Source organism: Acomys russatus, chromosome 31 (genome assembly GCF_903995435.1).
Source record: "Acomys russatus chromosome 31, mAcoRus1.1, whole genome shotgun sequence".
In the NCBI taxonomy this organism is placed as follows: domain Eukaryota; kingdom Metazoa; phylum Chordata; class Mammalia; order Rodentia; family Muridae; genus Acomys; species Acomys russatus.
Genome location: NC_067167.1, coordinates 2183860 through 2304299, shown reverse-complemented (window position 1 = coordinate 2304299; position 120440 = coordinate 2183860). Strand labels below are relative to the sequence as shown.

At 55.9% G+C, this 120440-nt stretch overlaps 6 protein-coding genes and 1 non-coding gene across 11 annotated transcripts; 2 read left to right on the top strand and 5 right to left on the bottom strand.

Annotated features, from left to right (window-relative positions):
- The first annotated feature begins 2269 nt into the window (after positions 1–2269).
- On the top strand, positions 2270–5823 carry Nmrk2 (nicotinamide riboside kinase 2). The gene is made up of 7 exons (XM_051139862.1): positions 2270–2478; positions 4187–4277; positions 4681–4729; positions 4821–4977; positions 5136–5207; positions 5465–5571; positions 5722–5823. The coding sequence occupies exons 1-7, from the start codon at positions 2339–2341 to the stop codon at positions 5805–5807; spliced, it is 702 nt and encodes a 233-aa protein (XP_050995819.1). The 5' UTR covers positions 2270–2338; the 3' UTR covers positions 5808–5823.
- A 7140-nt stretch (positions 5824–12963) lies between these two features.
- Dapk3 (death associated protein kinase 3) lies at positions 12964–27700 on the bottom strand. 2 transcript variants are annotated; one of them, XM_051139600.1, is made up of 9 exons: positions 27604–27700; positions 26774–26872; positions 15501–15861; positions 15286–15415; positions 15152–15200; positions 14760–14786; positions 14101–14253; positions 13671–13716; positions 12964–13593 (listed from the first exon to the last, which is right to left on the bottom strand). In XM_051139600.1, the coding sequence occupies exons 2-9, from the start codon at positions 26833–26835 to the stop codon at positions 13075–13077; spliced, it is 1347 nt and encodes a 448-aa protein (XP_050995557.1). In that variant the 5' UTR covers positions 26836–26872; positions 27604–27700; the 3' UTR covers positions 12964–13074. The 2 variants fall into 2 exon arrangements, with proteins under 2 accessions (XP_050995557.1, XP_050995555.1); XM_051139598.1 differs by lacking the exon at positions 27604–27700 and adding an exon at positions 27390–27514.
- A 550-nt stretch (positions 27701–28250) lies between these two features.
- On the bottom strand, positions 28251–34239 carry Eef2 (eukaryotic translation elongation factor 2). Its single transcript, XM_051172851.1, has 14 exons — positions 34107–34239; positions 32582–32796; positions 32230–32411; positions 31712–31923; positions 31329–31507; positions 31137–31242; positions 30784–31036; positions 30501–30696; positions 30163–30421; positions 29881–29988; positions 29416–29769; positions 29162–29344; positions 28950–29082; positions 28251–28699 (listed from the first exon to the last, which is right to left on the bottom strand). The coding sequence occupies exons 1-14, from the start codon at positions 34107–34109 to the stop codon at positions 28506–28508; spliced, it is 2577 nt and encodes an 858-aa protein (XP_051028808.1). The 5' UTR covers positions 34110–34239; the 3' UTR covers positions 28251–28505.
- Positions 31575–31638, bottom strand: LOC127183831 (small nucleolar RNA SNORD37). Its single transcript, XR_007830080.1, has one exon. It is a non-coding gene; the product is annotated as a small nucleolar RNA SNORD37 (small nucleolar RNA).
- Positions 34240–42197: 7958 nt separating the features above from the next.
- On the top strand, positions 42198–55716 carry Pias4 (protein inhibitor of activated STAT 4). The gene is made up of 11 exons (XM_051139589.1): positions 42198–42332; positions 45787–46192; positions 51707–51791; positions 52065–52106; positions 52254–52344; positions 52436–52564; positions 52666–52771; positions 53812–53885; positions 53973–54133; positions 55181–55311; positions 55385–55716. Exons 1-11 carry the CDS (start codon positions 42306–42308, stop codon positions 55654–55656), a joined length of 1524 nt encoding a protein of 507 aa, XP_050995546.1. The 5' UTR covers positions 42198–42305; the 3' UTR covers positions 55657–55716.
- A 5230-nt stretch (positions 55717–60946) lies between these two features.
- Positions 60947–73365, bottom strand: Zbtb7a (zinc finger and BTB domain containing 7A). 3 transcript variants are annotated; one of them, XM_051172683.1, is made up of 3 exons: positions 73160–73365; positions 64838–66090; positions 60947–61638 (listed from the first exon to the last, which is right to left on the bottom strand). In XM_051172683.1, exons 2-3 carry the CDS (start codon positions 66073–66075, stop codon positions 61176–61178), a joined length of 1701 nt encoding a protein of 566 aa, XP_051028640.1. In that variant the 5' UTR covers positions 66076–66090; positions 73160–73365; the 3' UTR covers positions 60947–61175. The 3 variants fall into 3 exon arrangements, with proteins under 3 accessions (XP_051028640.1, XP_051028639.1, XP_051028638.1); XM_051172682.1 differs by having other exon boundaries at positions 73120–73364; XM_051172681.1 differs by lacking the exon at positions 73160–73365 and adding an exon at positions 71776–71883.
- A 15249-nt stretch (positions 73366–88614) lies between these two features.
- Positions 88615–103870, bottom strand: Map2k2 (mitogen-activated protein kinase kinase 2). Of its 2 annotated transcripts, none has more exons than XM_051172974.1 (11): positions 103684–103870; positions 101775–101985; positions 96804–96950; positions 93771–93848; positions 93244–93295; positions 93012–93136; positions 92674–92887; positions 91182–91249; positions 90302–90363; positions 89712–89757; positions 88615–88829 (listed from the first exon to the last, which is right to left on the bottom strand). In XM_051172974.1, the coding sequence occupies exons 1-11, from the start codon at positions 103773–103775 to the stop codon at positions 88719–88721; spliced, it is 1206 nt and encodes a 401-aa protein (XP_051028931.1). In that variant the 5' UTR covers positions 103776–103870; the 3' UTR covers positions 88615–88718. The 2 variants fall into 2 exon arrangements, with proteins under 2 accessions (XP_051028931.1, XP_051028932.1); XM_051172975.1 differs by having other exon boundaries at positions 91182–91246; positions 103684–103868.
- Between the last annotated feature and the right edge of the window lie 16570 nt (positions 103871–120440).

The window sequence follows — 120440 nt, the reverse complement described above, 5'->3', positions numbered from 1 at the left end:
TGCTATTAGGACCACCCTGGCTTCAAACTCCTCAGAGCTGGGGTAGCAGGTGTGTGGCCCCCAAACCTGGCTAGGGCTTTGTAAGTTGGGTTTATCCAATGTCAGATAGAAGAAGTGAGCCAAGATGGTGCCCCCAGGGCTGGGTCCACAGATGGCCTCTTGTGGCTTTATGGTCACAGGGTCCTGGAGGCGTCTCCCGGCCTAAGTGACTCCCGGTGACAATGAAGACCTATGACATGAGGCCTGTTGTGGTGAGGATGGATGGATGAACACAGTCCTGCCGGCCCCAAGGGTCTGAAGCCCTTCCCCCTGCCCCAGGAAATTCTAGTGGGGGCCACCTGTTACATTCATTCCCCTGCCGCTGCAGCACGCCTACTCCCCCCCCCCCTTTGAGATCACCAGCACCCACCGACCACAGACAGGCAGAACCCAGAACCATGGCTACAGAGGATTCCAAAACAGGAGAGAAACTCCAAGGGTCTTAACATCCTAGTCCACCATCCCAGGCACCACGGGGATACTGAGGCAGGCACAGAGGCCCAGCAGCCTCGTGAAGGGCCGTTGGGTTTCTGTACTGAGTTGCCCAGGATCCATTTGAAAAGTTATCCCAGAGCAACAGCGCCCACTGTCCCCGCCAGCAAGTTGTGCCGTTATAATCACAGAGGGAGTGGGGACTGTCACTGCGATGATGTGAGGCCTGGGGAGCTTGCAGTGGTGAGCGGATTTTTATGTGAAATAAATTATTATGCAGAGGGACAAGTTGGCCTGTGTGTTCTCAGATGTGGGGGGTGGGGTAGGGGGTGGGGTGAGGAGGGCACAGCCTCCTACCACTGTGACCAGTTGGCTGAGCCTTGGGGCAGGCAGACAACTCTGCCGGAGAATGGGGGAGGGGCTGGCAATCCTCCAAGGACACACACACACACACACAGATCAAGAGCACATGAACACAGCTATGTTTAGTGTTGCCAGGAAGATATGATGGGGACCTGAGCATGGTGACCCATGCCTGACAACCTAGCACTCAGTAGGCTGCTGAGGCAGGAGGATTGCAGAGAGTTCCAAACCAGGCCGGGGATTCCCTAATAAACCAAAAACAGAGGCCAGTATGTGGTCACCTGGATGCACCAGGTCTGTCTGGGATGTGAGCATAGTGACTGGCCCGAGGGAGGAAGGTGCTGAGCCAATGGGATACAGGCTGGGTGGGACATTGCCTTCAGGCTCCACTCGCATCACAGTCAGTCAGTCACACCGTGCCCCGCCCCCCCCTCCCCATGGCTCTGGGGTCCAGCCACCATGTCCTCATCTCAGGTACAGTGCTTGCTCATGTCCCTGGGTACCGGGATGAAAAGGCCAGACACTGTCCTGGGGGAAGTGTCCTCTATGATGCACGAACCAGCCACACGTTGGGCGCACGCCTGTAATCCCAGCACACTCGGGAGGCAGAGGCAGGTGGATCTCTGTGAGTTCGAGGCCTGCCTGATCTACAAAGTGAGTCCAGGACAGCCAGGGCTACACAGAGAAACCCTGTCTCAAACACACACACCCCGTAAATAACAACAACAAACAAACAAGGATACACAGAAAAAACCTTTAATCCCAGACTCAGGAAGCCGAGGCAGGATAGCCTGGTCTACACAGGGAGTTTGAGACCAGTCAGGGCTGCTTAGAAGACCTGGGAAGACACCTGAGATGGACCTCTGGCCTCCTCATGTGGCTGCACACACACACATGCACAGACACACACACACACACACAGAGAGAGAGAGAGAGAGAGAGAGAACCCCACCCCCCAGACTAATCTCAATCTCAACATCTTTGGTCACAAGATGGGCACACAGTGACAGGGTCATGCTAAAAGGATTTGTGGCCAAGTCTGGTCATCAGAGCAATGCCGTCTTGTGATTCACCAAGGCCTAAACCCACCTTAACCATGACACTTTTGGAAGAGGAATTTCCTGGCAAGGCTGAGCTGGGGCCAGGCAGGGAGGAGGGAGGGGGAGGGGAGGAGGAGGGGGACAAGAGGGAGTCCCCTTTCCTGGCCCCATGGACAGCCAGTCTCAATGTCAGGGTCAAGCCAGGGGACACAAACTCAGACAGATATTTTTAGGGATAGAAAGGTGTGACTGGGGAGGAGGGGGGAGGAGGAGAGGGAGGAGGGGAGCCAGACACAGAGGCACAGGATAGAAGTTGGCTGTTGTCTCTCTGTCCCTCTGGCTCGTGACTTTTTTAGGCAAAAGGCTACTGGAGCTATTTGCAGCCTAAGAAACAGGTGCTCCCCACCCCAGCGCTTGGAGGGCCTCCTCCCCCGGGGCGGCCTCCAGGCTGCCCAAACCTATAAATGCTGTACGGCTTTGTCAATGAAGCTGGGACTACCCAGAGTAGCACACTGCAGGTCACAAGCAGCTGGGCTGCGTGGCCACCTCAGGACCAGTCCTCGCTGCTAGTCCCCGGCATGAAACTCATCATAGGCATTGGAGGGTGAGCCCAGGGGGCCTTGGGATGGGGCCCTGTACTGGGGGGCGGGGCGGGGAGAAAGCTCTGGAGGCACTGGGAAGGCAGCACCAGCTGCCCTTGGTCTGAGCACTTGGAATAGTTGGCTTGAGGGACATGGGGGCCTGTGACCACAGAGGGCACAAGGGACTGTCACACTACACCTGCACTGATTATTTTAAAAATCAGCAGGAAGAGTCGGGTAGTGGCGCACGCCTTTAATCCCAGCACTCAGGAGGCAGAGGCAGGCGAATCGCTGTGAGTTCGAGGCCAGCCTGGTCTACAGAGTGAGTCTCGGACAGCCAAGGCTACACAGAGAAACCCTGTCTTTGAAAAAAAAAATCAGACTGGGGAAATCTGTTGATAATCTGGGGACCAGCCCTATGGGGATGGGGGTGACAGATGCTCAGACAGAGTAACCAAAGTGTCACTCTGAACAAGATGAACACCTGGGGTTCATTTTATTTTAGTCTGGAAGCATGAATGGGAATCCAGGGCCTTAAGCAGGCAGAGCCGGCCCTAAGCACCAGGCTACCAGGCTTCGGGCCTGGGTCTCCTCCTCCTCCTCCTCCTGCTCCTCCTCCTCCTCCTCCTTCTTCTTCTTTTTCTTTTTTCTTTTTTCTTTTTTCCAAGACAGGGTTTCTTGTGTCCTGGACTCACTTTGTAGACCAGGCTGGCTTCGAACTCACAGAGATCCTCCTGCCTCTGCCTCCCGAGTGCTGGGATTAAAGGCGTGCGCTACCACGCGCTTCCTCTTTTTACTTTTTATTTTGAGATGGGGCGGCAGTCATACAGGCTTGCCTTGAACTCACTTTGTAGCGCAAGCTGGCCCAGAAATGAAACCCCTCCCACTTTAACCAGTAGCTGGGGTGATCTCCATGCCTAAAATAAGCCTTTTCTAACGGTCCCCATTAACGGGATAGCGCCGCTCACCCATGGCCTCCACCAGAGGACAATGTTTCCGGTTTCCACAGTGGCTGAGGGTGACCTGAGTCTCCACCTCAGTCACCCTAAGAACCAGCATGCCCCAACCTACTGCCCTGATGTCCCAAGGCGAGAGCTCCACCCCAGCCCCTCACTGGGGGGTTCTAGGCAGAGGCTGTCCCCCTGAGCCATGCCCCCAGTCAACCAAGGGGATTCTGGGTAGGGGCTCTACCTCCCCACCCCGGCCTCCCCACCTTCACTTTGAGACAGGGCTCCACTAAGCTCCCCAGGCTGCCTTTGAACTCATGTCCATTCTGCCTCCCCAGCGCTGGGGTTACAGACATCGACCACCAGACATAGTTTGTCGGGCTAATTAAGGAATACATTACTTGGGTCAGTAGGATGGTTCAGTGGCTGAAGGTGTTTGCTGCGAAAGCTGGTGGCCCGAGGTCGATCCCGGACACCCACACTGGTGGGGGGAAAGACTTGATCCCTGTGGGTTGTCTTCTGACTTCCAAATGCACGCGCACACACACACACACACACACACACACACACACGGCATGCATGCACACGTGCACACACACACACAAACATGCACACCCTCACACGTGCAAGCATGAGCACAGACCCACACACACGCATGCACGCACAGGCACCGCACTTGCACACCACCTGTCTGGACCAAGCTGTAGCCCGATGCTGAGCCCTGCTTAGGCGCGCGCGGGTGCTGGCATCTCGGACCCGCGGCCTCACACATGCACCCTTCCAGCGTGACCAACGGTGGGAAGACCACCCTGACCAACAGCCTCCACAAGGCGCTGCCCAACTGCTGCGTGATCCACCAGGATGACTTCTTCAAGGTGGCCGCCCGTGGCGCGTGGGAATGGGGTGGGGCAGCTGGGGGGCTGGGGGCAGAGCGTTCCCGTTGGCCCCGCCTGCCGCCAAGGGGATCAATCATCTATGCCGGGCAGGCTGATGGGGGTGAGGGTTGGGGAGAGGGGCGCTGTCCTCACTGTGGCATGCTGGGCTGGTTTTTTTTTTTTTTTTTTTTTTTTTGTTTTTTTTTTACCCCTTGTGCTCTCCTTTCTGTGCTGTGGGCTCAGGAGGGAGGAGTGACAGGCGATGGCTAGAAAGTCTGTCCAACCTCCACAGCACTAGGGACCCCAGAGTTCCCCAGGCTTGCTGTGGGGCCACCCCAGAGGGGTGAGGTGCGCTGGGCGGGCGCAAGTGTGAGCCCGGGGCTTGGGGTCCTGTGTGTTTCAGCCCCAGGACCAAATAGCAGTCGGGAAGGACGGCTTCAAACAGTGGGACGGTAAGAGCAGCGCCCCACTTTGGCTCGCCACCCCCCCCCCCGCCCCCACTGCGGGTGCGGGTCCCGCTCTGAACCGGGCTGTCTGTTCTAGTGCTGGAATCTCTGGACATGGAGGCCATGCTCAGCACGGTGCGGGCCTGGGTGAAGGATCCACGCAAGTTCGCGCGTGCTCATGGCGTCAGCCTGCAGCCCGGCGCCTCGGACACTCCCATTCTCCTCCTCGAGGGTTTCCTACTGTACAGCTACAAGTAAGCATCGGCCTTCCAGAGCCTCGGGCTGACTGCACCCACCCTGCTGTGCGAGCCTAGGAGGAGCCTGGGATGTCGCGTTAGGCCGCGGATGTGGCACGAGACCTGGGGGTGGCCCCAGGGATGCCAGCTGACCGTTTCCCCTACTCTCCGGCCAGGCCCCTGGTGGATTTATACAGTCAACGCTATTTCCTGACCGTCCCATATGAGGAATGCAAGCGGAGGAGAAGGTAGGTTGCCATGGGCACGGGGACTCTTTGGTGACCCCCGCGCTCCGGGAGCCCAGAATCCCAGGCCTGGGCACTGCCCACACTCACCTTTCCCCAGACATCTCAGCCTCAACGGTGGCAAAATGTGGAAGTTGGGGTCCCCCAGCCACAGCCTTTGCCTAGGGACGTGATCCCCGACCCCCGAGCCTGTCGGCCGGGGTCGGCCTGGGTCTGCCTTGGTATCCCATGGCGAGCCTGGTGTTCCTTTCTCTCTGCAGTAACCGGAGCTACACGGTCCCCGATCCCCCTGGCCTCTTCGATGGTCACGTGTGGCCCATGTACCACAAATATAAACGGGCGATGGAGCAGGACGGAGTGGACGTGGGTAAGTGCCAGCACTAGGCCCGGTCAGGCTTCCCCCACTCCCTGCTTGCTTAACGTGGAAGTCCCTCTGCGGCTCTCGCCCCACTCTCTCTTGCTGTTCCCTCCTGGGCTGAGTGCGCCCCAGCCCTGATCAGGCTCTTTCCGGTTTCAGTCTATTTAGACGGCATGAAGTCCCGTGAGGCGCTCTTCCGTCAAGTTCTAGAGGATGTACAAAACAGACTACTGAACAGGTCCTAACGGGGACCAGACTCGGGACAGTGAGGCCTGGGATTTTTCTGGCTGGACGAGCAGTGGCGGTTCCTCTCTGGGTGGCCTGTCTGCTGCGGACACCTTGAGACTTTGTAGCAACTCAGTATTAAAGTGAATCCTGTTTTTTTTTTTTTAACCCCTGGTGCTTTGCCTGGTCTGTATGAGTGGATGAGTCGAAACTCCCTGGAGTACCCTGTGCTGGTACCTGGTGGCCTCCAAGGTTGATACCGAGAGCGAAGGACATTGACCACCTCCACTTGTCCATAACCGTGTTGATGTGCCTCAGTTTCCCCAAAGGAGACATTTCCTATTAATTTGGCTGAGGAGAAAAACCGATCTCCCCTAATGCAGACAGGCACAGGGAGGTTGCCTGTAGCACCTAAGCACAGGGCAAGACGGTGTGTCCAGCCGGGGTTGCTGTTCTGCCTGAGAAGGTTGAGATTCTAGAGAGTTCCTGAGGGAGTCCTGAGACCTTCTTTCCCTCACCCAAGCCTCCCGCTACCCTGTTCTAGAACCAAAGCCAATTCTCGCACTGAAAGGTTATTTGGAATCTCCCATGATAGCCATGTAACTCACTCTGCTTGTCCTGGAACCTAGTACGTCTCCTGAGCCATGCCTCGAGGTGATGTTTTATCACTCGTGTCCACCTCAAGAAAGGGTGCTGGAATGTGGGCGAGAGGGACGCCAGAGAGTCCATTCTTTTGCCTGAGGGCGACACCTCATCGTCATATGTGGAATTGCAATGACAGAATCCCAATTATCTATAGAAAACAAAAACAAACAAACAAAACGGGGCTGGAGAGATGGCTCAGTGGTTCAGAGCTCCACCTGCTCTTCCAGAGGTCCTGAGTTCAATTCCCAGCAACCACATGGTGGCTCACAACCATCTGTAATGTGATCTGATGCCTTCTTCTGCAGATAAAGCACTCATATACAATAAATAACTAAGTCTTTAAAGACAAAACAAAACAAAAACCCGCTATATATGTGTAGATGGATGGAGAGATTGAGGAGAGGATAAATGGGTGGGTGGATAGATGTGTGGGTGGGTGGATGTGTGGGTGGGTGGATGTGTGGGTGGGTGGATGTGTGGGTGAGTGGATGTGTGGGTGGGTGGATGTGTGGGTGAGTGGATGTGTGGGTGGGTGGGTGTGTGGGTGGGTAGATGTGTGGGTGGGTGGATGTGTGCGTGGGTGATGGACAGATGGCTGAACAGTAATGCTCTAAGTTGCAAGCCTGAGGCCTCTTTGGCTACATGAGACTTTGAAAATAAAATAATATAAAGTAATAAAATAAATTATGAATTCCACTTTCTTTTTTCTACTCTCTCTCTCTCTCTCTCTATTTGTTTTTGTTTGTTTTTCGAGACAGGGTTTCTCTGTGTAGCCTTGGCTGTCCTGGACTCGCTGTTGTAGACCAGGCTGGCCTCGAAGTCACAGAGATATGCCTGCCTCTGCCTCCCAAGTGCTGGGATTAAAGCTGCATGTCTCCACCGCCCAGCATTTGAATTCCATTTTCTAGCACTTGGATTTTACAGACTTCAAACTTAAGGGTGTCCCGTTTTGCTTTGTTTTGGGACGGGGTTCCTGTAGCTCAGGTTGGGCTTGAATTCCCGGGCAAGGTTCCATTTCCTGTTTCATCCCAACCCCAGTGTCTGTGAGAGAGACCTGCCTTGTGCTGTGGCAGCTGTGGGGGTTCCCGGCTGTGGAAGTCACGTGACCAACGCGGGGAGGGAAGGGTTGTAGTGCACAGCTTCAGGGCAGAACCGGAGCCGGTGTCCTGGTTGCCAAGCCTCGGCCTCTGTCCCAAGCACGCTCTGTGGTCAGTCATTTGCTGACCACTTCCCCCAAAATAGCTTAGCATGAGACAAGGACATGGGAGAGGTGGCCTCGGGGCAGCCAGAATCCTGCCCGTGCACTCAGACACCCCGGACGCGATTCATAGAATAAAGACGGAACAGGAGCCTGGGAGGGGTCGCTCAGCGGCTACACCACTGGCAGCTCTTGCAGAGGAGCAGGATTCAGTCCCCAGCCCCGACGTGGTGCCTCACAACCATTTGTAAGTAAAGCTCCAGGAGGGCACTTATTGCCCCCTCTGGCCTCCGTGGGTACTGCACACATGGGCACAGACAAAAAAACACAAGCAAAATATCTATATACACAATGAAAAAAAAAAAACTGTAAAGGAATAAACTGGGGGCCAGTAAGAGGGCGCAGCAGGTAAAGGGGCTTGCTGCCAAACCTGGTGGCCTGAGCTCCATCCTCAACACCCACGTGGTGGAAGGAGAGAGCCTACAGGACATCATCTGGCATGCACTGTGGTATGTGCCTGTGGCTCCCCCCACAGCACACACACACACACACACACACACACACACGAACCCCCCCCCCAACACACACTGTAATATAAACATTTTAAATGCTGAGACCAGCATCTGCCATTGGCTTGCTCAGTCTCCCCAGAACATCCCATGTCCTTGGGGCTCCCCTCACCCTCAGCTCATCCCCCAGGGGGGAAGCCGCTGTGGCTTGTGATTGACTTATTGCTTGTCCCACATCTGTGGAGCCCAGAGAGGGCAAGGTGCTTGCTCGGGGTCACTCAGCAGGGACAGGATTTGGGTCCAGGTCTGTGGCTTTCCCCTGCTGAGCGGGCAGGGCCTTGGTGTGCACTTCAGATCCGCACCGCCTGGGGAAAGCCCCTCACTGACTTTTCAGAGTACCAGAGGGTGCCAGGAACACCCGCTCACCCCAACCTTGTCCTAGCAAGCCAGCCAGCCCAATGCCTTCAGCAATATCCCTTAGCGGATATGGCCCTCTCCTGGCACCCACAGAGAATCAAGCCCCCCACAAACACTCCAGATGCCACCAGTACCCCTAACTGAGGGATGGGACAGCCTGGGCCAGACACAGGACACCCCAATATCGCAGCTCTGAGGAACAATGAATGAATAGGTTCTATGTGGTCAAGGATCCTGAGGCTCAGAGGACACCGAGTCCCTTGTCCAAGGTCTGTCATAAAAAGGTGGTCTCAGGCTGGGCCATCAGACCTATGGTGAACCCTCCCCCCCAGCACTCACTCTGCAGTGGAGGCAGGAGGATCAAATTTTCATGGTCATCCTTTGCTACACAGTGAGTTGAAGACTAGCCTGTCTAGAAATAAATAAATAACTTTTAAAAGCAGCTGGGCTATGGGGGCGCACGCCTCTAATTCTAGCACTTGGGAGGCAGAGGCAGGCAGATAGGTCTCTGTGAGTTCCAGGCCAGCCTGGTCTACATAGAGAGTCCAGGACAGCTAGGACTACACAGAGAAACTCTGTCTCAAAAAACCAAACACAAAATAAAACCAACAACAAAAAATTAAAATAAGAACTGGAGAGACGGCTCAGAGGTTAAGAGCACTTGCTACTCTTCCTCCAGAGGTCCTGAGTTCAATCCCCAGCAACCACATGGTGGCTCACAACCATATATACTGTGATCTGGCGCCCTCTTCTGGCCTGCAGGTGTACATGCATAAAAGGCAGTCATATGCATAAATACGTTTTTAATTTTTTTTTTTAAACCCTCAGGTTGGTGGTTGTGTCCTCCTGTGGGTCCTGAATGACAGATGGGGTCACGTGTGGCTGTAGCAGTGGGGGAGCTCCAGGCACAGAGTGGGTAGAGTCAGGGACAGTGCTCACCACCCTCTGGAGATCAGGATGCCCCACACAGAGACACAGAGCACCCAGCCAGACATCCCCACAAAATAAATTCAAGGTTCCTTGGGCTCCAGTATGAGTCACTGGAGGTTCAAATCCAGGTCCTCACAAATGCTAGGCAAATACTTTACCCACTGAGCTGGCTTCCCAGCTTTTCATTCATTCTGTCTTTTTGCTTTTTCTTTCCTTTTTTTTTTCTTTTAAAGTTTCCAAGACAGGGTTTCTCTGTGTAGCCTTGGCTGTCCTGAACTCACTCTGTAGACCAGGCTGGCCTCAAACTCACAGCGATCCGCCTGCCTCTGCCTCAGTGTGCTGGGATTAAAGGCGTGCGCCACCACTGCCAGCCTTCCCAGCTTTTCTTGACCCACCACTCACCCCTAGAACTGTCACCTCACCAACCCCCACACAACTCAAGTCCTAGTAGCCATGCAGAGACTGAGGTGACAGCTTGGTCAGGGCCTTGGAGTATGTGACAGCCGGCCCTCCCCATCCTGTGCTGTCAGGTCCCCGCCACCCTGCCACCTGTCACTGACATCAGCCAGCAGAGCTCTCAGTCAGCACTTACACCCCGGAACCCCACCTGGGCCAATACGGTCACCTGCAAAGGTCCCCAAGGGCCCAGGAGGTGGGGCATCCTCAGAACTGAGTGGAGGGCCAGCCAATGCTGGAGGGGGAGGGGCCAGCAGGAGGCAGAAGCCACCAGCTTCGGGTGTCCCCAGGTCACCCACCCATCCTGCCCCCCCCCCCCGCCTCCCAGATCCACCAGCTGACTCTAGAGACTGCGAGAAATGTCCAAGAAATGATCATCTCGTCTCCTCGTGGCTCAAGCTCCCAGTAGGTCTGCTGCAAGGGACTCGGGGCTGGAACTGGGGGATACATCTTGGGGTCCCATCTATGCATGTGAGACAGCCACAGAATATCTTTAGTCAGGGGTTGGAGGACGCCTTTGGTCCCAGTGCTCAGGAATCAGAGACAGGAGGATCTTAGTTCAAGGCCAGCCTGGACACAGAAAATTCCAGGACAGCCAGGGCCACAGAGACACTCTCAGAAAAACAAGAACAAACAAAACTAAAAGAACAAAGAAAATAAAGGCGGCTTTAAACTACAGAGGCCCAGGGAGCTGCATACCCCGAAAACTGGGGTTGGGGACAGAAGGAGTCTCCTCTTTGGTCCCCCGGCTGTTCACCACCCACACCAAGACAGCCATGCATTCTTGGGGACACTTGGGTGGGATGGGGTGTCCCTGGTTCTGCACCTGGTTGGATGTCACCTCCTCCTTCTACCCATTGTCCCAGGAGTCTCTGGGACCGTCAGGGTCTGTGTTTCATTCATCCTTCATTTTAACACAATTCTTTGATTTTATGGGGTCACCACGGCCGCGTAGGGGCCAAGGAGGGGAGACGGTTGGTGTACTTACTTTTAGGATCTCAGGGGTTGAAGGAGCCGTGGGGGGCTGGCAGGTTTGGCTTTATAGCCATGTACCAGGCTCCCCGCCAGGTTATTAATATCGTGAGGGAGCATCTTGCCCGAGTATGGTCATGAGCCGAGCGGCATGAATGTGGCCGGGCCGTGTCGGCTGTGAACACCTGTTCCTGGCTGTGACGGGGGTGGGGTGTTGGTGATGGCAGGAGGGGGCACAAGTGCTCTCTGACCTTCAAGAGGCTCCCCAAACCGCAAACAGAGCTAGCTGTGGTGACACTGGCCTGCCCCTCAGCACTTGGGACTTGGAGTACTTGTAAGCCTGGGCTACATACAGGGTTCGAGGCCAGCCTCAGCCATGTGGAGTTCCAAGCTATAGAGTGAGACGCAGTCTCAAACACATCCAAACAAGTCAGTTGGCTATTTGAGACTTAATCCTTAAACTCATGACGTGGGGTGTATGGTTACACACTTGAGAGGCACCAGCACTCTCTGGCCCCTGCAGAAGTGGGTTCAAAGGAGTGTTGGATTGGGCCGGGCTCGGCGGTTGTGCTCAATCAACTGTTGTCAGCTTTACCCAAAACCACGAGCCGATCCTCATAATCGGGTTGAGCCGGGTGTGGTGGTGCACGCCTTTAATCCCAGCACTTGGGAGGCAGAGGCAGGTGGATCACTGTGAGTTCCAGGCCAGTCTGGTCTACAAAGCGAGTCTAGGACAGCTAGGGCTACACAGAGAAACCCTGTCTCAAAAAGCAATTTAAAAAAAGGGTTGAAACTCCAATATGGAAACAGGAGCCCGGTGCACACACCCATAGCTGGCATATCCTCACCCCTTCACATCCAGCAGAGCAGTTCTGTTCTAGAACATTCCACGTCTGCCTGCAGCTCGGCCTTGGCTTAACTTAGCTAATATAACAGATTGTGCCAAATAAGGCTCCATTTCTGGCTCTCAGTGTTATCACACGTTCATATTTTGGGTATCAGGGCTTATTAGGAAGGCATGTGAATGTGGCCTATGGCAACCGCCTTAACTTTTATTTACTTTTTTTGAGACAAGGTTCCAGCTGGGCGTGGTGGCGCACGCCTTTAATCCCAGCACTTGGGAGGCAGAGGCAGGTGGATCACTGTGAGTTCAAGGCCAGGCTATCTACAGAGTTCAGGACAGCCAGGCCTACACAGAGAAATCCTGTCTCAAAAAACAAAACAACAAAAAGAAGCAGGGTCTCTCTGTGTAGCCCTGGCTGTCCTGGAACTCACTCTGTAGACCAGCCTGGCCTCGAACTCACAGAGGTCCGCCTGCCTCTGGCTCCCCAAGCCATCACACCTGGCTTTTTAAACTTTTAGATGCACTACGTGCACATCCTGTGCCTGTAGAGGTGAAAAGTGTCGGATCTCCAAATCTGGACCGTGGGTGGCTGACCTGCTATGGGGGTGTGTGAGCCTTGAACCAGGTCTAGCGCTGACTCGGGTCCCGACTGCCGCTCTCTGCTGCCACCCCATGGTGACTTTGCATACGACAGCGTCTACAAAATCGCCGCCCGCTCAGTGACGGGCGCCCGGCTGTGACAGTCCATTCAGGTCCACTGTACAGAACCTAGGTGGACTAGCGAGGGGGGTAGGGGCAGGGGTAAGGGCGCGCACTTTTACTATAAGGACAGGTGGCCGCCTCAGAAACATCAGGCAGGACTCAGCTAAGGGGCGCTGACTGCTCCTCAGGCAGGATGATCTTGCAAACCACCTCAAGGAATTGTCCCGCCTCAGGCGCCAAGAGCTGGCACAGCAACTGCACATCCTTAGTCTTACTACGAGACACTGCCCTCCAGGTACCCCTACCCCTGCAGGGTGTCCTGTTCAGGGCTGTGTGCTATCTGGGGACCTGTTGGGCTACAGCGTTACCAGCGCCCATCTCACGTGTGTGTGAACTGTGGGTGCACGGTGCAGATAGGATCTCCAGGGGGCCCTTGGCGGCATGGAGGGGAAACTTTGGCATCCTGCGTGTTGTTCCCACCCACCCTCCCTGCGGGCCGTGGAACACACGCAGCAGTGCGTGGAAAGCAACTTTATTCCGGGGGGCGCGCGCGGGGTGCCGGATTCCCTGGGGGCGGGGCGGGTGCCGGGGACCCCAGGTTCCGAGGCCACAGCCTAGCGTACGCCACACTCGGCCTGCAGCCGCTCCTGCTCCAGCGCGCGCACCAGGTCGCGCACGAACTGCACCTCGGCGGCCACCTGCGCGGCCAGCGCGTCGTAGCGGTTCTCCAGGCGGCACAAGCGCCGCTTCAGGCCCCCGGCGCCCAGCAGCGCCGCTCGCGCCTCCTCCTGCGCCCGCGTGCGCAGGGCCTCGGTGCGCCCCAACTCCGTGCGCAGGCGCCGCAGGTCGCGGCCCAGCCCCGCGCTCCCATCGCGGCAGCGCGCCTCCCGCTGCTCGGCGGCCGCGCGCAGCGCGCACACGCGCTCCCGGCACTGGCGCCGCCCCCGCTGCAGCTCGCGCAGTCCCTGCTCCGCCGCCGCCACGTCCTCCAGCACGCGCGAGAAGCGCTCGAAGCTGGCGTAGCTCGTGTTGCGCGGCATGCTCGAGTGTGACTTGAGGCTGTACTCGCGCAGGCGCGCTGCGCGCAGCCGCCGCCGCTCCGGCTTCCGGGCGCCATCCTCGCGCCTGCGCACCTGCGGAGAACAGAGCTGCAGCCTGCGGACCAGGTCGCCTGCCTACCTGCCCGCTCCCGGGGGTCCCCAGGCCTCACCTTGATCCAGGAGTGCTCCAGGCTCTGCGCAATGGTCATCCTCCTCCTGCGGAGTGCGGTGGGTCAGCTCTCGGGTAATTTTATCCAAAGAATCCCACATGACACCATCTGAGCAATGCAGGTCGGGGGACCCCACCATGACCCAAGTCACCCATGAGTGCCTCACCCCAGTAGGTGGAAAAGCCAGACAGGCAATGGCACTGTCACCCATAAAGCTCCTGCCACCCCAGCCCGGAGGTGGGCTTGTTCTGCCAGCCCCGTGGGATTGTATTAGGAGCCGTGGACACTAGAGCCACGGAGGCTGTAAAGGCTGGTGGTGAACCAGGCAACCAGCAGGAAGGCCAGCCTGGGCTACAGGAGACCTGCCTCAAAAATACAATAGAAAAAACACCCATAACACAAAACTGGAGCGGCCAGCCGCCCCGCCTACTTGGGGTCTTTGACCAGCAGCCTGCGGATGAAGTCCTTGGCCAGCTCACTGGTGCTGCTGAAGTACTCCTCGTCAAAGTCGTAGTTCACTGCCGAAATGTTTGTCAGCGTCTCCTGCTTGGTCTCCCCCAGGAACGGGGATGCCCCGCTCAGGCTGCAAGGAGACAGGGTACATGGCGAGCCAGGGGGTAGCTGGTGGGGGGCCAATGGCCCCGCAGCCCCACTGGTTAGTCTGTAACCTTGACACAGCTAGAGTCATCTGGGAAAAGAGGCCTCTCCGGAGAGAATGCCTGTGGGGTCTTCGTGACTGATGTATCACATTAGAAGGCCAACTGGGGCGTCCCTGACTATCCCGCACACTGGCCCCGGGTGGAGAAGAAAACCATCTCCAACGGAAGTGGGACAGATCCCAGAACAGGGTCAACACCGAGGAGCTGGGAACACAGCCCCCACCTCCAGTAAGGGGCTGGGGGCGTGGTCAGGGGTGGAGCTACACCTAGAATCGCCCAGTGAAGAGCTGGGGGTGTGGCCAGAGATGCAGCCATGGTCACACAGTGAGCAGCCCCTCCCTGGCGCTCTCTCAGGGCCTGTGCAGCAGGTCCCAGCCCAGACCCTGGCCCCTAGAGCAGATGCAGACTGAGGCCCCTTTTGGGCACTCACAGGATGTAGGTGATGACGCCGATGCTCCTGCAGGGGGCAGAAAAGACCAGTCAGGATGTAAGTGCGGTACTCCATGCCCAGAACATAGCGTCCCGCCTCCCCACCCCCTCAGTAGGGCTAGGGCTTCTAAAGTGTAGTCAGAGTCAATCAGAGGGTCTCCTGAGCACATGGGCGCAGGGCCTCAGGATCAACACTGTCCAGCATCCTCCCGACCCTCTCTGGCTGCAGTGAGCCCCCTATCCTGTGTCCTGGGGGACCCTCAGGGGCATGTGCCTGCAGCCCAAGCTGTGACTGAGCAGAGCCTGCAGGTTGCAAACAGCTAGGGGAGGATGGGGAGGGGGAGTGTACAACACAGGACAGCGCACGCCAGGGCCTCCCCCAACCCCACTCACCACATGTCAGCCTCCAAGCCCAGCGGCTCGTAGTTGACGATCTCGGGGGCTGTGGAAGACAGGACCGCGGAGGCAGGTCAGGCTGAGGGGCGCAGGGATCTACCCACCCTGCGATGCCCACGCCGGCCCCTCACCCACGAACTCGGGCGTGCCAAAGATGTTCTTGAACTCGCTGCCTGCTTCGATCCTGTGGGCGATGCCGAAGTCGATAAGCTTGATGCGCGGGCTGGCTGCGTGCTTGTCCAGAAGCATGATGTTCTCTGGCTGCAGGGCAGCAGGGGGCGGGGGTGTGACCCTCAGGAACCCCGGGGCCCAGCCCTCCCGGCACACCCCTGCTCGCGCGCGCAACCTTCAAGTCGAAGTGCGCGATGCGCTTGGAGTGCAGGTAGTGGACACCGTCCAGGATCTGCTTGAGGAACTGCGTGGCCTCGTCCTCGGTCAGTGACTCCTTCTCGGCCAGGAAGTCAAAGAGCTCGCCCCCGGACACCAGCTCCAGGATCAGCACCACGTCCGTCTTGTTCTCGAACACGTCGTGCAGCGTGATGATGTTGGGGTGGCGGATCTCGCGCAGGATGCTCACCTCGCGCTCGATCTCCTCCCGGCTCACCCCGCGCCGGCTGGACGGCAGGCGCCGCTTCTTGATGAACTTGGCCGCGTACTCCATGCCCGTGCCCTTCTGCTGGCACCTGCGCACGATGGCGAACTGGCCACTGCGGGGGAGGGAGAAGCTAAGAGCCACGGACATGGAGGAGGCCAGGGCTCTGGACCCAGTCACCATGTGCTGTCCCCTCTGAGGCTCCCAAAACAGCGAGTCTGCCCAAAAAGCCAAATGGTGGGGACTTGAGAGAGCGCTGGCCGGGCACCAGAGACCCAAGGAAGTCAGGTGTGGTTAACCTGTGCTGAGGGACAGAAGGAAGATGGACCCTGGACAAGGAGTCCAGCTGCCTTAGAGAGCTCCAGCTCTATCTCAAAAACAACAACAACAAACAAACAAAAACAAAACAAACAAACAAACAAACAAACAAAAAACCAAGGTAACATAAAAATGTGGTTCCTCAGACGGGTGTGGTGGCGCCCACCTGTCACCCAGCACTCAGGCGGATCAAGCCAAGCAAGCTGCTGTGCAGCCCTGTCCTCTAAGGAAAACCTTCCCCGGTAGAGCAAAGCCCCTGCAGACAGGAAGCTGGCGTCTCAGCAGTTTCAAGAAGTCCTGAAGCCACCAGAAGTACTGCCCCCCACTAAGATCCAAGACGAACAAACAAAACCTGGGACTCTGCCCCCGAGTGAGGCAGGAATGGTAGGGAGGGCTGTGGTGATGCAGCCATCTCTGCATCTCTGCATTGCTTCTCCTCTGGTGACCCAGTGAAACTCATGGCTGTTCTGCCTCTGGCTCCCTATCTAGGGTGAGTTAACACTTCAACCCAGCCCAGGAGTAGCCACACACCACCAGGCTTCTTGCCTCAACAACAGCCAAATCTTACTATGTAGCCCCGGCCAGCCTTAAACTCACTGACCCCTGGCCTCGGCTGAGGGCTGGAAAGGTGGGAGCTGCTATCACACCTAGTTGGGTTTTTGTTTTTGTTTTTTTTTTTTTTTTGGGCTTTTCAAGACAAGGTTTCTCTGTGTAGTCTTGGCTGTCCTAGACTCACTTTGTAGACCAGGCTGGACTCAAACTCACAGCAATCCACCTGCCTCTGCCTCCCCAGTGCTGGGATTAAAGGCGTGCACCACCACTGCCTGGCTGGTTTTTGTTTGTTTGTCCTTTTAATTTTTTATTTATAAAATTTATTAAATTATTCTGGTTATCCCATCCCTTGTATCCTCCAATTCCTCCCTCCCTCCCATTTTCCCCTTACTCCCCTCCCTTATGACTGTGACTGAAAGGGACCTCCTCCCCCTGTATATGCTCATAGGGTATCAAGTCTCTTCTTGGCAACCTGCTATCCTTCCTCTGAGTGCCACCAGGCCTCCCCATCCAAGGGACGTGGTCAAATGTGAGGCACCAGAGTACGTGAGAAAGTCATATCCCACTCTCCACTCAACTGTGGAGAATGTTCTGCCCATTGGCTAGATCTGGGTAGGGGTTTAAAGTTTACCGCCTGTATTGTCCTTGGCTGGTGCCTTAGTTTGAGGGGGACCCCTGGGCCCAAATCTGCCTATCATAATGTTCTACTTGTAGGTTTGTTTGTTTTGTTTCTAATGACAAATTACCTATGGTTGTTGGGGGTTTTTTTTTGTTTTGTTTTGTTTTTGTTTTTAGAATGAGTCGGGCCATGTAGCTGGCCCTTAGCTCCCAAGCTCACAGCAGCTGGGACAAGACTTCATGCATATTTTCCTGGAACCTCGAAACATGGATGCTTTGGGAAACAGAGCCCGCTGTCATCCTAGCATTAGGGTGGTGGCAGCCAAAGGATCACCTTGGCTCCACGGTGAGTTTGAAGCTAGCCTGGGCTACATGAGACCCTGCCTCACACAGCATGGAGCTGGTGAGATGGCCCAGTGGGTGACAGCACCAACCCTGACAACACAGAGGAAGAGGAGCAAACCGACTCCTACAAGCTGACCTCCGAGCACATGCAGCGGGAGCTGTGTCCTCCCTCCGCCTGGCACCTGCCTCTGGCCGGTGACACTCCAGCACATGGGTGATTGTCCCACACTTGCTCCCAGCGCCAGGATCAACAGCCCACATGACCATCAAGAACCAGGCTGAGCAGCACATCTCTCCTCCCAGGACAAAGTGACAATGCCAGCCTGAGCCCAGTCCGTACTCTTGCCAGGACGAGAGTCCTTCTGTCCGTCTGTCTCTGCCAAGAGTGGCCACATTTGAGGCCACTTGGGGCTGGGCATAGCTGGCAGAGCGGAGGGCAAGGGCAGGGAGGAGCCAGGGCAGGTGTGCTGGAGCCCCTCAGCTGCCTCCCTGTCATCCAGGCTGCACCCAGCTCCCAGGCCAGCTCTATGCTAGAGCTCCCGAGGCCTCTGCATGGCAGCACCCACAGGTGTCACCCCCGGTCTTGGTCTCTTGTGTGTGATGCTGGGACAGAACCTAGGGCTTCCCATACACAGGGTGGATATTTACCCCTGAGCTATCCTCAGACCTGTTCTTCTTTCAGCAGGGTCTCATGTAGCCCAGGCTGGCCTTGGTCTCACCTTGAACGCCTAGTCCTCCTGCCTCTACCTCCCCAGTTCTGGGACAACAGGCACACCCACTGTGTCTGCTTATCTGGCTCACTAGAGACAAGGACTTTGGAGCTGAGGGAAGGCGTGGCCACATGAAGACGTGAGTCCGAACCTGCAGAATCCACGGAGAGAGCCTAGAATGGCGGCACACACTCAAACCCAGGTCTGAGGGGGCGGGGGGGGGGGGGCAAAAGGATCATGGGGCCCCCCAGCCAGTTGGCCTGGCCTACTCAGTGAGGCTCACAACCCGTGAGAGACCCAGTCTCCAAAAATAAGAACAACTGAAGACACTGGCAACTTCTGTACACACACACACAGACACAGACACACACACACACACAGACACACACACACAGTGTTGGAGGTTGGCCTGGTGTATTTTGAAGCTAACTACTGCTTGCTGTCTCTGTGACCCACCAGCACCTTGCCTAGAGCCTAACCTATTTGACCAATAAAAAGCCATCACCCCTGGGCACGGCAAATGGGACAGGCATGGCTAAGGTTCCAGGGCTGGGGGCGGGGGGAGGAGGGAGACAGAGAATCTTAGGAAGGAGAGAGACCTGAGGAGAGGGAGGAAGAAGAAGGCTGCCATGGGTTAGATGGAGGAGAAGCACATGGCCGGCCTGAATGGGGACTTGGACCAGATGAAGGACATTAGCAAGTATCTGGGATTACAGATGGGAGGTAGCTTGGTAGGAGTTATTAGAAGCAGATGGCATGGGATTGAGACAGGGATCCCATGCCTGCCCCACTATGGGAAGTAGTTTAGAGAATTAATGTCTACCTTGCCCCAGGTTGACTAAGGCTATTTTAAAATATAACAAGTGTCAGTGTCTTAATTGACTGCTAGCAGGTTAGAAAATACTGCCATACGCTCTTCACAGTTGAGTGGAGAGTGGGGTCTGACTTTCACACAAACTCTGGTGCCCCATATTTGATCACATTCCCTGGATGGGGAGGCCGGGTGGCATTCAGAGGAAGGATAGCAGGCTACCAAGAAGAGACTTGATACCCCATGAGCATATACAGGGGGAGGAGGTCCCCCTCAGGCACAGTCATAGGGGAGGGGAGTAAGGGGAAAATGGGAGTGAGGGAGGAATGGGAGGATACAAGGGATGGGATAACCATTGAGATATAATATGAATAAATTAATAAAATATATTTTTAAAAAAGAAAGAAAATACTGCCATAATAATTATAGGCCTAATGATAGACATTAGCTGATACTGGTGTTCTGACTACAACAAACTGGTGCCCAAAATTCATATTTTGTCCTAGTTTGCTGAGGGGGAATAGCTCCCAGACAGTGCCCATGGGCCAGAGCATTTCAAAGGCACGGCTCCTGGCTGCCTGTGGGCTCAACCCTCACAGAGCAGAGATGGCTACAGACACATGGCCGGCTGGAGAGGCAGAACTAGGAGGCTGGCAGTCTTCTAAACTGGCCTGGGAAACGGAGTTAACCACATAGAATAATAACTAAAAACTGCTATGGTCCCTTTCCAAGGCGCCATGGCAGAAGGCTCCTGGAGCTTTTTTGGCTTTGTTTTGGCATTTATGAATTTGTTTGCAATGGGCTAGTGACAGTCACATTTCTCCATACTCTCTCTAAAGAAGTTCAGGGAGAAAGGCAGAAAGCCACGGAGAGATGTGAGGCTAAGTTACTGGCTACAAGAAGAGAAGAAGGAGCCAAACCCTTCTCCGTTGAGTTGATGGCAGCTAGAATTCAGAGCTCCTTAGCAGCAAGGTGTCTGTCTGTCAGCTCTTTCTGGAAAGGGTTCACCAGAAAGAGATAGCAATAACCAAATTCTAAGGAATGGCGGACAGGGTTTCACTAACTGAAGCCTAAATTGGCACAACTGACCCAAGACTTAGACTTTTCTTGTTTCCTTGCTTGAATTTTGCTTGAGATTTCTGGAAGATTTTGACTGGAATTGAGATGAAGTAGCTGAGCAGGGCGGTGGTGGCACACGCCCTTAATCCCAACTCAACGGAGACAAAGACGGTCCAACTCTGAGTTGTAGACCAGCCTGGTCTCCACAGTCAGTCAGGGCATGACCTCCTGCTGGAAAGATAAGTTACCTGCAGAGACAGCCTAGGATTTAAACTGACACATTTTTCCTTAAACTTACTATGCACATTGCTTTTTCTTAATAATAGATTATATGTGTCCATACTGATCTAAAGGATGGATACACAGCAATCTTAGGTTTATGTAAGGAAAATGATGTCACTGCTCCAAAAAATGCCAGCCAAAGGGTAATTGGTACCAAAGGGTAATTGGTACCAAAGGGTAATTGGTACCAAAGGGTAATTGGCATAAGAAACATATTCTGTTGGACCAAGGTTGGGCAGGGAGACAGACACGCAAGCTGCACCCGTTCCACATTGAAAAGCCTTTGTATGCTGAGTTGAGGTGTCCCTGCTCTGGCAGCTGGCTAATTCCCTCTAAACGTGAGCTACTTTCATGGGGCACAGGTGGCGGTCACACCAGATGCACACAAGACTTACAGGTGACAAAGTACACATCAGCCTAGTTAGGTCCCAGAAACTCAAAGGCTACAATTCATATATGCTTAAAAACTGGAAGTGCCCATCACCTATGGGGAGATGGGGTGAGACAGAAACACTCGCAACAGAAGTAAAAACCCAGGTACAAGATGCTGAGGGCAAGCTTTTTGGTTTTGTTTTTTGTTTTTTTGTTTTGGTTTTTTGTTTTTTTGTTGTTGTTGTTGTTGTTGTTGTTTTTTTTTTTTGGTTTTTCGAGACAGGGTTTCTCCGTGTAGCCTTGGCCATCCTGGACTCACTTTGTAGACCAGGTGGCCTCGAACTCACAGCGATCCGCCTGCCTCTGCCTCCTGAGTGCTGGGATTATAGGCGAGCGCCACCACGCCCAGCTTTGTTTTGGTTTTTTGAGACAGGGTTTCTCTGTGTTAGTCTTGGTTGTCCTGGAGTAGCGGCTGGCTTCAAAACTCACAGCGATCCACCGGCCTCTGCCTCCCAAATGCTGGGACTAAAGGTGTGCGCCATCACACCGGGCTTTAATGACTCTTCTTTTGTTCAGGCAACCGGCTTGTCTCTAAAATGGGATTATTTTCTCAGGAAACAGGTAGCGGCCTGGCCCATACATCAGGCATCACAGAGCCTAGAGAAGGACATTTAGAACTGTACAATCGTGTTTTGATTTCAATATGATAGTAATTGTATGTTCAGTTAAAGGTGATGTTTTACTTCCTCTTTGAAAGAGGTTAAAGTGAAACAGACCTCGATGAAAGGGAGACTGGTATGAAGACGGGCTGAAAAGATGGGGGCATACAGAAATCTATAGGGATGATAGGACAAAAAGTAGATTACTGAATCTACTCCTCAACTTAAGGCCTTTATTGTTACTAACAGATACAGTTAATTTTAATTCATTGACATAGGATTTTGTATATTGATACAAAATAAGTTTAATTTTGATACATTGAAATAGAATTCAAATTTAACATTATTCTTCCCACATTTTATTTCTACTGTACACATACAGCTCAATTAATACATGGTTTGCTTCCAGTATTCTGAGAGTGCTATCGCAGGCTGTTTGTGGTATTTAAGCAACACAAGTCAATTGTTAGTTGATCAACTCATGGCCATGTCAAGTCCAGGAATGTACATCCTAAGTTTAACAGACAGATGTAATTCTATAGATAGATAAGGTTTTCAAAATCCTCAGAGACCTACAGACTATGGCATTTTAAAATGTTTTTATTATTTTGAGGATTCTTTGACAGTAAGACAGGCTAACTCCTGGCGACACCCAGCCTACCTCAAAGAAGATGATGAGCATCAAAGAACCTCCTTGTGGAGATGGCTTCAAATGTGGCAAACAAGCCACTGGACAAAAATGTCCTTGTATCTGCCACAGAGAGAACTCGGCCTAAAATGGGCAAGCTTGGATGCAGGTGGAGTTGATGGCCAGACTCTGCCAAGACAGGATAAGCAAGTCCTCAACAGTCCCTGCCTCACAAATGTACTGGGCCAGAAGGCTGAAGATGATGCTTCAATGTTACAGTTTTGGGTGACTGTTCAGGTAGCAAACTGTCTCTGTCATTTTTTTTTTTCATTTTGGAAGCTGCTAACCTGCACTTCCTGTTTACTCAGGTAATTAAATTTATTCCTTCTCAAGTCTATGATGGGGTTGAAGGCCAGATAGTTTTAAAATTAAACTTAGTTGTTTAGAAGTTAAGAAGATACTTTTAGGTCTAAATAGATATTTTTAGATTGATAGATATAAGCTCTGATAAATATTGATTTAGGTTCAAAACTTTAGACTCACCAAGATAGAATAGATAATATCTCTTCAAGGATGCCAAATATCTTTTGATTACACAGTATATATGCCTTACCTATTGGTTTTTATACTTTTATAATTTTTCATAAAAAGAAAAGGGAATTGTTGGAGGTTGGTCTGATGTATTTTGAAGCTAATTACTGCTTGCTGTCTCTGTCCCATCTTTACCTTGCCTAAGAGCCTAACCTATTTGACCAATAAAAGGCCATCACCCCTGGGCAGGGCATATGGGACAGGCGTGGCTAAGGTTCCAGGGCTGGGGGAGACAGAGAATCTTAGGAAGAAGAGAGACCAAAGGAGAGGAGAGAGGAGAAGGTCGCGCCATCATGGGTTAGGTGGAGGAGAAGCACATGGCCGGCCTGGATGGAGACTTCGCCCAGATGGGGAACATTAGGATTATGGATGGGAGGCAGCTTGACAGAAATTATTAGAAGCAGGTGGAATGGGATTGGGGCACGTTACACATGCCTGCCCCACTATGGGAAGCAGTTTAGGGGGTTAATGTCTGCTCTACCCCAGGCTAACTGAAGCTATTTTAAAACATAACATGAAGGAAAGCTAAACCTGTTTTTATTAAGATCCCAAGTGTGGGATTGGAACGTTCTTGTGAGAACAGGTGAGGTTAATCCACTAGAAGACAAACCACCTCGTGCGGGAGCTTGATTGTTGCCAGCTGAAAAGATCTGTGAACAGACTCTGGGAGGAGATATATAAGTGAGCCCAGAACTGGAGGCGGGGCCTTTGGAGACTTGGGATAGTTCTGCCTGTTCATCGCTCCACTTCGAGACGCTCCTAGAGAGAACCGCTTGAGGGAAGGCTTCAGGGCTCTGGATCCTGCTGAGGTTCTGGGTTCTGGTTACTCCAGGTTCCAGCAGAAGAAATTCTGCTGACTACGCTGGGAGAATCGTTCCTCAGAACTGATACCCTTACAGTTTTGTTATTCTTTAAGCCTCTTTTCCTATTGTTTCGGTTAGTCAGGTTATAAGGGACGTATGCTCTGTTAATAAGTTTGTAATAAAATATATTGGTTAAGAAAACTGAACCTACAATAACAAGTGTCTGTGTCTTGACTGATTGCTAGCAGATCAGAAAATACTGCTGTAATAGTAATTATAGGCCTGATAATAAACATTATTAGGCCACACAGGTAATTTAACAGCAACACATGAGCTTGTTAGCGCGCACACACACACATCCTCTCACTTACATATGTGTGCACACACACTGAGATTAAAAAACAAACATACAGGGGCCAAGGATGAGGCTACAGTGACCATTTCAAGATCCTGGGCTCCAGCCAGCACCAGACTCAGGTGGGAAAAGCAGGAATGCTCAAAGCCCCTTGCCTTCCAGAAGCTTCTTCCCTTGAGTTTCTGCCCCACCTCCAGCTTTCTTGCTTGCTTGGCTCTGACATATCTGGCTACACTGGGCTGCAGGACCCTCCCATCTCTCAGCACCACCCCCCAACCCCCACCCTGGAGCAGGATCCTCCCATCCCTCAGCACTCCCGGCCCTGTGGCAGGCCCTGGCTACCTGTGTCTGCACCTCCCTCTCACCCAGCTGAGCCAGAGTGCGCCAGTGGAGGGGAGAGGACCTAGTGCAGGATGCAGGAGGGTTTCTTGTCCATGGGATACCCTTGAGGACAAAGGGGTGAGGGACAGTCATGGTGGCCCCAGAGGGAGACTGTAGCGCTCTCAGGACAAAAGCAAACCCCCAGCTCCAGCACCACACTCAAAATAACAAGACCACAAAACCCAAAATAAACAAAGGTCCCAGCACTAAGGAGGCAGCCAAGGCTACACAGAGAAACCCTGTCTCAAAAACAAAAAAAACCAAAAAACCCCCAAAATCCCAAAAACCAAACTAAAAATAAGAAGCTGGAGAGATGCCACTCACTGGCTGCTCTTCCAGAGGTCCTGAGTTCAATTCCCAGCAACCACATGGTGGCTCACAACCATCTATAATGAGATCTGGTGCCCTCTTCTGGCCTGCAGGTGTACGTGCAGGCAGAACAGTGTATGCATAATAAGTAAATCTCTTTTAAGAAATTAAGAAATATAGCCAGGCGGTGGTGGTGCACACCTTTAATGCCCACTCGGGAGGCAGAGGCAGGCGGATCGCTGTGAGTTTGAGGCCAACCTGGTCTACAAAGTGAGTCTAGGACAGCCAAGTTTACCCAGAGAAACCCTGTCTCGGAAAAAAAAAAATATATGGGGGCAGGAGAGATGGCTTAGTGGTTAAGAGCAATGTCTGCTCTTCCAAAGGACCCGGGTTCAATTCCTAGCACCCACATGGCAGCTCACAACCGTCTTTAACTCTAGTACACCCTCACTGCAATGCACAGCAAGTAAAATTAAACAAATAATTTTTTTTAATTAAGCAATAAAAATGCAGAAACCAGACAGCAGAGACAGACCCAGTGCACCCGCCACAGTGCCACAAACACTTTAAGTAAATCACAGAGAAAGCACCCGTGGGTTATGCACAAATGCACCCTCATCTGCTGGAAGAAAGCAGTGTCTGTGCTGTCTTCAGGACCCTGAACCATACCCAAAGTACAACTGCATAAGGAAGGGCTGAGTGAGAAGGCTGCGCAGCACCAGGGCAGGAGGAGGCCAGCCCTAGCTGCATACAAGTTTTACCCACCGCGGCCAGAAGGGGGTGTCGGATCCCCGGGATCTGGAGTCCAGCTGGGAATTGAACCTATGTCCTCTGGGAGAGCAGCTGGTGCTCTAACCACTGTGCCCATGGTATTAGTCTTTCCAGTCTGGGTCTCACTGAACCTGGCCTAGGAGGGCTCTGCTGTTAGTGGCTCCTCACATAGACAAAGGGGACCCTGCTAGGGTGGCACATACCCCACAGCCTGAGTGGTCTCCCCAGAGGGGGCACATCTGCCTGCCATCTGCAGTCTAGCTGGGAGGTTGGGGAGGGGGCCCTGAAGTGGGAAACTCCTGAAGGAAATGCTGCAGGCAGGAAAACTGTCCTCAGCCTGCCTCAGCAAGGCCACTCACATTCCAAGGGAGTGACGTCATAGGGCGGGCCTTGAGGTTCCCAGAAGGCTGGTCTGGGCAGAACTCGCCAAATAAGGTCTGAGGCCACAAGGAGTGAGGAAGGTAGATGGGGTTTGGGGGTATGGTCTTGGGGGGTATGGTGGGGGTGGGCTTGGCCTCCAAAACCTGGAAGTACATGAGTGCTGGCTTCAGAGAAGAGTCTGGTTTTCTTTTCCTTTTTTTTTTTTGAGACAGGGTCTCTCTCTGTGTAGCACTGGCTGTCCTAGACCCTAGACTGTCTCTGTAGACCAGGCTGGCCTAGAACTCACTCCTGCCATGGCCTCCCTGAGTGCTGGGAATACAGGCATGTGCCGCCACAACGCACTTTCTCAAGGGAACACCAAACAAGAAATGGTCTCATGAACCAAGCAGGAACTGGAGAGACTCTCTGGTGTACCCTGATATTGTAGAACTAAAAAGGGGGAGACCAGCTAAGTCCAGGAACAACAGGTGCAGCATGGAGGTGCACACCACATCTGCCGGAATTCAGTCCCTGGGACCCGCGTGGTAGAGGACTGCAGAATCCAGGAAGTTGTGCTGTGACCAACACACACACACACACACACACACACACACACACACACACTGCAATAATCACATAAAATAAGTTCGAGGCTAGCCTGGGGTACATGAGACCCTAACCCCTCTCTCCCCAAATTGAAATGAAACAAACCATCAAGCGAAGCCAGGTGTGCTGGTACAAGCCAGTATTAGTTCTGGCACTTGGGAGGCAGGGGCAGGAGGATCCATGTGAGTATGGAGCTCCAGATCAGCCAGGAGTACATAGTGAGACTGTCTCACAGGACAGCGCCACAGCTGACAATGCTCTCGGGGCAGCAGCTGGACGCCTCCGTGTCTCTCCTCACAGCTCTTTCACAAGGAACACCAGAGAAAAAAGACTCAGGACCATGGCTGCCCGGGAACCTGAAGCCCAGAGTGGTGCCACCAGCACTCTGTGTCCAGGAAGGGCGGAGGCATTTGGTGATGCGCGCGCGCGCGCGCGCACACACACACACACACACACACACACACACACACACACACACACACACCTCTGCCACTCACCTGCCCAGCTCCTCTCCCATCTCATAATGGTCCTCCACGTCCTCCTGCCTGAACGTGGACATGACAGGCCAGCTTCTGCAGGGTTCTGGGGGCAGGTACCTTGGGGACACGGGGAAGAGGAAATGCTGTATCAAGGACCCCACTCCTCCCAAGGGGCGCTCAACACCTAATCCCCCTGACCCAGATCTCCTTTGGTCATCTAAAGCCCCCACCCACAATTTGGTCATGACAGCAAAATCTGTCACTCCAGCACTGGGGAAGGGAAGGGAGGGTTTGAAAGTCAGGAGTTCAAGGGTGTCCTGAAATAGAGGGTACAGTGCAGTTCTTGCAGAGTACCCGGGTTCGGTTCACAGTGCCCATGTTAGCTGGTTCACTAGTAGCTATAATTCTTCTGCCAAGTGATCTAAGACCCTCTTCCGGCCACCTGAGGTACCTCCCCTCACCGCGAGATATATATGTTAACTGCAGAACGTAGCGGCATGTGCCGGACTGTCATCGCAGTACTCGGGAGGCTGAGGCAGGAGGATTGTCCTGGTTCCAGGTCAGGGTGGGGCTCTCTGCTCTCAACACTTTGCCATAGCCTCTGGCTCTTCGGGTCCCTACCTAGATTCCTCACCTGTCAATCATGCCCACCTGCACCCCGAACTCAGGGGTGTTGCCGGAAACCTGACGCATGCGCAGCAGCAGAGCTGATCCTAGAGGTACATCTCTCGCGGGTGGAGCGTCCCGAGACCGCCATGTCCCCTCGCGAGTCCCCTCCTCTGACTCCCGCCCTCACCGGGTATCCCCTGGGTCCCCGACACGCCGCCCCAGCCCCGGGCCGTCCGTACCGTCCTCAGCTCGCGAGTCCCCGCCCGGCGCCAGCACTGCACCCGCGAGAGCGTCTGCGTAAGTGCCGGCGATGCCTCTACGCATGTGCCGCCCGCGCTACGCCACGCCCCCAATCCCGGAAACCTGCGCTTATTGGCTCATGTAGGGACCCGGAAACCGAAAGCCGTCGCCCATTGGTCACCACTCCGCCTGTAGGCGGAAGCGGAAGTGCATTGGCGGCGTCACCGCGCTCACTGGCCAGCAGATACTTGGAACCGCGCCCCGCAGGCGCCCTGCCACTCGACGGCCGTCTGCACGCACTGATCTGATTGGCTACCGCAAATAGGACATACCGCAGGTCAGAGCCCAGAAAGTGTGAGGGGGGCCCTACTCTACCTCGGGTATCTGGGATGAACTCAAAGGTTCTGTGGCCCAGTAGGATGTTGCCCCTACTGTGTGCACCGCAGGAAACCCAAGCCTGGGGGGTGGGTGAGTGGGTGAGGCACAGCACAGGCTATAGAACAGGGTGGGTCAACCACAGTAGTTTATTAGAGCTTATTACTCCAATGGATCGCACAGGCAGGGTACCAGGCTAAGGCTGGCTACCTGCCTTCCAGGAGGCACTTGCCTCTCCTTTGCGGGAAACTCCACAAGGCCATGGACCCCATAAACCTCTGAATGCATTTATTTAGATTTTTGGACATCTGTGCATTTCCCTCTGAAAATGATAAAGAGCCGTTTCCCATCCACCCCACGGCCCGCCAGTCCAGCCCGTGGGAGGGAATCGCCTGTTGCCTTGTAATTCCGAAATAAATAGAATTGGCATCAAGTGTTAGTGCTGAGCGATGGCAGGATGGCCCCAGCAGCCTCCAGAGTGGCACTGTGGGGACAGTCTCAAGGTGTTTTCTGATGGGCAGGCTGTCTACAGCTTGTCCAGGAAGTTGTCCAGCGCAGGGATGCCCTCCTTCAGGCCTTTACGCTTGCGGGTCTCAGCCACGACTTGACTGGGGCGGCTGCTGTTGTCAAATGGGTCCCCAGGCAGGATCTGCCAGTGGTCAAACACACACTGGGGGAATGCCTGGCCACCAGTGTTGGAGCGGAGATCGGCTGTGAAACCTAGACAAAGGGCAGGATGCTTAAGCAAGGGGCATGCTCAGGCATCCTGTCATTCCACCCAGGGAGGTCAGCCCCCCCCCCATCAACCCCTACAACCCAGTGACTTTTTGGTTTCCTGTCACTCTAACCCAAGCTGGCCTTGAACTCACAGAAATTTGCCTGCCTGCTCCACCACCACACGCTAGAGTTATCAGCAAACCACAGGGACCAAAGGGCTGGGATAGCACAGAAAACCTAGACACACACTCACCAAAGGACTCGTTGACAGGCAGGTACGCCTTGACCACAAACATGGGGGTACCAGCCACCTGGGACTCCTCGAACACATGGCCCCTCTTCCTGTTCAGGACCCCGTAGATGCCACCCACAACTTGCTCAGGACACTGACAGGAAGAGAGAGTAGCAGTGAGCAGTAGTGGGCATAGAGGGAGGACGGGCGGGCACAAGGACACACGCGTTTACCTGGATCTCCACCAGGTAGATAGGCTCCATAAGGCGGGGCTGTGCAGTCAACACGCTGGCATAGAGGCAGCGGCGCGCCGTGGGGATGATCTGCCCACCGCCTCGGTGGATGGCATCCGCATGCAGCGTCACATCATGAACATCGAAGCGCACGCCACGCATGTTCTCCTCACAAAGAGCACCCTGGAAAAGAGCCAGATGAGGCCACGGCCACCGCCCTTCAGGAGGCAGGACCCCCAGGCCCAGCCACTCACCTCCTTCGTGGCCCACTGGAAGCCGGCCACGACGCTGTCCTTGATCTCATTCAGGTACTGCACGCCCTTGGTGATGTCAGTGAGAATGTTGGGCCCGGTACCATCAGGCCCAAAGCACCAGATCTTGCGAGCCTCGGCCACATCCCACTCATACTTTTCAGCCAGGTAGCGAGCCCGAGCCTTGAGCTCCTGGCGGGCAGACACTTCGCCCTTGTCGATGTCCTCAGCCAGGCCATCAGGGAAGGGCCTGGCCTTCATGTACAGCCGGTTGTGCTTGTTAGGGGACTTGGACAGACACAGCACGTTTGACTCCTCACTTACTGTCTCACGGTATGAGACGACAGGGTCAGATTTCTGCACAAGGGACACAGCAGAGCAAGGCATCTGTCAGTACCCAGAAGAGCTTCCAGGCAGCAAGATGGGAGGAAGGCTCTGCGCCTGGCAGGGGCTTGTGAGGGTGCCCACCTTGATAGGGATGCAAGCATGGTCTTCCTCCAGGTCCTTGAGGCAGATCTCCAGGTGCAGCTCGCCCGCGCCAGCTATGATGTGCTCCCCGGACTCCTCAATGATGCACTGTGGGAACAGTGGTCAGCACCCCGCCACACTCCCTAGGAGGGCTCAGCCCTGTGGCCTGCAGCCAGCAGAGCCCCCAGGTCAGGGCTGGCACGCACCCCTGCCTTCCCGGCTCTCCCTCCTCTAACCATGGCCCCCAGCGAGCTAGTGGCTGACTCCCCACCCGAGGCACACCTGCACCATGGGGTCGGACTTAGCCAGCCGCTTCAGCCCCTCCACCAGCTTGGGCAGGTCAGCTGGGTTCTTGGCCTCCACCGCCACTCTGACGACAGGGCTGACACTGAACTTCATCACTCGCATATTGTGAGCATGCTCAAAGGTAGTAATGGTCCCAGTCTTCACCAGGAACTGGTCTACCCCGACCAGCCCCACAATGTTCCCGCAGGGCACGTCCTCGATTGGCTCCACATAGCGGCCCATCATCAGGATGGTTCTAGAGGGAGAGAGATGGAAGGTGGCTGTGGGCACCACATGAGCAGCGGGGGGCTGAGGCAGCACAGGCCCGCGCTCACCTCTGGATGGGCTTCAGGTACAGGTCCTCCTTCTTCCCAGGCGTATAGTTGGGGCCCATGATGCGGACCTTCAGGCCCGTGGACACCACCCCAGAGAACACTCTACCAAAGGCATAGAAGCGGCCTTTGTCTGAGGTGGGCACCATCTTGGAAATGTACATCATGAGAGGGCCTTTGGGGTCACAGCTCTTGATGCCTATGGAGGTGGAGGAGGAGGAATTATTTCATGTCACCCTGGTGAGGCTGCACCCAGGGGCCGAGAAGGGATGGCACCAGCACCTACCCATGGCAGCCTCGTCGTCAGGTGGCCCCTCGTAGAGCAGCTCGCAGCGGTACTTCTGCGCAGTGACGGGGGACGGCAGATGGATGGTGATCATCTGCAGCAGGGCGTCCCCGGCAGGCAGCCAGCGGCGCATCACGGCCTTGAGCAGCGGCTTGCCCTCCTTGTCCTTGTCCTCGCTGTCCAGCTTGATGTCCAGCTTTTCAATAAGTTTGGCCGTCTCCTCCTTCCTGAAGTTCATGATGGCGTCGAACACCTGCTCCACGGAGAGCAGAGGGCAGGGTATCAGGGAGTTGCCTCCTGAGGCGGAGGGACCCAGGGGCACGCCATCCGCACCGCAGACACGGCTCACCCACCTTGAAGATGGGGTCCAGGATGAGCTGGCAGAAGGTGCGGGGCAGTTTCTTCCCGTCAGGGCTGTTGGCTGATTTGCTGAACTTGCCGTTGGCTGGGTCAAAGTACCTTGCAAAGAGAGGGGGCACATAGCACAGCGGTGCACGGGGGTGCTGGTGGCTTGGGTGGGGGAGCGCCCACGCCCCAGTGCTTACCTGTCTCCCCACAGCTTCTTCATCATGTCCTCCACTTTCTTGGCCCGCTCGGCTGGCCCCAGCTGGCCCTCACCCTTGGCTGCGAACTTGGCCACATACATCTCGGCAAACTGCTTCAGAGTGAATGCCCAGCCGTGCAGGCCAGAGCCGAAGCCGACGGTGCCCAGGACGGGGTCAATCTGAGGGGACAGAACAGCACTGAGCTAGGAAGCTACGTCCGAAGCCAAGCCAGCTCCAGCCCCGCAGCCTCAGATACTGAGTTTCTTCAACAGACATCAGGTCAAAGTGAAGAATTTCCGTCATCATGTTTTGGCCCAGGATTCCCAGAGCAAGGTCCTGACCAGACCTCCCCCCCCCGCCCCAACACACGGTGGGCTTCGCACCATGATGTTGCCCATTGGCCCACTCTCGCCCTCGCCGTAGGTGGAGATGATGACGTTGACGTTCTCGACGATGCGCTGGAAGGTCTGGTAGAGCTCCTCCGGTTCCAACTGCAGCTCCAGCAGGGCGCGGTCCATCTTGTTCATCATCAGCACAGGCTTGATGCGCTCAGCTATGGCCTGCCGCAGCACGGTCTCTGTCTGCACGCACACACCTGGGAAGGGCGGGGTTGCCAATGTGTACCTGTCCTGGCGGCCTCCTGAGCTGCCAGCCTGCCTCAGACGTGTTGGGGGGGGATGTGCACAGGTGCTGGGCACCCTGCAGTACCGATGGCTCCTGTCCATGGGTCCCTAGAGCCACAAGTGCTGGGAGGTGGTGCGCACCACACTCTAACACCAGAACTTCACTCAGCACCATTCCGGGCACAAAGCATCCCTTGTGCCTCCACATTCCCAGGCCAGGCGTCCTGAGAGGGACACCTCCTGTCATTCCAGCCCCAACAAGGCTGCCATCTGCTTACCGGAAACACAGTCCACCACCACCAGAGCGCCATCAGTGACACGCAGAGCAGCTGTCACCTCAGAGGAGAAATCCACGTGGCCAGGGGAGTCGATGAGGTTGATGAGGAAGCCCGAGCCATCCTTGCTCTGCTTAATGAAGTTGAGGTCGTTCTCGGAGAGCTCATAGAAGAGGGAGATGGCCCTAGGGAGGACATCAGCACACAGGACTAGGCCACCCCAGCTCTAACGCCGGGAACCAACCACACTCCCCAAACACAACTGTCCCTGGCAACAAACAGGCTAATGGAGATGGAGCCGAGGGACACTAACCAGGAGCCCGCGCCACAGGCACCCACAGCTGAGGCGGCTTACGTGGACTTGATGGTGATGCAGCGCTCCTGCTCGTCCTTGCGTGTGTCAGTGAAGCGTGTCTCCCCGGCTCGAGCAGAGGCAATGATGCCGGCCTTGCACACCAGGGAGTCGGTCAGCGTGGACTTGCCATGGTCCACGTGAGCGATGACAGACATGTTCCGGATGTTGGCTTTCTTGTCCATGATGGCACGGATCTGGTCTACCGTGAAGTTCACCTGTGGCGGGGGCAGGGCACAGGCGGATGGACTCAAGGAACTGAGCTTTGGCAGGAGCTAAACGGCTGGAGGCCTGCGGGGAAGGGGACGTGCCTCCCCAAGATGGTGTGGCTGTCATTCACTACGGACAGGCCGGGTGCAGTGTGAGTCACCACACGCCCAGAAGGATCAAGAGTCCACAGGCAGCGTGTCAGGAGTGCATCCCTAAACAAACACCCGAGTGCCCACCGGATCTGGTCGCAGAAGGACCAGAGTCCGAGCAAGCCTGGGCTGAAGGACCATGGAAACCACGTCACCCCAGGCAGGCCAGCCTCCCCACCCCACCCCTGGCCAGAAGGCTACACAGAGACCAACACTGCTCGAAAAACCAAAAAAGCCAGGGCAATGGTGGCTCAGGCCTTTAATCCCAGCACTCGGGGGGGAGGCAGACGGGAGGGGGGGGGAATCCCCGAGTTCGAGGCCAGCCTGGTTTAGAGTGCACAACAGCCCAGGACCCAACACACATCAAAATCACGTCACCCCGGCAGACAGGCCAAGACCCACGCCGGCTGCCACCTCAGCCAAAATAAGCCAGAAGGTAGGAAACTGTCTGGGGGACCAGGCCTGTCACCCCAGCGCGGACACCCCAAAAGCCTGAGTGTTACCAGAGAGACTGCCCAGCGCTCCGGACTTGGGACGGCTGACCCTGACCGGGTTAGGACAGATCGATGAGGACCGTACCCGCCGCCACCAACCGTGCCGGGCGCACGAACTCCGTGTACACACGACACCTACCCCCAAACCCCAAGACGCTGCGCCCCAAGGTCAGATGCCGGGATGGGAGAGGCGCCTGGGGCCCCCCGGGCCCAGCAAGACCTTTAGAGGGTCCGTCTCCCTGGCTGGGGGGGAGGGATGTCGCCGGCGCCCCAGTGCGCACGGCTAGCGGCAGGCGTGCATGGAGGGCCACCTCTCCCGTGCGTCCCCGGGGACGCGAACACGGCGCGGCCCCCTCTGCCACATCAGCACCCCCCCAAAACGGCCTCCCCACCCCACCCCCGGCGGCGACCCCGGCCCCGGTTTGAGGGACGAATGAAGGAAGCCATCCCAACGTCCAGTGCTCGACGGGCGGCGAAGCGGGCAGCGGACGCGTAGACATGGCGCCGGCTGTCTGGACATGTCCCGGCGCCCCGGCCCGGCGGCCATGTCTCCTTCTCCTCCTCCCCCACCCCCTCCGGCCCTCCCGCCCGCCACGGTGGCCCAAGGCGGCCGCCTCCCGCCGCCACAAGGCCCGGTCTCCGTCCCCAGAGCCCCAACGCGCCGCCGTCACTCACCATGGTGGCAGATGGCGACGGATTCTCACAGGCAGAGGCGAAGAGGGAGGCTCGCCGACGATGGCGGCGGCTGCGGCGGAAGAGACCGCTGACGTCAACGCCCCGGCTTTTATAGGTCGACGCCGGTTGGACGCGTCACGTGACGGCCGCGCGCGCGCGTCCCCGGTCGTGGCCTCGCTCACGGGGGCCCTTCGCCGCGGACGGGTCCGCGGCTGCGCAGAACGATGCGGCTGGGGAGTTAACTCTCCAAGTGCCGTAGCGTGGCCTCGGCGGCGCGGCCGGGGCGTGTCCGGCTCGGGGCCATTGAACTCAGCGCGAGGATTTCCCCGCCTTCGTGGATTTTTTTAAAACTAAGATGCTTCAGGATGCAACTGTCTCCAACTTGATTCGCAAAGACTTTATAGATCAATCAAAAAAAAAAAAGGGACTTTGAAGTTCGGACCGGTCAGTGGGTTGGGCCAAAGTCCGATTTCCTAGCTTTGAAATTGTTATGTAATTTGACACCTCTGGGAGAAAGCTGGAGAAAACTCGCCTGGGGCCACAGGCGCTATTTCTGCAAATCCTTGACTATGTTTTTATGACACCTTTTTTTTTTTTTTTTTTTTTTTGTCTTGGAAACAGGAGCTCACGATGCAGCCCAGGCTGGCCCCAAATGCGGCGATCTGCCTGCCTGTGCTGGCCTAGAGCTGGGCTTAAAGGCGTGCGCCACCTCACCCGCACTTAGCAAAGTTTTCCTTTGTTTATGAGTCAGGGTCTCCAGTAGATTAGGTTGTAAGTCTACCCAATAAACTGCGGGCGTTGTCCTCGAGTCTCTCTGTGTTAGCCGTGGCTGTCCTGGGCTAGCTTTGTAGACCAGGCTGGCCTCGAACTCACAGTGATCCACCTGCCTCTGCCTCCCCAGGGCTGGGATTAAAGGCGTGCGCCACCATGCCTGGCTCCTTTCTTGGGTTTCTGTCACTTGTCTCCTAATTTTTTTTTTTTCCTCTTTAGACGACATTTCATTCCATAGCCCGGAACCCCCAGCGATCCTTGCCTTGGCCTCCCCGGTGACGAGCCCGCCGCTGCTCGCTCCCGTCCGTGGCGCGCGGGTCCAGCAGGAGGCGCCGCGGGACCGCGAGCGCGGCTGTCCCCGCCTGACCCCGGGCGCCGAGCCTCCCGCACACAATAGATGCTCCTCGTTCGCGCCATCCGACCGGTGCGGGGACCTCCCTCCCCTGGGGAAACCTTGTTAAAGTGAGGGGACACGTCTTACCCTCCAAGGCTGAGAGGGAGGGCAGAGGAGATTTCCAAGCTTAAAATGAATAAATAAATAAAGCAATGCGGTTTTCCGATCTTGGCTCTAGGATTCACCCCCGGTGCCCGCCTCCGCCGCTGCGGTCCCTTCGGTTGGCTTTATTAAAACCTGACCTCCGCGTAAGCAAAGGGGGTGGGGACGCTGAGGCCAGTGTCTATTGACGACTGGCAGGGGCGCGGAGACACTCGAAAAGTGGCAGGCACGAGAATTCAGCTCCAGGGCCCCCAACAGCTGGGTTCGAGACTCCATTCCAGGCAAAGCTAACCCGACCAGCGCATGCGCCCTCGCTCGCGAGCGTCGGGCAATTGCTTGCAGGTTTTCTTATTTATTTTTCTACATGAACACAGAGCTCCCGCAAGTGTCAGAGACACTTCACAGCCCTTTCTAGGGAGAGCGGGAGGTCTGTGCAAGGAAGACGAAGCAAATGTTCTCAGAGATAGGGGGGCTGGGTTGCGCCCAGGTTGCAGAGCACCCCCCCAGGCAGGTAAGAAACCCCGGGTTCCACCCCGCAGGCTCATAAACTGGCTTAGGCAGTGCTAGTCTGTCATCCCCGCACCTGAAGTCCCGAGGAGGTGCAGGAGCGCCAGGTTATCCTTAGCTATATGACTTCGAGGCCAGCCTGGGCTACACTGAGATTTCGTTTCAAAAACAAAAACTAAAGATGGAAATGAAAAGCTAGGCAGTACCCAGTGCATGCCTTTAATCCCAGAAGAAGAAAAAAAGGGGGGGGGGCGTGAGATTGAGGGCAGACTTGGCTGGACTAGCCTGCCATCCCAAAGCTTTCAAAGGTGAGGCAGGAGGATTGCGGGAAATTCCTAGCCAACCTGGGCTTCCCAGCAATACTCAGTGTCAAAAATAAATCAACACGGTGAGATTGCTAAGGAAAAGTGTATGCCACACAAGCTTGACCTAAGAGTGATACCAAAACCTTGGTGGAGGCCTAGCATGGTGGCGCACGCCTTTAATCTCAGCACTCGGGAGGCAGAGGCAGGAGGATCGCTATGAGTTCGAAGCCAGCCTGGTCTACAAAGCGAGTCCAGGACAGCCAAGGCTATACAGAGAGACCCTGTCTCGAAAAAAAAAAAAAATGCTACACCAAGCGGGCAGTAATGGTGCATGCATTCACTCACAGGCAGATCTCTCTGAGTTCAAGGCCAGGCTGGTCTGCAGAGTACCTCCCAAGGACTGTGATTAAAGGCGTGAACCACCACGCCCAGCTAGTAATTTCATTTTTTATTGTTGTTGTTGTTTGTTTGTTTAGGTGTTTGGGGGGGTTTGTTTTTGTTTTGTTATTTGGGTTTTCGGGGACTTTTTTTTTTGAGACAGGGTTTCTCTGTGTAGCCATGGCTGTGGCAGACTCTTTGCAGACGAGACTGGCCTGGAACTCACAGAGATCTGCCTGCCTCTGCCCTTCGGAGTGCTGGGATTTAAAAAGGTGCGCCACCACACCCAGAAGTTTGTTGTTTTCAAAACAGCGTCTCTCAGTGTAGCCCTGGTTGGCCCGATCTCACAATGTAGACCAGGTTGGCCTAGAACTCACAACAGATCTGCCTGCCTCTGCTTCTGGGCCGCTGTGGTCAAAGGTATGGGCCACGACAGGCACCTGGTTAAAATAGAATTTACTTCAAAACAGAGCTCTGAGATAGGATCTCACTGGATAGATAGCACAGGCTGGCCTGGAGCCACATTCTCCCTGTTTCAGGGTCCCTAGTGTTTGGGTTAAAAGCGTGTGGTGTGCCACTAGCCACGACTAAGTAATTAAATTTCTTTTTGGGACAAGGGGTCAGAATGCCCCCCCCCATGATTATTGGTTGGACAGGCAAATTCTACAGAAGGTAGATAACGATGGAAAGACAACAGGGTCAATGTTCAGGGCTGAGGCGATGGGGGAGAGGGCCAGAGGCACAGCATGGAAGGTCTGCAGGGTTTGCAGCTAAAGGATCTCACTCGGGATCTGCAGTGATCAGTTCCAAGCTGAGCTGGCCTAGGGCAAGGCGGGGTGCCGCAGGGAGGTGCCACTGCGCGTGCGCGGCCAGGGCAAGGAAGTTGCGGCAGCGGCCCCTGCTGGCCAGGAGTCCCAACTGCACGGCGCTCGGGTCTGCGTTGCCTTTGAGTTGGGAAGAAATCTCTGTTGTACATTGAGTTATATCAGATTTAAGATTTGATTAGAATAGGTGTGAATTGAAATTCTGGTTCTGCTTTGAGGTGCTATGTGACCTTAGATAAGTTACTGGATGTCTCCGGGCCTTAGAGTGAATAATAAACTATTTTATGCAGTACTTGCAAGGATATAGAAATAAGCCGGGCAGTGGTGGCGCACACCTGTAATCCCAGCACTCGGGAGGCAGAGGCAGGCGGATCGCGAGAGTTCAAGGCCAGCCTGGTCTACAAAGTGAGTCCAGGACAGCCAAGGCTTCACAGAGAAACCCTGTCTCGAAAAACCAATAAAACACAAAACAAAACAAAACAAAAGATAAATTATATATATATATATATATATATATATATATATATATATATTTTTTTTTTTTTTTTTTTTTAATCTCTTCCTAACCGGGAGGGGAGGGGGGGGGGAAACGGATGCAGTGGTGCATTCAGGAGGCAGAGAGGCGGATCTCTGTGAGTTCTAGGACAGCCTGGTCTACAAAGCGAGTCCAGGCCAGCCAAAAACAAAAACAAGAAAAACCCCAAACAAACAAAAACTCCTCCTAGCTTTTTTGCAAGGTCCCTAGAAGATGGTCTTCCCGCCTCGAAATTCGGTACTTGGTGCATCATCCCTGCCTAGGCCAAGGAGGAAAGAGGAAAAGAGGAAGGATGAGGGGCTGGAGAGAGGGCTCAGAGGTTAAAAGCACCGACTGCTTCTCAGGAGGTCCTGAGTTCAATTCCCAGCAACCACATGGTGGTTCACAACCATCTATGATGTGATCTGATGCCCTCTTCTGGCCTGCAGGTGCGCATGCAGGCAGAGCACTGTATACATAATAAATAAACAAATTAAAAAAAAAAAAAGAGGCCAGGCGTGGTGGCGCACGCCTTTAATCCCAGCACTCGGGACGCAGAGGCAGGCAGATCGCTGTGAGTTCGAGGCCAGCCTGGTCTACAAAGTGAGTCCAGGATGGCCAAGGCTACACAGAGAGACCCTGTCTCGAAAAACAAAAACAAACAACAACAACAACAACAAAAAGAGTAAAGATGAATCACCCCCACTATTGGCTGGATTCTAGTCATGTGACCACTGGAGCATCATGGGAAATGTAATCCGCTACGAAAGACAGTCATGGTGTTAGTGAGCCCGAGAAATATTTTACCTGGGAAAGCCTTTGCTGCACACGCGGACAGATTTGAGTCTGAATCGCTAAACTATGCAAAAAGCCAGGTGTGGTAGGTCATCTGTCATGGCTGCACAAGGGAGCTGAGACGGGAGCCTCCCTGTGCTCAGTAGCAACCATCCTAGAAGGACCAGTAAGCTCCAGGGACCCGCCTTGTCTCTGCCCCCTAGCCACATGGACACTTGGGCTGCATTTCCACAGCACTTGCTGCACAAAACACAATGTCCACCTAGAATAAAAAAATCAGTGCACTTCCTACCGCTGTGTGCTTGCTAGCCTCGTGTCCGTCCTGACCCAATTTTTACAGAAGGAACTGCCTAGCTGGGCTACTTTTGCTTTGTTGCTGTACTTTTGGCTTGGCTTTCTCTCTCTCTCTCTCTCTCTCTCTCTCTCTCTCTCTCTCTCTCTCTCTCTCTCTCTCTCTCTCTCAAGTGTGGGATTAAAGGCATGCAATAACACTGCCCTGTTTCTTCCTATGTATTTATTTCGAGACAGGGCTTCTCTCTGTGGCCCTGGCTGGCCTGGTCTGGAACTCACAGCAGTCCTGCCTCTGCCTCCCTTCTTCCTATGTTTTTAACAGGACCAGTATGATATATGTTCCCAACAAGTGGGAGACTGTATAAAAACCAAAAAACAAACAAAACATCGGTGACCCTCACCTTTTGCTTGTCCCTTTGGATTTTGAGACATGGTTGATTCTTTTCTTTTTTTGGTTTTTTGAGACAGGGTTCCGCCTGCCTGTGCCTCCCGAGTGCTGGGATTAAAGGTGTGCACCACCACGCCCAGTTGTGGCTCATGTCTTTAATCCCAGCACTTAGAGGCAGAGGCAGGTGGATATCTTTGAGTTCAAGGCCAGCCTGGTCTACAAAGTGAGTCCAGGACAGCCAAGGTTACACAGAAAAAACCCTGTCTCCTGATTTGAAAACCAAAAAATCAATAAATAATAAAGAAAAAAGACTGAAGAAAATAAAGCCCATTAAAGCAGTTGCCTTGAATGGTCCGTTTTCTCAACTCTGTTGAGCGGCCCCCACTTTATCCTGTAATGAACTCCTCCTATGCTGTGGATTTACAGAAACAAAATAACTGTGGCCCACGCCCATCATCTCAGAGCTAAGAGCCTGAGGCAGGTAAATTCCTGACAATGTAAGGCCAGACTAATGTAGATATGGCTACAGAGAGATAGAGGGACAGAGAGACAGAGGGAGAGGGAGAGAGAGAGAGAGAGAGAGTATATATACACATGGGAATCCTGCTTCAGGGAGTACAGTGTGAGCCAGGTGTGGTGGCACACACACCTTTAATCCCAGCACTCAGGAGGCTGAGGCAGGTGGTTCTTTGTGCATTCACAGTCAGCCTGGGCTACAGAGAATGTTCCAGGACAGCCAGGGATACACAGAAAAACTCTGTCTTGAAAAAAAAAAAAAAAAAAAAAGGACGTGCAGGGCTGGGGCCCAGTTGGAGGAGGAGCGCTTGCCTGGCACATATAGAACCTTGTTTCATCTTTAGCACCTCAGAAATAGGGCGTGCTGATCCGCGCCTGTCATAGTAGCCCATGGGTGATAGAAGCTGGAAAATTAGGAGTTAAAGGCTACACGGGGGATTTCCAAGCGAGCCAGAGCTACAGGAGACCCGGCCTCAAAAGAAATCAGTTTTCACTCTGTATCTTCTGGGTACTAGGGAGCCGCACGCGGCTTTTGCTACTGATTTGCTACTGAGAGGCCAGGGGTGAATAAAGTTTTTTAATAATTTTTTTATTTTTTTAATGTAGTCAGGACGAGGGGTGGAGCTTGCAGAGAAATGACCTGAATGCAAGTGTGCACACATACACACACCCAAAAGGCGCAGGAGGGAAGGAAAAATATTTTTCTTTTACACAAAGTCTTTCTTTATTGCCCAGGCTGGCCTCAAACTCCTAATCCTTCAGCCTCATCTTTCCATGTGCTGGCAGTTTGGGGGTTTCTGCGTCTGCGCGCTTTGCAGCAGGCCAGGCATGTGCAAACAGAACCCGGATGCGAATGGCAGAAGGCAGGCTGAGCTCACACCCGCCTCTACACCACCATCTGAACGAAGCCTGCACCTGCCAGCTGCCGCTCCAAGAGAACAGCGACACCTGCCCGGCTGCACTCTGTTCATTCCCAACCGGTCCTTCCTCCAAAACACCAGCATAAGCAGGAGCCATCAAATACACCGACCGGAAGAGCCTGCGCCTTTAAGATCCCACCCCCACCCCCCACCCCATACAACCGCGCTGGGTGTGCGCGCGGTCCCGCCCGCCCAAAGAAACGGAAGCAGGGGCGGTGCTTGTCCGCCTTTAAATCACGGGGCGCGGCTAGGAGTGGGCGTGGCCGCCGGGCAGGCTGGAAAACCAGGCGTCAGGGTGGGGCTTGTGTGTAGTTAAGAGGCAGAGGGTGGGGCTTGTGTGTAGTTAAGGGGCAGAGGGTGGAGCTTGTGGGTAGTTAAGAGGCAGAGGGTGGAGCTTGTGGGTAGTTAAGAGGCAGAGGGTGGGGCTTGTGGGTAGTTAAGAGGCAGAGGAGTGGCGCACACCTTTAATCCCAGCACTCAGGAGGCAGAGGCAGGTGGGTCTCTTGGAGTTCGAGGTCAGCCTGATCTACAAAGAGAGTCAAGGACAGCCAGGGCTACAGAGAGAAACCCTGTGTAGAAAAAAAACCAAAAGCCAGGCGTGGTGGCCCAGACCTTTAATCCCAGCACGCGGGAGGCAGAGGCAGGCGGATCACTGTGAGTTTGAGGCCAGCCTGGTCTACAAAGTGAGTCCAGGACAGCCAGGGCTAACAGAGAGAGATCCTGTCTCAAAAAAAAAACCAAAATAGGAGGAGGCGGGGAGGCAGGGTCCCCGAGACTAGGCAAGGTTTGGGAAGGCAGAGGCAGGCGGGTTTCAGTGAGTTCGAGGCCTGGTCTACACACTGAATTCCAGGGCAGCCAGGGCTACATAGGCTGTGCCTCAAAAACAACAACAAAACAAAAACCAAAAACTGATCTAGTTGCTACTGTCAATTTGAAATCGAGGCAGAGGGCTCAGTGCGTAGAAAAGGGCGGTGGCCAGTGCGAGGACACATGGCGCTTGCCAGCAGAGCCCGACCAGAGGTTCATCCCTGGGACCTACATAGTGGAAGGAGAGAAACTACTTTCCTAGACTGTTCTGACTTTTACTCATGTTCACAGTAAAGGAATAAATAAGTGTAATATTTTCTTAAAGCCAGATGAATGTTAAGCGTGAATTCCACAAGCGCAAGAGAAGTGTAGCGGCGGGAAGTTCTGCTACCTCTTTAAGTAGCTAGGCCCCGCCCCCAGGTGGGCGTGACAGCGGCCAGCGCCTTGAAAAATAGTCGCGGGGGCGGGGCTTGGTAATTTTCCTTTGTGATTGGTCAGGTCCTCGGGCGGTGGCGCCTAGGCGCGCATGCGCACGTCACCTCCTCCCGCTTCTCGGACGCAGGGACGAGTAGGGAGGAGCCAGAATTCCCGTTTATTGGCTGTCGCGCAGGCCCCGCCCTCCAGCCGAGTGCCGTCACGTGACGCGACGGCTGGGGCCTCCCGGCGCGGGGGACGCTAGTGGCCAAGATGGCGGCAGAGCTGGTGGAGGCCAAAGTGAGTGAGCGGCGGCGGCTCCGGCCGGGGCGGGCGGCTGTCGTGGTGCGGACGGCGCCTCGCAGCGAGCTGGGAGGGTGCCCCGAGGGGTGTGGCGGCGCGGGCTGGCAGGGGTGCGACCGGGACGCGGGCTGAGGCTGCGGGCGGGGGGCGGGGAGACCGGGGGCGGGGTCGCCAGCACCCTCCTGAGGTGTCCCCGACGGCTCCTGTCACTGTGTTCCGGACCGGAACTGGGGTCCCTACAGTGTGCGACCGGGCTCCTCCGGTGCGTGCACTGTCCTCTCTTGGGGAACAGTCCCATTGGGACAGAACTGGGGGTCCTCTTGTGGTCTCGGAAGCCCAAGGAATGCGGAGAGTGACTTCTCCATCGTGTTTCCAAGGCAACGAGCAGGACTCCAGCCCGGGCGCTCTCAGTTTTCCATCCCCAGCGTGGGTACGGGCCTGGCTGACACCTTCCACTACTGAGTATGTCAGGCTCCAGGCTCAGCCCAACTGTGAGTGCCCAGGTTCAATCTCCCTGCTTCCCGCTTGCCAACTATGAGGTACATCTTTACTTAATTCTTCGGTGATGCAGTCTCACTCTATACCCCATCTCTAACCTCCATATCCTGGTGAATCATTTTGTGGGGTTTCACTGCTCCCTGCCGTAGCCCACCAGAGCCAGCACCCCCTCCTTTCTTCCTGTGTTTCCTCAGAGTAATCCTTACAGGGTATTGACAAGAGTCCAGGGGAGGACAGTTGAGGCCTCTTTCCCCCATTTCTGCATTGAGGTGTTCTGTCCTTACACCCAACTTGAGTCCACATTAAATCTTATTGAGGCTAGGCTGGGCTCAACACAGCCACCATCCAGTGCTGTCCTGTCTCCCAGCCCAGGCTCCAGCATACTTGTCGCTCCTGACTTACTCATGTACCTCGGTCAGGCCCCTTCTTGCCTGTAAGGTCCCCCACTCACCACATTCCTGCCTCTTCCCTCCCCATTGGACCCTTCGAGTCACTCTAGAGGCTCTTATTAAGAAGTGTACCCCTGAGCCGGGCGTGGTGGCGCACGCCTTTAATCCCAGCACTCGGGAGGCAGAGGCAGGCGGATCGCTGTGAATTCGAGGCCAGCCTGGTCTACAAAGTGAGTCCAGGATGGCCAAGGCTACACAGAGAAACCTTGTCTCGAAAAACCAAAAAAAAAAAAAAAAAAAAAAAAAAGAAGTGTACCCCTCTTCCCCCACACTCACACACCTAAAATGTACACCATTTACATAGACTTTTGGAAAACGACATCAAAATGTGAACTGTGCAGGTAAAGGCACAATTTTAATGCTCGCAGTTCCCCTTGTAGCATCCGGGAGCATTGGAGTGAGGCCAGGCTTCTATATCCACCTACCCCCTCAAAGGCAGGGACTGTGGTCCCTTCTCTGCTGTCCTGATGCTTGAAATACAAGCTGATGACCTCTGCTTGACCCTCTGCTGGCTGGACCCCCACCCCCATTTCAGTTGTGCGAACTTGACCCTTCCTTGAAGCTCTGTAATGGTGAACTAGTGCAGGTCCTGAGGGACTCCTGTCACAACCCCTCATAATGCCTTAATGATGGAGAAACCTCCATTTTTCCAGTAGCTTTTGTCCAGTCTGTCACAGCAGGCCGCAGATTCTGACTTTTGGGGTGTGCTGGGGCTCATGGAAGGCAGTCAGGGTGATTGTGGATGGAAGGACCATCGCCCCGACTAGAGATGTGTTTGCAGCAGGCTGGGGATAAAGCCTCATCCTTCACCCTGTGTCAGGCGTCTCAGCTTTCTGAAGCGCCTAGGCTAGCGACACAGCGCAGCCCCTTCCATCTGTGTCTGGGTTGTCACTTCTTATCCCACCCCAGGCTGCAGGCTCCTGAAGCCGTGGCACTGGTGCTGTTTATAAACTCAGCCCTGTGCCAGGGCGGGAAGTGCACACCGGGCAATAGATGGAGGCTTCTTCCTGCAAGCCTGTCCTGATGCCTGCTGTCCCTAGCAGGCTGCTCGGGCCATGGCAGCTGCTGAGAAACCTGACCCAGACCATATGGCAGCGACCTGGCTCCTGGGAATGCTTGCCATCCATCTGGGGTGATGGGACTCCCAAACATCCACTACGGCCATAGAGCCCCTGGCTCGGCTGGACCCTCACAGGCTCCCACATCACTGCGCCCCTCCCCGCAGCCTCAAGGGTTCAGGTTAAAACGTGCTAACTACGTTGTTCCTGCATAAGGTAGGAAGTCAAGTCCACACTGGGGTTGCCCAAGGGCCACACTGGAGTCCCTGGAGAGTTGGAGGCTCCTGTGCAGTCTCCAGAGGTCTGGGAAGTCTGGTAGCCACAAGCCAAACCCCAGCCCACCCTGTCGCTTTGGGAGGCCTTAAGTAGAGCTGCAGTAGCTGGTACCCCACGTCCCAGGTAGTTTCAGGGCTCCCTGGGACAAGGCTACTGGTCCCAGAGGCCGTGTGTCCCAAGTGGCCAGGTGGACGCCGAATGGGACGGATCTGTGGCTTTGACGCCTGACCTGGTCGGGTGGGCCTTCTGTATCAAACAGGCTTCTTAGGGGCTCGTTACCTGGGCCGCCTGCCTGTGTTCTCCTGCCACTCGGGCTACACACCCTGGTCTTGTGGAAGTCCCCTTCTGGTTCCACTTTTTTTTTTTTTAAGATTTATTTATTATGTATACAGTGTTGTATTCGCATACACACCTGCAGGCCAGAAGAGGGCACCAGATCTCATTATAGATGGTTGTGAGCCACCATGTGGTTGCTGAGAATTGAACTCAGGACCTCTGGAAGAGCAGCCAGTGCTCTTAACCTCTGAGCCATCTCTCCGGCCCCTGGCTCCACTTTTAATTCACTAGCCAGCAGCAGGGCCAGGGTGACTAAGTCCTTCATCTGTGGGGGCAGGATGTCCACCGGAGTGCTCAGGGCACACTCTGGGGTCCCCTGTGCTCTGTAGTTGCATTCCCCTGAAGGACCCTGATGGCTCTACCTCTAGCCCTGCCCATTCTCTGTTGCCACAGTATCGCCGGCTTGGTCACTGCCCAGTGTGGCTGCTCAGTTTCAGGGACTAGCTGTTCTCATGTACATCCATTCTGCTCCTGGGGACCCTGGTGCTGCCTGGGGGAGCTTCTGGCACGGTTGGGTGGAAACCAGACATAGGGTCCAGAGTGCCTCACTGGAGGACCTGGCCCAGATCATGGTGCTGGCGCCCTTGACTGAGACTAGTAGGCCCTACCTAGTCTGGGGCAGCTCTCATAGAAGCAGATTAAGGAGGAGGGGTCACGGGCCTTCAGTCCTCTGAAGCTCAAACCAGCGCAGCAGGGCAGACTGAGGAAGATGGCTGAAGATGCGGCTGTGCACCATGGCCAGGGCGCTGCTTCTGTTCCACGCATTCCTCCTAGCATGGGGGAGGGGCGGGTTGGCGCCTCAGGCCCTGAGAGCTGCTGTGGTTGTCCCCACAGAACATGGTGATGAGCTTCCGCGTGTCAGACCTGCAGATGCTCCTAGGCTTTGTAGGCCGCAGCAAGAGCGGCCTGAAGCACGAGCTGGTGACCAGGGCCCTGCAGCTGGTGCAGTTTGACTGCAGCCCCGAGCTCTTCAAGAAGATCAAAGAGCTGTACGAGACGCGCTACGCCAAGAAGAGTGCAGAGCCCGGCCCGCAGGCGCCGCGGCCCCTGGAGCCCATGGCGCTGCACTCCATGCCCAGGACTCCCCTGTCAGGGCCCCCCGTGGACTACCCCGCGCTGTACGGGAAGTACTTGAATGGACTGGGGCGCCTGCCCGCCAAGGCCCTTAAGCCAGAGGTGCGCCTGGTGAAGCTGCCCTTCTTCAACATGCTGGACGAGCTGCTGAAGCCCACTGAACTGGGTGAGTGCTGGGCATCGTCCGGGAGACCCCCACAGCAGGCTCAGCCACCCCAGACCTAGCAGCTTAAAGCACTTGCCATGGGGAGGCATGGCAGCTCATCACTTGGGGGCTGAGGCAGGAGGATGGTGAGTTGCCAGCTAGATTGGTATAAAGACTGCTTTAGAATAAAAGAAAAGAAGAGCAGAGGCAGGAGGATTGCCATGGTTTTGAGGCAAGACTGAAGTTTGTTTGTTTTTTCAAGACAGTTTCTCTGTGTAGTCTTGAACTTTCTTTGTAGACCAGGCTGGCCTCAAACTCACAGAGATCCACCTGATTCTACCTTCCAGAATGCTAGGATTACAGGCGTGCACCACCATACCCGGTTTACACTGTGATTTGCTTTTAAAGATTTATTTATTATTATATACACAGTGCTCTGCCTGCATGTACACCCGCAGGCCAGAAGAGAGCATCAGAGCTCATTATAGATGGTTGTGAGCCACCATGTGGGTGCTGGGAATTGAACTCAGGACCTTGGAAGAGCAGTCAGTGCTCTTAACCTCTGAGACATCTCCCCATCCCCTTAGACTGTTTTGTTTTGTTTCTGTTTTTGTTTTGGGGGGGTTTTGTTTTGTTTTGGTTTTTTGAGACAGGGTCTTTCTGTGTAGCCTTGTCTGTCCTGGACTCTGTAGACCAGGCTGGCCTCGTACTCAGAGCAATCCACCTGCCTCTGCCTCCCCAGTGCTGGGATTACAGGCGTGTCCCACCATGCCTGGCTAGACCGTGATTTTTGTTTTTTTGTTTTTTTTGTTTTTTGGTTTTTCGAGACAGGGTCTCTCTGTGTTAGCTTTGGCTGTCCTGGACTCGCTTTGTAGACCAGGCTGGCCTCGAACTCACAGTGATCCGCCTGCCTCTGCCTCCCGAGTGCTGGGATTAAAGGCGTGCGCCACCACGCCCGGCTAGACCGTGATTTTTAACAGAAAAAAAATCTGGGCACAGTGGCTTATTCTGGTCATCCCAGCATTTGGGAGGCAGATGTGGACAGTCAGGAGTTCAAGGTCGTCCTCAGTCACAGTGAGTTTGAAGCCAACCTGGGCTATATGAGAAGACCCTAGCTCATAAAAAAGAAATGCGGGTGTGAGCCGGGCATGGTGGCACACATTGCACCTGCAATCCCAGCAGAGGCAGGCGGGTCACTGTGAGTTCAAGGCCAGCCTGGTCTACAAAGTGAGTCCAGGAGTCTGGACTATAAGAGAAACCCTGTCTCAAAAAATAAAATTTTTTTTAAAAAGGAAGAAGAAGAAAAAAAAAAGGCAGATGTAAGTAGAGCCAGCTGTGTTCCAAGCTATCAGGGTCTCATGCAGCATAGATGGTCAGATGTTCATCCCCTCTCTGGGGACACGGATGGCCTCCCTCACCATGTGGCCACAGATGCTGCCCTGAGCTGGTCACCTGGCAGTCCTGACCGGCCTGAGATTCTGGGCCACACACAAGACCTGGGGCTTTCTCAGGTACCCAGTGTCCTTACAGACAGCTGTCCCCATTCTCTCTCCTGCTTGCCTCTGTCTAAAGCCCAGAGGTCAGACACCAGTTCTGCCTCCACACCTGTGGCCTGTTATTGGAAGGGACTTCCATTCCGTCCTCACCCTGGGGCTGCAGGAGGTGCCTGAGGATAGGTAGCCCCACAGCAGTGGCTCTGCCCTGTGGTGTGACTTGGGCCCCACCCTCTTGGCTGAGGCTCCACCCCTGGCCTATGGCTCCACCTTTGACACCTATGGTGCTGATGGGGGCTGATGAGCCCTGTGGCCTGTCCACCCTTCCCTTCCTGCCTTGCTCCAAGTGCTACAAGCCTGCCTCCCACAACGTTTCCACAGCCCCTGGCTGGGATCCTTGGGCCAAGCTGACTGGGTGTCATTTTGAGGAAGACCCGCGTGCCAGGAGGTTGGCCCCTTGGCCTCCCAGCCTGCATGTCAGGCTTCCTTCCTGCAGAGTAAGCTAGCCTCACTCCGCCCCACAATGCATCACTGTACCCTTAGCCCCCAGGGACCCCAGTCACCTGATCTCCGGGAGAGCATGCTCCCCTGTCTGCACCAGCAGCTTGAACAAAGAGGTCTAGCCCGCCCCGCCTGCCTTTCCACCAGGGCACCCCTTTCCTGTCCCCACACCCTGAAGGGCTGCTGGATCAGAGCGCTGATCATGGGCCCAAGGCTATGATCCCACAGGCTCCAAACCCAGGATTTTACATGCCTGCCCCACCCTGGCCTGGGCACTTCCCAGCAGGAGCCGCATGGTGCCAGTTCACAGTGGCCACCCTTGATCATGATCCTGTAGGAGTCCCCAGAGGATCCCACCGCTCGGCCTGCACCAGGCAGACAGACCCATAAATCACCTGAGAGCACGCGGAGCGGGAGGGGAGGAGGGAACCAGACCAGTTGCAGACCAGGGTGTACTGACAGCCTAAGGAGGCCTGGTGGTCAGAGAGGGCAAGGGACTTACCCAGGGACACACAGCAGCCTGAGCTCTCGCGCCCCCCCCCCCAGGCTACATCTCATACCCCTGTCTGGGGGGGGTGGTTCCATGTTAGTTTCTCCCCATTCCCTGGCAGGGCAGGTCCCAGAGAGGTAACAGTTGCTGACTGCCCGCAGCAGAGCTGACTTAGGACTGGAGAGCCCTAGAGCCCCAACTCTCCTGTCTTGGGGGCAGAAGTGAGGTAGAGTAGGACTTGGGGGGGTTCACCTGGTACGGAGCTGGGTGTCAGCCTGTCCCCCTACCCCAGAGCTCATGTTCCTTGAGCAGTTGGAGGGCTTCCTGGGAGAGGAGTTTCCTGTGGGGCTTCTGAGGATGGTCTGGGTGGAGTGAGGCCACTGTGGGAGTGAGGAGTGATGTGACGCTCGAGTCCATGGGACTCAGCCTCTTCAGCCTCCCCTTGCTGTCCACGTGCGTCCTGCTCCCTGGCTGTGGTTCTTGTTTTGTTTTGTGGATATGGTTTTTGAGGCAGGGCTCACAAGGTAGCCCAGGCTGGCTCAGCCCGTGCAGTGCTAGGATCAGAGGTGCCCCCCCCTGCCCCGCATGGCACTGGCTGTCGCAGAGAACACTTGGGCATAGGCTCCGCCCCAACTCCCACACTGACTGTCTGCTCCCCGGCTCTCTTCAGGGTTGTGGTGCCTACCATGCGCTGTCTCCTCACCACAGCTCCCTTCTGGGATTGCCTTTGTGTGTTGTGTTCCTCACCTTGTGCATGGTATGTTGAGGCAGGTTCTCAGGTAGCCCAGGCTGGCCCAACTTGGTGTGTGTGTTTGTATTTTTGGTTTTTCAAGACAGGGTTTCTCTGTAATCCTGGCTGCCCTGGACTCGCTTTGTAGACCAGGCTGGCCTCAAACTCACAGAGATCCACCTGCCTCAGCCTCCTGAGTACTGAGTCTAAAGGCATGCGACACCACGCCTAGCTTGTTTTTTGAAACAGGGTTTCTCTGTGTAGACCAGGCTGGCCTTGAACTCAGAGATCCGCCTGCCTCTGCCTCCCAAGTCAGCACTTGGGATTACACTCGTGCACCACCACACCCAGCTGTTTTGTTTTGTTTTTGTTTTTCCAGTTTGTTAGGTAGCCAGAAATAACCCTGTTCCTCCCTCCCCACTGCATCGGGCAGCACCCTTGCTGGGCCTGGCTGGTTCAGGGCACTGATTTGGGGCAGCCCAGTAGCGCAGGTGAGGGGATAGCCCTTGTTCTGGCCTTGACCACCCAGGTGGCATGGGCTGTGGTCCTCTGTATATGGTTGTCACCACCTAGCTGTGACACACAGAGGACCACAGAGGAGCTGGGTGGAGCTTTTTTGTTTTGTTTTGTTGTTGGTTTTGTTTTTTTTTTTTTTAAGATTTATTTATTTATTATGTATACAATGCTCTGCCTGCATTAGGCCTGCAGGCCAGAAGAGACATCAGATCACATTACAGATGGTTGGGAGATACCATGTAGTTTCTGGGAATTGAACTCAGAACCTCTAGAAGAGCAGACAGTGCCCTTAACCACTGAGCCATCTTTCCAGCCCTGTTGGTTTTATTTTGTTTTGTTTTTGAGACAGGGTTTCTCTGGGTAACCCTGGCTATCCTAGACTCATTCTGTAAACCAGGTTGTCCTTGAACCCAGTGATCCACCTGCCTCTGCCTCCTGGGATTAACATCGCTAGTCTTGCAGTTTTGTTTGTTTGTTTTTGTTTTTTGAGGCAGGGTTTCTCTGGCTGTCCTAGAACTCCCTCTGTAGATCAGGCTGGCTCGAACTCACGGAGATCTGCCTCTGCCTCCCAAGTGCTGGGATTAAAGGCATGTGCCACCACCGCCCGGCTCAGTCTTGCAGTTTTAGTCAGGCCCTCAGGGGTTCTGCACAAGACAGACACAAGCATCAAGAACATACTGCTGACAGCAGGTGCACAGCTGCCCTGCATCTGGGAGGAGGGTTTCTGGTCCAAGGCCAGCCTGGGCTATAAAAGTGAGCTCCACAGTGCCTGCAGAGGCCTTAAAGTGGAGTGGCCTAAGGCCACTGAGGAGAAGTTCAGTCTCTGCTGGAGCTGCTGAGGAGACCCTGCCCTCAAGAGGTGATGGGGGAATGTTGCTTGAAGGGCCCAGCAGTCATAGCAGAGGCTCTGGCTTGGAAGTACTCTGTGACCCGTTCCAGGAGCATGCAGTGGGACATGGCTGCTGGGGTGTAGGACTGGGCAACCTCGGTCTTCCCCTGGTGCCTGACCCCACACTATAGAAGTTGCCTCCCCACTCCGTTGATGGGCTTCTACCTCCTACCCAGCCACTGCCAGCTCAGCTGTCTGCCTGGACTCCTCCACCCTCCCTGTGGGCAGATCTGAGTGTGCCTAGGTGGCCCTGAGCTCTAGTTCTTCCCTCAGGCCTGCAGTGGCTACACATGGTCTTGGGCTGGCTGCAAGTGTGACTGCCCCCTCACCCCAGCCACTCCACCTCCCAGCTCCTGAATCTGCCTGCGCTCGCTGTGCCACTGGTCCCACAGCCTGAGGCTCAGACAGTTCCAGGCCAGTCCCACCCAGCACCAGCCAGTCTTGTAACAGGGTATCACAGGCACTTGACTGCTGGGGCCCTCACCCACTGCTAGAGCCTGCGGCCAGAGAATGCCACCTGACAGGGCTGGTGGTTGGTTTTGCAGAGGTGGGGGGAACTCGGGGCTGCCTGCTCCCCACAGCTGTGCCATCAGCCTCAGACCCACCGTGGAGCCCAGGCAGGTGTTTGAACTCAAGACCCTTCTGCTCAGCTCCTGCATCCTGGGGTGGCAGGCATGCACCTTGCACTGCTGCCTCCTTGTCAGGCCTGTCTGCTGTGGCCGCACGCTGCACAGTGCACAGAAAACGGTGGCCTTTGGATACAGATAGCTGCCCTTCTGCCTTTGGGACTCCCAGACCCAAAGACACCCAGAATGGAGTGGGGCCAGACCACATCCCCTGCATCCCATGAGCAGAGGGCTGGCCTCTGTCCCTGAGCTGGGGAGGTGCCGCCAGGCTGGTGACCACATGTGTTCAGTCCCACAGAGCGCCGAGAAGCTGCAGGAAAGCCCGTGCATCTTCGCGCTGACGCCTCGGCAGGTGGAGATGATCCGCAGCTCCAGGTGTGACCATCACGAGCGCCCCCACTGCATGTGATCCACCTGGGCCATGACACACATGTCACCCAGGGTCCCTTAGGCATGATGGGTATGGGTGAGCCTTCCATGTGCACAGTGGAACCCCCCTCCCCCCGGAGCCACTCTGATAGCTGTAGGCCCCACGTTCCCCTGGGTGTCAGGACAGAGGGCAGGCCTGAGCAGCCTGGGGTCTGACCGTGGGGAGGGCTCCCGGGTGGCGGACGCTGCCCACTGACCCCTGCTTGTGCCTGCCCACAGGGAGCTGCAGCCGGGAGTGAAAGCCGTGCAGGTGGTGCTAAGGTAGGAGCAGCGCGCTGGCCGCGCCGGCCTGGCCCCCGTGCCACGCACACTTACACAACCGCCGCCTCTTCACGGCTGAGTTTGCACAGTGCTCTCCTACTGCATGTCCCCACAGCCCCCCACCCCTGTGTCCCGCTGTCTCCCCAGGATCTGTTACTCTGATACCAGCTGTCCACAGGAGGACCAGTACCCGCCCAACATCGCCGTGAAGGTCAACCACACCTACTGTTCAGTGCCGGTGAGCAAGGCCGTGGAGCCTGGAGGCATGGGTGACGTGGACACACGGTGGGAACGGGGACTGGTGGGGCTGAGCACAGCTCTGTCCACAGGGCTACTATCCTTCCAACAAGCCTGGAGTGGAGCCCAAGAGGCCCTGCCGCCCCATCAACCTTACCCACCTCATGTATCTGTCCTCGGCCACCAACCGCATCACTGTCACCTGGGGCAACTATGGCAAGGTAAGTACCCACTGCCCCACACTTACCCTGTCCGCCCTGCAGGCAGCACCCCACTGCCCCACACTCACCCCACCCTGACTCTGCAACTCCTGTGTCCACAGAGCTACTCTGTGGCTTTGTACCTGGTACGGCAGCTGACCTCCTCAGACCTGCTGCAGAGGTTGAAGACGATCGGCGTGAAGCACCCCGAGCTCTGCAAGGCACTAGGTGAGTGCCAGGGCTGAGATAGGCAGCGCCTGAATGATGTGAGGGTGGGCAAGAGACTTGGGGCACAGCCTGGGGTCTGGGGGTGCTGGATCTTGCTGTGGGGTTTTAGGGTTCTGGTGTGGGCACAGAGGCCTCCTGCCTTCCATAGTTGGTGACTGAGGGCAGGAGGGCTTTGGGGAGGAAGGCGGGGCAAGAGATGCCAGGGCAGGGTTTGCGTTGTTACTTGTGATAGCTGGGTTTTCGAGACAGGGTCTCGCTTTGTAGACCAGGCTGGTCTTGAACTCACAGCGATCTGCCTGCCTCTGCCTCCCAAGTGCTGGGATTAAAGGTGTGCATCACCACACTCAGCTTGTGTTTAGTGAGACACAGTGCCAGCAGTGGCCTGAGAGCCCACAGTGCCTACCCACATTTGGCTGATGGTGGGCCCTGGATCTTACCAGTGGCCATTTCTTTGCAGGACAGGCCTCAGCCACCTAGCTGGGGTTGGCCAGGCTGGGAGCTGGCCTATTCTAAGGGTGATATCTGGCCTTGTGTCCCTCTAGCTGGTAGGAAGTGGCCCAGTCCTGCCGGGGTTGTCATACCTGGGCAATTGAAGGCATGCTTTGCAGGCCAAGGCTACCAGCTCTATTGTTGTTTAGTGACCAGGGTGGGGACAGCAGAGTCACAGGTCCACCTTGTGTGCCTGGTCAGTGTCACTAGAGCTGCAAGGCTGGGTGGAAGCTTTGGCTTCACACTGCCTGTTCTGTGGTGTCCCCATGGTGATCTCAGCTGCCTCAAGGCTACCACAGGCCCACAGGCCTCAGAGAAGGCTGTGCTTCCCGGATCTTCACAGAAATGGCCCTGCACGCCAGTGAAACCCCAGCAGGGTGTGGGGGCCTGCCTGGCCCCTCTGCAGGGCCTCAGGGTTTGTGGGCCCTACACACTCGGGAGACACTCGGGAGCTGGAGGCCAACTTGGCCCACGTGAGACCTGCAGCCACCTTCAGCTGTGGAGAGACACTGCCCTCTGACGCTCTCTGTCTCCTCTGTCACCTCACACAGTCAAAGAAAAGCTTCGCCTAGACCCCGACAGCGAGATCGCCACTACCGGAGTGCGAGTGTCCCTTATTTGCCCAGTGAGTCCCATCGGCTCCCAGCTACGGGGTAGTTGTCTTCATGCGAGACAGCGCCCGTCCTCACATCCCCTCCATCCTCCCTCGCAGCTGGTGAAGATGCGGCTCTCGGTGCCCTGCCGTGCAGAGACCTGTGCCCATCTCCAGTGCTTCGATGCTGTGTTCTACCTGCAAATGAACGAAAAGAAGCCCACGTGGATGTGCCCCGTGTGTGACAAGCCCGCAGCCTACGACCAGCTCATCATAGATGGGTGAGTCTGGGCTGCCCTGGGATGGACACCTTGTGTTGCGCTGTGCAGTGGAGAGCAGAGCCAGGCCCTGCCCTGGAGACAGCAGCTGTCGGTGCTGCCCCGCTGAGTGCACAGCCCGAGGCCGTCATCACAGGTCTTTCTGGGGCCTTGTGTCTAAGCTTCAGGATGCCTGGAGTCCCCTGCACCTGTGACCTTGAGTTCCTAGTCCTTGCAAGTGGCCCCTTGAAGTCTTGACCTTGGTGCGGGGAAGGAGAAGACAGGCAGGAACCTGTCCCACAGCAGAGGGACAGCTCAGCTCTCCACTCCAGACTCTGGCTCTGCTGTCTGTGGTACCAGAGGCTCCTGCCAGGTGCCAGCTACAGTTCTGTTTCCCCAGAGCCAGCACAAGCCCTGAGGCTCTCAGAACCACTGGCCTGGGCCTCAGGTCCTTCTGTCCGTCCTCGGGCTTGTCTGGGGGGCTGGAGTATGTCCCAGCAGATGCCCCCATTCAGGCCAGGCACTCCCAGAAGGCCCCAACCTTGGATCTGTCATGCTCCTGATGAGGGCACTGAGGCTGGAGAGGCTGCCCACCCCCCCCCCCCCCCAACTCCTAGCTTTCTTTGCTGGATGGGCACTTCCCTGACGAGCGCTAGCCATGAGGGGAGTGAAGGCCCAGCCCTGGGACTGGGCACGTGGGCTGGGCTCAATCGCCCTCTGTTCTCAGCCCAGCTGCTGGGTCCTTCCACCCCTAAGCCTACCCTCCCCCAAGGCTCCAGGCAGATAGCAGCGTCACTAGCCAGGGCTGGCACACTCAGCAGGTGCATGTGCCCTCGGTGGAGCCCTGTGCCACCACCCCAGAGTAACCAGGGGCTTCCTGGAGGAAATGTCCGTATTCCTGGCTATCATGGGCACTGCCTTTTATGATCCCAGCCCTGGGCTGTGGGAAGTGAGCAAGCGCGCTGGGCATACTGCAGGCCCCAGAAGGTGTGTGGGTGTTCTCCAGGCACGCAGGGGCTGCAGGCGGAGAGCACTCTGCCAGCCCAGCCTTGTCCACCCTGTTGCCCCCAGGCTGCTGTCAAAGATCCTGAGTGAGTGTGAGGACGCAGATGAGATTGAGTTCCTGGCCGAGGGTTCGTGGCGCCCCATCCGTGCAGAGAAGGAGCCGAGCTGCAGCCCACAGGGCCCTATCCTTGTGCTCGGTGAGTCCTGCACACACCCACCAAACCGTGCGGGCCGGGCGGGCGGCTGAGCTCTGTCGCCCTGTCCCCGCAGGCACCCCGGACGTCAACGGGCTCGCGCCGGCCTCCAGCGCCCCCGGCGTGGGCAGCGGCCTGGGTGGCCCTGGCGGCGCAGGCAGCGGGGCGGGGGCGGCGGGCGGCCTGGAGAACGGCAAGACCGGCGCCGATGTGGTGGACCTCACACTGGACAGCTCATCGTCCTCGGAAGATGACGACGAGGACGAAGACGACGATGAGGACGATGACGACGGCCCCAGGCCGAAGCGCCGCTGCCCATTCCAGAAGGGCCTGGTGCCCGCGTGCTGACGCAGCCGGAGGGCTGGAGCCGCCCGCCCGCCATTCCCTCGCCCACCCCTCCCCGGCTCCCGGCTCCTGTACCTCTGGACTCTCCTCTTGGGGGGATTTTTTAAAAGTAAAATGACACAAAAAAGAAAAGTACAAAAACAAGAGAAAATCAACACTTACACAGGCCGGCAGTCCGCACACCACCTCCCGGAGCAGGGCGCGGGACCTCGGACACTGGATGGCGGCCGACGCGGCTGTTGTCGCTCTTGCCCGCGAGCAATTTTAGTTGAGAAGCCATGGTGGGGCGGTGGGCCGGGGGCGGCGGCCACAATGTGCAATAACGTGGTGTGGCGGGGCCGGGCGCGGACCCGGGTGGCGTGGGGGGGTGTCGTTTTCTAGCCAGCTACCTCGGTAACTCCAATTCATTCAGGTTAACTTCCCCACGGGGCACAGCCGGCCGCGGGCTCGGGCGATGCCGCCCTGCTCTTGTGTGGCCCGCGGCCCGGGGCTCCCCGGCTGCCTCCGAACCCTCGGGAGCCTCGCTCTTCCAACGGCCCCGCCGCCGCCCTCCCCACCCGACTCTGTCAGGAAGCAATACCGGGTCCGGTCCGGAGCAGGGCAGCCTGGCGGTGTTACGCATGAACTCGCTGGGAGGCCAGGGCCCTGGCCAGCCGCGCGGCACTCTTTTCTAATATTTGTATTCTAATTTAATTGTTTTTTAAAAATGCAAATAAAAAAAAAGAACGAAGAGTAGCCAGTGCGGCATCTGCCAGTCTCTGGTTTTTCTGTAGCCCAGGCTAGCCTGCCCATCCTCCCTGGGAGCTGTGCGCTGGGTTGGGGGTGAAGTAGCCGCAGCTAATGGGGCACTAGAGGGCGGAGAGTTAAAACATGGGTGGGCCCCTGGGCAAGTACCCACCCACACAAAAAGTGTAGAAAATACACTAAACCCTGTCTCGAAACAGAAAAAACAGGACACTGGAGTATTACTTAATCCTGAACAGGCTCGAGGCTCAAACATACACCCACAGTGGAGGGACCTGAAGCCACTGTGCTGTGAAGGCGGCCACTCAGGGGGATGCGGCCTTTGGGAAACCCTGGGTGTGGGACAGTGTGCGGTGCCTCCTGCCTGGGCCTGCTGACCACAGGGCTCGGTGTGACGTCACTGATGTGCGCCTGTAGCTGGCCACCAGGCAAGCAACTCCCCATCAGCTGTGGCTGTGGTCACCTTCGGAGGGATGTCCAGGCTGCAGAGGTCAGGCCTAGTGGATTCCTGACACCCAGGTCTCCGGGGTGGGCAGAGGGACCAAGATCCTCTCATCCAGGCTCTGGACACACCCTGGGCTGCAACCAACCCAAGTGAGAGGGCTGCCCTGGGACTTAAGCAAGCCTGCAGACAGACAGTGGACCCCATGTCCACCCCATCCCCCTTCCCCAATGACAGGGCCCCAGGCCCACTTCCTCCTGGCGGCAGGAAGTTGTCCACAGCCAGCTGAGGTTTCCGGCCCTCTAGGCCTGATAAGGTCACTAGAAGGGAGGCAGCTGGGGACAGCACCTTCGGCGCCTCCTAGAGCCCAGGCATCGCCCACCCAGGGCCCTCGGCACCCTGATGTCCCATGACCCGGCCAGGATTTTGAGATCACACCCCCAGCTGGCTCACGAGTTCCCTCCTCTTTCCCAGGAACAGCCTGGGAAAACCCAAACGGCCACCCTGGGACCTGCTGGGTCCTTCTGCCAGGCCCCACCCACAGGGCATGTGATACCAGGCAGAGACTGGGCCCCCCTCCCCCCCAAAAAACAAGACAGAACACAGAGACCAGGCAAGAGACGTCGTAACAGGCTGCATTTAGTGGTTGGGTTTTTCTCTTTTATGTACAAGAAAAATGAATTCTATTTTTTTTTCGGATTTTTCATAATCTTCTTTTTTTTTTTTATTACTTTTAAAGCTTGTCCCCCCCCACCCCCAAAAAGTGCATCTTTTTAAAAATCAATTGATTTGTTTTCGTTCTGCCTCCCACGCTTTTTATAAAGATTCTTACATCCAGTCAGTGGAATGTCTGTTCTGTGCTCCGGACCCCCATGCGCCAGGCCTGGGCCCCCAAAATCCAAGGCACCTTGTCTGGGTCTGGGGTGGGGCTCCCCTGGCCCTCTGTCTCCTGGCCCCTTCCACCCCCCCACCAAGATAAATCAATATATATTTAGTGCGAGCTAGTTCTGAACTGAGATAATCGCTCCTGGGGTGAGGAGCCCCCCAAGACCCCTGACCCGTCCGGTGCCAGCCACCCCGAACTCCGGGAAGGCCGTTTCCTCAGCTTAAATAACTTTTTAAAATAAAACTGCAAATATAAATATCTTTCTTTCTCAAAAAATAGGATTTTGCTCTCTTTTTTTATTTTTTTTGTTGATTTTTGTCTTTTTTTGTCTTTTTCTGTTTTTCCTTTCAGCCTGTGTCCCCCTCCTACACTCCCTGCTACTTGCACTGTCTATTCCCTGAACAACCAGCCTGGGGGCCACCTGTGCTTCGAGGCTGCCATTGCGCCTGCCACAGCAGCAGCATTCCCTGGCCGGCCACCCATCCATAGGGAACCCGGCGGAGCACCTTCAGAAGGTCAGCTGTGCTCTAACAGGGTCTTGGCCGCTCAGGGGGTGCTCCTGAATGGCCACCCAGGGCACCCACTTTGGTTTTGCCCAATCGAGCCCAGCTTGGCCGGGCCACGTCTGTCTGCCATTTACATTCATTGGTTTCTATATATATAGATTTTTTTTTTTCATTTTTATTATTTTTTTGCCTTTTTATTTTATTTTTTTCCTTAATCTCGAAAGGCCAGTAGGGGGTAGGAAGGCAAAGAGCAGCAACTACTCGGCAGCGGTGGCCTTGCACAGGTCGCAGGCTGGGGGCGGCTGCAGGCCAGTCCCCGCCCATCCTGGGGTCCCGGTCTCTTGTCTCTCACACACTCACACACACGCAGATTCATCATAATGGAAGTAACAAATTTCTGTTGTCTTTTTTTTTTCCTTTTTGTTGGTACCAGGCAGTTAAAAAAAAAAAAAAAGGAAAAATGGAAAAAAACAAAAACAACACACAAAAAATAAACCCCAAACAGCCAAACGAACCTTCCTACGGCACCCTCCGCTCAAACCTCTAGTGAATTCCACAATTCTCTTTGGCAACTTTTATCACGGCCTTAATTTAAAGAATAAAAATTTGTAAAAATCGATCCACATTCTATATACAGTATGTGATTGCAGTATATGGGGGGTAGGGCGGGCCTTGGGGGTAGGGGGAGGTCCCGGCGCTGGGCCCATGCGGTGGCTGCGGCCCCCCAGGACGGGCTGGCGGTTAAGGCAAGGTGGGCGTGGGTGGGCAGAAGCTGAGCGCGGAGCTAGGGGCGAGGGTTTAGTGCAATTCCCGAGGGGGTTTGCGTGTCACTGGCGGGTTTGGGGGCTCCCCCACCACAGTCCCCAAGGGCTCCACCCACCCCAAGTCTACGGCCACTGGCCAGGATGACAAGTGATTAATTAGCTTTATTGCGAGGGGGGTGGGCTGCAGGGCGCAGTTCCCGGGACAGCCCACTGTGGGAGTGGGGTGAGAGGGAAGGCCAGCACCACCCTACCCCTGGGCCTGCCCATTCTGCTGGCCCCAAGGGGGGATCCTGAGACATCTGGGGGGACTTGCAGGGTGGCAGGGGATAGAGGGAAACCCCTCTGCTAGAAACTGGAAAGCAGCCTTCTTAACAAGCTTCCCTTTAAAACCAAAAAAAAAAAAAAAAAAGACATTTGCCAACAGTCAGAAACACCCTCCGCCCCGGCCAGGCCACAGGGGTCAGGGTGGGAGCACCCTGGCACCCGGCAGCCATGTCCCCCCAACCCCGGCCTCGTCCGTGGCCTGTGGCTCGGTGAATACCGGGCCTTTGGGGAAAGCCGGAGTTTGGGGCATGGGTGGGGGGAGGGTGTCAGGTGCTGGCCCCTGGATTACAGTCAGTGCCTTTGAGTAAAAAGACAGGGTGCCTAGGAGGGGGATCGCCACATGGGGAGGGCACAGGACAGGGGACGGGGTCTGGCTGGCCACTGACCAGCCCTCTCTCGGGACATCCCTGAGCTGGGAAGGGCAGGACAGGCGGCCTGCGGCTCCCAGGCCTATGGTCTCCAACAGACACAGAAAACAATACGCAGGGCAGGGGGCCTGGCAGACTTGGGGAGGCCCGGAGGCAGGCAGCACAACGCATACCCTGGGTCACCTCCCGTGGAGCCCTGGACACCCGGCCCTGAGCCTCGGGGACGCAAGTGGATTCTACCGGAGCAATGGGTTGGGTTTCTTTTATTTTATACAAAAATAAATTGACTTAGTTACTTCCCACTGCTCTCGCTCGCGCGCTCTCTCTCTCTCTCTCTCCAATTTTTCATAGAAGCTGGGTGCAACTTGTAAACATTTCTTAAGTTAAGAATGAAAAGTACCCGTTCAGTTACAAAGTGCCAAGATCCCCACGTGGCTGTCGCCCGCTTTTGCTGATTTTTTTTAAGTTTTTTTTTGTTTTTTTTTGGTTTTTTTTTTTGTCTCTGCTTTTGTTTACTAAAATCTTGGGGGTTTTATTGCTGTTTTGTGACATTAAGCTGTGGCCTTTCTCACTCCCTCTGCTGTCTCTGCCTGAGTCCTGGGGTTCTTTCTGGTCTTGGCTACATCCCTCCAAAACTGCTGCCTGCTCCTCTGAGGAAAAGAATATTTTATATATATATATCTCTATATATATATCTCTATATAAACTGTCTTTAAGGAGGAAAAGGGGAAATAGATCTTAAAAAGTGCTTTAAAAAGTGGGGTGCAGGGTGAAGACGACTTTTCAATCTTTGAACATGGGGTGGGGCTCTGGGCTAGCGGAGTTGGGAAGGTTGGGGGGGGTTGCCCTGAGCAGAGGCCTCGAGGACCCTGTCAGGTTTAAGTGCCGTGAAAGAGGGTTGCGGGGACCACAGCGTCCCCCCAAATCCCCGCTCCAGCCACCCAGGCTTGGGAATAAATAATTTGTATGTCAGTGGTGGCCAGGGTGGGTGTGCAGAGGTGCGAGGCCACAGGCGGGGAGGGAGGCGGGGAGGCCGAGGGGACACCCCCCTCTTTAGTAAGTGCCCTGAGGAAGGAGGGTGGGGAGCCGGGGACCATTTTAACGTCCACTCACAGTGGACAGAGCATTTAAGGTCTGTCTGAGACCCTTAAAACCAACCAGCAAGGAGCCGGGCGCCTGTCCGGGGTCCCCATCACCCTCGCCTTATCCAGGAGCAGGCAGGGCCCCAGGGGTGGAACCCTGCAGCAGACGGGGCGAGGGACACAGGATCGGGTGGGGCCATGTCCTAAGGATCTGAGAAAGGCAGGCGCCCGCGGCCATGGTATATACACGCACACTCGTCCGCGCGGGTGGATGGAGGGCAGCAGGACAGAGAGCTGCTTGCTTGTGGTGCTGGGGGTGGGTGGTGGTTTCTCTCTCTGTCTCACTTTTAGGTTTGTTTTGTTTCGCTTTGTTTTTGGTTTGTTTTTGTTTTGTGTTGAATACGAGTCAGGTTGCGAAGTTACCCTCGGTGGCGGCCACCACGGGGCCACCTGTGCCGTCGTCTCCGCCGCTGCCCGCTACATTCAGGCGGCCCGAGCCGTCGGGGCTGGCCGCGTCCTCGTCCTCCTCGTCGTTAAAGTGCTTCTCCTGGCCGTTGCGCGGGGCATCAGGGAGCCCGGGAGGCGCAGCGGCCCCGGCTGGGACATCGGGGGGCACACCCCGCACACGGGGCTTACGGCCACGGCGCGAAGGAACCCCGTTGCAGCCGTCCTTCTTGAGGTGTCTGTGAAGGTGGTCGGAGCGCACGAAGGTCTTGCAGCAGCTGTCGCACTGATAGGGCCGCAGCCCCGTGTGCACCCGCATGTGGTTCTTCAGATCGTAGTTGTGCGCGAAGGCAGCGCCGCACTGCTGGCACAAGTACGGCTTCTCGCCCGTGTGCTTCCGCATGTGCACCTTCAGCTTGTCCTGCCTGCGGGGCGTGGGGGACACGGTCAGCGGGGTGTGAAGGGGAGGTCAGCGGGGCATGGGGGGGCACGGTAGGGGGGTGGGGGGTACGGTCAGCGAGGTGTGGGGGGGCAGTCAGCAGGCACCTGGAGGACCCCAGCCCCACCCAGGCCCTGCCTCTCCTGCTACAAGACCTCAGAGCCAAGGGGAAGAAGGGACCCACTAAAACAGGGCATGGCGCATGGGCCAAAGCAGGCACTAGCATTGCTGTGCAACCCCAGGAAAATACTAAACCTCTTTGAGTTGCCTGTTCCATTTCCACAGCCAGGTAGAGAGGCTGGTGAGGAAGGGTGTGTGGGCCTCAAACTACAGCTGGTGGTTGCTGGAGTTTGCAAGGACAATGGGCGCTGGGGGGTTCAGTCTTCAAAGTTTTTTTTAAGAGGGGAAGGTGAGACAGGGTTTCTCTGTGTAGCCCTGGCTGTCCTTGACTCGCTCGATTTGTACACCAGGCTGGCCTCAAACTCACAGAGATCGGCCTGCCTCTGCCTCCCGAGTGCTGGGATTATAGGACTGCATGGTGCCTGGCTCCTCAGAGACACACACACACATCCTAGTCCCAGGCCTGGAGAGGCAGAGGCAGGTAGGTGAGCCTCTGAGGGTTGGAGCCCACCTTGGTATACAAGCAGTTCTGGAACAGAGACCCAGTCTCCAAGACGGTCCATGAAGGTCAGCCTGTGCCCCTGAGCCTGCGTCACAGCCCCCAGCCAGTCCACAGCCTCACACTGCACCTTTGCTGTCCTGCTCCCCCCACCACACACACACAGTAGCCTTCGCAGGGCATTTGAGGGGTAACTAAACCTCAGTGATAAACCCCTGCACTCCTGAGACAGCACCCTGAATTTATCATCCTCTTGCCTCCACCTCTTTTTTTTTTTTTTTTTTTTTTTTTTTTTGGTTTTTGGAAACAGGGTCTCTCTGTGTAGCCTTAACTGTCCTCGAACTCACAGAGATCCACCTGCCTCTGCCTCCCAGGTGCTGGGATTAAAGGCGTGCACCACCACGCCCAGCTGCCTCCACCTCTTGAGTGCTGGGATGACAGCCAAGGCCATTGCACTCCTCGCCTCCTGCTCTAGGCCCTGACAGTGAAAGGCCCAAGGTGCAAACCTGCAAGCAAACAGCTCCTTTGCACCCTGATTGACCTGGGGCTAGACTTACTGAGTGCTGGAATTAAAGTCACTTTCTCCCTCCCCCACCTCCCCAAACCCTCTCCCCATTGAAACTCTTAACACACCTTGTGTGACATTTCTCAATCTGTCTATCCTGTTGGGAGGCGCTGCCTCCCCATGTAGCCCAGGCTAGTCTGGAATCCAACCCCCCAGTGTCTTTGACCCTGAGGCCTGGTAAACCCTTCTTCACTGCCCACTGCCGAGACTGAATGCCCCTCTGCCTTTGCCAATACCCAGAGACCTGGCTCGGGCTTGGTCCAGGCTACCCGTCCTGAGGGACACAGCCACTGCTCTGCACCAGACCTTGCATCTGCCTCAGTTGTACCAAGAGAACTTGGATGCAGTGAACCCCACCCCCACCCCGCTCACTTCCTTTCACGATTTGCACCTCGCATTGGGGGTGGTCCATAGCTGGGCCCCTGCATATGCCCCGCCCAGCACCTAAGTAGTTAGTTTTTCTAGTTGTGTATAGGTGTATAGTGTGGACAAAGAGTTCCCCAGAAGGCTTGGTTGGGAGGGTGGGGGACACATACGGACAACTGGCTAGCCTGGTGTTGCACGGCGGCTGGCGGTCACACAGTGGCAGGGTGGAGGTGGGAGGCAGCCCCAGTTTCATCACCCCAAGCCCCGGCCTGGGTAATTATAGCCCCGGCTGCCACAGGCCTGGCTTACTCAACACTCACTGTGAGTCACAGGGGCCCCTGGGCTCCAGGCCTGGAGGGGCGGTGAGGGGGTGGGGGTGAGCGGTGAGGGTGGGGAAGGCCCCAGGGAAGGGGCAAGCAGGCAGGCCAGGGGAGGAGAGGCCTCAGCGGGCACCTGTCTCTGGGCCTCAGTTTCTATGAGGGAAAGAAGCAAGCCAAGCTCAGGTGGACTCAGGCGCACACGTGGGGAGAAGGGGCTGAGAGGGCAGGCGCTGGACCCTCAGGACCTCCACCATGCCACCAGAGCCCAGGGTCTGAAGGAGGGCCCATGGCACCCCAGGACGCTCCCTGGGGGAGGAGCTTTCCCACCCCTAGCCTCACCCACTAAAACAGCCACCTCCCACGGTGCTCTTTGTCCCCACCTGGCACTCCTGGGCACTGGAGTCCTGCCGCACCCTCCTCTCCTGCCCTCTGGGGAGGGGGCCAGGGTGCTGGGGAGGGGGCCGGGTGGGGCCAGGAAGTTAGGACAATGGCTTCTTTCTTCAGGCCTAGTAGGCGTGGCTGGGGAACCCCAGGGCAGGGGGTAACCGCTGAGTCACCGGGCCTGGCTGCACCCCTGCCTGCCAGTCACCCCCTACACACACATACACACACACCCCACAGGTCTAGCCTGCCCTGGGTCCACACAGCCTAGGAGCCACCTCTAAACTCCTCAGAGCCAACCAACAAACAACACCTGGCCTGGCCTGGCCTGGCCTTGAACTCCCCAAAAGCTGCGTTCTTGGGCCTTGCCCCTCTTACTGCCTGGGCCTAGAGATCCTCCGAGCTAACTTGGCCCCAGGGCACAGCTGCTCTGCTTGCCCTTCCCCCTGCTCAACTGAACGGTCTGAGGGAGGCCTGTGCCGGTGGCCTTGCCGGACTCTGGCCTGTCTAGCCACAGCAGCATTCCTGCACCAGACAGGTGCCTAACAGATGCTGGCTGGGGCATCGGTGTGCTGGTGCAAGGCTTTTATCCCAGCACTCTGGTGGCAGAGACAGGAGGATCTCTGCAAGTTCCAGGCCCGCCCGGTGTTTGTGATCAGACTGGGTCTCAAAAAGACAAACAGCATGGTTTCTCAGTGACCAACCAGCCGCCTCTCTCTCTCATGGGAAAAGGGGAAACCCTGGGAACCAAGTAAGCAACAGAGAGGAGAGACCCCGAGAAAGCAGAGGGCAGAAGCCCGGAGGCCAGAGGGACAGGAGCCACGTGCCTAGGAAGCAGAGAAGAGCCCAGCCGCCCACACCCACGGTCTGTTGTCTCGTCCCTGTCCCCTCCCCACTCCGCACCCCACCCTGTCCCCCCAGCCGCCTGGCTCACCTGGTGAAGCGAACCTTGCAGATGTTGCACTCGTACGGCTTCTCGCCCGTGTGTGTGCGGATGTGGCGCGGCAGCTTGCCCGCGCCTTGGATCACTTTCTCACAAATCGGACACTTCTGGAAGGCTTTGGCCCGAATCTTCTTCTCGCCCTTCTGCGACCAGGCCGGGTACACATCGCCTTCGTGGGCACCGCTGAAGTACTTCAGGTAATAGTCCATGACGCCCTTGTCGTCGGCGCGAGACTCCTCATCGCTGTCCCCTGCCCGGCCCACCGACGACATCATCTGCTGTAGCAGTGTGCTGGCCGCAAGCCCGTCCACGTCAGCCGTGTCCCCATCCTCGCCCTCAGCTGCACCCGACAGGAAGCCCGGGGAGTCACCGGGCTCGGGGGCCGCCTCGGACAGCGCTGCGGCCTCCTCCTCCCCAGCCCCGGCGCGGCCGTAGTGGCCATTCTGCGTGGCAGGCGGTGGGGCGGCAGGTGGCGGGAAGAGGCCACCAGAAGGGGCGTCCTCGTCCCGCTCGGGCCATAGCCCTGGGGTGCTGTCACCCTCGTCCCCATCGCCTGCTGGGGGCCGCTCGGCAGGAGGCCCCGGGCCGTAGAAGTCCAAGCCGTTGCAGTCACCCGCGGCCACGGCGGCCACAGCGGCAGCCACAGCCTCCTTGGTGGCGTCCAGGTCGTCGTCCGCGCCCCCGAAGCCGGACCACGGGAAGGCGGCGGGAGGCAGGCTGTTCATGGGGTTGCTGCGGAAGAACTCTAGGTACTCCTTGGCACGCAGCAGGTTGCGCTGGTCCGTGGGGCCCGCCCCGTCGGGCTGGGCCGCGTCGCCCGCATCGTCGGCCGCCAGGATCTGGCGCTCCAGCAGGTCGGCGCACACGTGGCTCACGGCCGGGATCTCCAGCAGCCGCGCTGCGCTCAGGATGTCGCCCACGTTGGCCGTGCTGACAGTGAGCGTGGCGGTGTAGGCGAAGTCCATGAGCGCGGTCAGCGCCTCAGCACTCACGAAGTCGATCTCGTACACGTTCTGCTGGTCCACAACGGCGCCCGACGTGAACAGCTTCTTGAAGTACTGGCTACAGGCGGCCAGCACTGAGCGGTGTGTGGGGAACTCACGGCCCTCCACCAGGATCACCACGTCGCACAGCAGCCCCTGCGTCCGCTGCTCATTCAGGCCACTCAGGATGTCGCTGCTATGGTCCGGGAACGGGATCCCGATGGGGCCGTCCACGCCGCCAGCCATCTTCCGGGCCAACACCTGCAGGAAGGGGGTGGAGTGGGGGAGGGGGCGCATCAGCACAGGGGACACTGTCTCAGGGTGGATCCCAGCCTCCCCAGCCTGTTTCCCCAGGGGAACACCCGGCTCCCTTTCCTCAGCAGAACCCACGGATACACCCGGTGTGATAGAGGAAGAGGTCGCCAGGGAATGGCTGGGGAGTCCCCGTGCCTGTGGATGGGACTTGGCATCCTGAGTTGGGCCCCTAGCCTCAGTTTCTCCACGGATGGCCCCAGGACGCCGAGCAGGGAGCCATGGGCCAGGAAAGGAAAGGAAAGACACCCATCCATGACACCAAAATGAGACCAAGACTAAACTGGCAGTTGAGAGGCCTGGCTCCCCTGGAGGATTCCTGAGGCAGAAGCAGGTGGTGCCCAGCTCCTGGGCCTGGGTGCCCCCTTCCTACCCTGCCCCCAGGCCAGACCCAGCCAGGGAGCGACCACCACCCATGCCACACCCTCACCCAGGACAGGGACAGGGCTTCTCGTCCACCTTGCTACGTTGCTGGGGATGGTGCCTGGCCTGTGCCAGGCCTCAGATTCCCCATCTGGCAAATGGGCAGCCATCCCTAGAGGAGCCTAGCAGGGAGGGGACACTGGACTATCCCACTTGCCCCTACCCCTCCTCTTCCCTGCCAGCCCCCCCCCCCCAAGCCGTGACTCATCTGCCCATGGCCTTGTGCAACTCTGGTGTTGTCCCCACCCCTCCGCCCTCTCCGGGGAGCCAGGCAGCCCTCCGCCACCCAACAAGGCCCACATTCCTCCAGACTCAGATCCGCCTGCCTTCCACTGTAGGGCCAGGGGACACTGGACATTGAGGCCTCAGGGTTCCTCCTGTCCCCTGCCTGGCCTGGCCCTCACCCAGAGGTCCTGCGGGAGACACATCCACGGTAGGTCTGTCCCCTCAAGAGTGGACGGTGACACAGAGTCTTTTGTGCCCCTCGGTCACCGCCCACCCTTTCCTCTCTTCCCACACCACCAGCTGCTTGAGCAGACCACCCCCCACCCCCACCGCCACCCAGGGGAGAGGACATTCAGATGTGACTGCAGGGACGGGGGAGGGGGGGGCCAGAGGGGGAACCCTACGCCAGGCACAGCCCTGGGAAGCCTCCTGGAGCCCCCGTTGGCGGCTTCCACCCCCTGCCACCATCTGCCGTCTGGCCCCAGGCCTTGGGGAGCATGTGGGCAGACAAGGCAAGCCTGTCCCCTCCCGCCACAGCCTGCCACAGAGAAGGAGGGGGTCTGTGACCCCAAAGACCATCAACTCCCCCCTCCGCCAGCCAGGATGACCCAGGTCCTTTGGGGAAGGCTCAAAGGTGTCCCTCCAGGGGCCCTGGGGCCTGAAAAAACCCAAGTGACTCAGCCCTGGCTGTCGCCTTGGGCACGGCCACCCTGGCTTCCCACCAGCTACTGAGGGCCAGGGCCAGGGGCTGCCGGAGCCCTATTTTAAGTATGAAGGCAGCCAGGCTCCAGCCTGCGGGTCGTGGCTGGGGCAGATGTCCCTTGTCGACGGACAGGCCAGGGAGAAGTGGGGCCAAAGAAGCCCCCACTTCACATCACACATGCCCCACTGACAAAGGTGACACAAGGAGGCTATCAGCAAGGTTGGCCCTCCCAAGTCCCTGGGCCCCCAGAGACACCTGAACCACCTTCTCTCCAGGAACAAGCACCACCTGCCCCGCCACACCCTAGGCCTACGCCCCACCTGGGCCTCTCAGGGGCCTCACCAGAGGAGGAACAGCCCTGAGACCCAGCTCCAACTGCAAAGGAAGGCCAGGGCCCACGGTGGCTCCTGTGGGGTGCGGGGTGCCAGGAACCCACCCGGGGGTACCTGTAAGCCACATCCATCGGCCATGCAGGAGCTCCAGGGCCATGTCTGTCCACAGGGAGCCCTTCCCAACACTAGCTGGGGTCCCTGCACGACAGCTCCTGCCTGTGCCTGCCTCCCTGGGATTTCTGGGGCTGCTCGATGCTGAGTCGGCGGCCAGGCGAGCAGCAGGCCCTGGCAGGCCCCTTCTGGGTTGGAGAGGCAGAGCACACTCTCTTGGGGCCTGGCCATAAAGCAGGGTCACAGCAAAAGGTCAGGGGAACCAAAGACCCGGGCCCACACCCTGCCCCACCCACCTGGCAGCCTGACACACCCAGTGTCAGGGGACAGCCACTGGTCCCACTGCTTGTCTAACCTAAGATTACTTGCTGTAGCTACTTTCAAGACAGGCTGCCCTCCCATTCCCGCAGTGGTCAGTGCCGTTCTGGTCCTCTCCTCACAGGATCAGAGAGGCATGCAGACAGACAAGGTCACACAGCAGACCCAGCTGCAGGATCACCCAGAAAGGCTGCAGGCCTTCCCAGCCCTGGGTTCCTGGATGAGCTCCAGTGAAAGGCCACAGTGCCTCAGTTTCCTTGGGGTACTGAGCTGTGGTCTGAGGCTACCTGGTGCACCCCTGCCACAGCAACCAACAACCCCTGGAGGTTATGAGACATCTTACAGTCTCTTAACTAGGCTCAGAAAGGGTGGGCACCTGCCTCAAGGTCACACAGCAAGCCTGGCTCACAGGTGCACCCTGACAGGCCCCTGCTCCTGGGTCCCTGCCCCCTCCCAGCCTGTGTTGCCAGGTTGGTCCCCAAGGGTTACAGCGCCCTGACCTGATGGCAATGCCCGCCTGGCCCGGTCTAATGGGACAGGAATTCAGCAGGGGCACATGGGCGGCCCCTGGCCACCGGTCCTTCTCGGCTAGGTAGCAGCAGAGGGCCAGGCAGGGCTCAAATGGGCCCGGCCATTTACTGTGCATTTATTGCCATAATGGGGAGGGGCTTCCTGCCCCAGGCCTTAAAGGGCCAGAGGCAGGAAGGCAGCAAGCCCAGTGGGAAGTGTGTGCGTGTGGGGGTGGGGATAGGCAGGCCTGTGGGGAGCCCAGCTCCAGGGTGGGGCCCAGGCCCACCCTGTTCCCACGCTCTGAGTGCCACACATCCAGGAAGGCCAGAAGGGAGGCCTAGGCCAGCTCCAAGTAGAAGCTAGAACATTCCCTGAGATGGGAGGTAGTGAGGTTCCTGCCACTGCAGGCAACCAAGGCTGTCTGAGGGGATCTCGGCCTCTTCCAGCAGGAACAGAGCCTGCCTGGGCGCACCTGTTACCCAACGTGCCCACAGAAAGTCTGCGGAGGCCTGGCAGGGCAGGCCTGCCACCTGTACCACCCCCAGGTCCCTCGGTGGCCCAGGGGCCCGCAGAATGTGCCACCTCCCCTCTCAGACACATCCTGGCTCAAGGTGGGCCTGTTTCCCGTCAAACCAGAAAGGTGTGGGTGGGGACGGCCACTAAGTAGCCTGGCCTGCTGAGGGGACAGATGGAAGGGCTGGTCCTCAGGCCACACTCCAGATCCCACACCATGGATACGAGAGGAAACTGTGGTAGTGGAGGGGGGCTGGCCCACCCTCATCCCACACTTCCGGGAGGGGGTCTGGAATCCCGGCCCCCTCCCCTCAACACAGAGGGGATTGGATCAGAGAGGGGAGGCCACTGGCCCAGGGTCACAGAGCCAGCTGGAATTTGAACCTGGCTGGTCTTGCCTAACTCGTTCTTCCCAGGGCGCCTCTCCCCTCCCCTCCCCCCTCCCACAGCCCCCAGGGAGCTCAGGCAGAGCACAGGGGCCCTGGGCCCTGCACAGGCCATGGGGCAACATCACCCTAGGGGGCTGGCATGAATGTGGTCCCTGTGCCAATTCAGGATGGCAGAGCCGCACCCACCCACCATCACTCCAAAACTGTCTTTTATTGGTTAAAGAAAGCCTAGAAGAGGACAGCCGGGGAAACCAAGGCAGAAGGAAGCCTGTGGCCCCTCTGGGTGGGTGGCAGGCCTTGCCTCAGCTTGCTCCCCTGACTCCTGCAGGACCTGTAACGGCCTTGAGTCAGGAGCCTGGGGCACAAGAGGTGGGGGGGAAGGCCAAGGTGGCTCAGGTGGCAGAGACCCACGCCCAACTCCCAGCAGACCCTGGGGTGCCCTGAGCTGGCCCCAGGGAACGTGAGAAGAAGCAAAGGAGCCTCCTGGGGGGAGGGCTCTCACACAGCAGCTGGCCATCCAGTCACATGTGGACCCCCTCCTCACATCAGGCTCTGGGAAGCTGACTTCTCTCCCTTCCAAAATAATTAGTGGAAACCGCAGCTCTGCCCAATAAGGGGACCAGGTGCGAGTGGTGGTTCTGGGGTCACTCACACAGCCCACAGGGTGGCAGATGGCCGGGACCGGGAGGTAGCACTAGTTCCCAGCTGTGTGACCTTGGAGTCTCACTATCCCTCTCTGGGCTCAATGTCATCCTGGGCAGAGTCCCTATGACGGTGACAGGTGTTACTCCTGTCCAGGCCAAAACACTAGCCTACAGATCTCTTGAAGACACAGGGGTGAGCAGGTGCCCTGGGACACTGAGGGAATTTGGAAAGACCCCACCACCACCACCCACCCACACAGACACTCACTCTGAGGCAGGACCACTGGGCATGTGACCTTGACTTTATCTCTACTTCTCCTCTGCCCCTCACCAACCCCGGCTCACGTGGGACCTCCCTACTCCAAGCCACGGTTTCCTTCTACGTGACAAGGACCGAGGACCGAGCTACAGGTCACACAGCCTCAAGGAAAAGAACAGAGAGCACCCGAAAACCACCAAGGACAAGGCACTCCTGCCCAACCGCCGTCCCAACACCAGGCCACAGGGGCTCTGTCTCTCTGGCCTCAGTGTCCCCTGAACACTAATGGGATAGCAGACGCGTTCCTCGGCCAGGTGCTGCCTGGGTTCCACCACGGCCAATCCCAACTAAATAATAAATACCCCCCTCACCCCCAAAGTGACCGGCAAATTAAAATTTCAGTGTCCCCGTTGGATCCTGTTTCCTGCCTGTCTTCCAGCCCGGGCTCTGTCCCCTCCCTCCCTCCCCCAGGCCGTCTCCACAGCGATGCCTGCCGGTAAACAGAGCCCCGAGCCCAGCCCCGGAGAGGTGCCAGGGCCCAGCTGGGGGAGCCACTGGGAGTCCCTCCGGGAAAGGTGTGGGGTGGAGAGGTGACCCTGGGGTGAGCAGCTGTCCCCCAACTGAGAGAACCCTTTTGCAACCTCGGGCCTAGCCTGAGCCCGGAGAGGGAGGGAAGGAGGGAGGGAGGGAGGGCCTGGGACCTCTCCCACCACAGCCCTGACAATTACAAGTAATCAGCTTGGTGTCTGGGGTGGCTCCCCCTCCTCAGCGTGGGAGCGGCCACTCAGGGTGACGCCCAGGGCCCAGGCTCGGGGGAAGGTGGTGCTGGAGGGGGGGGGGGGTTGGCTTGCTGACATTGGAGGCCCGAGACACCCTCGCCCGCCACCGGGGGAAGCAGCTGTGGCAAGGAAGGGGGGGGGGGGAGATCGGGGCTTCCGCCGAGCTTGTCACCTATGGGTACTGGGCTTAGTCATTCGCGGGTGCTGAGCTAAGTAGGTCTGCACGGAGGGGGAGGGAGACGAGGAGGAAACCGGGAAGCCATCTGTCTCTCCTCTCTCTCACTTCCGCCACTCAAGTGAGCACCCTTGGGTGCCAGGCCCAGGTGGGGTCCGCAGCGGGGGCGCACGTGGTGGCGATGGCGACCAGGAGGGAGGGCAGAAGGGGAGGGAAGGGACGTGCGGCCGCCCCGAGGCCGCGCGGCTCCTACCTCCTTCCCGGGCGGCGCGCGGGCCCCGGCGACCGTGACGACTGCTGCGGCGGGCTGGCGGCTCCGAGCCCCGGCGGGCGACGCTGAGCCCGGCCCCGCGCCACCCTCCGCCGCCGCCCGGCCAATCCCCACCCGGGCTGGGGGGAGGGCGATGCAAATTACCCCGGATCTGGGTCCGCCCGTCACCTCCCCCGCGCCCGGCCCGGCCCGCGCCAGGCCGCGCATCCCCGGCCTCGCCTGAAGCCCCGAGGCCCCCCGACACCACACCCTCCCCCGGGGAGGGAACGTCCTGTTTTGCGGAGGAACCTTTCTCCTCGTCCCGGAGCGTCCGGAACTAAAGAGAAAGGGGGAAAAAAATTAAAATATAGAAACGGAGTGGGGGGGGCCTAGGGACGGTTACACAACACGAGGGGAGGGGCGGCAGCCGGAAGCCCGGACCGCCACCGGCCCCCGGCGAGGGATCCGCGGAAGCCCCGCCTCTCCTACAGAAACCCCGCCCCCCACGCAGGCCCCGCCCTGACGTAGGCTCCACCCCCATGCTGCGCCGCGCCGGACGGTCCCTGGCTTCCATTGGCCCCCTGGTACGCCGCTCACCGCCCCTCCTCCGCAACTCCCCTCCCTGAGCTGCCGCCATCCCGGGGCACTCTGGGAATTGTAGTCCAAGCTCCCTGACCATCTTCCAAGAAGCCAAGCCGTAAAGTTAAGAAAAAGAACTACAGCGCCCAGGAGAGCCGCGAGGCCGCGCCCGCCCCCCAGACACCCCACCCCTTCCCTCCGCCTCTCTCGCCTTTTTTTTTTTTTTTTTTTTTTGCAAAGCCCCCCTCCCTGTTTTTTCAGCCCCTTTCCCCCCTCCCCCATGGAGCTCCATCCTGGCCAACTCCAACGTCTGCGCGCAGTCCCCGATAGTGCCCCCCCCATCAGCTTTGCCCACGACCACTCGGGAAGGGGAGCGGCGCGCGCCGCGGGCCCTATAGCAAACTTAGCACGCGACGCGCCCCTCTGCCCCCACCTCCGCCCGCGATGCGGCCCGACTCCCCTCCCCCGCGGGCCGCGCGCCGGGAGCCCCGAGGCCGTGCAGCCGGAGCCCAGAGGAGGGGGATCGGGCGCGGGCTCGTGCCCTTCGCCCCGGAGGGACCCGGGCGGAGCCCCCGCTTGCCTCCGGCTGTGGCTGGGGCAACCTTGGTAGACAGAAACCCCGGAGCTGCGGAGGCGCCCCAGATCCCCCATCCAAGCCCTTCTCCGCTCCGTACGGGCGCTCCGGGTGCGCACTGCGCCCCCGGCCGCGTCCCCACCCTGCAAGGAAATTTTTTATAAAAGAAAGAAAGAGAGAAAAACAAAACGCACCTCTCCCGCAGAGGGGTCCCCTTCAGCCCGGGCGGCTTACCTCGCGGGGACCCGGGCCCGGAGGACGCGCGATCGGGGCTGCCCGCGGCGCGGACCTCGCTCGGGCGGGCGTCGTCGTCACTGCCCCTACAGTAGCCGTACAGTACGCAAAGCCCCGTATGATGCTCGCGACTCCCTTCCTGGTTTGTCCGAGGGCAAGAGGGGTCCTCCCTCGTCTTAAAGGTGCCGCAGCGCCGGCACCCCCACGCCCAGCCCGCCCCCCCGGCCGCCGCGGCCAGAACAGGCTCTGCAGGTCGGCTCTTGCCACGTCCCGCGGGGCTGCGCCGCGAGAGCAGATCGGGCTGCGATTAGGGATTTGGGGGTGCCAGACGGGCGGGGGGCGCAGCCCCGACCCATCGGCCCCTCCCCTGGCAAGCCCGTGACCTCTCCGCCCCGTGCGCGGCGCCGTGCCAGCCTGCTGGCTTATCTACGGCCTGGAGCACCCCGGGGTGCTGGGGGCGGGCAAGAGGGGCCCCTCGGGTGCAGGGGGTGGGGGCCGCAGATAAACAGCCCGGGCCTGTGAGCGCAGGGCGGGGTGCAGGGGGCGCGGGCTGTGCCCCCGAGCCCGGGGCGGGGCGGGGCGGGTTGGCAGTGGGGGCGGGAGAGTGATGCGCACCCGGAGGACCCGCTGCCGGGGCGTTGGGGGCGCGCTGGCCCAGAGAGCTGAGGCGAAGGCGAGGAAGTGACGGTCCCCTGCCGCCACACCTCTCTCCGGGTCTACCCGGGCGCCGGCACGATCACCCATCTTCCTCTGGGTCTCAGTTTCCCCAGAATGTGCAAGGAACGGGAGAGAAAAGGAAGGGTCTGTCGCAAGGAGGGCGAGCCCGGGTCATCCTGGACCTCAGTTTACCCAAGTAGTGCAAAGAACCCAAGAGAGGAAGAGGAAGGGTATTTGCAAAGACTAGGAGCCTACGTCTGAACTCCGGGACCCCCTAACCCTCAGCATGAGCCTCAGTTTACCCAAACTGCGAGGGATTCAGAGAAGGAGGGGGAGCTGTTGGCTAGTACAGCCGGTTCCTTCGGAGCGTCGGGTCTCCATCCACCCCCATATCAACCTCAGTTTACCCAAAGCTGTGCCAGCATGCCCCCGCCCCCAGGGAAGGCTTGCAGGGCCGCGAGGTGTCCACGAAACTGGGGGTCCCTCCCTCACCGGTGCAGCCAGCCAGCAAACCTGCCGCCCCGCGATTACATAAAACAGTCGCCTCCACCCGGCTGTGCCAGGGGCGTAGCGCGGGGAAGGGGTTGGCGAGGGGCGGGGAAGGACGGTTGTTTTCCAGGCCTTGTAATTTTCCCCGCAGCCGGCTGGCTGGCGCGGCTGGTGTGGGGCGTGGACGCGGACCCTCGCAGGGGCGCCGCGCGACTCCGGAGCACAGAGGTGGGGAGTGGGGAAGCGCGGGTGCGACCCAGCTTTAATTTTTGTTTTCCTTTTTTTTTTTTACCCCCGTGTCCTTTTCTCTCCCACTTCCTCTCCGGTCGTGGGAGAGGTCCGGAGAGGGAGGGGAAGGGAGAGGAGGGGACAGGCGACATCCCGGTTCACCAGGCCTTCTGGGTTCGGGCTCCAGGACGACACGGTGGTGGATCTGGCTCGCGGGAAGGGGCGGGGTGGGGAGTGGGAGCCAGCTCCTGGCCTCAGTTTCCCCTTCTGCGCCTCTTCAGATGGAGCCTTCGGCTTTTAAGTGTGTCTGTCCGTGTGAGGTGTCAGCCTCTAAATACCTGTGTCATTACTTCGGGATATTTCTCATTCATGTTATTACTGCTATCAATATTATTGATATTATTCACCGGCTGTCCGAGGTTGGAGGGAGCCGGGTATGTTTTGTTTTCTTTTGTTTTGTTTTTGTTTTTGTTTTTTTACATCAAAACGTCGACCCTTCCCCCAACTCACATTTTTTATAAACCGAATTAAAAGTACTGTTCAGCCGGGTGTGGCAGCCCACACTTTTAATCCCAGCACTCGGGAGGCAGAGGCAGGGGGAATCTCTGAGTTCGAGGCCAGCCTGACTGCAGAGAGTTCTAGGACAGTTACGGCTACATAGTGACACCCTGTCTCAAAAATAAAAATAAATAAATGTATCTTTCAGTACCCAGACAGATTGGCTTGGCTTTCCGTGTTAATAAGTTGCCTTCAAAGGGGAAACCCAGGAGGTCCCCACAGGGGAAGTGGAAACCCGGGGCCAGGCAATGTGTCAGCCAAGAAGGTGGCAAGGACTCCGGGAGGCCACGTGAGCCCGGCGAGGGGTGGGGGGACCCGGAACTTTGGCCGGGGGACGGGAGCCTAGGAGCCCTTAAGCACCCGGGTCGCCCTGCCCGCCCTGCTCCGGGCCGGGCCACGGGGGGCGGAGTCACCTGTGCCAAGCCGAAATTCCACGCCCACGGCTGAGGCTCCTCCCACTTACCTTGGTTTCCCCGGAGACGGGCTCTGGCAGGGCGAGAGAGGAGGCAGGGTGGGGGGAATAGTGTGGCTGGGGACTTGAGGGGAGACAGCTCCAGCTGTCACCGCAGGCTGGACCCTCTTGAGGGGCCCGGAGGATCAGCATCGCCGGAGTGCACATCCCTGAGAACGTCAGCCAAAGGCGACAGGGAACCTCACTCTCCCCACCGCTAGGGGTTGGGGATAGAAGGAAATATAAATACAGCCAGTGAGGTGGTATATGCCTTCACTCTGAAGGTGTAGTGAGGTCAGCCTGGGCAGCACAGCAAGTCCTAGGCCATCCAGGGCTACACATCCGAGACTCTGTCTAAAAGTAAAACATCAATTCATTGAAAAGAAATAAAGCTCAGTCCTGGGGGCTGTAGTGACAGCTAAGTGCTTGAGAGCACTGGCTCGCTTCAGAGGACCCAGGCTCAGCTCCTGGGCACCCACACTGCAGCTCACGACTGTCGGTAACGCCAATTCCAGGGGATCTGACGCCCTCACACAAAACACCGCGTTTGTAAAATAAAAATAAGTTAGCGGAGCAGTGATGGCGCACGGGAGACAGAGGCAGGCGGATCGCTGAACTCGAGGCCAGCCTGGTCTACAAAGTGAGTCCAGGACAGCCCAGACTATCACACAGATAGTCTGTATAGGAAATAAAAAAAAGATTTTTTAAATCACCCGGAGGGGTGGGCCACAACTTTAGCCACAGCACTAGGGAGGCAGAGACCTGTGGATCTCTGTGAGTTTGAGGCCAGCCTGTTTGAGGTTTACTAAGTCTGGTCCAAGGCAGCTGGGCACACAGGTAAACCCTGTCCCAAAAAACAAAAATATAATCTAAGTCTAATCTAATTTAAACAATCTGGGTGAGGCGTCACACACCTTTGATCCCTGCAAACTGAAGGCCTGAAGAATTCCTGGGTCTCCAGGAATTAGTCCAAGGTCATCTCCAGCCACTTCCCAAATCTTACTCTGCCTGGGCTTCAAGAGTCCCTAGCTCCTGGACATGGTGGTGCTCACCTTTAATCCCAGCCCTTGGGAGGCAGAGGCAGGTGGATCTCTGTAAATTTGAGGCCAGCCTGGTCTACAAAGAGAATCCAGGACAGCCAGGGCTACACAGAGAAACCCTGTCTCGAAAAACAAAAAACAAACAAACAAACAAAACAAAAAGAAAATCCAAGTGTGGAAGAGCGAATTACTGTGTGACTCTGGGAAGGCTATGACCAGCAAAAGCCCTTGAAGAGACTAGAGAGGAGGCTTGGAGGGGGACACACCCCAGAGCCTAAATTCAAACAAAAGAACATGCAGAGTTGGGTGGGTAGTGAGGGGGTGAGGAGTAGAGGGGAGCTGGCTCAGCCCCTACATAATGGTATTTTGTAACAGATTTGGGGGATGGAGTTCTTTGTTTTTGCTTTCTTTCCTTTTGTTTTTGTTTTTGTTTTTTTTTGGTTTTTCGAGACAGGGTTTCTCTGTGTAGCCTTGGCCATCCTGGACTCACTTTGTAGACCAGGCTGGCCTCGAACTCACAGCGATCCACCTGCCTCTGCCTCCCGAGTGCTGGGATTAAAGGCGTGCGCCACCACGCCCGGCTCCTTTTGTTTTTGAAACTTGAGTCCCACTGTAGACCAGGCTGGCCTCGAACTCACTGCACCTGCCTTTGCTTCCCAGTGCTGGGATTAAGGGTGAGCACCACTGTGGCCAGCAGTGTTAAAGTATCTTGAATGAGCCTTCACATAAAATTTTGTCCCCATGAAGGAAATGGAGTCTACAAATAGCAAAATACCAGTTCTCATGGCTGAGGAGATCACTCACGATTAGAGCACTGGCCATTCCTACAGAGGATGAGGGTTCAATTCCCAGCATGCATAGGGTGGCTCTCACTTGTAACTACAGCTCTAGGGGATCTGATACCCTCACACTGACATACATGTGGGTAAAACACCAATGCACATTAAAAAAAAATTTTTTTTTTTTGGTTTTTCAAGACAGGGTTTCTTTGTTTAGCCCTGGCTGTTCTGGACTCACTTTGTACACCAGGCTGGCCTTGAACTCACAGAGATCCACCTGCCTCTGCCTCCCAAGTGCTGGGATTAAAGGCGTGCGCCACCACTGCCTGGCAATAAATAATTTTTATTTAGTTAGTTAGTTAGTTTGGTTTTTCCAGACAGGGTCTCTCTGTTAACCTTGGCTATCCTAGACTCACTTTGTAGACCAGGCTGGTCTTGAACTCAACAGTGATCCGCCTGCCTCTGACTCCCAGGTGCTGGATTAAAGGCGTGCGCCACCATACCCAACAATAAATTATTTTTTTAAAGAAGTTAAAAAATACTGATTCTGGCTGGGCCTGGTGGCACATGCCTATAATCCCAGCACCCAGGAGGCAGAGGCTGGTGGATCACTGAGAATTCAAAGCCAGCCTGGTCTACAAAGTGAGTCTAGGAGAGCCAAGGCAAACAGAGAAACCCTGTAAACAAAACAAAACAAAAAACAAAAACTGATTCTGACCCACAAAAATTATTACAATATTTTGGGTGTTTGTTTTGGTTTAGTTTTTGGTTTTTTGACACAGGGTTTCTCTGTGTAGCCCTGGCTGTCCTGGAACTCACTCTGTAGACCAGGCTGGCCTCAAACTCAAGAGATCCACCTGCCTTTGCTGCCTAGGTGCAAGGATTAAAGATGTGCACAACTTTGGCCATGACAATCCTTTTTTTTTTTTTTTTTTTAAGACAAGGGCTCACTGTGCTGAAAAGGGTGCCCTGGAACTCACAGAGATCCTCCTTCATCAACCTGTAGGGTGTGCTACCTCACCCTACAATTATTATTTTAATGAGACAGAAATGGAGGTGCAGGCAGGTCATCCCAGAACTCTAGGGGAGACAGGATCAGGAGTTCAGGGTCATCCTTGGGTATATGAATGCCAGGCCAGCCTGGGCTACTTGAGAGCCTGTCTCAAAAAAAAAAAATAAATAAAAAATAAAAAATCTGGGATTGGTGGCACACACCACCTTGGGCTACATTGAGAAACCCTGTATCTAAAAAGCAACTAATAAGAATACAATAATAAAACAAAAATGTTAATGCAATAAAGACGTAAACGGCCAGGTGTGGTGGCGCACGCCTGTAATCCCAGCACTCGGGAGGCAGAAGCAGCTGGATCTCTGTGAGTTCGAGGCCAGCCTGGTCTAAAAAGTGAGTCCAGGACAGCCAAGGCTACACAGAGTAACCCTGTCTCAAGAAACTAAAAAAAGAAAAAGAAAAAACTCAGGGGCATACAGTGCCCGAGGTCTGAGAGAACACAGGCCCTGGAACAAGCTACAGAAACTGCTTGCTACTTCCGTAGCCCAGGCTGGCTCCCAGCTCCTGATGGAGCACAGGACCACCCTGAAGTCATTGTCCTCCTGCCTCCCCCTTCCCAGTTTGTGCCACCATGGCCAGTCAGTCTCCTTTTTGCAGGGTTTTGTGGATGAGTTAGGTGGGCAGCAAGCCAGAGGGTGTGGGTCTGGGAAAGCAACCTGGACGCACACAGGGAGTAGGGGTGTGTGTGCCGGGGAAGGAGCCGAGGTGATTCTGTGTCATCAGTCACAGGCTAGGAGTTCTGGGGAAATGTGTATTAAGCAGAGCGGTTGCAGAAGCACGGGGCGCCCAGCTGTGCTTTGGGACAAGACGTGTTTTTAAATGGCTATCCATCCAGGTAGGTAGCTGTCTCCCAGGAGGTGTGTGTGACTGCACACTTGACAGAGGATGGAAGACTCTGGAAGACAGAGGCTCCTGGCTACTCAGAACTACCTGTGCAAATGCCCTAAGGCGGGACAGGCTTTATTCTGCCACGGAAGCCTAGATACTACTGTGGATGCAGCTGAGGGTTCTCAGAAGCCAACAGACACACGCGTGCCCCCAGGAGTAAAAATTACTTTATTTAGTTAGTTCAGGATACACACACACACACATACACACACACATTTGTGTTTGTTTTTTTTTTGGGGGGGGTTCATAACAGGGTCTCAGATTCAGGCTATTTAAAAAAACAGAGTCTCATGTAGCCCAGGATAGCCTGGAATTTACCATGCAGCTGAGGATGACCTTGAACTTCTGACCTTTGGATGTCAGGCAAGGGCTCTCTACTCACTGCCTCTGCCCCTGGAAGATATTTTCCTTTCTTTTCATTTGTTTATTCATTCGGTTTTGGTATTTTTGCCTCAGGGTCTCACTATGTACAGAAGGCTGGCCTCAAACTGGAAAGAAGAGAGAGAGAGAGAGAGAGAGCTCCAGGCATGGTGGCACATGCCTTTAATCCCAGCACTCGGGAGGCAGAGGCAGGCGGATCTCTGTGAGTTTGAGGCCAGCCTGGTCTACAAACTGAGTCCAGGGCAGCCAGGGCTACACAGAGAAACCTTGTCTCGAAAAACCAAAAAAACCCAAAACAAAACAGAACCCCTAAAAGCAAGCTGGACATGGTAGCACCAACCTGTCATGCCTGTGCTGGGGAGGTCGAGGCAGGAGGATCAGGAGTTTGAGGTCATCCTTAGCTTCCTAGTGAATCTGAGCCAACCTGGGTTACATGAGACCCTGGGTGGGGACGATTACTGCTCTTTGGGCAGAAGGTGGAACAGGCCTGTTCTCCACACCTGCCTGTAAATGGCCACTCTTTCTTCTCTGCACTGGGGTGCGGCCTTCCAGCCTACAACCCTCCTTCAACCAACCTTCAGCCATGTCTGGGGAGCTCCCAGGAAGGAGTTTATGAAAGCCAGGGTGGGGGAGGGGGGAAGGGCTTGCCTAGAACCCTGCATGACCCAAGATGCAGCAGAGCCTGTGTCCTGGCCCAGGGTCCACAGTGTGGACTGAGCAGCTGGCTAGAGTCTAGCTTCAGGCTTGCATGCTGCAAGTCATCACGTCGTCTTTCTGTGGGTTCCTTCCCTTCAAAAACGCACTTGGTGGACAAGTCAGGGCCTTTGGCTGCCCTCCCTGCACTCATGCACGCAGCCTGCGGCCAGCTACACTGCAAACCCTCCATCCTCATATCCTGGGTGACTTGTGGAGACTGAACAGGGCCCCCAAATGAATGAGGTCAGTCTCCTGGTGCCAGAACCATTCTGGGGCTGTCAGGCGAGGGAGTGGGGATAGTGTGGGGGAGGACGTGGCAGCGGGGGCAGTTGTCCCCACCAGAGCCTTCTTTTAAACAAACAAACAAACAAAAAAGGAAAATCGCAATTTGGGCAGCGTCCCCCCTCCCTTCCTTCCCCCCCTGCAGTGGCCTGCCACGTGGGCCGGGCGTCTGCGGTGCTGTCCCCTCCCGGCTGCAGGGCCTGGGCTCTGGTTTCATTTCGCTACCGTGGTTTCAGTTTCAAGCTGGGGAGACAGAGGGACCCCAGGGACTGAGATCGGACGGCAGAGGGGAGACCGGACAGGTGCGGGGCGCCCAGACTGCAGTCCCCCGCGCCCCGCGCCCTGGCCCACCAAGTAGCCCTCAGCTCGCCCAGCTCTTCTCCTCCTCGTGACCTTCAGAGCCAAGGTTAAAGGGTCAAGGTCGAACTGGCCTCCTGTGGCACTGAACGGGAGGGAGGTCTCACCTGAGGGTCCCTTCCTCCCGAGGCTCGAAGTTGCGCCATGGGTGCTAGGACACCTAACCAGAGATCTAGGAAGTGTGGCAGATCCCTACCCCACCCCGAAAATCCCCTCCCCACCCAGAAGGAGGGGTGGGGCAACGACCGGGGGCAGTACAGGATGTGGGTCACCCAAGTGTCCTAGCCAGGGACACTCTTGGTCCGGAGTTCGGCGGCATGGAAGCTGCTCAAGACGGCACTCAGCATCCGGGCGCTGCAGGGTAGGTTAGGGAGACCTGGACTCAAAAGCCCAAAAAAGAAAAGGATAAGATTGAATCCTGCCCGAGGAACAGCTCTGCACCTGCCTCCGAGCCCGCCCACCGCGCCCCACCCCCACGTCCTTCCCTGCAGGTGGGAAATGAGCCTGGCACGCCTTACCTGGTCCCCGGGCCTTGGGGACAGACACACCCCTGGGTAAGCTTGGCTGGCAGCCAGGGACAACAAACCAATGTACCTGGGTGCCCTAGCGCCCCCGTGGGGCTTGATCACGCTTGGACAGGTGCTGGGTCAGGTGACAGGTCAGCCAGGCCAGGGAGGTGACCCAGGGAAGAGTGAGGGGACCTGCTGAGTGTTAAGTGCCAGTGGGCGGGCGGGGCTTTCCCAAAGGGTTCTGGGGAGTGAGGACGGCTCACTATTTACTCTCTAAACACTAGGGACTCTTTCAACGCATTTTCACACGTTCCCAGGTGGCCACTGTTCCAGAACGTTCTGTTACCCTCAACGAAAGCCCCATCCCCATACCACCCGCCCCCCCAAGCAAACACAGGTATGAAACCTGAGTTCGAATCCCAGTAACCCGCCCCCACACACACACACACTGCTGAGGGGTGACAGCATCTGCCCCTGTAACCCCAGCACTGAGGAGGCAGAGGCAGGAGGATTCATGGGACTCACTGGCCAGACAGTGGACATCAAGTTCGAAGAGAGAGCGTCTTTCAAGAAAAAAAAAAAAAGTGTGTGGGGGGGGCGCAGAGGGGGTTGGTCAGGGAGATGCTCAGCAGGTTAAGTCACTTGCTGCCTTGCCTGGCCACAGAAGGGCAGGTCCTTGAAGCCACATAAAGGTTGTTGCCTTTCTTTTTTTCTTTTCTTTCTTTTTTTGTTTTGTTTTGTTTTTCAAGACAGGGTCTCTCTATGTAGCTTGCTGTCCTGGACTTGCTTTGTAGACCAGGCTGGCCTCAAACTCACAGCGATCCGCCTGCCTCTGCCTCCCGAGTGCATGCACCACCTCGCCTGGCTAAGGATGTTGCCTTTCATCCTGCGTTCAGGAGGCAGCGACGGGTGGGCCTTGCCTCGGTGAGTCCCAGGCCAGCAGGGTCCACACAGTAAGACTCCAAAATTCAATCAATAATAAAAACGTGAAAAGCATACATACATATGTAAGACATGAGCATGCTGGTGGCTCCTGGGTACCTGCCTGGGGTGTGCAAAGCCCCTCTACTGTGTACACAAAACCTATAGGAAAATGTCCACTGCAGGCCAAGGCAGAGTGGCCTCGGCCTGGCCCACCTGGCCCCCCAAGGGGCTCCCAGTTAAAGGGATGACCAACAGGGGCTGCTCGCTGAGAAGAGGTGGGATATGGAGGTGAGACGGGAACCAGCCAAGGGGTGTGTGGGGGCTGGGTCTACACCGCGAGCTGGGGCTTCCTCCTACACTTCCGGCTCTTTCTTGTGGGCTGTGAATCTGAGACAGCACACCTCCCTTGAAGTCCCAACCATAAAACAATGTGGGGCTGGCCTCTCTCTGCACCATTTTCTTCCAAGCTCCTTGACCCTGGGTCATAGAGAGCCTGGCTCTGTGTAACCAAGGCTCTGAGAGGCCTCCACTTCGCCTGTGCCTGCATGGTGGGTCACAGGACCCCGCCTGGTGGGACAGAGCACGCAAAGGCTTAAGCCAGTGGCATAGGAGAGGGGGGAATCCCCATTGTCTCCTGTGTGAGGAGCCCAGGGGGAGCTAGGACTCTAAGAGGACAGAAGGTGGCTGTGACCAAGTGTGAGTTTGAGCTCTGAACTCTACATGGTGAAGACTTGTCCTGTAATACATCAATAATAAGTAAGTGTAACCAATGGTAACTGTAGGTTCAGTTTCCTTTTTTCTTTTTTTTTTCTTTAGTTTTCTTAACCAATATATTTTATTACAAACTTATTAACTGAGCATACGTCCCTTATAACCCGACTAACTGAAACAATAGGAAAAGAGGATTAAAGAATAACAAAACTGTAAGGGTATCAGTTCCAAGGAACGATTCTCCCAGCGTAGTCAGCAGGATTTCTTCTGCTGGAACCTGGAATAACCAGAACCCAGAACCTCAGCAGGAGCCAGAGCCCCGAAGCCTTCCCTCAAATGGTTCTCTCTAGCAGCATCTTGAAGTGGAGCGATGAACAGCCAAAACTATCTGAAGTTTCCAAAAAGCCCCGCCTCCAGTTCTGGGCTCATTTATATATCTCCTCCCAGAGTCTGTTCACAGATCTTTTCAACTGGCAGCAATCAAGCTCCCGCACGAGGTGGTTGGTCTTCTAGTGGATTAACATCACCTGTTCTTTCACAAGATTCCACTTGGGATCATAACAAAAACAGGTTTATCTCTCCTTCAGGTAACTTAGGCTGAAGAGGTGCCCAGCAGTTAAGAACCTTTGCTACTCTTTGGGCTGGAGAGATGGCTCAGTGTATACAGTACTGGTTGCTGTCACAGAGGAAGGACCAGGGTTCAGTTCCCAGCACTTGACATTGGGGTGGGGCAGGGGGCGCTCATAACCGTCTGTAACTCCAGTTCCACGGGATCCAACACCATCACATGGACATAAATGCAGGCAAAATGCCAAGTTTTAACATAAAGTTCAAAAAACAAAAATCACTTGCTACTCTTGCAACAGGCCGAAATTTGGTTCCTAGCACATCAGGAGCTCACAACCACCTGTAATTTCACCTCCAGGCATCTAATGCCCTTTTCTGGCCACACACACTCACAAAGGATCTCAGGCCGGGAGTGGTGGCGCACGCCATTAATCCCAGCACTCGGGAGGCAGAGGCAGGTGGATCGCTGTTGAGTTCGAGGCCAGCCTGGTCTACAAAGTGAGTCCAGGACAGCCAAGGCTACACAGACACCCTGTCTCAAACAAACAAAGGATCCCTGACGACTGAGGGAGGACATTAGTTGAGTATGTGGGAGGGATGTGGGCACAGGCCAGCTGACCAGTACACTCACCTGTGCCATGTGCCACACAGTCTTTTTAAGAAAATGCTAAAATAATAACAACAATAAAAAGAAAATGCTATGTTTTGATGCACCGGTCACATTGAAGACCCATGGGTGACAGGCATGTGGTACTTTGCTGGAATCTTCTTGGGTTTTTGTTGTTTTTCGAGACAGAGTTTCTCTGTGTAACCTTGGCTGTCCTGTATTTGTAGACCAGGCTGGCCTTGAACTCACAGAGATCCACCTGCCTCTGCCTCCTGAGTGCTGAGACTAAAGGCCTGTGCGACCACGCCCAGCTGAGGCAGGGTTTCTTACTGAACACGGAGCCCATGGATTCCTCCCAGCCCTCTGGCTAGTAAGCCCAGGGGTTCCCCTGCCTCAGTCTCTGTGGCACTGGGGCTTCAGGGGGTGCATCAAATTTTTATGTGGGTTTTGGGGAACCCATGAAGTGCACACCAAGTACTTCACAGTTGGAGCCAACTCCCAAGCCGTTTTTGTTTATTCTCTGAAACAGGGCCTCTCTGCATAGTCCAGCCTAGAACTCAGGGCAATTCTTCTGCCTCCGTCTCAAACCCTGCGATTACAGGCCGGTACCAATGGTCGTCTAGGTTACCCTTTCTGTTGGTGCTGCCACCTCAGAGCCAGGACCAGAATCACACACACCTTTTGAGACAGTGTAGCCCAGGCTGTCCTGAAATTCCCTCTGTAGACCAGCCTGACCTCAACTGAGAGATCCATCTGCCTCTGCTTCCACAGTACTGGGACTAATGGTACACAGGAAGACAGCCTCTCCTTTGAGGTAAGGGCCCATATAGCCCAGGCTAGCCTGTATGACAGCTGCTATGTAGCAGTGACGGTGAGTCCAGCTTCTCCTCCACCAAGTGCTATGACGACAGGTGTGTGCCACCAGTGCCAGGCCACAGCTGCTTTATCTGAGAACTCCACCAAGCCGAGTTCCCACCTCCCCAAGGGGTCCTGGTGCCCTGTTCTCAGGGTTGCCTATTTGTGACTCAGCGAGGGTCTGTTTTTAGGGCTCCCTTGTAGAAAACGCCCAAATATCTGGGATGCATACAGTGAAGACAGCAGATGTGTGGGAGATGGAAAATGACATCATCAGGGGCGGGTCCTGCAACTCCATGGCCTCCACCTGCTTCAGACCTGCAGTCAGGAGAATCTGGCTATCTACAGCGGGGTGCAGAGGCAGCAGCAGGGGATAGCATATAGATCTTAGGGGCTGGGCACCGTCACACTAATCCCAGCACTCACGAGGAAGAGGCAAGCAGATCTCTGTGAGTCTGAGGCCAGCCTGGGATAGAGACACAGGCTCAAAGCCAGCAACAAGACAGACTGCACGCAGTGGCTTGGTGGGTAGCTCTCCTAGCACAGAGGACATGGTCTCGGGCTCCATCCTCAGTGACACAGTGAGTTGGAGGCCAACCTGGGCTACAATGGGACCCCGGCAGAAACAAATATTGTTCAGCCTTTGGCCCAAGGTTTTGTTCCGAGAACCCACATCCTTTAATGCTTAAGAAAGTTGGATACCAGCCTGCCCCCTGGGTCCTGAACTGTGAGACCTGGGCGGGATGTCCCTCCACTATATCCCCGCCTGACTGGTGAGCCAGTCACTGTGTGGCGACAGCCTGGGAGCAGGTGAGGCTCCTCTATCACCTGCCTGTCCCCAGCCACCCAGCACTGGCACTACAGCTCCCTCCCTCCCCTTAAGTCAGGAGAAACCAGAGCCCCACCACCATGCAATCTCTGGAGCCATGGCGACCCAGGAATGGGTTGCACCTGCGCTCACAGCCACCTGGCCTGCAGCTGCAGGTGCTGGAGCGACAGCTTACCTGCTGAGGGATAGACAGGACATGGAGGAGGAGGGAGGTCGCCACCTATTTCACTCATTGCTCAGGCAGCCGGCCTGCCTTCTGGAAAACGGATGACGCCCACATCTGGGTTGTGTCTAGTCTAGTGCAGGGTGGGGTTGGGGAGTCCTGGGGAAGCTCATACCCCTGTGGCCCTGCTGCCCACCTTCCGGAAGGTTCTGCGCTGCTCCTATGTACCCCCACTGTGCTGGGTCCTTAGGTTTGGACACAGAGGACTTGGGGTTACTGGCCAGAAGTGCTGAGATGTGTTCATCTCTGTGCCAGGAGCTCCCAGGCTGGAACTACTGTGGTTGCTGTTGTCACCGGTTAAACTACCTGGATGGCTGACAGCCGGGTGGGACAAATTACACAAGCCCTTTTCCTGGCTTCCTGCCAGGTAGCTGAGCGTAGCCTCTGAGCCGTGCATGTAACCAAGGACACAGACCTGATCCTCCAGCCTCCACCTCCCAAGCGCCAGACGCCAGGCAAGCACTACTATTGCACCTGGTGTTTGGTTCCTCTAGTTATGACCTGAGACCCTCTCACCCTGCAGGCTGGTCTCAATATTGTGGCGATCCTCCTGCCTGTTCTTCTAGTGTTGGGGTAGCAGGTGGGAGCACCATCCCTCAGAGCTTGTTTTATCTTTGTGTGAGCACACACCTGTATTGAGGCCAGTCAGGGCATGGGGTATTTCTCCCGAACAATCCATCTGGCTTGTTTTGAGCTCTGCTGCACCACCAGAACAGACCTGCCTTTTTTGTTTTTCGAGACAGAGTTTCTATTATCTTGGCTGTCCTAGACCAGGCTGGCCCCAAACTCACAGTGACCGCCTGCCTCTGCCTCCTGAGTACTGGGATTACAGGCGTGTGCCACCACACCTGGATTTTTGGGGTATAGACATTTGAGCTGGGCTGATTGGCTGGCTCCTGAGCTCCCAGGAACTTCCAAGCACATAGTTTTGATGTGCTGCTGGGATCCGAATTGACACCCTCATGCTTGCCTGCAAACGCATGGACCCCAGGAGCTGCCTCCCTAGCCAGAACCTTGGTCCAGGGCTAGAGCAAGGGAGACATCTGCACAGCAACCAGCCAGACCTAGCCAACACAGGAAGCGAGTGTGTGCACAGGGCAATGGCAGCCATTGTGGAGGGAGCCACAGGGCTCACCAGCCTTTAAGTTAAGCACATGGACTGCAGAGCCCAGACTGGTTTGTACAGTAAGTTCTGGAGGGAGAGAGGACACCACCTAGGCCACAGTCACCGCTGCCCCAGGTGCCTCCGAGAACTACTGGGACCAGAGAGGTGGAGGCTGGATAAGTTACAGGCCAGCCTGGGCAACCGGAAACCCTGTCTCAGAGAGATTAATTGGCAGAGTGCGGTGGCATGTGCCTTTAATCTCAGCACTGAGTGATCTGTGTGGGAAGGCAGACTCAGGCAAAGGCCAGCCTGCTCTACAGAGCAAGGTCTAGGGAGCCAGGGCTACACAGAGAAACTGTCTGGGTGAGGGCTGGGCACAGAGGCAAACATACACAAAAAGAAACCACCAAAAGTGTGACTCCACCACTCCTGACATAGTCTCATCAGGTAGCCCAGGCTGGCCTAAAACCTGCCATCCTCCTGACTCTGCCTTCCTAGTGTTTGGGTGGGTGGGGCGGATGCTGCTCATGGCACAGCTGTTTGGGCAGCCTGCTCCACTGCGGGCCATTTCCTGGCCATCACGTGGTCTCACACCCCAAGCTCAAGTGGCTCTGTAGTCAGGTGGCCAATGGCCTGCGCTGTGCAGGGCCACCCAGCAGTGTTTGTGGTGGACAGAGGCTGCCTGGACCACGTACAGGCCCCATATGGTGGCTTCCTCAGGGTGTTGGAAAAACTAACGCTTTTCTCTGCCACCCTAACAGGAACACGGTGTGCAGATGGACGGCACACCCAACCTTATGCGGTGCCAGCTCTGGCTGCTTAAGCAGTCATGACCTCTATAACTGTTAAGAGGGTATGCCCCAGCCTCAACATCTTTGGGCTGTGGGAACTAGGGGAGGCGGCCTCCCTGCTCTTATCTAGTCTCATGACCCAGATCTGCTGGGGTCTCTTCCCGAGAGGGCAAGCCGGGCACTTCCTGTGCGCTGTGCTGAGTCAGCTCAGCAGAGACCAGACTGGGTGTCAGCTGTGTTCCCTGGAGCCCACTGGGGCCCAGAAGGGTCCCCAGCTCCCACAGCCCCTGCTGGGAAGGAGGCCACATCCCAGGAGGTGGAGCCGGGGAGGGGGCGGGTGGCGACTGCTTCCTCCTCCCCTGGCTTGCCCTTCTTCCACCTGCTGGCGGGGCCACGAGCAAGCGATGGACAGGAGCACAGCGGCAGTGTTTTCTTTCTCCATTTTGTTTGGTTTTTCAAACTCAGGTCCCCTGCCACAACACACAGCATCATTGTCCCCAGAGGCGGCCACTGTGCTGACCATGCCGACAGAGACAAGGACACAGGCTGCTGGGCGACGGCTGTCACACTGCAGTGCGCGTGGGTGTGCTGGGCTGCCTCAGCCGCAGGGTTCGGCACAGCCAGCCAGCGAAGTCCACCTCCTCCCCCTCCGAGCGCTTGATGAAGGCATGGTTCTGAAAGAGGAAGGGCGTCAGTCACAGCCCTGCCCTGATGGTCTGGGGCATCGTCTGGAGGGTGTCCCCCACCTCTACCTGTTCCATGCCACAACTGCCTTCAGAACAGCTGCACACCCCAGGTGTGGGTGCCTGGGGCAGTCCTCCCTGCTGCCTCCTGCACAGGGTAGGTTTGGTGGGGAACGGAAAGGACACGGGAGCCCAGGGCTGCTCACAGGGGACTAAGGCCACCCCACTCGTCTATCTTGGGATGTCATTTTTTTGTTTGTTTGTTTGCTCTTCCGAGACAGGGTTTCTCTGTGTAGCCCTGGCTGTCCTGGACTCACTCTGTAGGCCAGGCTGGCCTCGAACTCACAGACCTGCTTGCCTCTGCCTGTGCCATCACCTGGCTGCTGCTGCTTCTTCAGACAGGGTCTCATGTGGCTGAGGTGACCCTGAGACTTTGATCCTCTCGCCTCAACACCCAGAGTGCTGGGAAGATGGGTGTGCCTAACTGGGCCTCCCCCAATACTGACATGGCAGGTATGTGCCACCATACCCAGTGAGAAGGCACCTGTGTCCATGTCTGAGCCTCTGGGGTGGAGCAGGCTTTCTTTCTCAGGGGCCTAAGAAATAGACAGATGGTGCTTAAACCAGATTATGTCTGTCCAGGAAGGGGGTGTGTGCGCTAAGATCTGCCTGTAAGTCTCGGGGTGGCTGCTGTTCCCACCTTGCTGGAGAAGGGCTTTGGGGTACAGGCCTGTGAGTGTCTTCATGTTAAAGACAATTCCAGCCTCACAGGAGGCCTAGGTCTTTGGTGGCTGTGCAGCAGGTGGCCAGGCCCCTGGCAGTGTCCACACAGACAGCCCGCGGTGCCCTGGCCCAGGACGCGGCCCCACTTACCATCAGCATCTTTAGATCTGCGCGCTCCGCTGGGTTCTTGACGAGGCTGGCGAAGGGACAAGATTCAGGTGTTACTCAGTGGCTGGGGCGTGGCTGGGCTGTCCACCAGGGATGACAGGGTATTCTATCTCCTAGGCTGGCAGAGGATGGCCTTGTCCTCCAGAATGGTAGGATGTCAGGAGTGTATTTTCAGCCCCCTACCCCAACAGCTAAACTTCTAATCAACTAGTGAGTTCAAAGGGGGCTTGGTGACTCCATGGGGGAGGCCGTCTACAGCGCCTACTCCACTACCAGGCATACCCAGTGCCTTCTGGGAAATACAAGTAAGTGGCCTGCCTCTTGGCTCCAGAAACACCACAGCAACTGAGCCTACTTGAAGGGCTGGGGAGTTGAGCAGCTCAGCTAACCCTCAGGCCCCATGACCACTGGGTGGGAGCTCTGGGACAGGACCTGGGCTGTGCATAGGCCCTCACCAAGCACGCAGTGGCATGGGGCCGCTCAAGCCTGGCACCCGGGTGGCATCAGGTAAGGGGACCCTGACCCTGGCTGGAGGGTGGGACTGCCCCCGCCATCCCAGGGGCCCATCTCACCATTTACTCACAAACTCCTGGAAGTCTGAGCTGAACACACCACTGGGCAGCTTAGGAGGTGGCTGCGGAGGACAGGAAGGGTCACTGGAGTGGCTGCGGGTAACTGGCCATACCCTCACTGGGCTGGGCTCCTCTGGTTCGGCTTTTCCCAACACTATCAAGTAAGTGGGCAGGGACAGCCTGGAGCACAGTGCAGAGCCCTTCCTGTGGAGGGTGGCTCCAGGACCCCTGGGGCTGAGCAGGAGCGTCAGTGTCCAGAACAATGGCTGCCCTGTCACCAGGGCCACAACCCCATCCAGGCCTCTTTACAAGGAGCCAGAGGGTCCAAAGCCCAATTTCTCAGTGTTCTTTGTCCCTGGGGACAACCATGTACCTCCACATGTGGTCCTGGCCCCGTCTGGAGGCCTGCTGAGATACTTTTGCTCCACTGTTGGCTGCTTTTCAGTCAGGGTCTCACACTGTAGCTGAGTCTGGTTCGGAAGTCACTATGATTGAACTCAAGGCAATCCTCCTGCCTCAGCCTCTGACGCAAGGGCACTAGGCTGGAAGCTCTGGACCCAACAGGAAGGAGGCCTCGAGCCTCCCATGGAGGAGGTGGGGACACAGCAGGAGCCTGCTGTTCCTATGGTCCTATGCAGGTGGCCTGGCCCTCACTGGGATTCTGGGCAGGAGCTGACCACAGTACTAGCCTAGGCTGGCCACAGTACTAGCCTAGGCTGGCCCTTGCAGACCTCCTACTCAAGCTTCCTGTCTGCACTGTTGAGTAGCTAGGGTCACAGGGCTGATGCAGACACGGGGTGGGGCCTCAGGTGCCCAGCCCACAGCACCCTGGCCCCCAGCTAACGCCCTGAGCGAAGCGCCAGAGACCAAGGGCACACACCTCGTTCACGATGTAGTCCAGCAGTTCAAAGATGGCCATGGCCGGTCGGCTGTCTATTCCATGACCTACTTGACAGGACAAAGGATAAATAACTGGGAGGGAGGACACAAGACGAAACTTAAGAGGTTGACAGGGTCCCCCGGCCTTACTCCTGCACTCTCACTCTCACAGAACGCACTGACGGGGTCGCACCCCCCCCCCCCGCCTTACTCCTGCACCCTCACAGGAATGCGCTGACGGGGTACCCACCCCCCCCCCGGCCTTACTCCTGCATTCTCACAGGAACGCGCTAAGCAGTCATTCCCACGGGTGGGGATGAGCTCTGGGTGCTGGAGTGGAGGTAGGGGACTGGTGGGTGAGTAGGGAGACTGCTGTGACCTTGCAGAGCTGCTGCGGACGTGGAGCAGGAGGCTGGTGGATGGTGACCCCAAGGCCCTGATGAACGGCAGCTGAGCTATGCTGTGCGCCTGTCCTGCCATGGCTACTTTGGGACTTAGGCAGGAGTGAGCTGGCCTGGTTTACTACCACAGCTCGCCAAAGGATTGGGGCCAGCCGAGGAACACATTCTGTGATCCGGTTTCAGGGTGAGCAACCAGTGTGGGGCACAGGGTGGGGAGGGGGCTCTCTGTTCACACATACACCACCCGCAGAAACACACAGGGACCTCCCAGACACTGTGCTTAGTGACACTCATCCCCAGGTCAGTGTGGACTCCAGGACAGGAAATGTCCAGCCAAATGCAGGTGGCTGGGTGAGCAGAGCTGGGGGCTGGGAAACTGATAAGGGACAGCATATGTGAACGGGACTTCCTTTAGGGGTGGGTGAATGTTCCAGAACCAGCTAGAGGTGACGGCCACTCTTGTCTGCAGATGAGCTAACCACTGGACAGCATAGCCTCCAGGGAGCACGCTGCAGTGTTTCTGTCCTGTCTCAGCAGTTACAAAGTCATCTATTCCTCCCATCCAACAGAAAAGTGACTTAAATCCCAGCGCACACACAACGCAGAGGCGCTGTCCCACACTAGGACCCTGTCCCCACCTCTCAGTGGCCAGGGCAGCCACTCCAGGAACCCAAGCAGCTTCCCGCCAGTCTGCACTGCCTGTGCCACTGAGCCCACCAGGGATGCAGTGATGTGAGCAGGTTACCTGCATCTGGAGCTTCCTAGATGGCAGCGGGCAGGCAGCGTGGCTCCTCTGCACCCCGGCCCCCATTTACCCATTTTCATAAGGAAGTGCTGGGAAACCCAGCAGCTGGCTAAGGCCTGACCCCAAGTGGAGTTTCCGGGCCTCCCAGCTGGCAGCAACAGGTGCAGCTGCCTTGGTAGAGGGTGAGATGCGCACTGCCTGCAGCTCTGTCCCCAGAAAGCCCGGGACCATCTGAGGACTGCTGACCACAGCAGCCCTGTCCAGGGAACAGCTGGTGCAGAGAGGGCCAGCAGGGTGACAGCTGGTTCCCTACCCACCCCTCCCCAGCTAGCTGTAATGCCCCATACCACTGATGGGGCGTCCAGGGGGCCTGGGCCTTGGCGAGACACTATAAGGCTCTCCGTCTGCCCCGTCGACCACGGGCCGGCCAAAGCTGGCCTCTAGTTCCTTGGCATCAGGTGGAGGGATGGGGTACCTCCCGATGGCCAGCTCCACCAGTGATAGTCCCATACTCCAGATGTCCGACTGCACGGAGTAGTGTGTGCCCTGCAGCCGCTCTGGCTGTCGGAGGGAGAGGGAGAGACAGGACAGAGCTGGGGTTGGCAGCCAACAGGGAAGGAGACACACAGGCACACACCAGACAGACCTCAGCGAGCATGTGTGTGGCAGGGGCCAGGATACTCACAGACATGTAGGAGCGTGTCCCCACAAATGAGTTGGCCATGGAGTCAATCAGCTGGCCGCTCACCCCGAAGTCACACAGCTTGATCTCTCCACGAGAGTTCACCAGGATGTTGGAGGGTTTCACATCTATAGACAGGGCAGGGTGAGGCTGCGCCCGCTGTGGCCCCCACACCCCCTGGCCCAGCTTACCTCTGCGCCCGCTGTGGCCCCCCGCACCCTCTGGCCCAGCTTACCTCTGTGCATGATCTGGTGCTTCTCGCGGAGGTAGGCCAGACCACGGAGTACCTGCAGGAGGCCAGGGCATGAGGTCAGCACTGGGCAGCCTCTGTGCTGAGGGCACTAGCTCTAGGCCATGGCAGCCAGGTGACACGTGAGTCACTGAAGTCCCATATAGGTACCAGCAGCAAGCACGTGGCCACTGTCTGGTTTGAAAGTGCAAGGCCAAGGGCTGCCTCAAACCCTGCAATTCTTCTGCCTCGGCCCCTCAAAGGTTGAGATGACAGGCATGTACTACTAGCCTGAATTTTTTTTCCTTTTAAGACAAGGTCTCACTCTGCAGCCCTGGCTGACCTGGAACTCACTATGCAGACCCGCCTGCCCTGTATCCTGAGCGCTGGGTGGGTGCACACTACATGCCAGCTCCATTACAGAGAAAGGTATGGTCACAGGCCACAGGTCACAGCAGGACCAGCAGAGAAGCTCAAATGGACGGGGACATGATTTGCTCAGCCCCCCAGGAAAGCACTGCCAGCGAACTCACCGCAATGCTGACCTTCCCCAAGATGTCCTCAGGGATCCGCTTGGCGTCCTTCAGTACCTGGTCCAGCGAGCCACCGTCCTACATGCAGAGATGACAGCAGCTGAGCAGCTGGCTTTGTCTAGAAACCCAACTCAAAGCTCAGGCAGGCCGGCCCTCACATCCCCAGGTCCCCACACAGATGTGTGCTATGGGACACTGCAGAGCCCTGAGCCTGAGTGACAGTGACAGAATATACCTGCAATAGCCAGCTCCTTCACCAGGGACTGTGGGGAAAGGGAGGACACTGGCAATCCTTGGGCAGGATGGGACAGGACTGGCTCACAGCCATTTCTCCTGGGGTGTCGTGAGGGCTGCGCCCCACGCAAGGGCAGTGGCAAGGTACAACAGGCCCCACAAATCACCAACCTGGCTGTCCCTCATACCCAGGGCGTAGCCCTGCTTCCACTCAGATGAGGAAATAGTGCCCTGACTCCAGCTGGGCCAGCACACTTGGCAGTCACTGCCAAGTGGTTACACCTCTGTAGGGCCTCAGGAGACGAGGTCAGGAAGAGGCCTCCTCTGGTCCCTCTGTCACAGTGCTCAGAGGGACAAAGGGAAGGTCACATGTGGACATCACCCAGGTGGAGGGGCCTTCCAGTGCACTGGAGCACTGGAGCTGAGCACTGGAGCCCTGGGTGTGCGTGTGTTCTCCCCTCCCCGACACCCTCTCTCTTGGTTTTTCGAGACAGGATTTCTCTGTAGTCTTGGCTGTTCCGGACTCACTTTGTAGACCAGGCTGGCCTTGAATCACAGTGATCTCCCTGCCTCTGCCTCCCAAGTGCTGGGATTAAAGGCATGCACCACTGCACCCTGCTCTGTTTTGTTTCTAGGAACTGAGATTGGAGGTGACAGTGACTGGGTGCTGGGGAGGACAGTTTGCAGCAGGGGCCATCACTTCTGTTAGGCCACCCTGGGCCTGCAGAGTGCTGAGCAGCTAGCTGCCTGGCTTCCCAAACTCCACCCCAGGAGTTCCTGAGTGCGACAACTACAGGCATTCTGGGCATGGCTGTCTCTGGTGGCAAATTGCCTCCTGGGGCTGAGCTGGGATGACCTTAGATAGGTCACAGTGTCCCAGGGCAAGATGGAGAACTGGGGATGCTGCCAGCCAGTCCCTGCGTGCACCCCCTGCATCCTAGAAAGTGTCTCTGTCATAGAGAGTGTCAACACATTTTCTTTTTTCTTTTTTTGGTTTTTCCAGACAGGGTTTCTCTGTGTAGCCTTGGCCATCCTGGACTCACTTTGTAGACCAGGCTGGCCTCGAACTCACAGCGATCCGCCTGCCTCTGCCTCCCAAGTGCTGGGATTAAAGGTGTGCGCCACCACGCCCAGCAACACATTTTCTTATGAAAGATTCAGACAACAACCAAGGCTGAGCCCCAGAACTTTCTCCTGTCCCTGACTTGGGCATGTTTCCAGTACCATGCATCCCTCTGCACCTGTCACACACTGCAGAAGACGGTTTAGGCACTCCAGCAGGCTCCTGGCAGGTGTGTCGCCCTTAATAACACACAGCAGCAGTAACTTCCGCAATAACACCTGGGTCTGCAGTGTGGCAGTGGGGAGAGGAAGGGCCCCCGAGGGGCAGGCCTGGAGGTGAGTCTGGCCTTGGATCGAGAGAGCAGGACCCCAGTTTCTCCCTCCCTTCTCCTGAGTGTCGGCTGAGTAGTTCTGCCTCGCAAGACCCTTCTCTCAAGCTGGGGCTGGAACATTCCAGATCAGTGGCAAGGGCTCTGTGCACAAGTTTGCGGGCAGAGACCAGGGTCCCTATGTGGCACAGACACAGCTATACCCTGGGTGTCATCTTGCCCTTCCCCAAGCGCAGCAGACTGCAGGCCACTATAGCGTGGTGCCCACAGACTATAGCTGCACCCTGCCCCTCAACAGCAGGTTCTCTGGGTAGGCGTGCTGCCTAACACAAGCCAGCACCACCAAGTGCGCCAGCCCACTGCTCTCTGCCCCCAAGCTCTGCAGCACCCCACAACATGGGGCCAAGCAGATCGCGCCCTCATTCGTGCTTTAGCCTCTGGATCCAAACGTATCCCTGTTTCTATGTCACCCTCTACAGGAAACTGAAAGCCAAATGGCCACCTACCCCTATCCCCAGGGCTGAGCTGTCCTCCCAGGACACCCACACCAGGTGACCTCTGACTTATATCCAGACTCCACCAGCAGGGAGGGCACAGTGGCCTTTTCCTTTTCTCACTCTGAGACAGGGCCTCATGGGGCCTTTATTCCCGGGACCCCTGCTACCACCTCCTCAGCCTGGGATGGTAGACACATACTGCCTGGTTCAATTCTGTTTTCAGATAAAGTCTTGCTACGCAGCTCAAGCTGGCCTCAAATTCAAGGCAATCCTCCTGCCTCTGGGAGCTTCCTATCCCAACACTGGGCCCACTGTGAGAGGCACCTGCAGGTACAGAGGGCTCCTGCGTCCCTGTAGTACAGGGTCTAGCTGGGCCGCCAGTCAGCCATTCTGGCCAGGAGAGTCAAGTTCCTCGACACACAGGATGGAGTCCCTTTCCTGCAGGGGACCAGGAGGGACAGTGGGGGGGGGGGGGGGAGCCACACCCCCAGCACCTGCTGATCCCTGAGGCAAGCAGGGTAGGCTCAAGGGAGAGGCAGGCCCAGGCCAGGTGGGAGGAGCTCCCGCAGCTGGGTGCAGCGTCCTTAAGTTCACTTCCTGCTTCTTGTACAAAATGGCTCCTGGATGGCACAGTGGCAAAGCGGGGCTGAGGAGCACAGCAGTGGCAACGCTTTCAGGGGAGTCTCAGGTCCTGCTCCCGGGGCAGCAGGCTGGGGCCTCGGTTCATGCCGCAGACCCTCCATCCCACTCCCCTCTAGAGACTGTTATCTAGATAGCGAGGCGTGCAGCTACCATCTCAAGTTGGGGCCATGAGCCTCGGTGCACCCTTGCAGCTCAGAGTGTGGCGAACAGCTCCTGGAACAGGGAGCGCTCCCCACAGTGGCACGTGCTTCTGGGGTCCACTCACTCACCATGTGCTCCATGCAGATGCTGATCTCGCCGTCACTGTAGAAGGCCCCGTAGAAGCCCACGATGTAGGGCGAGTTGCACTCGTGCAGCACCTGCAGCTCCCGGATGATCTGGTTGCGGACGGCCGGCTTGATCTCCAGGTGGATCAGCTGTGAGGAGAAGAGGCTGCTGAGGGGAGAGCACCCTGAACCCCCAGGGGCCCGGCCCCTGGACATGCGCCTGTGAGAAGGGGGCGCCAGGCAGTGGACTGAGGGTGACAGCGGGGCGAGGGCTCATGGTGATGGAGTGTTTTCACTTTTTCAGTAAAACTGGCCTAAAATGAGTATTTTGAAAAAGGGCAAGACACTACTCTATTCTAGGGGAAAAGCAGCGCTGTGCCCATGTGAAGCAGACATCTTTACCCAAGCGACACGCCCAGACAACAGCGACACCCCTGCCCTTCCCCCAGGTCCCATTCCCAGGGCCTCACTGGCCACTGAGGACTCTACTGTCTCCAGGGCAGGGTCACTCTTCTCCTCGCCGCCCTTGTGGAGAGGAGTCCGCACAACACAGAGATATCCTTAGGAAGCAGCCATAGCCAGGCCCACAAGAGCCACACAGGGGACCCCAGAGCCTAGAGCTGCCAGGGGAGGCCAGGTGTCACACGTAGAGCCTCAAGGCAGGCCGAGATTCATGCCCAGCACAGGGAAAAGCAAACCACTACTGCTCCATTGTGGGCCGTGGCCACACAGGCAGCCTGGAGACACGGGCAGGTCCTTGCATGGGCCAGGCAAGGCTCCAAGGTTGGGGAGTGACATGCTGCAGTGGGAACAGCAGCTGGGGACCCACACAAAAACCCCAGCAAAGTGTCGCTGGTGTAACTAGTGAGCAGGAAGGGTGGGCAGGGCACGCTGAAGATTCCTTTCCACCCCTGGCGAGCACTGCGGCATGAAGACGCCACCAGCTGAGATGGCCCTGTAGGTCCTGCAAAGCCCAGCCCTGACCTCACCATCAGTTTTCAGTCGGCTGACCCTATATAAGGGGCCATCCGTCACGCCAGCAGGCCAAAGGGACACTTCATGATGCTCCTTCCTCCCCAGGTCACACAGTGAGGCTGTTTGAGCACTGGCTCACAAAAAGGGTCTGATGAGGAGGGACCTGCATCTGGGGACCCCTCCAAATAGCCATACAGGCAGTCTGCTGTGCACCAGCACTATTGCATTGAAGACAATCTCGACACCCTTGCATTCAAAACCATAGAACAGGCTGCAAAGATGGCTCAGTGGTTAAGAGCGATTGCAGCTCTTGCAGGGGCCTGAGTTATATTTCTGGCACCCCTGTGGCTGCTCACAACTACCTGTAACTCCACCTGCAGAGGAGCCAGCACCCTCTTCTTGCCTCTGTGCACCCACAGACACACATCATCATCATCATCACCATCATCATCATCAGTTTTTCAAGACAGGGTTTCCCTGTGTAGACCTGGCTGTCCTAGAACGCTCTCTGTAGACCAGGCTGGCCTCAAACTCAGTGATCCACCTGCCTCTGCCTCCTACGTGCTGGATTAAAGATGTATGCCACCACCACCAGACTAAACTTAAAAAAAAAAAGTAAACCACAAAAAAGAAGGCCAGGTTGGGGAAACACACCTGATGACTACCATCAGAAGGCAGGAGAACGAGGAGATCCAGGCCAGCCTGAGCAATAGAGCAAGACCTTGTCTCAGCGTGGTACAGTGGTGTGCACATCTTCAATCCCAGCACTAGGGAGGCAGAGGCAGGGGGATCTCTGTGAGTTCAAGGCCAGCCTGGTCTACAGAGTGAGTTCTAGAGTAACCATGGCTATATAGTAAGACACTGTCTCAAAGGGGAAAAAAAAAAAAAAAAAAAAAAAAAAGCCTTACAACTGTACCAGGCCAAGCCACAAAAAAGGCAGCAGACCATGCAGAAATGGCACTTTCCACCCAAAGGTTGAACACCGTCACCTGAGAGCCACAAACATTCCAGAACCCCAAAAGTTCCAACTGGGCCTAGTACAGCAGTGCAGGCTGGCCTGCACATGGTTCCCCTGCATCCCAACCTCACTGATGGACGCATCCAACAACCATGGTCTACCCACAACTGTGGCAGGAACAGAAACACACCACTTTCTGCTTCCACTCCAGGAACCCCATGACAGCATCCCTGGGGGACAGAGGGAGGATGGAATGCCTGTGGGGGGTCCACGCCTGCTCTGAGAACCTTGGAAAGCCGAGGTGGCTGTGGAGCAGCGGTCAGAGCATGTCAGGCCTTGAGAGAAGGGTGCGCGGCTACAGGCGAGGCAAGTGCACAAGACCCAAGGCCAGTGATGAGAGATACTTGGGTAGTACTATCTGCCAGTTCTGTGGGTCATCACTGAGAAAGGACAGTGAGGTGAGCCCCATAGGCATTCTAGCCACCCAAGTGAGAAGACAGGAGCAGGCGTCGGCACCTCCATCCTGTCTGCCGAGTCCAGTGCCTAATGGCACCCTGCTGCCAAGGGGAAAGCCAGGACCAGGAGAGGTCTCACGACACCATGTTCCTTCTGCTATGTGGTGACTGCTCAGCCACAGGTGCCAAGCGCTTGCAGGACATGCCCTCAGTCAGTGTGCAGGACACGCCCTCAGTCAGTGTGCAGGACACGCCCTCCATCAGTGTGCAGGACACACCCTCAGTCAATGTGCAGGACACGCCCTCAGTCAATGTGCAGGACATGCCCTCAATGTGCAGGACACGCCCTCAGTCAGTGTGCAGGACACGCCCTCAGTCAGTGTGCAGGACACGCCCTCAGTTAGTGTACAGGAACCCTGGGAGCCTCCAGTACATCACAGAGCCAGCCAGGAACAGGGATGGACGTCTCTGGTCCACGCTGAGCCTGGAGGAGGGTCTCACAAGGTGACACCATCAGCCTGGTCCAGAAACTTCTCTAGCACATCCTAGCAGCTGAGAGGCCGTTTGGTCGGAACTAGCCCCTCCGCCCACATCTGTTTCCAGCATTGGAATGCATGGTGTCTCGAACACAGGCCCTGGTCACTTGGATCTCTGATGGTCCCGAATTTTCCCAGAGGACCTGGATCTGCGTGACCTACCTGAACTGCCTGACCCACCTGAACTGCCCCTGGCATGGAGCTGACCGCAGCCCTCTGTGTCCCCCTGCTGTCAGTGGAGCCAGCACTTGAGCAGGACCACGCTCCTCTGCCAGACACTTTCTCTGTGACTGGAAGTGGACAGGCTGTAAGACGAGACAAATTTCACAGAGCCTGGACCTTGGAGCACTGATGTTTCTGGTGAGAGCACAGTGTCGCTCTCATTGTGCCATGGCCTGTCGCTAGCTCCTCACAATCACCCCCCAGTTCTGCACACGCTGCCCGTGTCAGGAGCAGCTGCCTACAAACGTGGCCTCCAGGCTGCACAAGTTTCAGGCAGAAAGCCGCCTGCTGCGGAGAAGCCGCTCTCAGCCTAGGTGCGCCGCGGCCCCACGGGAGCTCTGCTGACCCTGCCAGGCTCGGGCCACAAGAAGTCTAGGACTGTTGCTCAAGGATGTTGCTAGAGGCTGGACCACTCACAAAAATAAAAAACGTAGTGGACTTGTTGGTCCTTCTACCCTGTCCACTGCCGCAGATGGTCACTCACACATGGCAGAGCAGGCGTGCTAGACAGAGGGTGGTGCAGACGGCTCTCAAAGCAGCCCCATACAGGGGTGACCTGTGTCCTGATGTCTATGGAGGCTCAGCTCCCACATAATCGCCATCTCTGATGCAGCCAGCGTGTCAGGGCTGCCTAAAGACAAGAGGGAGGTTCTGCGTCCACACTCAGGACCCCCTCAGGGTCCCCTGCTGCCCTCTGAAGGTCACAGCTGTGCTCTGTACCAGGCAGGCGGAGATTACAGGGTGCGGTGCACACCTGAAGTCAGCAGAGGACTCTGGGCAGGAAACGTGTTTCCTTTGCTCAACAGCCCACTAGATCTCAAGAAAGGTCAGGTGTATTGACACACCAACAACCTGATGTGCAGGTTGTCACCACTGGCTGTGTCCTTATGCCACCTTTCCACACCTTAAGGGGACTCCTGGCACTCAGGGAGACAAGCCAGCTGGCTGGCATCCTGCAGTCTTCATCCTGAAGTGGCATGCCTGCAGCAGCCTCCTTGTGGCTGGAACAGAGATGTGCGAGACGGTGAGCTTTCAATCAGGTGACCCCTGTGACAAGATGGACTCGTCCAATCAGCAGAAGGTAGGAAGCAGGAAACTGAGTCCAGCTGGCCTTCAGGACTCTTCTGAGACTGCAGCAGGCCAGTCTTCCCTGTACACTCGCCCATGCAGCTGCACTTGCAGCTGTCAGCCTCACCTAGTGTGCGGAGGCCCCAGCAGAACCCGTCTTCTGGCTTTCTTTTTGTTTTTGGTTTTTGGGGGTGGGGGGGAGGTTTGAGACAGGGTTTCTCTGTGTAGTCCTGGACTCACTCTGTAGACTAGGCTGGACTCAAACTCACAGAGATCCACCTGCCTCTGCTTCCCAAGTGCTGGGAGTACAGGTGTGCGTTACCAGGCCTCGCCGACTTGCACTCTTGATCCTCCTGGGTCAACGGGCATGCACTACACACCTAGTTTACAAGCTTTTGTGTGTCAGGCCAGCACTCTGCCCATGGAGTCAAGGCTGCCCTGGCAGATTGGCACGAGCTAATAGACACGCAAACCCCACACATGGCTCTTCCCTAGCTAGCTGTTGGCTCACAGTCCAGCCTGGTGACAGTTCTGTATTAGATGGGAAAGAACGTGGGGTCCCGGGCACCCTACACCCTGCACTCACCAGCGCACCACATCGCCACCCCAGAATCTGGCAGAGGCAGGTGGGTCTGTGAGTTCCAGGCCAGCCTGGTCCACAGAGCAAGTTCTAAGTCACCAGGGCTACACGGTGAGACCCTGCTCCAGCACCACATGAGTAGCCACGGAAGCTGAGGGCAGCACCACCCCGCCTGCTCACCTTCCGGGCCATGATGAGGCCTGACGGCCTATGCCGAGCCTTAGTGACCACGCCGCCATTGCCAGCGCCCAGCTCTGAGATCCTCTCGAAGTCGTCGTCCTTGAGCTCGCCGACCTTAGCCTTCTGGGTAAGGAAGGCCTCCAGCCGCCGCCTCTGCTGCTCATCCAGGTCCAGCTCCTCCAGCTTCTTCTGTAGGTCTGCCAGGCTCGCCCTGCGGAGCCCCGGGAGCAGAGCTGAAGCGAGGACCCGAACCCCAGCTGTGCGGAGGCTGAAGGAGTCACGGGCCAGGGGGACTGCGCCTCAGCCAGGATCGCAGGAAGCACTCAGAGGTGGGAGAGTCCAGGGGCGGCAGCCATGCTGGTGTGCCAGGCCTCCCACACACTAGGCATGCCCCACCCTCAACTCTCTCAAGCCTAGGTTGGCTTGAACTGGTGATCTTCCGGCCTCAACCTAATGGGCTTGGCTTCTACAACTTAGAAACCTGTTCCCACCTCTCTGTCTTCGTCCAAGGGGATGTGAGAACCTCAAACAAGCTACCTGCCTGTCCCACCCTGTTCTCTCTCCCCTACCCCCCCCCCCCCCACACACACAAGCCCCTACAATTGGAATGTACCGGTCATCCTCACAGGACCCCAGGTGCACTGCATCGTTTGGAGCACCTCAGCACCTTCAGGCTGCTCCTCTGTCCTTTGCCTTGGCTTCTGGGAAGCACCCCAAGACCTCCCCTGATTCCCAATGACTGCTCTAACCCATTAGCTTTGGCGAGCAGGATACAAGCTCCAAGACCTAGCTTCAGGGCCCTCTACCCCATCTTCGATGGCTTTATCTTCGCTGTGGACTCGAGGCTCCCAGGCACTCTCCCCGGCTCCTCAGGTCCTCCTCACGCCTTTACTATGACTTCTAGGCTGGAAACCGTGCTCATCCATTCCTTCTCAGATCAGCACCCCCTTAGCCTCCTCTAGCACCCCAGGCCACCTTTCTCCCCTGTGGGGTCCTCAACCCCCAGCCTGCTTCTCATGTATCCACACCAGCCTGACTCGGCGCTCACTCTGCAGTACCATGGGAAGCCCTTCCTCCCGGGGCTCCATGCCTTAAACCCCCTCCATTCACGTCCTAACCAGTCCTAAGCCCTGGACTGGGCTACCCCGCCTACCCTCTGTCCTTCAACCCATTCCTAACAGGGTCACTCCCCACACACCTGGAAAGTGTCACCCTTTACCTGACTCTCCTGGTCCCCTTCAAGTGGCACACACCCCCCCTTTTTTTTGAGACAGGGTTTCTCTGTGTAGCTTTGGCTGTCCTGGACTCACTTTGTAGACCAGGCTGGCCTCGAACTCACAGCGATCCACCTGCCTCTGCCTCCCGAGTGCTGGGATTAAAGGCACACGCCACTACAGGCCCGGCTTCCCTTCTCCTTTCTTGCCCTGCGTCTTCGCTGCCTCCTCTCCTCTCCTCAACCCCAGCAGGACCTGGCCCTCCAGGTCTGTGCCGTTGTCCCCCACCCCCAGCCCAAACAGCCAGATTTTCCCCCCAGGGCCAGCGCTCTCAGACCCAACCCCTTGTCCTCATCACTCCCACCCTAGTCTGCCTCAGCCACTGCTAGACCTCTTGATTACTCTGGCTCCACCCCCTCCTAAAAGCAATCTCTCAGGGCCCCGCCCCTCTATGCTCACGGGCTCCAGGGCTCTCACCTTAGGCCACGCCCCTTTCCCTTCCGGCAGAGCTGCAATCAGACGAAACACACCTCTCTGGCCCCGCCCTCTCCCCTCTGGCCCCGCCCCCAGAGACTCTGTTCTGGACCCAAAAGGCCACGCCCCTCGCACCTCGGCCCACCCCGCTGTTACCCCCTCAAGCCACACCCCCTTTCCTCTGCGGCCCCGCCCCGGACTCGCAGGCCCCGCCCACTCACTCGGAGGCGCCCTCGCTGGTCGGGGACGGGCCCTCGGCGATGGTGGGGTTGATGGTGAGCGCCGGTAGCACCGGCTTCCTCCGGGCCAGCATCGGGGCTCCGCGGCCGGCGGCGGCGGTACCTCAGCCGGGGCCCATAGGGGGTGGCGCGACGCGGGCCCGGGGCTGCGGCCTAGGCCGGGCCGGCGGCCGAGCCGGGGCTGGGGGTTTGGGGGGGAGAATGCGCCGCGGTGAGGAGACCGCCGCGGCCGAGGCCGAGCCAAGCTGATGCTGCAGCGCAGCCGGGAGGCAGGGGAGCAGGGGGACAGCCGCGGTCGCGGCCGGGCTCTCGCGAGATCGCTTCCCGCGAGGCTCCGCCCGCCCCCCCCTCCCCCCCCCCCCGCCGAGGAGCATGCGCGCTGTAGGGAGAAAGGGCGGAGGTGGACGCCGCGCTATGTCCACAGCACGTGCGCTCGGCGGTGCGGGCGGGTTCCCACGCTCGGCCGCGCATGCGTCTCAGGCGCGGGCGGGGGTAATGTCTCCCCGGGAGGGGACCCACCCTGGAGGGGACCCACCCGTTGGAAGGTGAAGGGATTCGCCCGAGCAGCCCCAGCCAAGTCAGACCTGTCTGGTTTCCGTTTTCTTCCTAGCCTTGGCCTTCCGGTCTCTCAGTGTAGCTGAGGCTAACCCTTGGGACTCCTGATCCTCCTGCCTCATCCTCCCGAGGGCGCTGGGATAGTCGGCCTGAGCTATCTCACCTGGTTTCTGCTTTGCTGGGTGTTGGTTTGCTTTTTATTTTGAGATAGTGTCATTGCACACCACGTTGTCCGGGCTTTGCTTCCACTCCCTGCAATCCTCCGGCCTCAGCGTCTAGTACGTTTTCACTATTCTGCAACAATCCCACAGCCCTCCAGATCTTTCTCATTGCTCCGTATTGAAGCTCTTGTCTCAGTTAAACAGGAACTCCCCTCAACCCCCACCCCCGCTTCCCAGTCCCTGACAGTAACCATTTCAGTGTCTGAATCCGAAGATTTCCTGTGATTAGGGTCACTTACTGTCTGGCTCATTTTACAGAGACGTATTTCCTCAAGGTTCATCCACAGCAATATAGATGGCAGAGCTCTACTCCTTTTCCTGGCTGAATAATATTCCACTATATGGGCGTACCACTCAGGGTTTGTTCATTTCTCTAGGCTCATGTCTTGTTTATTTTATTTTTTGGTTTTTCGAGACAGAGTTTTCTCTGTGACGCCCTGGCTATCCTGGACTCACTTTGTAGACCAGGCTGGCCTTGAACTCACAGCGACCCGCCTGCCTCTGCCTCCCAAGTGCTGGGATTAAAAATGTGTGCCACTGCACCCAGCTCCATCTCCAGTTTTATTCAGTTTAATGTTTTTGAGAGTTTATTTTTCTGTTTGTTACAATTTTGTGAGAACAAACTATTTTCAAATGGGAAAAAAAAATGCCAGGTATGGTGTCTGTCACACACCTTTAATCTTAATCCGCAGGAGGCCCACACCTGCCAAGGAATTACACACTCATGTTCTGCCTTTAAATAAATCAGGAAACCAACACAGCCCAAGTCACAGAATACCAAATCACTGGGCTGGCACTCATAAGTCACCTTATCACTCAGGCGGCTGAGGAAGAAGGGTGTACAGTTAGAGGCTAGCCTGAGCTACACAGTGAAACTCTCTCTGTCTCAGAAAACAATTAAGAGCAGGCATAACCCAGCAATGGAACTCTTTCTAGCTAGTGCTGGGTAGATCCCAGGATAGCCCAACAATAGAACAAAGTCCCTGGTCAGTGCTGGGTGGGACCGAGGGTAGCCCAGCGATGGGGGCGAGGTCTGGGGTGGGGCCCAGTGATGGAGCAGTATCCCTGGCTAGTGCACAGTAGAACTCAGGTGAGTATTCTGCCCAGTGAGGCCCCATCCCTGCCACATTCAGTTAATGTTTTATAAGTTTGTGAAGTTGCTCGCGGACCCGGTGCTGGGGACACGTGCATTCATACTTCACTGCAGATAGAAGTGTCCCCATAGCGTCTTCCTGGTGTGGAGCGGGTGCGGTGCGGGCGTCCCTCTCTCTTCTTACTATGTGGGTCCCAGGGACTGAACTCCGGTTCCCAGGCTTGGCTGCAAGCTCCTCTGCCTGCTGATCCCCAGCTGCCCGCTCATGTTGCAGCAAGCTCCTCGCAGTTAGCTGGACACATGACTTGAGATGAATCTGTGACCTCTGGCTCCGGGCTGGGATGCCTTGGTTCCAACAGCCCCGGCAACACTCCTCGTTCCAGTTTATCGTCAGCTCCATGCAAGCTTTCTTATTGACCCATAATGGACCATAATAAGTGCACCCTCTGGAGAGTGCTGTTCCAGGAACTGCTAAGGACATGCGGGCCTGTGGAGCCGTCCCCTCGAGCTGGGTGTGTCTGGTCTGTCAGTTGCAGTGGGCACAGGTGCTGTGGTTCTGCTCTGTCTGGCTTGTAACTAGGAAGGACCCTGACATCCCAGATGGTTGAAGGACAGACACAAGAGCACATAAGGACAGCCCCAGACAAGCCAGGCCCACCGGAGGGAAAGCAGTCAGGTGTGCTGGCGCATGGCTTAAGTCTGAGTGATCAGCAGCTAGAGGCTGATGGATCTTCAGGAATCCAAAGCCCACTGTCTACCTAGCCTGGTGCAAATCAGCTGGGGCTACATAGTGAAACCTTGTACCAAAACAGCAACAAAGTATACAGGACCTAGATTTCTCCCAGTGAGGGGCTGGGGGCGTAGTCAGGGTGGAGCCCCGCCTGGAATCCCCCAGTGAGGGGCTGGGGGCGTGGTCAGGGTGGATCCCCGCCTAGAATCCCCCAGTGAGGGGCTGGGGGCGTAGTCAGGGTGGAGCCCCGCCTAGAATTCCCCCAGTGCGGGGCTGGGCACTTATTCAGGTGTAGAGCTCCAGGAAGCCTTGGGTTTAATTCTTGGTAGTAAATAATAATAAAATCGTAGCCACTGTGGTTCCCTTGAAGGTCACGGTTCCTTACTGCTCCTTGCTGTAGACCTCTGACTATGCTTTTACTATTGTGTTCTGTGGGTCTAACCTAGTCTAAGGACAAAGACGATGATGTCAAAGGTATGTCTGTCTCTGTTCAGCTCTGTGGACATGGTGAATGTGAGTATGAGATGTACCCTGGGCATTCCCGTCCCGGGTGCTGAACCCGTTGTCTAGCCTTTCACGTGCGGGTTTATGGCTGGGGTCACAGGGCACCTCACCTCGCCACTCCCTGTATTCCCCACCCAGCACTGTCTGCTGACAAGCTGGCCATATCTGGCTCCTGACTTATCACTAGTTCCAATAACATTCTTCTGGGTGCCTTGTCCCAGACACACGGGGAAGTAAATGTGTAATGGCTTTCTCGATAGTGCTAGCTCAAGGGTTCACTTGTCCTGCTGGGGCAGAAGGGAGGGTTAACTAATCTCGCTGGTGGCTGAGCTCAGCATGAAACCGTCTTGTCCAACACTACAGGGCCTGCGGAGCTCCTTACCCCCCAGCAAATCCGTTCCTGCAGATAGACAAGAGCAAACACGGGAAGGCCTTACGGTTTTTCAGCTTCTAGCTTTTCTAGCCAGCCAGGGTTACACAGAGAAACCCTGACTTGAAGATAGGCTGGACAGATGGCTCAGAGGTTAAGAACACTGTTTTTCCAAAGGTCCTGAGTTCAATTCCCGGTAACCACATGGTGGTTCACGACCGCCTATAATGAGATCTGGTGCCCTCTTCTGGCCTGCAGGTGTACATGCGGGCAGAGCACTGTATAAGTAATCTTTTAAAACGTATTTTTCTTTCTTTGTGTACGTGTGTGTCACAGAGCATGTGTGAAGGTTAGAGGGCGCCTTGCGGGGCTTCTCTTCCAAATGGACCTCAGGTCTGCTCCCTTGACCGCAAGCACCTTGGATTATTGAGCCTTCTCTCTGGTCCCTTTTTCTTTTTTTTCTTTTGGTTTTTCGAGACAGGGTTTCTCTATGTAGCCTTGGCTGTCCTGGACTCACTTTGTAGACCAGGCCTCTGGTCCCTTCTTGTCCCGTTTATGTTGAGTGAAAATGACAACACTCTTCACCATTTGGGAAGCTGATGAGAAGGTGTATGCACTTGCAGCTTTGGGGTGGGGCTCGGGCTGCAGGCCGCCAGGGCAGTGGGCACAGACCTGGCTCCAAACGCGAGTGTGTAGCTGGACTTTGGGACACTTCACTGGGTTGTTGTTGTTTTTACTACCCTACACTAGCACTACGCCTTCTAATACCAGGTAGGAGAGAAAGGTGGTTAGAGGGGAAGGGGCGTCGGTATCTTTAGACTACCTCCTGATGATTAGAAGCATAGAGTTCCTAGGGGCTCAAGATTTTACCTTCAAAGAGTCCCCAGATCTCCAAACATAAACTACCTTCAGCTGCCTGATTCTGCCAGAGCACAAATCAGCTGCTGCAGACAGTCTAAAGCAGCCCCATATCCCACACTGGGCTTAAAACAGAACCCTTAACATAATACACATTTATGTCTTTTTTTCCCCACAGTTCATGGAGCTTTTTTTTTTTTCTGTTTTTGTGAGACAGGGTTTCTCTGTGTAGCCTTGACTATCGTGGACTCACTTTGTAGACCAGGCTGGCCTCGAACTCACAGCGATCCACCTGCCTCTGCCTCCCGCGTGCTGGGATTAAAGGCGTGCGCCACCACCGCCCAGCCCAAGGGTTCTTGTTTATGTCTTACACCTCTAGAGAAAGAGCCGCAGGATTCCCCCGTGTGCTCTCCTCTTGCTTCTCCGTGGTCCAGGATGCGAGCTGAGGTTGTCAGGACAGTGACGCCAGGCCGACAGGATGGGGCATGTTGTTCTGCCGTTTTTTCTAGGTCCTTGAGTTGCACATCAAATCACAGGCTGATCACGCCACAGTCCTTGATCCCGCCTGTGGGGTCCACAAGGGTTTCCCGGCTCTGTGGTCATCAGTGATCTCTAGTCACCCACGCAGCCAAGCTTCCTCGTCATAGTTAGGAACCAGACGATGACCGCGGAGCATGGCCTGATAGGGACAGGCGTTGCCCCTCTTCTCAGCATTGGTGACAGCATCTGTCAGGACATTCATGTCACCATGGTGACAGTGGGGAAGGATGTCTTTAAGGAAACCAAAAATTCTCACTACAGGAGAGAGGATGTGACACAGGGCTCCGTGGGCAGAGCTCGCCCAGGTCACAGAAGGCCCTAGGACGATCCTAGCACAACATAAACCCGGCATGGTGGTGACATGTCCCTCAGCACACAGGACATGGACCCAGGAGGGCAAGGATTCCAAGGTCCTCGTAATAGCCTGAGCTACAGGAGACACTAGAAAAACAAAACAAGAATTGAGCCTTGCTGGGCAGTGGTGGCTGACACCTTTAATCCCAGGACTCAGAAGGCAGAGGCAGGAGGATCTCTGAGTTCAAGGCCAGCCTGATCCACAGAGTGAGTTACAGGACAGCCATGGCTATTACACAGTATGTGCAACCTGTGTGACTGGTGTACACAGAGGCCCGGAGTGCTGGAGTTACAGGCAGGTGAAAGCCGTTATGCAGGTTCTGGGTATTGAACCCATGTTCTCTGGAATACTCTTAACCACTGAGTTATTGTTCCAACTTCAACACTTATGTCAACTATTTGAACATTGCAGTGAGAAAAGTACGGAAAACTGTTACCAGGAGTCGGGTGCTGCAGTGATAGGTTCTTGGGTCTTTAAAACTGGGAGGTTGGTGGGAGCATTTGTATCATAAAGTCCTTCCAGCCGCAGGAGAGATGGCTCTGTGCATGGGAGCATATATGGCTGTGGCAGGGGCCTGGGCTCGTGTCCCAGCGTGCATGTCAGACACTTTACAGCTAACTGTCACTCCATCTCTAGAGGATGTGGCATAAAAGAAGCTGAGTGGGTTTTGAGGCTGCGGGTGTGTGTGGCTCAAATGGAGGCATGGGGCTACCGAGCCTTGAGGAGCCCAGAGGACTCTGTCATGAGTCGCAGATGCTGGCCATGGAGCTGGAGGGTTCGGGACTGCTCCGCGGGACATCGGTCTTGTGAGCATGCTTTGTTGTATTCAGATTTGTCCCTTTTGGAGGAGAAATGTGCACTTGGTGAATGCATGCTGCGTTTAACTTATGCAGAGTCACAGTTAGGAGATTGCATTTAGCTTTAGACTTTTGGATTGTGTGGAGAGTCTTAAGTGTTGAAAATATCTCGCTACTGACACTTACTGTTAATCCATAGACTTACATGGCATTTATATTTAACGCGCTGTCATAGCGATAAAAGACACAGACACCTAGTAGATTTTTTGTTTTTTGTTTTTTGTTTTTTTTTTGGAGACAGTTTCTCTGTGTAGCCCTGGCTGTCCTGGACTTGCTTTGTAGACCAGGCTGGCCTCGAACTCACAACGATCCTCCTGTCTCTGCCTCCTGAGTGCTGGGATTAAAGGTGTGCGCCACCACTGCTCGGTGGTAAAATTTTCATAAGCCTTACTTCAGCTGGGGCAGGGCAGATACTAACCCCCCAAACTACCTGGTTATCTCCCTGTCCCACATCCCATGCCATTTGCTCTAGTCATCCCAATCTGGGCTACTTCCCATCCAAAATAATAGGAGTGCTTGGACAGGCTTTCATCTGCACTGCTTCTATCCAGCCATGCCCATCCTCAGGGTAAAGTCCTCCCCGCCACATGGTTCCTCTTTAGGCTAACCCATGCTGGTCTCCACTTCCTAATCTCTTGTCCCTGTCTCTCTTCTTCCCATGATCCTTCTGTCCTACAAGCCTTAGCTCCCCTACCTCACTTCTAACCTGCCCAGGTTGTAGGCAACTTTGTTCAGCCAGTCAGGGATAATTTTGGAGGCAACGTTACACAGCATCATTTTGTTTGGGGTTTGTTTGTTTGTTTGTTTGTTTTTGGAGACAGGGTTTCTCTGTGTAGCCTTGACTATCCTGGGCTTGCTTTGTAGACCAGGACAGAGGGGTGGGCACATTTACAACAATTTTTTCTTTGTTAGTTTCTTGTTTTTGTTTTTGTTTGGTTTGGCTTTGGTTTTTCGAGACAGGGTCTCTCTGTGTAGCCTTGGCTGGCTTGGACTCGCTTTGTAGACCAGGCTGGCCTCGAACTCACAGTGATCCACCTGCCTCTGCCTCCCGAGTGCTGGGACTAAAGGTGTGCGCCACCACCACCCGGCCAAGCATCATTTTGGGTACCTGACAGTCTGCTCGTAAAAGACAGCAAGCAGACCTCGGGGAGCAAAATAATTAACAATTAATGCAAAGCACCAGCCCGTACTGTAGCAGTTAGGGTATGCGAACTTTCTTTTCTGGAGACAGGGTTTCTCTGTGTAGACCAGGCTGCCCTGGACTTGCTGTGTAGACCAGACTGGCCTGGAACTATGTGGCCAGGGCTTAATTGTGAGACACTGTTTCAAAACAAAAGCACAAAGCCTCTTGCAGTGGGTGGAAACATGGTTTTTATTTGATCTCAAGTGTGGGATGTAAAACAGACTTGTGTGAGGGTGTGCAGTGTTTCCCGATGGAAACAGACTTGTGTGAGGGTGTGCAGTGTTTTCCCGATGGAAACAGACTTGTGTGAGGGTGTGCAGTGTTTCCCGATGGAAACAGACTTGTGTGAGGGTGTGCAGTGTTTCCCGATGGAAACAGACTTGTGTGAGGGTGTGCAGTGTTTCTCGATGGAAACAGACTTGTGAGAGGGTGTGCAGTGTTTCCCGATGGAAACAGACTTGTGTGAGGGTGTGCAGTGTTTCCCGATGGAAACAGACTTGTGAGAGAACAGGTGATATTTGTCCACTAGAAGAGGAACCGCCTCTTTGTTTTGTTTTGTTTTGTTTTTTGAGTCAGGGTTTCTCTGTGTAGCCCTAGCTGTTCTGGACTCCCTTGTTAGACCAGGCTGGCTTCCAATTCACAGTGTTCCCCCTGCCTCTGCCTCCTGAGTGCTGGGATAAGAGGCGTGCGGCACCACACCGGGCTGAGGAACCCCCTCTTGGGTGGGTATGGTCTTTGCCAGCTGATAATCATCCTAGTATGGATAATATATACATAGGAGCCCCAAACAAGAGGCTTGGCTTTTTTGGCTTTTTGGTTTTTGCGTTGCTTCTTATTGTTTCGCTGTCCCCTGCTCCTAGAGAGAACTGCACCAGAGAGTGCTTTGAGGTTCCGGCTGCTGCAGTTGCAGTCACCTTTGCTGAATTGCTGGTTTGCTGTTTAATGTGGCTGCTGGAATCCCATGAAGAGTGGAATCGCTCCAAGGAACTGAGCCTAAAAAGGTCTATTTCTCCTGTTCCCACTGACCGGTTCTCTCCTGTCTAGGGTTGGTGGGTTGGAGGGGAGGCATAAGCATTAAAGAACCGCAAATAAAGTCGGTTTCAAAAAGGTCAAGGCCTACACCTGTTGTGTTTGAGTTGGGGGGGGGGGGACAGGGCATCAGCGATGGATTGTCTCAGGCCATGTCTGTGAGAATCTCCAGAGTGACAACTGAGGTGGGAGGACGCCCCGTCTCCCGAGTGTGGGTGGCCATAGCAGCAAGTTTGGTTTGGTTTTTTGTTTTTTTGTTTTTTTGGTTTAAAAAATAAAAACAGAAATATAAGAATATGTTTTTGAGCTGGGCATAGTACACACACCTTTAATCCCAGCACTTGGGAGGCAGAGGCAGGCGGATCGCTGTAAATTTCAGGCCAGCCTGGTCTACAAAGTGAGTCCAGGACAGCCAAGGCTGCACAGAGAAACCCTGTTTCGAAAAAACAATATATATGTATATGTGTGTGTGTGTGTGTTTTGTTTTATCCCCCATATAGGGCTGCTTCAGATTGTCCACAGCTGCCGACTATGCTCTAGCCTTGTGCTCTAGCAGAGGCGTGATTTTGCCAGCTACAGATAGTTTCTGTGACTGTGTAATGTTTAGAATTCTGGGGACTTTTCAGAGGGCATATGAATTCGAGGTTCGGGGCTGGAGAGATGGCTGAGAGGTTAAGCGTACTGACTGCTCCTCCCAAGGTCCTGAGTTCAATTCCCAGCACCCACGTGGTGGCTCACAGCCATCTATAATGAGATCGACTGCCCTCTTTTGGCCTGCAGGTGTACATGCAGGCAGGGTATTGTGTACATAATAAATAAATATTTACTAAATAAATAAATAAATGTGAGGGCCCTGAGGGACATTGGTTGTTGGTTGCTGCTGGCCCCAGTTTGTTAAGGAATCATACACAAAGAAGAAACCAGAAAAAGAAGTTAGACATCCTGATGGTGACGATAAAACTCACCCCGCGGAGCTCACGTTCCAGTCACCATGACGTAGTCTAATGATGGCGTCGCCCCTTTCCCACACCGACTTTATTCAAGGGTCTCTTCCTTTTCCTCTCTATCCTTTCTTCACTCATATCTAGTGTTGGGGGCTGAAAAGGAGGAAGAAAAGGCATGGAGAGGGTGGAAGAAAGAAGAACCCACAAAGGAAAAGCCAGGCTACAGGACGCCCCTCCTACTCTCTGTGGGGCCAGGCTCCTCCCCCCACCTTCACCTGAGCACCAGGGCAGGGAGCAGGTGGGTGCCACCAGGTGCGGTGTCCCAGCCCTCACACAGGCCTTTATTGCTACTGGGTTGTGTTCACGAATCCTGTATGCTGGTAACTCACACATGATCCACCCAGACTGTCCGCAGGGCGAACCCGTAGATAAACACACCCTGCTCTGTTAGCCAGTGCAGAAGGAGCTCGTTCCTTCAACAAAGTTCAAGAATCAGTCAACAGCCAGGAGTGGTGGTGCACGCCTCTAATACCAGCACTCAGGTGGCAGAGGCAGATGGATCTCTGTGAGTTCGAGGCCAGCCTGGTCTACACAATGAATCTAAGACAGCCAGGGCTACACAGAGAGACCCTGTCTCAGAAAAAAAAAGGAGGAGAAGGAGAAAGAAAGAAAGAAAGAAAGAAAGAAAGAAAGAAAGAAAGAAAGAAAAAGACAAAACAAAACAAAGAATCACCGCTGGCCAGGCAGGGTATGTTCCTAAGTTTATGACATCCACCAATTGTGTCACCAATGCAATACAGCTGAAGGGCCAAGAGATGGCTGTGTGGGTAGGCACGTGCTCACAGCCTGCAGACTGCAGTTCAAGACCCCAGTGTAGCTTTATGGGCTTTTTTTCCTTCTATATTTGCTACGTTGTGTGGGATCTTCTCCTGCCCCCTACGTTCTTCCCATGTTGAATACCAAATGTTTTTATTATTTTGTTTTATTATTTATTTAATTTTTTTTTCGAGACAGGGTTTCTCTGTGTAGCCTTGGCTGTCCTGGACTCACTTTGTAGACCAGGCTGGCCTCGAACTCACAGCGATCCGCCTGCCTCTGCCTCCCGAGTGCTGGGATTAAAGGCGTGCGCCACCACGCCCGGCTCTCGCAACCATTATTTCTTTAGCTACTAATTATTCAGCTTTGAAGCTGCTTCTCCATTCTGTCCAGTGTCTCTCCCAGGGTTCTCAGGTCTCTGATGAGATCTTTCCGTTGATACCTCAGTAGCACATCCACAACTGAGATAAGAACCTAACAGTGGGGCTGGAGAGGTGGCTCAGAAGTTAAGAGCACTGAGTGCCCCTGCAAAGGTCCTAGTTCAATTCCCCCCAACCGCATGGTGCCTCACAATGATGAGATCTAGTGCCCTCTTCTGGCCTGCAGGTACACATGCAGGCAGGGCACTGTATACATAATAAATAAAGACAAATCTTTAAAAGAACCTAACAGTGACTCTTCTCTTCCCTGTAACTTGGGAACTGCTTCTGGAACCTTTTATACTCCCGGACGGTCTTATCTTCTAGCACCGTGTATTCTGGAGTTCCTCCCTGAAGTATTTTATTCTTCCCTCCCAGCTTGCAGCCCCAACTTGGGCGTGCAGGATGCAGTGTTCAGCACGCTCTGTCTTAACGTCCCGCTCATAGGCCTGTGGTTGCTCTGCATTGTGCGTCTGTAGTGTAGGAGACCAGAGTCCTGCTCACAGGCCTGTCACTGGTTAGGTGCTGAATGTTTCTTTTCTGGCTGGCAGGGGAAGGAAGTGGCTGGTAAGGTTCTCTTTGTTTGTTTTATGAGAGATAACTTTCCAATTCCTAGAAACTGGGTATAAACCCTTTGAAGTGGCCATTCTGAGTTCCCAGATTTTTGTGAAATAATAGTTACATCAGCTTCTGTATCCACCAAACCTTCTCTTTGCAACTTTATTTATTTTGTTGTTGTTGTTTTTGTTTTTTGTTTTGTTTTATTTTGGTTTTGGTTTTTCAAGACAAGGTTTCTCTGTGTAGTCTTGGCTGTCCTGGACTCACTTTGTAGACCAGGCTGGCCTCGAACTCACAGCGATCCGCCTGCCTCTGCCTCCTGAGTACTGGGATTAAAGGCGTGCGTCACCACGCCCAGCCCAGGAGTTATTTTATAACATTGAGTTTTGAGGGCTAGAGTAAGATGTCTCTCTGTGGCCAGGTCCACAGCAGCACTGCCCGCAGTATCTTCCATTAAATCTGCAGGACTTAGCTGAGTTTTTTTCTGCCTGCTTGTTATTTCCTGGTTGATAAGAGAGAAATGGCTCATACATTTTGTTGTGGGTCCTCAAGTTAGACCCCGTCCCCCACCCCATTTCATTTCCCAATGACAAGAAATTGCATTGGTTATCTCTTTTGGATCTATACTCATTGGTCCGATGGCAACACATGCCACAATCACCTGTGCACCCTGGGAAGCCTGGGCCCTCTTTCTGATTTCTAATTAGAAAAACCATTGCCTTAGAGATGCCATGTTCACAGCTTTGTTTCAAATGTCCATACTTCCTGCAATTAAAACACTGTGCTGGGCTGGAGAGATGGCTCAGAGGTTAAGAGCACTGCCTGCTCTTCCAAAGGTCCTGAGTTCAATTCCCAGCAACCACACGGTGGCAGCTCACAACCATCTACAAAGAAATATGGCACCCTCTCCTGGCCTGCAGGTGTACATGCAGGCAGAACACTGTATACATAATAAAAAATAAATAAATCTTTTAAAAAAAAAAAAAAAAAAAAAAAAAACAATGTGCCTTTTGATATTGGAGACCTGTAGCTATAGCTTGAATTTTATTAGCATTGTATACTTGAAAACCAATGCCATTCGTATTCTTTTTTTGTTTTGTTTTGTTTTTCTCTGTGTTAGCCTTGGCTGTTCTGTCTCACTTTATAGACCAGGCTGGCCTGAACTCACAGTGATCCGCCTTCCTCTGCCTCCCGAGTGCTGGGCTTAAAGGTGTGTGCCACCATGCCTGGTCATTTGTATTCTTTATACATTTGCCCATGGGTGCTGTTTGTACCTTCAGTGGTCTTATAAACTTTTCACACTCTACATAATGCTAGAGTTTCTATCAACACCTGTCTTGCATCAGGATTTGAGATAATCTTATTTACTGCTGAGAACAGTCTTTATTTTTAAAAAAAGTCAGTAAAGGCTTCCCCTAAGCATTGTATAGCTCTTGTAAATGATGTGAACTTCTTTCCTGGCTCTCGACTTTGTCCCATTCATATTCTCTCTCTCTCTCTCTCTCTCTCTTTCTCTCTCTCTCAGATTTATTATTTTATTTTATGTGTACGAATGCTCTATTTACATGTACATTTGCACACCAGAAGAGGGTATCAGGTCACATTATAGATGGTTGTGAGCCATCATGTGGTTGCTGGGAATTGAACTCAGCACCTTTGGAAGAACAGTCAGTGCTCTTAACCACTGAGCCATCTCTCCAGCCATTGTCCCATGTTCTTTTTTTTGGGGGTGGGGGTTGTGTTTGAAACAGGGTCTCTCTGTGTAGCCCTGGCTGTCCTGGACTCACTTTGTAGACCAGGCTGGCCTCGAACTCACAGCGATCCACCTGCCTCTGCCTCCCGAGTCCTGGGATTAAAGGTTTGCATCACCACACCCAGCTTTTCTTAGATATTTTTTGATTCCCAAGCTACTCTAATTCCACCCTTTCCAGTAGCTCAGCCAGTCTTTTCTGTAATTCTACCTGTATTTTTCCAGTTATTCAGCCAGTCTCTTATAAACAAAATATCCCAAAAGGAGGAAAAACTGCTGTTCAAAGCCATGGCGCTGGGTTATGTATCACAACAGTTTCATCAAACACCCTGTGGGCTTCTACAAAAGGATTTATTCATTATGTGTACAGTATTCTGGCTGCATGTACATCTGCACACCAGAAGAAGGTACGAGATCTTATTCTAGTTGGTTGTGAGCCACCATGTGGCTGCTGGGAATTGAACTCAGGACCTTTGAGAGAGCAGTCAGTGTTCATAACCTCTGAGCCATCTTTCCAGCCCCGCCTGTGGACTTTTTGAAACAAAGTATTCATCCCTTCTGTTTGACTCCGGTCAGAGAAGACAGTTGATACAGGACGAAAGAAGACTGAGTAGGGCTAGAGAGAAAAGGAGAAAAGAGATTGAGCAAAGTGAAAATAGGGGACAGTTGAAAGCGAATTGAGCTGGCAGAATGAGAAGACAGTTGATGACAATTCAGCCAGGAGAATCTGAGCTGAGCTGGAGAAGAGGTTCGGAAACTGGAAAAGAACCTACACAAAGTAGCAAATTGGGGGGGGGGAGGGGGGGCTAAAGAGCTACAATTACTAAAAGCTACAACCCAGAACACCCATAAAACCAACACTGAGCAAATGTCTGTAAAGCTAGCATCCCAAGAGCAACAGAAGTAGAAACAGGAGGCTGTGAACAGAGAGTGCGCCTCAAAACAAGTGTCACTGAAGACTGACACCTGGGCTATCCTCTGGCCTCCACCAGCGTGGCCACTATCTACACACGCACACACAGACACACAGACACACACACACACACACACACACACACACACACACACACACACACCAGATTCTTTGAAAAACGATTTAATCAGTTGAGCACTGTCTTTCTTAAGATTTCATTTATTTATTTATTTTGGTTTTTTGAGACAGGGTCTCTCTGTGTAGCCTTGGCCATCCTGGACTCAGCTTGTAGGCCAGGCTGGCCTCGAACTCACAGCGATCCGCCTGCCTCTGCCTCCCGAGTGCTGGGATTGAAGGCGTGCGCCACCGCCCGGCTAGGCACTGTTTTTCAAATTAAATTTTATTTATTTATTTGTAACAAGATCCTGCTTTTTGCCAGGCATGGTGGTGCACTACTTTAATCTCAGCACTTGGGAGGCAGAGGCAGGCAGATCTCTGTAAGTTTGAGGCTAGCCTGGTCTACAGTGGCCTTTCCTTCAGTGGCGTTTTAGTTTCTTTCTTCCTTTCTTTCTTTTTTCTTTTCTTTCTTTTTTGGTTCTTTTGAGACACGGTTTCTCTGTCTAGCCTTGGCTGTTCAGGCTGGCCTCCAACTCACAGCGATCCACCTGCCTCTGCCTCTCGAGTGCTGGGATTAAAGGTATGCGCCACCATGCCCGGCACTAGCTGCAGATTCTTAATGGAAAAGCCAAGGCAAACGTGTGGCGCGTTGGTAGAGCGCCTGTCTACCATGGATGAGGTCCTGGCTTCTAAGCTAAGCACCAAGGAAACAGGAGTATCTGGGTTCGGTGGTTAGAGCGCTTACTGCTCTCATGGAACCTGGGCTTGGTTCCCAGCACCCACATGGCGGCTCACAGCCTTCTGTAAACTCCTGGGGATCTTCTGCCCTCTGCTGCCCTCTGCAGGGACTGCACGCGGCCCACAGACTTCTAAATTGATCTTAGCGGGGTGTAGTGACTTGGCAGGCTGAGTCAGTCAGGGACACAGATAAACCTAGGCAGTGGTTAAGAGGCCAGCACCATGTGACCCCACAGCTCCCGGTGGCATCAGGCTGGGCCGGGATGGAGGGTCAGCACCCCGTCTCTGCCTTGGCAGCAGGGGTGGTTCTTTTTTTTTTTTTTTTCTCAAGACAGGGTTTCCCTGTGTAGCCTTGGCTGTCCTGCACTCGCTTTGTAGACCAGGTCGGCCTTGAACTCACAGAGATCCACCTGCCTCTGCCTCCCGAGTGAGAGGTGGTTCACTGTAACCTTCGCTCCCGGGACCATAAAGCAATCACAAGACTCTGCAGGCTGGGAGCAGGGCCACTGTAGCACGCATGGGCAGATGGGCTGCTTTACTCCCCACCCCACCGCACCCTACCCCCACCGCCCCGTGTGGTGACCTGGGCAGAAGCTGGTCACCCTTCTCATAACGTCAGTAAAGGAAGTCCCTGAGCATCCATCTTGGAGAACAAAGTCATCACCCAGGCCCCCAGCACATGGATCCTGTCTTCACCCTGGCTCCTGGAGAATCTTCTAGAGCCGTCCCCATCATGGGACTGACCTTGCAGGGAAGGGACCACGGTCCCATCCCATCCTGTGGGTCCTGGCATCAGACTCTTGGTCACCTGTCTGTCCCCCCACAGACCACTAAAGTGACATTCGCACAGGCTGAGCTGGATCTAAGCACTGTGCCACGCACGATCTGAGCCACTTTCTTCCCTCCTGTGGCTCCTTGCCTACCACAGGTAAAAGGACAGGCCACCCACCCCATCGTCCTCAAACTCCTAAATCTCCTCCCTCTGCCTCCTGAGTTCTGGGGTGACAGGCATGGTCTTCCACATCTAGCTGTACCATGAATATTTTGGGGGGCTGGGGAGACTTCAGGGTGATCTACTGGGGTGGGGAGCAGAGAACAGTTTCTTAGCTAAGTCCTCTGCTGTGTCCCCAGATCTGGCACACAGGGTCCAGAGGGATGGCTTATCTGGTTAAGTAGGTAGCAGTACCATGAGGGAGCTCCCTTGGAACCAGGGGTCGTGGGGGATGTGGGGTAGGGGGTGGGGCATGGTGGGGGATAGTGGGGGGGAGGGGACCGGACAGGAAGAAGGACACACTACACACCTTCCTGGAAATGGCCCAGTTAAAGTCAACCCATCAAGCTGAGATGAAATCTGATAGTTACCCAAGAGAGAGCAGAGTCCCCTGTGGCCAGCCAGCCACACCCTTGTCACTATCACAAGGGGGTTACTCACACCAGGGGCGAAGGGGAGAGCTCTCCACCATCCTCCAGCAGTTGCCCCAAATGCAAAGGTGGGGAGCCAGGCTCAGACGAGCAGATAAGGGGTGACTGGGCCCTGAACAGCAGACCTGGGTGTGGCCTGGCCTGGCAGCAGGGACCAGGGTGAGTCACGTGCTCTGTCCCTGTCTCGCACAGTCTGTCCTGACACGCCCAGCACCGGTCAGGACTGAGGGAACAGGCTGCCAGGGAGGGACAGAGACAGCCTCCAAGCGTCACCATCACAAGACAGCGGCTGTGAGCTTCCTGTAGATATACCTTGTTTTAAAGGAGCCAGCAAAGGGCAGAGCTAGTTAGTTATGGCTGAATTCATTACTGTCTTTAACTTTTGCAGCACTAGGAATGCACCTGCTGGTGCTAGAATTCACTCTGCAGACCAGGCTGGCCTTGAACTCACAGAGATCTCCAACTCATGCCTGCCTCTGCCTCCCTGAGTGCTGGGACTAAAGGCATGTGCCACCACGGCCCAATGGCTCCTATCTCTCTCTCTCTCTCTCTCTCTCTCTCTCTCTCTCTCTCTCTCTCTCTCTCTCTCTTAGACAGGATCTCATTACTTGGCTGTCCTGGAACTCACTGTGTAGACCCAGCTGCCTTCTGCCTCTGCCTCTGGATTAAGGGAGAGGCCCAGCCCACAGGACTTTCTTACCTATAAAATCGGCGTGCCTAGTCCACTGGCAGAGAGGGAGCGCAGGCTGCTGCCAGCAGGTGGTCAT

Coding starts and splice junctions, on each gene's coding strand:
- Nmrk2 (XM_051139862.1), top strand. CDS start 2,339: ATGCTGTACGGCTTTGTCAATGAAGCTGGGACTACCCAGAGTAGCACA. Junction 4,730..4,820: donor CGGCTTCAAACAGTGGGACG/GTAAGAGCAGCG, acceptor TGTCTGTTCTAG/TGCTGGAATCTCTGGACATG. Junction 5,208..5,464: donor GAATGCAAGCGGAGGAGAAG/GTAGGTTGCCAT, acceptor TTCTCTCTGCAG/TAACCGGAGCTACACGGTCC.
- Eef2 (XM_051172851.1), bottom strand. Junction 31,037..31,136: donor TCCTGGACCCCATCTTCAAG/GTGGGTGAGCCG, acceptor TCCGTGGAGCAG/GTGTTCGACGCCATCATGAA. Junction 29,770..29,880: donor ATGCTTGCATCCCTATCAAG/GTGGGCACCCTC, acceptor TCCCTTGTGCAG/AAATCTGACCCTGTCGTCTC.
- Zbtb7a (XM_051172683.1), bottom strand. CDS start 66,075: ATGGCTGGCGGCGTGGACGGCCCCATCGGGATCCCGTTCCCGGACCAT. Junction 61,639..64,837: donor TGCAAGGTTCGCTTCACCAG/GTGAGCCAGGCG, acceptor CACGCCCCGCAG/GCAGGACAAGCTGAAGGTGC.
- Pias4 (XM_051139589.1), top strand. CDS start 42,306: ATGGCGGCAGAGCTGGTGGAGGCCAAA. Junction 51,792..52,064: donor GAGATGATCCGCAGCTCCAG/GTGTGACCATCA, acceptor GCCTGCCCACAG/GGAGCTGCAGCCGGGAGTGA. Junction 52,565..52,665: donor CCTGGGGCAACTATGGCAAG/GTAAGTACCCAC, acceptor CTGTGTCCACAG/AGCTACTCTGTGGCTTTGTA.
- Dapk3 (XM_051139598.1), bottom strand. CDS start 27,448: ATGCGTCAGGTTTCCGGCAACACCCCTGAGTTCGGGGTGCAGGTGGGC. Junction 15,862..26,773: donor ATGGGAGAGGAGCTGGGCAG/GTGAGTGGCAGA, acceptor CCTCCCCCGCAG/TGGCCAGTTCGCCATCGTGC. Junction 14,787..15,151: donor GGCTTGGAGGCTGACATGTG/GTGAGTGGGGTT, acceptor TGCCCCCTGCAG/GAGCATCGGCGTCATCACCT.
- Map2k2 (XM_051172974.1), bottom strand. CDS start 103,775: ATGCTGGCCCGGAGGAAGCCGGTGCTACCGGCGCTCACCATCAACCCC. Junction 101,986..103,683: donor ACCAGCGAGGGCGCCTCCGA/GTGAGTGGGCGG, acceptor GGGGCTCCGCAG/GGCGAGCCTGGCAGACCTAC. Junction 88,830..89,711: donor CAGATCTAAAGATGCTGATG/GTAAGTGGGGCC, acceptor TTCCTCTTTCAG/AACCATGCCTTCATCAAGCG.